This window comes from Rosa chinensis, chromosome 3 (genome assembly GCF_002994745.2).
Source record: "Rosa chinensis cultivar Old Blush chromosome 3, RchiOBHm-V2, whole genome shotgun sequence".
Taxonomy (NCBI): domain Eukaryota; kingdom Viridiplantae; phylum Streptophyta; class Magnoliopsida; order Rosales; family Rosaceae; genus Rosa; species Rosa chinensis.
In genome coordinates this window covers 11,850,341-11,979,508 of record NC_037090.1, presented here as the reverse complement: position 1 = coordinate 11,979,508, position 129,168 = coordinate 11,850,341, and the positions used below count along the sequence as shown (strand labels likewise).

At 38.8% G+C, this 129,168-nt stretch overlaps 13 protein-coding genes, 1 long non-coding RNA gene, 1 other non-coding gene and 1 pseudogene across 21 annotated transcripts; 13 read left to right on the top strand and 3 right to left on the bottom strand.

The window, feature by feature from the left end:
- Positions 1-1,784: 1,784 nt before the first annotated feature.
- LOC112193546 lies at positions 1,785-2,019 on the top strand. Its single transcript, XR_002933932.2, has 2 exons — positions 1,785-1,871; positions 1,963-2,019. It is a non-coding gene; the product is annotated as an uncharacterized LOC112193546 (long non-coding RNA).
- A 6,623-nt stretch (positions 2,020-8,642) lies between these two features.
- Positions 8,643-12,643, bottom strand: LOC112194121. Its single transcript, XM_024334376.1, has 6 exons — positions 12,346-12,643; positions 11,515-12,231; positions 11,182-11,398; positions 9,570-10,898; positions 9,355-9,470; positions 8,643-8,974 (listed from the first exon to the last, which is right to left on the bottom strand). The coding sequence occupies exons 1-6, from the start codon at positions 12,641-12,643 to the stop codon at positions 8,643-8,645; spliced, it is 3,009 nt and encodes a 1,002-aa protein (XP_024190144.1).
- Positions 12,644-20,666: 8,023 nt separating this feature from the next.
- On the bottom strand, positions 20,667-23,454 carry LOC112194959 (PRA1 family protein A1). Its single transcript, XM_024335226.2, has 8 exons — positions 23,079-23,454; positions 22,815-22,855; positions 22,659-22,737; positions 21,830-21,916; positions 21,661-21,749; positions 21,468-21,539; positions 21,251-21,375; positions 20,667-21,072 (listed from the first exon to the last, which is right to left on the bottom strand). The coding sequence occupies exons 1-7, from the start codon at positions 23,234-23,236 to the stop codon at positions 21,272-21,274; spliced, it is 630 nt and encodes a 209-aa protein (XP_024190994.1). The 5' UTR covers positions 23,237-23,454; the 3' UTR covers positions 20,667-21,072; positions 21,251-21,271.
- Positions 23,455-26,505: 3,051 nt separating this feature from the next.
- On the bottom strand, positions 26,506-26,579 carry TRNAV-CAC. The gene has a single exon. It is a non-coding gene; the product is annotated as a tRNA-Val (tRNA).
- Positions 26,580-27,590: 1,011 nt separating this feature from the next.
- Positions 27,591-34,148, top strand: LOC112192264 (serine/threonine-protein kinase ATG1c). Of its 2 annotated transcripts, none has more exons than XM_024331916.2 (13): positions 27,591-28,174; positions 28,932-29,049; positions 29,142-29,200; positions 29,784-29,848; positions 29,946-30,039; positions 30,115-30,195; positions 30,347-30,455; positions 31,324-31,396; positions 31,478-31,836; positions 31,932-32,266; positions 32,454-32,748; positions 33,030-33,121; positions 33,701-34,148. In XM_024331916.2, exons 1-13 carry the CDS (start codon positions 27,929-27,931, stop codon positions 33,938-33,940), a joined length of 2,166 nt encoding a protein of 721 aa, XP_024187684.1. In that variant the 5' UTR covers positions 27,591-27,928; the 3' UTR covers positions 33,941-34,148. The 2 variants fall into 2 exon arrangements, with proteins under 2 accessions (XP_024187684.1, XP_024187685.1); XM_024331917.2 differs by having other exon boundaries at positions 27,595-28,174; positions 33,051-33,121.
- A 6,424-nt stretch (positions 34,149-40,572) lies between these two features.
- Positions 40,573-43,223, top strand: LOC112193205. Its single transcript, XM_040515834.1, has 2 exons — positions 40,573-41,022; positions 42,008-43,223. The coding sequence occupies exon 2, from the start codon at positions 42,009-42,011 to the stop codon at positions 43,056-43,058; it is 1,050 nt and encodes a 349-aa protein (XP_040371768.1). The 5' UTR covers positions 40,573-41,022; position 42,008; the 3' UTR covers positions 43,059-43,223.
- A 5,362-nt stretch (positions 43,224-48,585) lies between these two features.
- Positions 48,586-51,081, top strand: LOC112191709 (putative receptor protein kinase ZmPK1). The gene is given in 2 exon segments (XM_040516019.1): positions 48,586-50,394; positions 50,397-51,081. Coding segments are annotated over 2 exon segments (2,388 nt in total). The 5' UTR covers positions 48,586-48,615; the 3' UTR covers positions 51,006-51,081.
- Positions 51,082-65,979: 14,898 nt separating this feature from the next.
- Positions 65,980-66,969, top strand: LOC112194120 (putative receptor protein kinase ZmPK1). The gene has a single exon (XM_024334374.1). The coding sequence runs from the start codon at positions 65,980-65,982 to the stop codon at positions 66,967-66,969; it is 990 nt and encodes a 329-aa protein (XP_024190142.1).
- Positions 66,970-67,976: 1,007 nt separating this feature from the next.
- LOC112194119 lies at positions 67,977-69,317 on the top strand (annotated as a pseudogene).
- An 840-nt stretch (positions 69,318-70,157) lies between these two features.
- LOC112193693 (putative receptor protein kinase ZmPK1) lies at positions 70,158-72,056 on the top strand. The gene is made up of 2 exons (XM_024333921.2): positions 70,158-71,842; positions 71,985-72,056. Exons 1-2 carry the CDS (start codon positions 71,525-71,527, stop codon positions 72,012-72,014), a joined length of 348 nt encoding a protein of 115 aa, XP_024189689.2. The 5' UTR covers positions 70,158-71,524; the 3' UTR covers positions 72,015-72,056.
- Positions 72,057-75,379: 3,323 nt separating this feature from the next.
- Positions 75,380-77,956, top strand: LOC112191657 (putative receptor protein kinase ZmPK1). The gene has a single exon (XM_024331049.2). The coding sequence runs from the start codon at positions 75,442-75,444 to the stop codon at positions 77,833-77,835; it is 2,394 nt and encodes a 797-aa protein (XP_024186817.1). The 5' UTR covers positions 75,380-75,441; the 3' UTR covers positions 77,836-77,956.
- Positions 77,957-87,082: 9,126 nt separating this feature from the next.
- LOC112191254 lies at positions 87,083-91,648 on the top strand. Of its 5 annotated transcripts, XM_024330588.2 has the most exons (6): positions 87,083-87,503; positions 87,830-87,856; positions 87,946-90,629; positions 90,742-90,884; positions 90,985-91,101; positions 91,206-91,648. In XM_024330588.2, exon 3 carries the CDS (start codon positions 88,125-88,127, stop codon positions 89,811-89,813), a length of 1,689 nt encoding a protein of 562 aa, XP_024186356.1. In that variant the 5' UTR covers positions 87,083-87,503; positions 87,830-87,856; positions 87,946-88,124; the 3' UTR covers positions 89,814-90,629; positions 90,742-90,884; positions 90,985-91,101; positions 91,206-91,648. The 5 variants fall into 5 exon arrangements, with proteins under 5 accessions (XP_024186356.1, XP_024186357.1, XP_040373187.1 ...); XM_024330589.2 differs by lacking the exon at positions 87,830-87,856 and having other exon boundaries at positions 87,083-87,381; XM_040517253.1 differs by lacking the exon at positions 87,830-87,856 and having other exon boundaries at positions 87,083-87,495.
- Positions 91,649-92,968: 1,320 nt separating this feature from the next.
- Positions 92,969-101,945, top strand: LOC112194116 (putative receptor protein kinase ZmPK1). Its single transcript, XM_024334372.2, has 2 exons — positions 92,969-93,025; positions 99,491-101,945. Exon 2 carries the CDS (start codon positions 99,491-99,493, stop codon positions 101,795-101,797), a length of 2,307 nt encoding a protein of 768 aa, XP_024190140.1. The 5' UTR covers positions 92,969-93,025; the 3' UTR covers positions 101,798-101,945.
- On the top strand, positions 101,853-114,657 carry LOC112192905 (putative receptor protein kinase ZmPK1). 2 transcript variants are annotated; one of them, XM_024332825.2, is made up of 2 exons: positions 101,853-101,966; positions 112,151-114,657. In XM_024332825.2, exon 2 carries the CDS (start codon positions 112,186-112,188, stop codon positions 114,544-114,546), a length of 2,361 nt encoding a protein of 786 aa, XP_024188593.1. In that variant the 5' UTR covers positions 101,853-101,966; positions 112,151-112,185; the 3' UTR covers positions 114,547-114,657. The 2 variants fall into 2 exon arrangements, with proteins under 2 accessions (XP_024188593.1, XP_040371887.1); XM_040515953.1 differs by lacking the exon at positions 101,853-101,966 and having other exon boundaries at positions 112,076-113,793; positions 113,936-114,111.
- LOC112194115 (probable small nuclear ribonucleoprotein G) lies at positions 107,644-108,805 on the top strand. Its single transcript, XM_024334371.2, has 2 exons — positions 107,644-107,971; positions 108,759-108,805. Exons 1-2 carry the CDS (start codon positions 107,815-107,817, stop codon positions 108,803-108,805), a joined length of 204 nt encoding a protein of 67 aa, XP_024190139.1. The 5' UTR covers positions 107,644-107,814.
- Positions 114,658-126,189: 11,532 nt separating the features above from the next.
- LOC112193908 (putative receptor protein kinase ZmPK1) lies at positions 126,190-128,861 on the top strand. Its single transcript, XM_024334170.2, has one exon. It carries the CDS (start codon positions 126,338-126,340, stop codon positions 128,711-128,713), a length of 2,376 nt encoding a protein of 791 aa, XP_024189938.1. The 5' UTR covers positions 126,190-126,337; the 3' UTR covers positions 128,714-128,861.
- The last annotated feature ends 307 nt before the right edge of the window (positions 128,862-129,168 follow it).

The window sequence follows — 129,168 nt, the reverse complement described above, 5'->3', positions numbered from 1 at the left end:
GAAGAGGCAAATGCGGTTGTTTCTATGAGTTCATAATCTGGGTCAGAACTCAGAATAAGAGGTTAACTGGAAATTGAGTTACCATTGGGTAATCATGTATTCATGTTGTCTGATAAGTGCATCTTTGACATCATTTCGTCAAATGTAGAAGGGTGAAAATTAGTTGCTCGCTCATATTTTTGAACTTTTGTAATTTGTTTGGTGCCTCATGTTAATGCACTGAAAAGATGCCAAGAACAGTTGTATGACAGTGGAGTGTGGATGCACATTAGAAGATTGCGGGAAGAAGTGCTGGATTAAACTCCACGATGCATGACATCAATATTTGCGAGACAGATTATGCTTGCTATTGCTTCTACAATTGTGGAATGATTTGAATTAGTGCAGTTGTTAGATGGTAGAATAAGGGTATGGAGTAGCCACTAGAAGCAAATAATTGATGAAATGATGTCAACATGGTGGCACAAAGATGCAATTATACTTTATAACAAGTAGAATTAATAACATGAGTATCCAATGGTAACTCAACTTTCAGTAAACTTCTTGATTCTGCCCTATAGGTAGATTTATAAAGTCACTTAAACAACCGAATTCCCCTTTTTCATTGTTTTTTGATGTCTATTGTTTTTTCTGAACTCAACGCCTTGAATATTTCATTCTTAAAAACAAAAATAAAAAAGAAAAGACTTGAATATATCATATGTCAAATAAGAGAACATTGATCTTGAAGTTTTGTTTTGAAAAGACGAAAAGTAAACATCTTGATACATATTTAAACATTTTTTTTAAGTATATATCATTGATTGATCATAATGTGAACTCAGGCCAGAACGACACATTACAGACGCTTCCATTAATAAAAACAAAGTAAAGCAGATAAGAAACATCATTTTATGTAGTATAATACCACTCATTCGACATCAAATCTCACATATTCTAGTAACGAACTAGAACATAATAAAGCACACAAAGTGCACAGACTAGATAAACCTACTAAATTTTTTATTTTTGAAAATGTAGGGATTTATCAGGAAAAAAACTAGAGTGGTTCTATTCAAACCTCCACATTTGCTATATAGACCTCTATGTCAAAAAACTATCAATAAACTTTCAATTTTGCCCTTTTCTTTTATGTACATTTTTTTGGGTCTGTACATCTATCCTTCTTCAACCTTTCCAGCACCTACCTACACCTCCGATCACACCTCTACAACCAAGCAGGGCCGGCCTTGCCCATGGGCATCATTGGCGATAGCCCAGGGTCTAACATAGAGGGGGCACCAGATTTTATCAATAAGATTTAATAGATGTAATATATATATATATATATATATATAGATATAATTATATATGTATAGAGAGTGGAACATAAAAAAAATTCTGATTTCTAGACGCAGATCGCGTCTTTACTTCTTCTTCTTCTTCTAACGCACAATGGCAGATACAAAATTGATTATCCAAGCATCTCTTGCTCTCTCCAAAGTCCCAAACCTTGAAACCCAGCAATTTTTTTCTTTAAATTGGTTTCAATGGTTACTCAATTCTTCAGTTCATTCTCATCCATCACCCAATCTTTTCCCTCTATGTTTCTATTATTCTATGGTGACCATACGAATTTTTCAGCTTTCCATCAATGTAGGCTGAGGTCAAATCAAAATAGGTATTGGGTGTTCTTCAAATTTGATATCCAATGAAAATTTGGATATCAAAAGCCTTGTTACTTGTTTTTTGAGTTATATTGATTTTTAACAACCTGCTCATTCATTGGTTTCAATTTTCAATATTAGGTGCAATTGGAAGTTGGAGTTGCAAGTCAATCTCGATTAGAAAAGAAAGAACAAGAAGGAAAAAAGCAAATTCCAGATTTTCGGGTATGGTTCTATGCTCCAGTGTTTATCAATTATCATTCAAAGTGATTTCTAACAACCTGCTCATTCATCGGTTTTCAATTTTCAATATTAGGTGCAATTAGAAGTTGGATTTGCAAGTCAATCTCGATCAGAAAAGAAAAAACAAGAAGGAAAAAAGCTGATTCTAGATTTCCAGGCTAGTTGGGCACACACAAAAAATTTTGCCCGGGCATCAAAAAGCTTAGGACCGGCCCTGCAACCAAGGTTGGCGTCGTCAGATCTCACCCTCAAATTATGCCCTTCCTGAGTTCCTGTCTTGCTTGTACATAGTAGACGAGGGCTAAATTTCCCAAAGAACTATTCATGTCGTTGAATCAATATATACCTAGACCTGACCATCAATTAACCTCATGTTGCAAGACTGTAAGCAAACTTTTCAGTTTTGTTGTTTACAGTTTACAATTAAAATGAAAAGGAAGAGGTAATCAATAGCAATTAACATGATGAATACTCAATTCTTTAATTCCACCTTCAAGGAGAGACGCTAAAAAAAACAATGATAATGAACAAATCATTGAATAGATATGATTCAAAGAATTCGATGCATGCAAACTTCAATACCTGAACTAGAAACCCACAAGACCATAAAGTCTTTTAGTGAAGAAACGATGATCATCTAAAATTGAAAAAGGATTTTTTTTTTTTTTTTCTCTTTTTAAGCTTTCTAGAGGGGGTAAATGGGAATTAAATTTTTACAAGAAGTAATAGAGGTCTAATAATGGAGCTAAGAAGCATGAGCATGCATGTTACGCTTTTGCCAATAAAATTTTTGTTATATTCATTATTCAGTACTAATTGAACAAGCAAAATATGAGAAATTAGAAGCTAAAAGAACAATTGATTATTTCCTCTATTTATTAGCAAATACAAACAAATAGATGATATATGAATCGAGACCTTCTTCACCCTTGGATATCCTAATTTCTTATCATCTTATGCCTAGCTAGCTACACACGTCAGAACTGTTTCGTGTGATAGAACGAGCGGCCATGTGGCGTTCAGAAATTAATGACTTGCTTTCGTTTGCCAAGAAGAGAAAGAAAAGGAATAGACTTGCTTTCAGCATGCGCTGCTACCTCCTCCTCCTCCTCCACCTCCACCTCCACCACCAAAACCCGCCCCCCCGCCAAAATCAGTGGTGGCTCCAATGCCAAAATCAGTGGTGGCTCCAATGCCAAAACCGGCTGCACCCCCACCATGATGATGATGTCTACCACCGGAAATGCTACCACCACCACCGCCTGTACGTCCTTTACGCAATAAAGCCAAAATAGTTAGTACAGCTGCGAGAACACCCCAAACTATCAGTATAATCTTATATGTTTCCATCTTTCTTATACCTAGCTATCTCTACTGGATATAAGCTCTAGGATCTTCCTTTTATAGTACTGAGGATCAATCGAATACCGTTTACTTTTTGCAACGAAATTCCTGATTAGGATTTAGTTTGAACTTTCAAATTATTAACATATGTTTGGAAGCACACGCATAATAATTTAGTCAAATGAATAAGAAGGCAAACGCGATTACGCAAAACTCGGTTCCGTGTGTATACATTTTCCACAGAGACTATCGTTGCCATATAGGGTTTAAAATGAGACCCAATATTTTTCAGATTTCAGAACAATTTACACACGGAGTCTCGTGTGAAATAAAATAAAATTTAGTGATTCTAATATATTGTCAGATGGTAGAAGCCAAAATAAGAGTTATCTAAAGGCCGCCGCTCTCTGAACGCTGCCACCAAGCCGTGAGTTTTCCGGCACAAATGTTGCAAGGAAATATCCTTGTGTGGAACTGTCGAGGAATCGTCAATTTTGAAACCCAACGAGCCCTCCTTGATATAGTGAAGGCGAGGAAACCATGTCTTATTTTTCTCTCGGAAACCCTAGCTAAGAAAGGGTTAATTGATTCCTTGCAAGGTAGGTTAGGCTTCAAAAGTGGTTTTTGTGTGTCACATGAAGATGAAGGCCAAGGGTTAGCGTTGTTCTGGAATGATGAGACTCATGTTGATCTCCAAACCTACTCTGCCAATCACATCGATGCAATCATTGGTAAACCAGGTACGGAGCAATGGAGGTTTACTGGGATTTATGGAGTAGCTGCTCGAGGAGGCCGGGATCATACTTGGCAGTTGATAAAAACCCTAGCCAATCAAGCCATCTCTCTTCCATGGATTATGGCTGATGATTTTAACGAAATTATGTGTCAGGAGGACAAATCAGGAGGACCACCTAGGGCGGCTACGTACTGCGATGTTAAAGTTTCGACGTACAATGGCTCAATGCAACTTGCTCGACATGGGCTTTATTGGCAGCAAATACACTTGGTATAATACGTTTACTAAGGAGAGACTGGACAGGGGATTTCACTCCCCTCAATGGAGACAACGCTTCCCTTTAAGCAGAGTTATTGTTCTAGAACCATCAGACTCGGATCATTGCCCTCTCTTAATTGAGGTCCGAGGAAATCAGGTCCAGCCTAAACGAACTGTCCGCCGCTTCCGTTTTGAAGAATGCTGGTGGGGGCGGCCGGAATGCTACAACTGGGAATGCATTACAGCAGTTAAGTCGTAAGATTGAAGCAACGGGACAGAATTTAATGCAATGGCATGTCACGGATTTTGACCAGCAGAAAATAGAGATGAGAATTATACAGGAAAAGCTTCGTGGGACTCCCTCATTCTCCGGAGCTTTATGAAGAACAAAAAACTCTGCATGTTAAGTACAACCGGTTACTCACGAATCAGGAAAAATATTGGAGACAACGTTCCCGAGCAATCTGGTTAAAAGATGGCGATCGCAATTCTGCTTTTTTCACAGGAAAGCTAGTAACAGGAAAAGTCAAAACACCATAAAAGGCTTAACAGATGCTCATGGGGAGCGGAGAACTGAACCACAGGTAATTGAACATCTGCTGCATACGTATTTCCAGAATGTTTTTACTACTGAAGGCAGTGATCATGCTGCTATGTTAGAAGTGATGGAAGCTGTGCCGCGTAGGGTTGATGACAACATGAATGCAGCATTAATGCAAAACTACTCTGATGATGAAATTAAAAATGCCTTGTTTCAAATGCACCCATCCAAGAGCCCGGGACCTGATGGTATGTCCCCCTTTTTCTTCCAGAAATATTGGGATGTAGCTAGTGGGTCATGATGTATGCATTGCGGTGCGTAGCATGTTGGAAAAATGTGAACTCTGGCCAGAATCCAACTTCACCCATTTATGTTTGATTCCAAAAGTCCTCGAGCCGAGGGATGCAACTCAGTTTCGCCCAATTGCGTTATGTAATGTTATTTGCCGCATAAGTTCTAAAGTGGTGACAAACAGATTGAAGATCTGGCTACATGATATTATTTCTCCTCTTCAGAGTGCGTATGTGCCAGGACGTTTGATTTCTGATAATACCCTGGTAGCAACAGAGGCTGCACATTTCATGCATAAACTTCGCCATCAAGAAACAGGTTTTTTCTCTCTCAAACTTGATATTAGTAAGGCGTATGATAGCCTAGAATGGCCTTTTGTGCAAGCGATTCTTCTAAAGCTCGGTTTTGATCCACGGTGGGTTAGGATGGTGATGAATTGTGTCATGTCAGTCAAGTATGCAATCTTGATTCATGGGGAGCCTTCGGATCAGATCATCCCATCTAGAGGCATTAGGCAGGGAGACCTCCCTACCTCTTTATATTATGCAGTGAGGGCTTGTCGACTTTGATTTCTAAGGCGGTCCAAGAAGGTGCTTTACAGGGTCTCAATATGTGTCCACAAGCTCCAACTTTGCATCATCTTTTCTTTGCTGATGACAGTATACTATTTGGTACTGCCACTAATGAGGAGTGCTCACAGTTTCGAAGATTGTTAAATGTGTATGAAAAGGCTTTGGGCCAGAGGGTCAATCTTGATAAAAGTAGTGTTGTTTTTAGTAACAATGTGGCGCAGGTGAGGAAAGAAGAACTTGCAGCTATACTGGGAGTCAAATGTGTACACGAGCATGACAGATACTTGGGTCTCCCAATGCGCATAGGTAGATCCAAAAATGCTATCTTTGAGTACATAAAAGAAAAACTCACAAAAAAATTAGTGAGTTGGAAGGCAAAAATTCTTAGTGCAGCTGGTAAAGAGACCTTAATTAAAGCGGTGGCTCAAACTATGCCTCTGTATGCCATGAATTGTTATCTACTTCAGAAGGGTTTATGTGATGACATTCATCAGTTATGTGCTTCCTTCTTTTGGGGTGACACGGATGAGAAAAAAAGAATTCATTGGCGGAGTTGGGAGAAACTTTGCTTCACTAAGGAGGAGGGAGGTATGGGTTTCAAAAACATCTATGCTTATAATTTAGCAATGCTTGCTAAACAAGCATGGAGACTTGTCACCAACCCCCAATCACTAATTGCCCGATTGTATAAGGCAAGATATCATCCACATTGTAGCTTCTGGGAGGCTGAATTAGGCGATGCTCCTTCTTTCTCGTGGATGAGTATCTTGCAAGGAAGACCAATTTTGAAAGCTGGTACACAATGGAGAGTTGGGGATGGATCAACTGTCAATATATGGACTGACAGTTGGATCTCAGATTGTCCACAGTACCTAGTGCAAAAACTGACTGATTGTCCTTTTGAATAAGTCGCAGACCTCATTGATCCTTACACCAAACAATGGATGCCTTCCATGGTAAACTTGTGTTTCTTGGAGGACGTTGCAGGAAAGATTTTATGCATCCCATTAAGTCAACGAGCTTTACTTGATAGGCTTTGTTTGATAGCACGGGCTGCAGTGTTGGAGCAAAGTTTAGCTTCCTCATCACAGGGCAATCCGTATAGGGTTTTATGGAAACGTCTTTGGCAAGCAAAAGTGCCTGGCAAAGTACATGTATGCCTTTGGAGAGCTTGCCAAAATCTGCTTCCCACAAGGGCTAAGTTGCAAACCAAAGGTTATAATGGTGAACTAAGATGCCTACTATGCACTCACCCATATGAAGATAATGCACATGTGTTCGGTAAGTGCCCCGTTGCCTCTTCAATTTTAGCCTCCCCATTATTTAACCTGCATGACAGTCTGCTTCCTACTCTTAACTTCAAAGAGTGGATGTTAGAACGAGCAGTTCAATTGAACAACGTTACTTTTGAGAAACTGTTGATGGTGTTATGGGCTTTGTGGAAAAACAGAAATAATAAATTATGGCAAGATAAGAGCCAAACTGCTGATAGTATTTTATGTAGCTCGCTCGCTTGGCTGGAGGAATTTCATCAAGCTAGGAGTATTGACAGAACCACTAAGTTGAAGGAGAGAACTCGCTGGAAACCTGCTGCCAATGGGAATTGGAAATTAAATGTCGATGGCAGCTTCTTACCCAATGATGTTAAGGGAGGTCTGGGAGGAATCTTACGGGATGGAGCTAGGCATTTTAAGGCAGCCTTTGCGGTCCCAATTTCGCATATGGCATCCCCAAAACAGGTAGAACTAAGAGCAATCAAGGAAGGTCTTCGTTTACTTGAATCCATGCATGCTACAAACGTTATTATTGAGACTGATTGTCTACAAGCAACTTGGGATGTGGCTTCTGCACAACATGAATCTCACGTCAAAGGTAATCTGATTGATGACATTAAAATGGGTCTACTTGCTTTACCTACTATGTCCTTGGGCTACACTCCTCGAACAGCCAACTCAGTGGCTCACCGGCTCGCTGGCATTGCCTATGATAGTAGCAATAGCCTATTGTGGTTTGATCATGCTCAAGAGTGTATCCTTGATGCACTCAAATTTGATTGTAATCAACCCTCTTAGGGGTCTTTGAATGAAATCCATTTTTAACTCAAAAAAAAAAAATATATATATATATATATATATATTGTCATATGGTAAATTAAAAATTCAAACAGTTTTCCGCGTGCAACATTAGTTCACAAGAATATCTGTGTAAAAATATAAATAATAAAATTCTAATCCTACATCTCTGATCGAAAGAGTAAAGACTTTATTCTCTCAATCTCCCTCTTTCTCACAAATCTCTTATCTCTCTCTAATTTTCTCTCTCAAAAATGGATAGCTAGCTAGGATATTAAGTTAAATACCCAGACACCCAGTCCTCTCGCGACAAAAGCAGCAGCATCTTACGGTAAGATTTCACAACTTTTTTTAATCCAACATTTTGAGTTTTCCTTTAGGAATTTGAATTTCTTGTGGAGCTTCATAATTCAGTGATGATCGTTTTGTAAACGAACTCTGATGATCTTAAGCGGAGAGCTTTGCCGTTGTTGACAGAACTTGCAAGACCAGAGAAAAAGCTTGCTGGTGTTCGGATTGATGGGAAATGCAAATACAAGGACTCGGATGTCGTTTTAATACTGGGATTGGGATCCATCAATTGTTGTCGGGTGGTACCCAGCTAATTGGTCATGGATCTTAGATCTACAGTCAGTGGCGAATCCAGGATCCAATTGTTGTCTAGGCTAATTAGAAGTGCACAAATTAATTTTTTTGATGTTTGAGCTGAAAAACCAGTCCATGTTTGATGTTTCCGAACACCCACCAGAAAAAATGTACACAAACAAACCCAAAACCGATAGCACGCAACTCACCAATCAAAGACTATATCACTATAATGGGGGCTGTTAATCTTGATCGTGCTAATCTTGGTGTTGGATTTGGAGCTTTTTTTTTTTTTTTGGTACAGTAGGGGCACAAGGCCCGAACGCAAGGAAGAAGACAAAAAAACTAGTCTACCTAAGAAGACATAAAGGTTCTAGGCCTAGAAATGCCATCAATATCATCCATCACAGCTTGATAGACAAAAGGAGGAATGGAAGGGCATCTGCAAAGCCCTATCTCTTGATCAATACTTATCTTGGCTAAACCATCCGCAACCATATTCTGCTCACGATGGATATACTGAATAAAATAAGATTCAAATGAGGTAAGCATAATCTTACAATTAGAAAGCAGAGTACCCAAGGGATGGAGATCAATGTCAGCACTCATCATTAGGTTCAAAAGGGTAGCAGAATCAGTTTCCACAGTAATATGCTTGATCTTAAGCTCAATGGCAATCTGCAACCCTGTAAACAAACCCCAAGCCTCAGCTTGAAGAACTTCACCACTACCAATGTTGTGCATAAAGCCATGATGCCAAATTCCTGAGCTGTCCCTTATGACCCCTCCAGCACCAATTAAACCATTATTGGTTCTGGATCCATCCACATTTAATTTGAATTGGCCAACAGAAGGTTTTTGCCAACACAACATCCAGTTCTACTGATAGAGATATTCTTAGAGTTAATGTGACAAGAGCTCCATTCTCTAATGTACTGAAATATAATGGAAGCAGTATTATGAGGTCTTTGGAAGCCATCATCAAAAATATACTTGTTGCGCCATTTCCAAATAAACCAACAGGTGTAAATGAACAAATGAGACCAATAAAATCCCAAAAACTTACAGTTTTTTTGCAAGAGCTTAGCTGTTATCCAACTATTCCAGTCAAGCTTGAAAGTTCTAATAATGGTAGCAGGCATTCCAATTTCCTTCCAAACAGTAGTAGCCATGGGACAATCCCTGAACAAATGAATCATAGATTCAGGTTCCTCAGGGCAATGTTTACAGTTTGGGTTCATAGTAAAGTGTCTTTGTGCTCGGTGCATATTAGTCAGCAACCTCCCTCGAACAAAGAGCCAATTGAAGATTTTTAATTTTGGATGAATATTGAAGCTCCAGATACCTTTCCAAAGACCACTAATAGGTTGACCATCATCAACAATGCTATTATAAGCACTTTTCACAGAAAATTTACCATCATGTGTGGGCTTCCATATCATCTTATTAGAAGTGCGCCCAACGTTATCAATAGGAATGCAAATAATTTTAGCTGCAATTTCAGGAGGTAAACAAGCACAAACCATTGTGATATCCCAATCATAGCCATTCCAGAAGTCCTGAACTAGTAAGTTGGGATCCACCATGGTACGATCAATAGCCAGAGGAGCCAAAATTCCTTGAGAGGACCAATGGTCAGTCCAAAATCGAGCAGTGCCACCATCACCAATTCTCCATATAATTCCTTGTCTTAATAGAGTAGCGCCAGAGCAAATACTACGCCAAGTAGTAGAGCACTTATCAGGAGGTTTGTAGAGATTTCTAATCACACTGACATGTTTCAAATATTTAGCTTTGTACAAATTGCACCAGAAACCATCATCATTTTGTAGAATTCTCCAACTAACCTTAGCCAACATGGCTTTATTCATATCAGTTGTCCTCTTAATGCCTAAGCCACCCCTATTTTTAGGTTTGCAAACATTGTCCCAATTTACCAAATGTATTTTCCTTTTATCATCACTATCACCCCAAAGAAAATCCCTGTTGAGTTTATCTAAAGCATCACAAGTAGATAAGGGGATCTTAGCTGTCTGCATAGTGTAAATAGGTATAGAAGCAGTCACAGAATTAATTAGAGTGAGTCTACCAGCCATGCTCAGAGTTTTACTTTTCCATCCACAGAGCCTACCATGAACCTTGTCAATCATTTCAGAGTAAGTGAGTTTAGTAACTCGAGAATGCAAAAGAGGCACACCAAGATACTTACCAAGATCCTTCGTGAGAGGTGAGCCACAAATACCACTTATAGCTCTGGCAAGGTTAGTCCTAACATTAGGGGAGCAGTAAATTTTGGATTTCTCAAAATTCACAGACTGACCAGAGATACTACAAAACAAATCCATGCATTTTTTCAGGACTCTAGCTTGGTTGGTAGAAGCTTCAGCAAACAGGATCAAGTCATCAGCAAAAAACAAGTGTGACACCAATGGACCAGATTGAGAGGATTTGATTGGTTTCCATTGGCCAACTTCAATCGCCGATTGAATGAGATGGGAGAGCTTTTCCATGCAAAGTACAAAAATGTAAGGGGATAAGGGATCCCCTTGTCTAATTCCTCTACCAGCAGTAAATTTCTCAGACAAATCACCGTTAAGGATTACTTGAAAACTAGTTGAAGTGACACAATGCATTATAAGTTTAATAAGAATAGGAGGAAGCTGAAGTTCATAAAGTACCTGATGGATAAAGCTCCAACTCAACTTGTCATAGGCTTTGGATAAGTCAATTTTCCAAACAAAGAAGCCTCTTTCCCCCTTTGTATTCTTACAATCTCCTGTGTAATCATGACATTGTCTGATATGTGTCTTCCAAGAACAAAACTCACTTGGTTCGGACTTATCCACTACTGTAAGAACGGACGAATACGAGCAACAATGATCTTGGTAATTACCTTGTACATCGTACAACATAGGCTAATTGGCCTTGAAGAAAGGCATTAGTAACTAAGTTAATGATTTCCACTTTGCAAAGATCCCAATGATTTTGAAAGAAAGCTGCAGGAAAGCCATCAAAGCCAGGGGCTTTCAGACCTCCGATAGAGAATAAAGCAGATCTTATTTCTTGGAGACTGACAGGAGCCACTAGATTCTCACTGCAATTGGTATCACCTGTAGGAAAAAGATTAGGAATATTGAATCTCATATTAAGACTTTCTTCATAAGCAAATAGCATCTGGAAAAAGCATTTTGCAATATTTTCATGTCTTCAGGATTTTCACACCAACCACCACTATCATCAAAAAGGCCATCGATTTTATTTTTCCTTCTCCTGACCATAGTGGTAATGTGAAAATATTTTGTGTTTCTATCACCATCTTGAATCCACTTTTCTCTTGACTTTTGCTTCCATAGCATAGCTTCTTGGTCCCTGACCAATTCATACTGCTTAATAAGCTCTTTCTCAAGGTTGAGCAGGAAAGGGTTGTCATGAACACATAGCTTCTTCTGAATGCCCGCAATTCTAGCAAGGAGCCTTCTCTTCTTTTTGAAAATATTCCCAAAGACGTCTTTATTCCATGTATTTAACTCAGAAGCAAGAAGATTAGTTTTGTCGAGCAGATTACCAACAGTATTATTCCAAGCAGTAGTCACAAATCCCTTGTACTCCTCATGTTGCATCCACATGGAATGAAAACGGAAAGGAGGATTAATTCTACAATTCTGGACATGTGGTTGAAGTCTCAGCAATAATGGGCAATGGTCAGACTTCGTTTTGGCAAGATGGATAACTCTAGCTTCAGCAAATAGCAGCCTCCAATCAGTGTTACAGAAACCCCGATCCAATCTTTCTTTAATTCTTCCACTTGACCAGGTAAAATTAGCACCTTGATATCCAAGATCAATCATAGCCTCACTTTGCACCCAATCTCTAAGACCTCCAAATTTACCTGCGTAAGATCCGCCATTTTTATCAGCATAAGCAACAAGTTCATTAAAATCACCTACAATCATCCAGGGGAGTTAAGTAGAATTTGACATCGCAGTAAGATAGTTCCACAATCTTTGTCTAGTGCTAGGACAGGGGCTAGCATAAAGACCGGTGAGTAACCAATCACCTATGCCATTCCCAGAAACTTTCACAGTGATAGATTGAGAATTAGAGTCAATCTTTTGGAGCTGAACTTTATTTTTATTCCACAATATCCAGATAGCACCTGAAAAACCAGTTGCTTCTTCAACTACAAAGTCAGTAAAACCAATGCTCAAAAGATGTCTCTTAGCTTTAGAAAATTGAATTCTAGGTTCGCAAATAATTAAAAGATCAACATCATGCATCTTAACAAGGTCCACAATTACAGAACTAAAATCATCACCTCCAGCACCTCTAGTATTCCAAAAGAGAATTTTATCCATTAATTAGAGGAAAGCAAAGAGGTTAAACAACCTAAAGTTAAGCAACAATCATATCCTCTCCAATTGGAGAGGACATGTTGGACTCCAAAGAAGCCAAGTTTGTCACAGTGTGCTGTAAATCAGCATTGCCATCAGCAGAATTCTGCATATCATTTGAACCCACATGGTTCTGGTGATCAATCTCACCACTTATAACTGAACAGCCAACCCCATTTGATACTTTTGACGCCAGCACTTCCTCAGGAGGTGCATTACCAAGAGTAGCAATAAAATTCGTGGCTGGGAGTTTTAGATCACTATTAGATAAAGAGTTACCTATAGGGGTACCACCCTTAAAGACACCATTCATAAAGGAGAAAGAAGCCAGATTCTTAGAAGCATCAGATTCAAAAGGCTTGTTTCCCTTCACAGCACCCTTTTTTGATTTTGATATGGATGCATCACTGACAGTAATATTGTCATTAGTTGAAATTTCTTTGAGAAGTACCCTAGTTTTCGACAAACCTTTCCTAGCATTCATAGGGGAGCTGGGCACAACACTCTTGCCTTTCAATTTTGATTCCTTAGCTGCTGACTTTGCAGCCTTATCCTGCACGTGCTTCCACACTTTAACAATTTTAGGTTCACTAGCACTATCAACAGAGCCAAAAATAGGCTTGGACACAGGGGTGGCCTTTTCAGCAGTGTCACTTTTCTCTTCAATATCCTCAGTTTGCAAGGGTGCAAATCTCGAACCATAAGACCCTTTTCCTTTTGCAGAAGCTTGATTAGCATTGTTCCCTTTCCTGTTCTTATAATTCATGATCATCCAAGGTCCCATCTTAGCATTTACAAATTTCTTTTCATTTTCTCCAGGCATTGTATTTGGAGCAACTTCATTAGCAAGCTTATCAGAAACACAGGCCTGCATCTCAACATCATTTTGTTTCTGAAGGCAAGTATTAGTAGCATCCATAGCATTGCTAGGCCTAGTTTGTTGTGTAGGACTAGAATTCCCAGTAGCAGGTTCAGTAGAAGCATAAGGGCATTGATCCTTTACATGTCCGTAAACCCACAATTGAAACATATTGTTGAAATCCCTTCATAAACAACACCATAAGGTTTACCACCCATCTCAACATACGGTTTCAGCGGTTCATTCAAGTTAATCTCAACACAGATCCTGCAAAATTTACCACGAGCTTGTGCAAGGGTGTGTTGATCAACTTTAACAACTCGGCCAAGCATACTACCAATGATCTCCATTGTGTATTGTTTGAAGTATTTCACAGGCAAGCTTTTGATTCGGACCCAAACAGCCATGCGTTTAATTTGTTCTTCAGCAGGGTCAAAATCAGGTCGCCATTTTTGGACCACAAGTGTTTGGCCAGCAATAATCCATGGTCCGTTGCACAATGCATAATCCATATCTTCACATAGTTGAAATTTCACAATAAAGAAAGAATTGGGCAAATCCACAAGCTGCCATCTACCTTTCAAGGTCCATTTCCGAGTCAAAGCCTTCCTCATGAATTCGTAAGCATCATCCGATTTAGGTCGACCCATAAGTTTGATAATCACCGCACAATGCCAATCCAGATCAAGTTTCGCCTCAACTCTGTCAAAGAATGTGAGATTAGGCCCAAATTGACCATCAGAGATAGTGTAATCTTTCTCACATAGAGTGAAATCTTCCATCATCGCAGTGGAAAGACGACCCATGGGTTGAAGAACCGAGCTCGCATAGCTCATCGGCGTCTTAGCAGTGATCGGACTCAGCAAAGGATCTCCCGTTTCGGTCTGAACATTTTGGATCTAAGCAGATGATGAATCCTCATATCGCGTGCGCTTATATTGCTTAATCGCCGGCAAGGCCTCCCCGCCGCTCTCCGGAGGAACGGCTGAGAAACGGAACACTGAGCTTGCCGTCGTCACGAAGACGGCGATGTAATAGTGGTAGTGGGTGGTTGCGGTGGGTTGGTTGGGTAACGAAAAGCCAAGAGAAGCTCAATATCGGGCGCGTGGTGCGCGTACCAGAAAGTTCAGTGTTTTGTATCCAAGTTGTCCTCGTTGACTCCTTTACTTGTACATGACCAGCCCCAAGGTATCCCTCCGCAGTGTAAGCTTTGTAAATAGTGTAAAACTGTAAATAATGAAACACAAAAAAGTTGGATTTGGAGATTTTTCTTGCCATTGTTTGTCAATTTCTGAGAAAAGCAAGAATTGAAGCAATTAATCAACAGAACAAAAAATATGAACAGGAATTTAGCCTAATTAATTAGCTTCATCTTTCTCTCACACAAAAAGCAAGTCACAGATTCTTGACGAACCTACACCCTAGAAAATGAAATCTACACCAATCAAACTGGAAATCTGAAAAATCAAGAATTGAAGCAAGTAACAGAACATGAAATTGAGCCTAATTAATTAGCAAACACTAGCTCTCACAACAAAACGAAGTATGAAACAACTCCCAACAATCCCAATCCTCAACTTATACACAAAAGCCCAACTCACAATTACATCCACCACTGGTAGCAAACATAATCAGCGAGCTTCTCCTTTTGGGATTTCTTTGAGAAAACCCCATTAGGAAAAACAGAGTAGGAAGAAGAACAGAGATGTATCAAAAATTCAAAACAGGGGAGATCGATAGAGTTTCATACCTTGTTTACGAGAAAGTGAAAGAAAGATTGTTGATTTGGTCCTTTGGAGATTCCTTGGTCTGCGTCGCAGACTGAGGCAACTAGACAACAAGGGGTGAGATTTTCCACAAGAAGGGAATTTTGGTGTGGATTGATTGAGGCATTTCGCTTTCGAAGAGAGACTTAGGGGAGTTGTTTCATCGAAACGCACAAATCTAACCTACTGAGTGTCTGAGTAGTGTGATTGTGTGAGGCTGTGAGCTGCTGTGGGAGACAGGGAATACACGCGACTTTGATGGATAATTTTTTTTTTTCTTTGAGCTGGTATGGGCTGAAGGTAGATATATATATATATATATATACACACACACACACACACACACAACTAAGGGTTTTTAGCCCAAAATCTTGTCTAGGCTTGAGCCACTATAGCCTTCTACGTCCTTTCGCCGCTGTCTACAGTACAGGTAAAGGTCTCAGTTAATACCCAGCCCTCTCTCTATTATTGATTAGTGCTGAAAATTAGAAGCTAATGTATGAGTTATGGGTTTGATTAGTGCTTAAAGTTAGAAGCTGTGCAATGTAATGGAATTGACCGAGGCAAACAAATCAAGATTCATAAAGGTATATATATCCACTTTTGGTTTGTTGTTTATTTGGATTCAAACTTACTGATCTATATTGCGTCAGAGATGAGTAGCTGAAACTGGATCTCATTTGCAACAATACTTGTGTATGATTTTGAATCTCAATGAAGAACAATGAAGGAAAGATCCCAGATTTGCAAAATCTCAATAAAGGACCTAAAACAACATGAAAATAAATGGTGGACCTAAAAATAAATATCTAAATAATTCAATAAATTGATGAATTATATTTAATCTGGAAATTACAAAAATTCAATGGTTTGTTAATTTAATTTCCAATATAATTGATTTCTATGGGACCCACTTAATATAGCTCACACAGACAAGCTTTCCGTGTGAAAGTGATTTGGCAAAGCTCGCAATACGTACAAATTGTGAATCTGTGGTTTACCGTGTGAAACTACCCATACACACAGATTTCCATGTGTATTTCAATGTATTTACATAGAATCCATCTGTGTGAATGGACCTGTTTTTCTAGTAGTGATTTGATAGTGGATTTTCTTTAGGGGGTCTTTTGACAGATGACGAGTATTTGTATGCATATGCACACAAGAATAATTTGTCATATGAGGAATGAGGAATATTTAAGGTTAAGGGGTGGCGTTCCGTAGGGAATATTAATATAGTATATGATATATGATATGATTTGAATGGCAGCCTGAAGTGTGTGTGTGTGTGTGTGTGTGTGTAGTTAGTTAGTTAAACTGATCAACATAGATAAACATAGCATAGAGATATTGCACAATGATTTAGAAATTGAACGATTTCTGTGAGATAATCTGGAGGAGGAGAGACGAACTGGAGAATATGAGTCGAGTGAACTAGAGTCGGGAGTGGGTTTAGGGCATCAGGTGGGCTACTACTGGGCTTCAATATGGATAATACCCAATTAAAAAAAAATATACATCTAATTTTTTTTAAGCCTAAAAATCTCAGACGGGCTTAAGCCCGCCCCAGCTACTACCTAGATCCACCAGTGAGATATAGAGAATTGAGATGCCTTGGTTTAGGCATCCTGGTTTGAACTATTTGAGCAACTCCAACAGCATCCCCATATTTTGATTTTTCTCTACTTTAGGGAAAAATAAGTCTCTTTTGCTCCAACAGATTCCCCTAGTTTAGGGAAAGTGAGGAAAGAAAAAACAAAATTCCCTATATTTACAGCAATCTCTAAAAATTTAAGGAAAAATATGGGGATTTTAGAGATTGCTATAAAATAAGGAATCTGTTGGAGTTGGAAAAGAAAAATATGCTAAAGTTTTAACTTTTGCTTCCCTATTATACAAAAATTATAGGGAAACTGTTGGAGTTGCTCACCGGCCGCAGTCATGTTTATGTCAATTATTTATTAGCTTTAGGGATTTCATTGTTGGGATGTAATGAGAGGCACGGATTGGGATTTAGTGCATATGCTTCCTTGTTTATTGTGTGAATTCAGCACCGAATAAGAATAGTGAACTTGTATAGCTCATAAGTGATGTTTTTTTTTTTTTTTTTTGAGAACACATAAGTGATGTATTGAAACTTGAAAGAGTTGTTAATTGGAGCCACTATTTCTTTGGGGTGGCACGGTCACATATTTCGATAGATTGGTGTAGGCAAAAGGCCCTTTTTAGTATTTGGAGAAGAATAGGAGACTGTAATTTTCCCACTTAGGAACCTTAATGAGCCTTTGGGATCTTTTGAGATTTAAGCTTTTAAAATCTTTATGCAGTTTCTTTACTCCGTTTTGGAACTGCATTTGTATATGTGGAGACCTTAAGGGTACAGTTGAACCTAATTTATTTGGTTTTGTTATTAAGTGTTTAAAAAAACAAGCAAGCAGCATACAAATACTTTACCTACAACCAAAATTCATGGTGTTCTCAGCTTACAAATACTTCATCCTATGGTCAACCAACAGATCTTGGACATGCACAGAACTTTAGTACTTCCCCGGCTGAAGTTGTTACACATGAGTACATCAAAGTATCACCTGAAAAAGAGAAGGGATGGCAAGCAATCCCAAAACCAAAGGGCAAAGGGACATTACTCTTCTCTGGACTATGGACCGTGGAACCGTGCATGGGACAGTGTGGAAGATGACGACTTTAGCTAAGATGATGACTCAAACCAGACAGTCATGAACTTATGATCATAGTGAGTTCAAGATTAATTGAAATGATCTGCTGGTTTCATATGCTGAGATTTTTATAGCTATGAGAATCCAGCTTTGACATGTTAGCCAGCTTGACAATTGTATTGTCATATGAATCAGGATTTTGCATTTGTCCAGTTCAGTTGGGTTCGTCGAATATGCGCAGTTGTATATTACGCTCTGCCATTTTAGAACTATACATGCTGCGGCGCAGAAGTAAGGGGAAGCTCAGTATACAATTGAGATCATACTTGCACCGGTTGATTATTGCTTACGAAGTTATGAACGTCAGGCAATCATTGCTACTTTGATGTAATTATGTACTGTTATACATTGTCTGTGATGGTTGTTTGAAAAGCATGGAAATTTGAATTTGAAAATACAAGAACAAGTGAATCTGAATTATTAGCCAATATACAAACAATAATATGAATCGAGACCTTGTTCACCCTTGAACATTCTTATTTCTTACTATCCTATGTCTAGCTAGCTACGTACATCAGAAATATCTCGTGTGATAGAACTAGAGGCCATGTGGCGAGAAGAAATGATTCGCTTTCGTTTGCCAAAAGAAAGAAGAAAAGGAAATGACTTCCTTTCAGCATGCACTGCTACAGTGCTACCCCTCCTCCTCCACCTCCACCCCACCACCACCTCCACCAAAACCCGCTCCCCTCGCCAAAATTGGAGGGCTCCAATGCCAAAACCAGCTCCACCCCCACCATGATGATGATGATGATGTCTACCACCATAGGCTAGACGAAGTTGAAAACAAACCTACAATGACCAAAGCCTACACCGCAATTTGCCCCGCCACGACCATAACCACTACCGCCTCCCCAAACACCATGCGGCTTCCTTGGATCATCATCAGGAGCACAGGTGATGTTGGCAGCAGTTGTTGCAGTAGTGAGAGCTACATCAGTTCTAGTAGTTACCCCTCGGATCACAAACATGTCACCACCTTTAATTAGTAGTGTATTTTACATGGTTGTCCACTCAACCAAACCAAAAGAAAGGAAAACGATCCATGGGAACATTGGAAGAACTATATAGAGATATACTTCCATGAGGCTAAACATTACAGTGTCGATTATCAACTAATTACAAAAGATACGTATACTTTGGTATCAAAAGAGAAAAGTAAGGAGAAAGCAAACTGGGGGCTAACATAGTATCAAATAAGAACTTCCATAGAGAAACGGAAAAGAATGGGATAAAGGATCAAGCACCGGCATAACCACCATCGCAGCTGGCATTGCCGGTGCACAAACTGCCGCGTTGGCTAGGGTTGGTACTGAGGCAGCAACATATCAGACCCAGCAACAGCATCAAACCCGACACGATGGCTAAACCTTCTATCAAGTTCAGGTATTGCTTCATCTCCTACCTTAGTAGGGCTAGTACTACTCTCCTTTCTGTAACTCTGGTAGATATGTAGTGTATGGTCTTCCCACTTCTGATTGATTACACAATTTCTGGGAAAGGAGAGAGTATTAATCTCCTTAAGAATCAGTTAGAGACACAGAGACTGAAATCTGGAGATGGAGAGACAGTGGTGCAATGGACTATGTGCTCGGAAAAAGGCCAAAATAACATGGAGCCAGACTGTAGGTTTAATGTAGGAGAAGGCCTCCCACTCTGATATTTGATGGTTTTGGGTTGGGAAAAGGTTATTACTTTGCTACTTTATTTTTCTGATTGATGCTTCCAGCTTTGTTCTTAGAGAGCCAGAGTGCCTCTGCGCAATAATTAAATATTTAGAATATATAAAAGGTATGAGCAAAATAATAAATACGATAAATGCCAAAAAAAAAAAAAAAAAAAAATAATAATAATAATAATAAATACGATTAGTCTATCCTTTAAAGAAAAGCATAATGAACCGAACACAGAAAACCAATCAAACTAAGAAATCTCCTTTTAAGTAAAAGACTTCATATCTTGCAGCAAAAGTTTCTTATTTTCTTTTCCTTTACAAAAATTCCGAGAACAAAACTGAGGGAGAAACCCATGGTGTTGCGCCCTTGATATTCCTTTACATACGACCAATTTAAGTTATTATTATTAAGACCAAATCTATTGTACCAACCAATCAATTGCCAACACTTCATGTAAAAGGTTTGGAATAAGGAAATTAAGGTAGTTGCTTCACATTGTTATGTGAACACAACAGGGTGGCCGTCATGTTCTGAGGCAAACACCAAGCATCCAAAGACGTATCCTAATAGACTGATTGCATCTGTACAGTCCTATAGAAGTTTTAGGATACCCCGAGATGAAGCAAAAGCAAAGATTTCAGCCCAAAAGAAAGGAGGTGAGAGTCATATACTGGTTTTGGCCAATGAAAATCTATCTAAAAAGAAGGTGAAAGAAAGGCATCATCTTGCTTTTCACATAGGAAGGATGCGGTTGTTTTCCTCCCTTTAGAAAAATTTTTTATTCCGGGAAGGTGAAAAGAAACTTCTAGCATTTTCCTAAAACAAAGCCAAGCACCAAGCAAGGGAATCAAATTCCCCAAGAAATATAGCACCAGGTCAACACGGAGTCTATGCTCATGAATTGACTTCAAACTATTTGAAAAGCCTTTCTATGCTCACCAAACATAAAAATAAAATTTAAATGTACAGTATCATTATGGGAATATTTCAACCAGGGAATGTAGAACTCATGCAACTAAATCACTATCTTCTATGCAAAGCAACATAAAAACAAGCAGACGGACTTAAAAGACACCGCCCATATATTCTAAGAATGTTAAACACTACTGCACATAAGATCCTTCAATGTTTCCTACAAATATGGATTGTGAAATGGAACAATTTGCTTTACAGAAACAGGAGTTCATGACGATTTACATCCCACTGGTGATCTTCAGAGGTAGGCAGCTTTTACCTAGGAATTCCAGTCCAGCCAAGATTATTTTATAGCAACTGTAGTGAAGCTCAAGCTCCAAATCACAACTTGTATGAGATTCACAATCAATACCACAATTCCTAACAGAAGCAAAGACTGTGGCTGCAAAAAACCAGACAAAATACTATGTCAATTCATCATTTTTAGCTTGACATTTATTTCAGTGAATACATTAGCAGCTGCAAAGTAGAAAAGTATAGCATTAACAGCAAGTATAGGACTGCAAACCAACAAGAGCACAAGCACTAGCAATATCAAAGCAGCAGCAGCATTCACTCACATCATAGAAATTCCAGGTAAGTTACAGCTCACTATAGTTGCGCCAAACTTGACGAAATTCCTCGCGGAATGTGTTCAGACGTGCTTTCAAGTTGGGTGTCCTGAAGCTTGCATGCAGTAAAGTGGCTGAGAAGAGAGAAAGTCAATCAGAAAGGCGCACAACATGTGAGGCAAATAAATGAAACTTTTCTGAAAGTACTTTTGTGGAAGTAACATACCAAGAAGTCCGAAGGAGAGTGCCCATGAGACAATTAAGAGACCACAGGAAACAAGCCACAGGATGAAACTCACTACACAAAGAAGACAGATACTTATTAAACAGTGAAACATTATTGAAGTCACAAATAGCTTTCTTTAAATACTCCAGAAACAAATAAAGAAAAGAAGAATTTGCCTTCAAGGTTTAATTACCAGAAGAGAATATCAAGACAAACACCCAACGAGGCCGACCACATATGAATATTGCTCTCTTGGCTGAAGGACGTCCACGAATTACAGGCCTGGAAATAAATAAACAATTAAAGAAGCAACTACACTGAATACATAGATAACAGATCCAATGATAAGCAAACAAACTCACGTAAGAGGAGGTCTCATCTTTGCAGCTAAATGTGGAGAGAATTGCCTCACAGATCTTGTAACTTTCTCACTAAAAGTACCTGCAAAGCTGTAGCAATAGTACTTAATGACAATATTTTGGATTAACTGAAAGATGGCCACCAGTAAGTAAATAAGGTATCATCTATATCGATTAAGCCAGAACCTTCAAACTGGTTAACTTTTCAAAACTACCGGCAAAACAAGGGTAGAATTGTGTGTAAAAAAAAAAAAAGTCTAATTGAAAATAAATTAAAAGAAAGATGCTTTCTCAACCATGGGCGACCACGTTCCATTCAGGAGAGGAAAGACAGAAAGGGAAAAGAAAAAAAATAAAAAAAATCGTTTATATACTGTGCTAAAAGAAAATATCCGGATTGCGTTTATGCACGTGGGGAGACTAGTACAGCTTGATGAATGAAGCATTCCAGGAAAAACTGAGATTTTACATGATCCCTAACCGAAATTTCAGAATTTTGGTGACATCTTTGAAAGAAATCAACTCCCCAGACCACAAATCTGACTCGCATGGTGGTAAACAGAGACTACGTGATTCTACAAAAATCAGTTATTCATAAAATGCCGAAGCAGATTTAAATCAATTACCAAATATAAGACGAAGGTTGTGATAGTTAGTTATTAAATTGGTGTTAGTTATCAAATTGGCGTACAAACATTGACACATGATACAAATAATCATGTCTAATCAATCCAAACTAGAAATAGCAAGAATAGTAGATGAAGCAGATCCCCATTTGGGGTTATGTCCATATGCCGCGCCGCAAGAAACACAGTAGAATTAGGTGTTTTACCTGTCATTCAGAAAAGCAATGCTGAGTGCCGTCAGAAAGGCAGCCACAATTGCAAGAGGCCTCGTTAGAAAAGCCAAGCCTGCAGTTGAAAATGAAGAGTTAAAAATCATCTCCACACACATAGAGAAGCCATGAGATTAAAGTTGCTTTGCTCACCGAGAATCGTAACAATCAAAAGGAAGTAGTTGGTTCTGTAGCTGCAAAAAGCATAAACAGTTTTCATCAAATCCAACACTCGAAACAGATACAAATTCATCGATAAAATCAGCTCAAATATTTGAATCTTGGAATCATGATCATAATCGGCATCAAACATCTCTAGTACAGTAACGCACAAATCTTTCAACGAAGAACAAAAATTCAATTGAAGATTCAGAGGCGAGGGAAAGCAAATTGGAAAGTGAGAGATGAGGATGGTACTAGTAGAGATTGCATTTGAGGCGGCTGTTCCATTTGGAAGAGGATCTGGGGACTGTGAACCTGGAGAAGAATTCCGAGAAAGGGCGCGGCGGAGACGACCAGTCCACTTCGCGGAGCGCGTCGACCAGATCCTCCGCCGTGACGTTGCCCCAATCCATTTCTGGTTCGAAACCCTAGCTAAAACGCAGTCGTTGCGGGAAGCGAGCAGAGAGGGAGAGAGAGAGCGCGAAACGTTGAAAAAGAGAATCGTCGGAAAAAGAAGGGAAGGGATTGGAGGATGGTGGTGTGTGATCTGGTTTAAATGACACCCAGAGGCCAAGGAAGGAACTGATCTCTTCAAGAGATTCTCTTGGTTTTGGTCTCTGCTTAGACTCGCCCAAGTTTAAAGTTTTGTCATAAAAGTTTAAAAAAAAAAAATAAAGTTTCGTTTTTTGTTTTTTATTTTTTATTTTTTATTTTAGTTTATAATAAATTACATATAAGTTATTGACAAAATATTACTTAACAAAATAACCGATACATCATTTAAAGATTGAATTAAACATTTGGTCTTTATATCTTATAAATAAGGATAATTTGCTCTCTACTTACCACATGTCATGAGTTAATTTATTTTTTTACCTTTAACTACTTCTTTTGACTTCTAATCTCTTTTATGCTACTTTTTTTATTTTATGAGAATAATCTCTTTATGTTACTTCTCAAAGAAAAAGAAAAAAATCCATTTCTTTTATACATTGCTAAGAGAGAGAATCTCAACTCTTTATCAAACTTTTTTTTCTTCTTTATTGATGAACGTGTCCTTGGTTCAGTAGTAGCTTCATTTGCAGTAGCAGGAGCAATAGCAAGAGCAGTAGCAATTAAATATGTCAATCCATGAATGAAATTGAAAACATAGAAAATCTCATTATTCCCACAGCAAGATTACCAAACCAATAGCAAGATCACCCTTTTGCACCTACACATAGACACACAGTAGTATAGAGTTCATAAGATTATCTTGTCCGTAGAAAATTTCATTAGGACTGCATGTGTTATCCAAGAGCTGAATAATAGTTTTTAGTTTCTTAAATGAAGTAGCAATGGGATATTGGGTGTAGACATGCACATGATGTATTGCTTAATTTCCCACACTTCCTTAGCAAACAAAAAATCTCAAACATATATACGGGAAAATAAAAGGAAAAGATGAAGAGGAACAACACAAACCATGGACTATAACTTGAACACTCCATAGTGACAAGCCAAATACCAAAAACCCATAAAGATTTAGACTAAGAAAGACAGCATAAAATGCATTCCACCAAGAAAAAGAACTTATCTTCTTGCAAAATGCACACAGCACAACAAAACATAGTAACACAGACTCAAAATGGGATCAAAATCAAGCAAATTTCCACTTTGAAACTACCAAATGTAGCTAAAAACAAAAATCCAACTAAAAGATTAAAACCCAAACCTTCACATCAGGAGACCATTATTGACCCTCCGCCGTTATTGATAACTACAAATGTTGATGTACTTCCCATCCAGCCCAACTACCTGAAATCAAACAAATAAGTAACTCTACTCCTACTACTCTAACCTCCTCTCATTCTTTCACTCTTGCTTCGCTTCCTCCATTCTCTCCCAAACAAACCCAATAAGTCATATCCACTCTGGTCTCATTACCACTTTTAATATCCTAATTCGAAGAAATATAAAACGAAGGTAGTGAAATTGGAGTAAGAGCTTACCTTATCGACCTCCATTGAAGCCAAATTCGAGCTAAGCACGGATTTGAATCCTAGCTGTTACTACTTCGGAGATTTTGCAAATTTAGGCCTGTGAAATCTGAAATTTGAGCTCGGATTAACATATTGCTACTGCATTTACATGAAATTGAAGAAAAATTCATGAACCAAGTTCGAAATTGAAAAAAAAAAAACTTACTCTGCTACTGCGTTGGATCCATCGCTGAGGGTTTGGGGTTTGCGTTTTGGGATTTTGATTTTTGGTTGTTGTGTATTAAGTCAGTGACATGCGTGTAAATTTTGATGAAAACTGAGTATTTTGGTCATTTTACATAAAAATTCAGAGCCAAGCCTGCTGCATTTGGTTTTGGGCCTAGGTTTGTGTCCTTATTTGTATAAATCTATTTAAAGTTGGATTTTATGTGTTTACATCTTTGGTATGGTTCTACCGTGTAATTTTCTATTTTGTTTATCACAACATAACAACTAATATTTCATGAGTTTGACTCACGACCTCTCACTTATGAAAAGAAGATTTATCCCACTAGATTAAAGAAGAAATAAAGTTTTGTCCTAAAAATAAAGAAATAAAAAAGGAAACTCATGCTACTTGACTAAATGGATTAGGCAAGTTTTTTTAGAATTTTTTTTTTTAAAAGTAAGTTTTGTCATCAAAGTGTTTATAAAGTTTTGTCATAAAATCTCACTTATGAAAACAAGATTTATACCCGGAAGACCGGAGGAGGATCCTCTCCTAAGCTAAACTCTCTCCTAACCTACCTAAACTTTAAATGAGATGGTGACATGTGGTTATTAATAGATTCAATGGTTTATAGATACTTTATTACTTTTTTCTTTCCAATCTTTAGCCCTTTTTTGACCTTTTTGTCTGGACTTGAGAACCTCATCACCAGAATCTTTCAAATTTCTCTCATCTTCTCATCTTCTCTTTACCTCTCTCCCCTTTCTGTACTCTTGCATTTCCGATCAAAGAATTGATAGTCATGGACAAGTTGTTTTAACTTCCATGGCATAATCGCATGCTTTTCCTCTTTTTTCACATACCCAATTCGTATTTTTTTCTCATATCAGCAATATATCAAGCAGAAGAGAGAGATGTATATCATCACTGTAGTATCATTTGAACTTGGTGCAGTCTCACTGTTCCATTTAATCGAAATCAAGGAGCAATATGCTACTAGAGATCAAAGTAGGCAACAAAGTTCCATAGTAGGCATATGCTACCGGAGATCAATAAGAGGAAATGCAAATCAAACGGATTTTCCAGTGTATCAAGAGAAAGGGAAGGAAAAGAAAAACAAGAGAGAGAAAGGAAAGGAAAAGAAAAACATGGATACAAAAACAGAGAAACTGTAGACCATTGGATTTGAGAAAGCCATGTGGCACCAACTCCTTTAAAAGCTTAGGTAAGTTAGGAGAGAGTTTAGCTTAAGAGATGATCCTTTCCCTTTATACCTATTACCTAATTACCCTTAGATCTAATAGTACAATTAGTACTGAATATTATTATTATTATTTTTTTTAAGAAATAAAGTTTTGTCTTAAAAATAAAGAAATAAAAAAGGGAACTCATGCTACTTGACTAAATGGATTTTGCAAGTTTTTTTTAGAAGAAATAAAAAAATAAAAAAAAAGTAAGTTTTGTCATAAAAGTGAAAAAAAAAAAAACTAAATGTCTGAGCCCAGGTTCGAACTGGGGACCTTTAGTGTGTGAGACTAACGTGATAACCAACTACACCACCCAGACATTTGGTAAAGTAATTGATGATAAACATTTAATATCAAACTTTGCAGTGGTTAAGTCGCAGAGCACCAGTGACCAATATTCTTGGATGAGCGCCGTACAATGGAGAATGGTCAACAAACTCAACTCAACGAAACTTGAAGTTAAGTTTTCTTTTCGTACTACGAATATCACCCCACTGACGTTAATGTCAATGGCCCACTAATCTTACCGGAAGTAACAATTTTTAAGATAGAGACATCATAATTAATTTTTTTGGTCTTACCGTAAGTAATTCATTTCTTATGAATTTAAAGAGCAAAACCATCGTTTACACTTTATTTATTTTTATTTATAGTTGAATTTCAGTGAGAGTTTATGAATTAGATTCAGAAAATACATAGTATAGTGTTTGTATGTCCCTATAGAACATAATTTTAGCTGTTAATGCATATATGACTATGTATTGTGTCTCACTAAGATATTGTGAGCAATAGTTCTATGTTTTCAATGAGTGAATTCATGACAAAATTATGAGAGTTTATAATAAGTTATCAATGATAAAGATTCATTCAAAACTTTTAAGTTTAACCATTGATATTTAAATTATTAATATACTTATCTAATAGTCGAATTCAAAAGTCCTCAACGGATTCTTACTATAAAGATAAAAATATTACTACTCCATACTCTATAGTCCACACAAAGGTGTAAATTAACTATTAAGTACTGTAATTCCAGGAGAATCAAGTAAGAATTGGGTTTTTACCAAAAAAATATACAATAAAAACGTCCTTCAACCAATAGTCGCCTGACGTCGTCAAACCATGACATTATTGGGGCCTGGTCCATCCCATCACGACCTACCACACCAGGGGAAATAACCCCAACTAATCCACACTCGCCACCTGTTACATCTTCGACTCTTGGTAGACAAGACAGTTGTAGTGCACGCCACATGCTCGGTCCACCCTAGACCCAACCACACTGTATCACCGCCCGCCCCCTTCCTCCACGCTCCCTTGTAGCTCCACGTTTTCTCTCTCATTTTCAATCCCCTCTAATTCCCTCCCTGTACTTGGACGCCATCCCCACTAATCTCAATCATTATCACTAATCACGATTATCACACACCATAGTATTAGTTTAAATTATTGTAATAATCTCCTTAATCATTTCTCCATGTTAAACGAAAGGAAATTCCTTCCATTAATCTCTTCCCATTTTTTGCCCTCTCTCTAATTTCTCTCTATCAAATTCAACCGAAAGTCCACCGGAGATCTAAATTCGAGGTCCGGGGAGGTGCTTTCGGAGCTTCAATTCCGCTATTCGGAGCCGGTTTCGGGTTCGGAGCCCTAGAATTTGTGTAGAAAATGGCTCAGGGGTCCGGGAGGGGAGGACGGATCGTCGGGGACTACATAGTGGGCCGGCAAATCGGGTCGGGCTCGTTCTCGGTGGTCTGGCACGCGCGGCACCGAGCCCATGGGACCGAGGTGGCGATCAAGGAGATCGCGACGGGCCGGCTCAACAAGAAGTTGCAGGAGAGTTTAATGTCGGAGATCTTCATATTGAAGAAGATTAACCATCCCAATATTATTCGGTTGCATGATATAATTGAGGTTTCGTGGATTTTAATTTTGTTAATTTAATTTAATTTCTGTTTTGGTTTATTGAGCCTTGAATTTATGGAGGGAAAGAGTGTCTAGAGCTTTGGGGATTTTGAAAAATTGTGTAGTTTCCAGGATATTCAGGATTTTGGTTTTTAGCTGCAAATTTGGAAAATTCAAACTTAAGAAAAGTCTCTCTCTAGGAGCTAGTTGAAGTGTTGAAGGTGATAGCGATTGTTTAGGAAAGCTTGGCAGGTAAAGTTAGTATTTACTATCTGAAATTAGGGCATTGATCTCCAGGGCTTAGTGTATGGTGCATTGAAACATTTGCATTTCTTATGGCATTCGATAAGAATATGAAGTTCGAGCTATTCGGGCTAGAGGCTTTCTTTAGATGACAAGACATGTAGAAATGTGAGTATTACAGTCAAAATGGTTTCCCCAGGACCATGTACTAGGCACTAGGTTCGCTCGATAAAAGCTAAGATAATGTCTGCCATAGTGGCCTTGAGAAAGGAGTTTCTCTTGAATCGGAGAGCTGGGATGAATTGGCATTTGGAATTGTAAATATCTGTGTTTACCGGTGTTCTTTTCCTTGTTAATGGGCATACTTCTGTGTAAGACAAATAAAAACCGGCGGTCTGTTGTACTTTGTATCTATTTTGGGTGGAAGAAGGTTAATTCCAGTTAGCTGTTGATAATCACCTTCAGGCTTTCCCTCTTACCTCTTTCCTGTCGTAAGGTTGTCTAAGATATTCTCTTCAAATAGGTTCCTGGGAAGATAAATCTTGTACTGGAGTATTGCAGAGGAGGTGATCTTTCCATGTACATTCAACGCCATGGAAAAGTACCTGAAGCTCTTGCAAAGCACTTCATGCAGCAGCTAGGTTTGCCTCAAATTTTTCTATTTGCTTATTCAAGTCTTTCTTTCTTTCTTTTATGTAATGTACTGATGTTAAGGTGGTTGTTTTATTTACAGTGGCAGGTCTGCAAATGCTTCGTGACAATAATCTTATACATCGAGATCTAAAGCCGCAGGTTTGTTTATTATCTGATTAAAATTTGATCATTCTATAACCATAAAGAGAGTAGAACTTCTATGTGCAATGGTGCTTTAGCTTAGTGCTTATATAGCTCAACAAAATGATCACTGTTAAGTTAGTTGACCATCTCTTGCCAAATAATCCGTCATCATATGTTGTCAGACTTTAATTTGTTTCACATAATCAGAAAATTCCACGTGATTAACTATTTTGACGTATGCCTTGGTAACATAACATGCTACATAGTTAGGTAAGAAGTAAATCACTATCTATACCCATACATATAACTATGCTACCTTGCTCTTGTTATGACCTAAATAAGTACCTGGTCTTAGTTCTAGGATAAAAAGACTCTTACAGTTTGGGTTTAAACATTCCAACTTATTTTAGCATAGGCACCAGAAAGTGTTTTATTTTAGCCTGAGATTAGCTACTTAGTACAACCCTAACTGACTGTATAAATAAATAGATGTCTAGAGATGCCATAGGATAGTGTTTGATATGTAGTAATCTTGTCTCTGCAAAAAGGTTTTGTAGATATGTCATTTCATTTGTAATGTTTATCATTCTTGGAACAGAATCTCTTGCTGTCCACCAATGACAACAATTCCGTTTTGAAGATTGCAGATTTTGGATTTGCAAGGTAAATTTGTCCACATCCTTTTGCCTTTAATTTCAGCAAACTTGTGTTTCATCTATTTAAAACAGCCCTTATCCTTTTTTTAAATATGCGTGGGCAGATCTCTGCAACCTCGCGGCCTTGCTGAAACTTTGTGTGGTTCACCGCTTTACATGGCTCCGGAGATAATGCAACTTCAAAAGTATGATGCAAAGGTGAAATTTTTTTCTTCTCAAGTGATGGCCAACTTGCACAAAATGTTTTCCATTAACCTTAAACTGAATACGCAGGCAGATCTCTGGAGTGTTGGTGCAATTTTATTTCAGCTTGTGACCGGGAAAACCCCATTCACAGGAAACAATCAAATACAGGTTCAATTACAAAATCTTTCCCTCTTTCCTGTTTCCCTCTCTTAGCAAACGTGAAGCATTTAATGTGGGCCTAGGATGAGTACTCATCCTCAGCCAAAGTAGTAATTTTCCATGCCTATAACTTGTCCTTATTTTTCTCATGTGTTGGCAGTTGCTTCAGAACATTGTGAAATCAACTGAGTTGCAGTTTCCCGCAGATAACAACAATTTGAGTTCAGAATGCAAGGATTTATGTCAGAAATTGTTACGCCGCAATCCAGGTACTTCATTCTGCGACTCTGCGTGGTAAATTTGCATTTGCATATGTGAAATACTTGCCTAGGGCAAAAATAAAATGGATCAAAATGCTTCATCCTTGAATTCCTTTTAACTTTTCATACTCCCAGAGTTCCAGATTTCTCAGTGGAGTGTGAGAGATGGAAGCAGGTCATATATGATATATTTTTTGCTGCCCCATGAGTCTCTATTGTGTTGACGTTGTTGGGCTGACCAATCCATCTTCATGTTTTACTTTGTCCGACTTGAATGACCTTTCATTATCATCATAATGCAAGATCTGAATAGATGCATTTACTCATAGTTATGTTTTCAGTAGATGCATCTAATTGGCTTTATAGTTTGACATATAATTCATAGTGGTCTTGATTATAAGCTAAAGCACCTACATTTGCTCGACAATACAAATGCGGAACGAATAACATAGGAGAGCTGGGAAGATTTCCTTTCTCGAATAATATTGTTTGTTGTATGTTGAGACCAATAATTGGATTGAGTGAAAAAGAGGAATTTAAAATGTTTGTATTAGGGAAATATTAGCGGTGACACCTATTAATGACAGGACAAGCAATTACGCCCAGATAGTATTGATATGTAGTGAACCACTAGATACACCACTGACAAATTAGTTTAGTTTGATTGGAAGGTTGAAGAGGAAGACCAAACTAACACTGGAGGAAGTAATGGAAAAGCATCCAAGAAAATACTATTTTACAATAGGGAATATAGTGTACGATTTAGGAAAGGCAAAACTGATGTCAATGAATAAATGAAATCTACTGAGCTCCTATAATTCATTAACGAATTTTGACTTGATAGTACTGACTCTTTTCTTTGACATTGTGTCTACAGTGGAACGATTAACATTTGAAGAATTCTTTAATCACCCATATCTTGCTCAGAAGCCCCTAGAGAATTCATCAAGGTAAGTGAATCATAGAATTTTTTCTTTCTGGTTTTGAGTCAATATATTTCTCATGTTTTAAGAGGCTCCTTCGCGACACAGGAGTAGGAGGAGCTCACGGATGGGAGACGGATTTCCTACATCTGTTAGCAGTGCCATGAGGAACATGGAAGAAAGTTCTCAGGAGGATTGTATGCCTTTCCTTTTGGATGACGATTCTAGTGGTCCTGAGGGGAGCCCTTCTTTTTCAAGGAGGAGGCCCTCGATGAAGTCTACTTATGGATTTTCTCTTGATACAAAAGCTGATAGACGAGAAGCATCGCCAAGCACTTCTTTCAGATATGGCAGTGCAACACGTAAAGAAAATTCTACACTTAGGTTTGACAGCCATAGACCAGCTGGAAATCTATATGACCATCTAGGATCCATGGACCAAAAATCAGTGCATGCTCATTCAAGAGGTATACTTTTCTTATGTTCCTTGTCATCTCTGTATATGGTTCACTTAAACATGTCTTAATAGACCATAAAGTATTTATTATTTTGTTTTCATCAGCACGTGGGGATTCAATGGAGTTGATTGATCAAGATTATGTACTTGTCTCTGGACCTCCTATTGATGTGTCTTCTACTTCAGCTAGTGCTTCAAAGCTAAGCCACTCATCATACAAATCTGAGAGTCTTCCGCAAGAATCTCTAACCACCTCGTCAAGTGCCCCAATGCCAATCATGGGTGCAGCTAGTAATAACACGTGTTGCATAGGAAGCTTGGATAGTCAGAGTTCAACTGATATGGCTGATGCTTTGGAGCAGCCATCGTCACACTGCATGACAAGGCTTAATTCGTTGCAGCAGTGTGTGTCTGCTATTACTGAATTAGTTCATGAAAAGGTAAATCATGTGTTTCCTCCTGTGCTATCAACTGTTTTACGCTTTCCTTTCTTAAAGGAGTAAAGTAGTTAGAAGTGCCTTATGCAGACAACAGAGTATTTTCTCTGCTTCTTTGTGTAATTTATATTGCCTGTGTCTTCAAATCATTACATTCTCTGTTTTGTTTTGAACTTTTTGAATTGAAAAGATTGAGGCGGGCAAGCAACTTGAAGCATTCTCAATTCAGCTTGTAATTCTTGCTATTTGGAAGCAAGCACTTAACATATGCCACACACAAGCTGCCTCGGCAATGGAAGGAAGTCCAAGCCAAGAGACTACAAGAATTAGGAGGAGCACGAGCAAGAAGCATGGTAGTCCTGATACTGAGGAATGTCTTGAAGCCGTCAACTCTCAAGGGCCAGAGGATCTTTCTGCACAGATTGAGAGGGAATTTCTGCGGGAGGTTGAGCATGCAGAAGATCTAGCAAAGGCCATTGATCCTGGTATGGATTTAATTTTCACATGTTTTCTCTTGTGTTTCTTGTTTTTCATGTAGCATCCTTAAGATCAAGCATTGTTTCGCGTGGTTATAATCTGGAGATTAGTGACTTTCTTACTGAGCTAGTTTTATTGGCTTAGCTTATGCCTCATGAAATAAGGTCAACTCGTTCTTGGATTCTTTAATTGACATGCAAACATATACATATTTTGTTGTCTTTGCCAAATATGTTAAGAAACCGGCGCACCTTTTGTTTTATTGTACAACCAATAACAAACTTGCTAGTTTTCTTTCTCATGGTTGCAGGACATACGGAGATGCCAGATGCAATGGAGACAATATTTCAATCTGCTCTAGTTTTTGGGAGACACGGGGGTGTGAGTATCTTAATCTCTCATCTCATTTTCCTCATTTTCCGCATATGGCTGGCATTTCTTAAATTCTTCAAATTTTACACATTAAATTTGCAGGAAAAACATCATTATATATATATATATATATATATATATATTTTTTTTTTATGACATTGTAAACTTCTGAGCCAAAATTCTGGAGTTTTGGTTACCAGTTTATACAACTTATACAAGCCACATACAATTGCCATGTGTCTGAACTACCTTTTTCTTTTTACTTTTCTTTTTCTCCATGCTGTCTTATTCAATTAGTAGAGTATCAGTTTGGTCATTCAAAATTCATAACCTAAGATGTGTATGCAATGAAGAGTGCATTAATAAAAGCTAGATGGGTCTTTGAATAGATTCTAAGATGTAAAGCTGATTAGAAACCCAAGATGACTAACAACAGAGCAAATAACCTCCACACTGAACTTCCAAAGGGGAGTTTAGTGCAAATTACATCAAGATCTCTACATATTACACAAATTACCCTATGAAATTGTTTTTTTTTTCTTTTTTCTTTTTTTTCTTTCCATCATATATTCATATATCACATGGCAGGTTGATGAGCTTATGGGTGACATGGACAGTGCAGCAGTATTTTATTCAAAAGCTGTGCGTCTCTTGGTATTTCTTCTAGTGGAAGCACCATCCCTCATACTCAACCCGCCATTTTCCCTGACCAGTTCCGACAGGTATAGACTTCGAACGTACATTGGTATACTCAACAATAGGCAAGGTTATTCAACGTCACAGCGGATGGCTCTTTTGAAATGCGAGGAACAACAATGCCCTCCTTAGGAACTATAAAAGTTAAGTGTAGAGTTTGTTAATGACTTTATTTAACTGCTTGACTGTACATTGTATATAATAATTTGTTTGTACAGCTATTCTTTGATTGGAGAATGTGGGAAGGTGGTGGAACTTGTATCAAAATAGTTGATGTACTAATTTCATTTGTCATTAAAAGAATGATGAAATACATTTGTTGTTGCCAAGGCTCCAAAATGCTGTTGGAGTGTTTGTTTTGGAATGAATGTCATCACTTGTTGGAACTTCTTTTGCTTACGTTTTAGTTATTGAACGTTGGGAATAGTGTGAATGCTTAGTGACTGAGAGAATTTGTAGCTCTCCTTTTTATTTTGGGAAAATCGTCCGTACAGTACCTGACATTTTCTCCATTCTAAACTTCAGTACCTCACGTTCAGAAAATATCAGAACGGTACCTGAGGTTCTGACCCCGACCGAAGATCGGTACCTGATGTCGTTACCTTCGTTACAAAAACTGACAGCTGACATATTTTTATCATTAAATGACCAATTTACCCTTTTGTTTTTGTTTTTGTTTTCTTTAGTTTTTTCATATAATAATATAAAAAAAAAGCAAAATTTTTTTTCTATTAGTTTTAAACTATTTTTAGTTTTGAAAATTTATTTAAATTTTTGGTTTGTCAAATTTTATCTTTCTAACCTGTAGGATTAAACTAGACGTCGTTATGAGTTCGTATGAATTTTTGGAAGATTTTTCGAACACCCAAGCTAATTTTAATGATTTTTGGACGTTTGTAATATCCAAAAATATGATTAAAAATATAATTTTAAAGTCAGCTACATCCGGACCGTTGATTTCAAATGGCAGAAGATCTTGACCGTTGAAGGAATATATTGATCGAGACCCAGACCGGGTCAGTACCAACCCGAATAGCCGCCACACTTTTCTGGCATATTCCCGACATTGGACCAGCCTAGTTTTCTTCGTCTTGGTGTCGCTGTCATCCCTATGCCTTCTGTTTTGTCAAAAGACGTCCAATGACAGAGAATTGAAGGAGAGAATGTGGTGGCTTCTCCGGCAGGTTTTTCCGATTCCTGCCACGTCGTGGTCTTGCACCTATATCAGAAGCTTCCTCTCGATGTGGCCGACCTATTCATGGTATTTGCTCATTCAGATGATAAGCCAAGAGAGATAATCGAGGAGAAGAAGTTTTTGAGTCTTCCGGCGAAGTTTGCTCTGTCTTCCGGCGAAGTTTGGTTTCGACTTAGGTATCAAACTTGTTTCTCTTGTCGAGCTCTACCTCCCTATATACTTGAATTTCAATTTGGAGGAGATTTGCAGAAATCGGAATATTGAGGTTTTGATGGTCACTGCGGGTTCGCTGGGTTTGAATGGGCATGCGAGAGAGAGAGAGAGAGAGAAAGAGAGAGAGAGAGAGAGAGAGAGAATTCTGGGTTTCATGGGTTTAAATGGGAACGAGAGAAAAAGAATCATGGGTTTGAATGGGGAGAGAGAGAGAGAGAGAGAGTGCTCTGGGTTTGAATGGGAACGAGAGAGGGAGGGGGAGAGAGAGAAATGAACAGTAGTGATAGAGAAAATTTTTTTTTTAAATGTTTAGATTAAAAAATAAGGGGTTAAGACATGAAAAGACGAAAATATCCTTAAGTCGTTAGTCTTTATAACGGAGCTAACGGCTCCAGGTACCAATCTTCGGTCGGGGTCGAAACCTCAGGTACTATTTTGATATTTTCTTAACGTGAGGTATGAAAGTTTAGAATTGGGAAAAGGTCAGGTACTGTACGGACGATTTTCCCTTTTATTTTTGTTATGGGTAAGGTTTCAAATTTCTCCGAAACTACCGAAATTTCCATTGAAATTTCTGTAATTTGGAAGTATTGAAACGAAATTCTTATGCTATATCATTTCGTACATTTCCGCGAAATTTTTAATTTCTGAAATATCTACACACAAGTTATTTAAAAATTCATACTGACAACGAAGTTTTTTACTCATATTTTTATTTTTATTTTTTTTATTTTTTTTCCAATCAAGTTGAATACAACAAAAAACCTTTTTGTTTTTATCTGCAACCAAAATCATTTTCAAAATTCATATACTTGGAAGTAGTATTGTATGATACTAAATGAAAATAGTTCAACCATATGGATCGAACCACATTGTAGTAACACTTATTCTTAATACTTTATATTGCTTTTGTTGTACTTGTTCATTTTCATTCACGTGGTTTTGGTATTACGTCCCCCCTAGTTTTATTTTTCTAATTATTAATGAAAAATGCGTGATGGCCAAACCTCCCACTGGGTTTCAGCCATAAAAAAAAAAGTAAATCACATTCAAATTATCAATATATAGCACAATTATAATTACATATAGATAAAAACACTATTTTAGCAACCTACTATAGTACTAGTTAATTACTCGTACATATTAAATATCACAATTCTATTATAAATGTATAATTTTAGAGAGGCTACATTGTAAATAGGTTTATTATAGGTTAGTTTAGTCTATGTAAAAGTTTCATTCAAAAATATCATTTTATAAATGCAATTAATATGATTTCTTTATTTTTAACCGAAATTGAAACTTTCTCATAAATTTCCTTAAATTTGAAGTACCGAAACTTGAAACCTTGGGTAAGACTAGTATTACTCAAACAGTGCTACCAAATTCAACTTGGAGTTAATTTCAGTTTACCCCCCTGAAGTTAGGGGTCATCATCATGTTAGTCCCTCGAGTTTCAATTTAATCAGTAACACCCTTGTACTCTCCAAATTCATCAACCGTGTCCAATTTCTACTATTCCGTCCAATTTGGACCGTTAAGTTTGACTTTTGAGGGCTAAAATGGTCATTTCAAGACAAAAAAAAAACAAAACAAAAAATTGTTTTCTTCTTTTTTTCGTTTTTATTTTTTTGCATTTTTTTTTTCTGTTTTTTTCTTTCATTTTTTTTTCTTTTTCTTCGCTTATTATAATAATAATTATTTTTTTTAAATAATTTTGTCTTCAACCTATACACCACAAGTTATAATAAGTTTATAAAAACAAAAACAAAAAACTCTAGGTGGTCAAAAAGCAGCTCGCTGGTCTACAATATTTGTGATATATCTCTGATAAAGCAACGAATTTTAGGATATATCCCCAATAAAGTAAAGAAATATCTATAAAATATGATTAAAAAAATAAATACATATATTTCTTCACTTTATTGGGGATTTATCCTAAAATTCTCCGATAAACCAATAAAGTGAAGAAATATCTATAAAATATGATTAAAAAAATAAATACATATATTTCTTCACTTTATTGGGGATATATCCTAAAATTCTTCGCTTTATCGGAGATGTTCCACAAATATCGTAGACCAGTGAGCGAAGAATTTTAGGATATATCCCCAATAAAGTGAAGAAATATCTGTATTTATTTTTTTAATTATATTTTACAAATATTTCTTCACTTTATTGGGGATATATCCTATTATTCTTCACTTTATAAACCTATTATATTTTATAGATATATTTTACAAATATATCCTAAAATTTTTCGCTGGCTGGTTATAAATAAACCCTATAATAGGTTTATAAAAACAAAAAAAAAATACTCTAGGTGGTTAAAAAGTCGCTCGCTGGTCTACGATATTTGTGATATATCTCCGATAAAGCGAAAAATTTTAGGATATATTTGTAAAATAAATCTATAAAATATAATAGGTTTAAAATATATCCTATAATAGGTTTAAAATATAGGTTGAAAATATAATAGGTTTAAAATATAAAATAGGTTTAAACCCTATAATAGGTTTAAAATATAAAAAATTTCGCTTTATCGGAGATATATCACAATAAAGTGAAGAATTTTAGGATATATCCCCAATAAAGTGAAGAAATATATGTATTTATTTTTTTAATCATATTTTATAGATATTTCTTCACTTTATTGGGGATATATCCTAAAATTCTTCACTTTATAAACCTATTATATTTTACAGATATATCCTAAAATTCTTTGCTTTATTGGAGATATATCACAAATATGGTAGACCAGTGAGCGGCTTTTTGACCACCTAGAGTTTTTTGTTTTTGTTTTTATAAACCTATTATAACTTGTGGTGTATAAGTTGAAGACAAAATAAAAAATAAAAAAAATAATAATAATAAGCTAAGAAAAAGAAAATAAAAATAAAAAATAAAAAAATGGAAAAAAAAAACAGAAAAAAAATGCAAAAAAAAAAAACAAAAAAAAATTTCTTTTTATTTTTTATTTTTTTTTGTCTTGAAATGACCATTTTAGCCCTCAAAAGTCAGACTTAACGGTCCAAATTGGACGGAATAGTAGAAATTGGACACGGCTGATGAATTTGGAGAGTACAAGGGTGTTACTGATTAAATTGAAACTCGAGGGACTAACATGATGACGACCCCTAACCTCAGGGGGGTAAACTGAAATTAATCCTTCAACTTGTACGCCATTTAGTCAAGGTTAAGTTAGTTAAGATTGAGAGATCTATATATTGTGCAACAATGACAATTCAACATGTACGCCATTTAGTTAGGTTTGAGTTAGTCAAGGTCGAGTGATCTATATATTGTGGAACAATGACAATTCAACTGGGTTCCAACCATAAAAAAAAAAAAAAAAAACTAAATTACATTCACATTTTCAATATACAGCACAATTATAATTACATATAGTAAAAACACCAGTTTAGCAACCTACTACAGTACTAGTTAATTACTCCTACATATTAAATATATTTTTATTATAAATGTATAATTTTAGAGAGGCTACATTGTAAATAGGTTTATTATAAGTTAGTTTAGTCCATGTAAAAGTTTCATTCAAAAATATCATTTTATAAATGTAATTAATATAATTTCTTCATTTTTAACCCAAATTTCCACCGAAATTGAAATTTTCTCCGAAATTTTCTTAAATTTGAAGTACCGAAATCGAAACCGAAACTGAAATTTGAAACCTTGGTTATAGGTGTCATCGAAAAAAAAAATCTCTAATAAAGATGAAATAAAAAAGGATGGGTGTGCAGAGAAATTACTTGGGTGTTCAACTCTTATTTTGGGGGCTTAGGTTAATTCTTTGTTCACGGTACCAAAGTGAAGTTCTAGTGCTACTGTTTAATTTGTAGTTAGTTTTGGTTCTTTTGGTTTTGTTTGCTTTTGTACTTCTTTTTTTGTTGGTCCTTCTCTTTTGGCAAGGTTTTGGTATAGCCCCCCTTGCTTTGTACTTCATTTTTCTTACTTCAATAAATTCGGGTAAGAGCAATGAGCTCGCTCTTATCCCGCTTCTATATATTTAAGGATGGAGTTTCATCTTTTAGTAGAGATTTTTTTTATGACAACTCAGAGCAACTCCAACAAATTCCTCATATTTTGATTTTTCTCCATTTGAGGGAAAAATTTGGCTGTTTTGCTCCAACATATTCTCTATAATTATTCCTAAAATAGAGATAGTGATGAGAGAGAAAACAAAATTCCATATATTTACAGCAATTTGTAAAATTTTAGGGAAGGATTTAGAGAAGAATTATGGAATCTGTAAAATAGAGAATCTGTTGAAGTTTGAGCAGAATTTTTTTTGGATATTTTAATTTTTGCTTCCCTATAATAGAGAAATTTTAGGGAAGCTGTTGGAGATGCTTAGTAAGTCTGTGTCCATTTTTATATTTTTATAATGATAAAGAAGTGGTTTATACTTAACATTTTTATGACAGGTAACGAAGAAATTGTCGGCACAAGAGTGTCTCTTCGTCTTTTCTGGATAAACATTTCATTGAGAAAAATTCATCTCTTTTTAACTGGGAGGTTTTAACCGACTAATTATTTGTTGAAAAAAAATGCTTTATAATTTTCCCATTTTTTATAGTATGGTCTTACCCCAACGAAAAAAAAAAAAAAGAATAGTATGGTCTGGACAATGAAATTTGTTTGGCACAAGACTTTTCCTTTTAATTAATTTTTTGATGGGAACCTTTTGCTGTAAAATTTCATCAGTGAAGGTTAGTTTTCCCTTTTATTTATTTATTTTTATTTTGAGATTTTTACCAACTATTAACATGTCGGCGAAAGTGATTTAATTTTTTTGAATAGTATACTCTTGCTAACAAAAATTAGGACACAAGAGTGTTCCATTTTATTATTATTTTTTTATGAGAATCTTTTGGCCGGTCCTCAACCTTGCTTGATCCGTTGGGTAGGAAATTAAATAATAGAGATTAGCGTTAATTTCAGGTTCTATGTTTAGTCATGCTTACCGTCAAATCAATGAAGTGGCTCATAATTTAGCTAAGTTTACTTTAAAGTCTACAAGTTCTAGTTCATGGGGATTACTTCCTCCTGATTTCATTGTTGAAGCGATGTGTAACCTTGAATGCTATTCAATAAAAGTACCTGCCCTTTCTCTAGAAAAAAAATAGTACGTGACATAACAGGTTTCATTTTCATGTAGAGTTTGTCACTCTTTTCATTTTTGTTTTGTTTACATTTTACGATCATTCTTTCATTTTCAACCCCCATTGATTTGCACGTAGATTTCGTCATTCTTTTTTTTCAAAGATTAAGGACCCCTTTTTGCGACCGAAGAAAAGAAGGTTCTTAGTTGTGCTTAGTGTTGTAAATTATTATGGCTATATCATGTAAATTGTTGTATATTAGAAGATGCTTTTCTCTTTCCTAGTTTTAGGGGATCCATGTTTTAAGGAGGAATTTAAGGGTCCTTGTTTTATGGAGGACTTTAGGGGTCCTTGTTTTATGGAGGACTTTAGGCTATATGTTCCTTATCTTCCACTATATATGTAGTCCATTTCTCATCCATGAAAGATGGTGAAAAACAGAAATACTACACCTATTATCTGCATCTAAACTCTCTCTCTCTCTCTCTCTCTCAAGTTCATTGAAGCAAAACTCTATCCATTTCCTGAAACACTTTCACTTTCATTTTACAACACGTTATCAGCACGAATAGCTCCAGGATTCGGATTGCAGATTGACAAGAGAAGAGGTGAATAACTCTTGGGTTGCAGAGAAGAGGCAGTTCATCATTCAATCAACATCACTCTACAAGCTCTACAACCAAGTAGGTTTTTCCAAACAAAAACCTATTTTGCTGTTTCATTTTACCTTCTGATCTCTGTGTTCCAGTATTTATTTAAAATAGTAATTCAACTCCAAAATTCACCAAATTTTGTATGCTGGAGCCCTTATATGTTTAGTACATCTCTGTAAATTTTCATATTTTTCTGGGTAGTTTTGCTTAGTGTTTCAGTTCGTTTTTTGACTGTTGTTCAGTAGGAACTGCAGTCACAATTTATGACTTTTGTTGAAGCATCTAGTTTAACTTAATCCTCTATGAGAGACACTTATTTCTCTTGCATTATAATTGGCATGATTGAAAAAAAAGAAAGAAAGAGGAAAATCAATAGCTTTTAATTTAGCTATCAATTCATGTATATTGTGACGAATATCTATATATACTTGTTTGGACTTTGTGATAATGATACATCTTTCCTTCATTATTTATTATGATAATGTTTTACCTGCTCATATTAAATTTAAATATTTTACCCGCTTAAATTCTTTGCATTAGAATATATATGTGAGGAATGTAGGTACTTAATGAACCGGAAGTTCACACATAAACATTGAACCAAAAATTCATACATAAATATTGAACCAGAAGTTCACATGTATCGAACCTGTAGTTTCGACAACACTGAAAGATTATGAACCTTTCCAAGTAGGCTCATCCAATTAGATGCGATGTCTAGGTAAGATTCAATGAGGCTGTGTACTTAAGCGAGCCTCGCTCCACCTAAACCTCATCTTCTTACCTGGTCGTATTCAATTGGAGTTACCGAAAGAACTAAGTAATAATATTTCACATGTATCGAACATGTAGCTTCGATAATACCATATAAGGAACTTGAAGTTTCCTTCACAAATTCACTATACATGTTTAATCCGATTTTTAGTATCATGTTATAGAACCTGAAGTTCTTATTGATTGCTTATGGAAGTCATTACCCATGGCACTAACTATTGTCCTTTAAATCCTTGTAGAGAATGTCAAATCTCAACAAGCTTGACTTTGTCGCTTTGGAAGTTTCCGGAAGGAACTACCTCAAATGGACCCAAGATGTCAAGCTCCATCTGACTGCAAATAAGATGAGATCAACGATTATTGCTGACAACATCACTCCTGAAGACATGAAGGCAAGGGCTATGATTTTCATCAGGAAACATATGGAGGAAGCACTCAAGGTGGAATATTTAGCTGAAGAGGACCCACGGTCTCTTTGGGTCGCTCTAGAAGAGCGATTCAACCATCAAAGAGCCATCTACTTGCCGGAAGCAAGACACGATTGGCAGAACATACGCTTCCAGGATTTCAAGACTGTCAATGAGTATAACTCTGAAATCTGCCGGATTCGGTCACTCCTAAAATTCTGTGGAGAAGAGCTCACAGAAGCTGACCTACTGGAGAAAACTTTCTCCACCTTCCCTCCTTCCTGTATGGTCCTGCAGCAACAATACAGGGAAAGAAACTTTGCTAGATTCTCTGAATTAATCACCATCCTGTTGCTCGCTGAAAAGAACAACAACCTACTTTTGAGGAATGATCAAGCAAGGCCCACCGGTACTAGAGCAATTCCTTTGCCTGAAGCAAATATTATTGCCCATCACGAAAATAATCGTGGAAGGAGGAACCGGGGCCGTGGAAGGGGAAGAAGGTCTGAACGTCCAAGGCATGGACGAAGAAATGGACCCAGAAATGGCCCATATGACCGCGACCACCCAGGCAATGGCCCAAGGGGTCGAGGAGGACGTGGACAAGGCCCACGTGGTGGAAACCGAAATGCCCAAGTCCGACAAGCTCAAATTAGAGAGAACCCTGGTCCGGCCCGTCGCCCTCAAAATCAGCATAATCTATGTTATAGATGTGGAGGCACTGACCATTGGTCCCGCACCTGTCGTGCAACAGATGAAGAGATAGGAGAGTATCACGCCAGACGCGGAACTCGAGAGGCCAACCTTGTGGAAGAGTCAGTCCCTATGGATACCACCTTGGAGATTACTGATTTCCAAGCAGCTAATGGATACATCGAGGATTGAAAACTCGAGGACATGGACATAATAGGCACTTGTGCCATATCTATGTTATTGTTATGAATAATGCTTTCTATTTTTCAGTTTATCTTTGGTGATCTTTGGAATATTAGTTTTGCATAATTTTGTTATGTTTGGATGTTTAATTCAATAAAATTATTTATTTTCATACATGTGATCCATTGAATTAAATATATGAATAGGCATGTCTTGTGGAGAAATTTGTTGTCTGGCTGATAGTGCTACTACGCACACCATACTCCAAGATAGGAAGTTTTTTTTAAACTTATTGCCTACTCATACCTCTGTGACAACTATATCAGGACAATCCAACCTAATAGAGGGCCATGGCAAAGCCCAATTTATGTTGTCCAATGGTACTGAATTTACCATTAATGAGGCCCTATACTCTCCACGTTCCAGAAGAACGTTATTGAGTTTTAAGGATATTCGAGCCAATGGTTATCACGTTGAAACCACTGAGGAAAAAGGAGTGGAATATCTTTGCATAACCTCCAATTTGTATGGCCGGAAGCGGACATTGGAGAAGCTAAAATGCCTCTCGAGTGGTCTCTACATGGCTACCATTAGATCGATTGAGGCGAATCACATAACCAGCCAGAAGCTAACCAATTCGAGCAACTACTTGCTTTGGCATGACCGTTTGGGACACCCAGGTCAAAGTATGATGCGCCGTATCCTAAATTCATCCCACGGGCATCCCCTTACCAATAAGGATCTTGTGTACAGTAACACATTATGCCAAGCTTGCTCATTGGGAAAATTAAATATAAGACCATCATATGCAAAGACTGAAAAAGACTCCAACCTTTTTCTACAACGGATACAAGGGGATATATGTGGACCTATCCAACCACCATGCGGACCATTTAAATATTTCATGGTTTTGGTTGATGCATCGACAAGGTGGTCACATGTTACACTATTGTCCACAAGAAATGCTGCTTTTGCTAAACTCCTTGCCCAGATCATTAAATTAAGGGCTCACCACCCGGATTATCCAATCAAGTCCATAAGACTTGATAATGCCGGAGAGTTTACATCAAAATCTTTTGATGATTATTGCATGTCCCTTGGGATTAATGTTGAGCATCCAGTTCCGTATGTTCACACCCAGAATGGTCTAGCAGAAGCGTTCATTAAAAGATTACAAATGATCGCACGGACCTTGGTAATGCGCACCAAGCTTCCAGTATCTGCGTGGGGCTATGCAATTTTGCATGCAGCCATGTTGGTCCGACTAAGGCCCATTGCCACCCAACCTTATTCCGCGTTACAGTTGGTGACTGGGTACGAACCTGATGTTTCGCACTTACGTGTATTTGGGTGTGTAGTTTTTGTGCCAATTGCACCGCCACAACGTATAAAAATGGGTCCTCAACGAAGGATGGGCATATATGTCGGTTATGAATCCCCATCCATTATACGCTTTTTAGAGCCCTTGACAGGCGATCTCTTTACCGCTAGATTTGCGGATTGTCACTTTGATGAGACAGTTTTCCCGCCGTTAGGAGGAGATAAGAACGTTACCGTTCCTGATGAACGACGTGAATTGACATGGAATGTCCCCACTATGTCTCATCTTGATCCCCGAACCGCGCAATGCGATAATGAAGTGCGAAGAATTCTAGATCTACAGAGTGTAGCCCAAAATATGCCAGACGCTTTCTCTGATCTAGCTAAAGTGACGAGATCACATATACCTGCTGCAAATGTGCCTGCAAGAATAGATGTCCCTGTAGGACGCATTGTCCCGGATGGACGAGGTACGACAATGGCGGCTAACCAATCACATGTCTCTGCCCACAAGCGAGGTAGACCACTAGGTTCGAAGGATTCCTATCCCCGAAAGAGGGTAAAACCAGCACAAACGAATCCACTAGACATCGCGATCTCAACTAATCCATCTCACGAGATAATTCCAGATTATGGGTCCGTCCTAGAAGAGACAACGTTGGGGGACGCTCCAACGTTTGAACCCACTCTCGAGAATAGAGAAATCTCGATAAATTATGCATGCTTAAGTGAGATTTGGAATCGAAATGAGATTATCATCGATGATATATTTGTATTCGCAGTAGCTACTGAAATTATAACTAGCGATGATGTCGAACCTCGCTCCGTTGATGAATGTCAACGTAGAGACGATTGGCCAAAATGGAAAGAAGCAATTCAGGTTGAATTAGATTCCTTGACAAAAAGAAAAGTGTTCGGGCCTGTCGTTCCCACACCTCGACATGTTAAACCTGTAGGGTTTAAATGGGTATTTGTAAGGAAGCGTAATGAGGGAAACGAGATTGTAAGATACAAAGCTCGTCTAGTGGCACAAGGATTCTCTCAACGCCCTGGGATTGATTACGATGAGACATATTCTCCTGTAATGGATGTTATAACATTCCGCTACCTCATCAGTTTGGCAATTTCTGAAAAACTGAATATACAGCTAATGGATGTGGTCACAGCTTATCTCTATGGGGATCTTGATACAGAGATATACATGAAAGTTCCTGAAGGACTTAAGATACCCGATACAAATAGTTCTAGACCACGGAACACCCTCTCCATTCGTTTGAGGCGTTCACTTTATGGATTGAAACAATCTGGACGGATGTGGTACAACCGTCTAAGTGAATATTTGATTGGGATGGGATATGTAAACAATGAACTATGCCCATGCGTATTTATTAAGAAAACAAGTTCTGGATTTGTAATTGTGGCAGTTTATGTCGATGACATGAATCTGATTGGTACTCCTGAAGAGATCAAAGAAACCGCCAAGCACCTGAAGTCTGAATTTGAAATGAAAGATCTTGGGAGAACGAATTACTGCCTCGGCCTGGAGCTTGAGCACCGTGCTGATGGGATTCTGCTTCATCAATCAAACTACATCCAGAAGATGTTAAGACGCTTTAATGAGGATAAAGCGAAACCGTCAAGCACACCCATGGTCATCCGAAGTCTAGATCCTAAGAAAGATCCGTTTCGTCCCGCAGATAATAACGAAGAGATATTGGCACCAGAAGTCCCATATCTAAGTGCAATAGGCGCATTATTGTACTTGACTCAATGCACTAGACCAGACATTTCATTTTCTGTGAACTTGTTAGCTAGATATAGCTCTGCACCAACACGCCGCCACTGGAATGGTATAAAAGATATTTTTCGTTATCTTAGAGGTACGATTGATATGGGCTTATTTTATCCCTATGCATCAAGAAATGGATCAAACCCCCTTGATCCTCAGAATGATGCTCGCCTTGTTGGATATGCTGATGCAGGCTATCTATCAGACCCACACAAGGCACGTTCCCAAACTGGTTATGTTTTTACCATTGGGAATACGGCAATTTCTTGGAGGTCTACAAAACAGACCCTTGTTGCTACCTCTTCGAATCATGCTGAGATTCTAGCTCTTCACGAAGCAGTACGTGAATGTATATGGTTGAGAGCCATCACAAAGCATGTTCAAAGCACATGTGGACTGCATTCCACCACTGATGAACCAACCACTATCCACGAGGATAATGCAGCTTGCATCGAGCAAATGAAGACAGGTTTCATCAAAGGAGACAACACCAAACATATTGCACCAAAGTTTTTCTTCAATCAGCAACAACAAGAGCATCAGAAGATTGAGGTCAAGCAGATTCGATCTGAAGACAATCGTGCAGACCTCTTCACTAAGTCACTACCAAAATCTACATTCCAGAAGCATGTACAAGGTATTGGTCTACGTAAATTATCTGAATTACCTAACATGTAACTTTCAGGAGGAGTTGAATCAGGGGGAGTATCCAGAAGCATACCCACTTGACCATCGTGTACTCTTTTGTCCTTCGTCCAGGGTTATTTTGTCCCACTGGGTTTTATTACCTGGCAAGGTTTTAACGAGGCACATCTTTAGCATGGTCGCTCCATCCTGAAGATGTTTTGATTCAACATATATGCATTTGCTCATCTTTTCCCTTCGACCACGGGTTTTGCCCACTGGGTTTACCAGGCAAGGTTTTGGTGTAGCAACTCTAAATGCATCCCTCTCGTAGATATGCTACTTACTTCTTATGCTGATAAGAAGACTCCACTTATCTCTGAAGCTATGATATTGCTACTCCACACTCATGCGCGTTGTGCTCTTTTTCTCCTTCGACCAAGATTGTTTTTTCCCACAGGGTTTTTATTACTTGGCAAGGTTTTTGACGAGGCAACTTAAAAGCGCACAATCTAGGCAACACTATTGACATGAAATACCCAAGGGGGAGTGTTGTAAATTATTATGGCTATATCATGTAAATTGTTGTATATTAGAAGATGCTTTTCTCTTTCCTAGTTTTAGGGGATCCATGTTTTAAGGAGGAATTTAAGGGTCCTTGTTTTATGGAGGACTTTAGGGGTCCTTGTTTTATGGAGGACTTTAGGCTATATGTTCCTTATCTTCCACTATATATGTAGTCCATTTCTCATCCATGAAAGATGGTGAAAAACAGAAATACTACACCTATTATCTGCATCTAAACTCTCTCTCTCTCTCTCTCTCTCAAGTTCATTGAAGCAAAACTCTATCCATTTCCTGAAACACTTTCACTTTCATTTTACAACACTTAGAATAATAAGCCGAGTTCTCACCAGACGGGGATATACGTGAAACTGGATGGTATTTGGACTTTTTAGGATTTCTGGGTGCAATAGTTGTTATCAATCGACTTCTTGACTTGGAAGTCAATACAAACCCATATTAAAGAGTATTGGTAGGGTCCTTGTGGATATTGGAGTCTCCATCATCCACTTCACCTATCTTCCTAAGCATGATAATGATGAAACACATTCATATTAGCGTATTTCATTGACCAAAGCACAACGATTCGTACAGGTAATGTCCTTCTGTTCCTTGACTACTGACTTGTTCTAAGAACCAAGAGGTATATTAACATTAACATTCAAAGCAACCTCTCACTGTAGGTGATATCGCAAGTTGGATTCCCTCTCTTTTAAGTTAGAAAGATTAATCATATTATTAATGACAATTCGTTGTGATTACTTAAATCATATTACCATGTAATTTTTAATTTAATTGATTTCTTTCGGAAATTGTTTGTACATGGGGATCGAAAAATAAACGGCAGTGAAATCGTAAGGCCACATTGTGGAATAGAAAACGAAAGAACACTCATGCACCATGTGATGACTCGCTGGAAACCAGCATCTCTCTGGTGAAATTAATATAGTACATATCATTAAACTCTGCTAAGATCTTTGTGTGCTCTGCTCTCATTTGACCTCGGAACTCTTGCAAACTTCTTAATATATAAGAATGGAAGATCTTTGAGAATCTTAATCACTTCGGATCAAGTACATAGTTTGGACCCTTATGCTTACACCTAAGACGTGGCCGTGTGCCCCACATGAAGTACCTCATAAAAAGAATCTAATCTATGCATTTTCTTTTATGAAGACAACAGAAATGATAACCATTGATGACTTTTTGTCCTCCTAGTGTATATAAACAGAGTCGGTAGTTCACAGACAAAAAAACCCTTCAGCAAAAATGAAGTGCAGAGCTTTTTCAGTCTCCTTTCTATGTCTTCTCTGTTTTGCAACTGCAAAAACCCAAAGTAGTCTAAAGAGAGGATCTTCTCTTTCAGTGGAGGATGATTCAGATTTCCTAACCTCACCAGACAAGTCTTTCACGTGTGGGTTTCATGGGGTTGGCACAAATGCCTACTGGTTCTCAATTTGGTTCACAAGCTCAAAAGACAGGACCATTGTTTGGATGGCCAACAGGGACAAGCCAGTCAATGGCTTGGGGTCTAGAGTCTATCTGAGCCGAGATGGCTCGATGGTCTTGACTGATGTAGATGGAGCCATCATCTGGAAGAGCAGCACCAACTCGAGTACCAATACTGTTGCTGAAAGAGCTGAGCTTTTGGATTCTGGCAACCTTGTTCTGAAGGACCCTAGTGGTAAAATTCTATGGCAAAGCTTTGATTTTCCTACTGATACTTTGCTCCCAAACCAGCACTTTAGAAAGAGCAATAAGTTGATTTCTAATTTGGGAAGAGGGGATTTTGGTACTGGCTATTTTAGTTTCTATTTTGATAATGATAATGTTTTGAAGTTGATGTATGATGGTCCTGATATTTCTAGCTTGTACTGGCCTGACCTTGATTATAGTGTGTTTCAGAATGGTAGAAATGCTTATAATAGTAGTAGAGTTGCAGTTTTAGATGAACTTGGTAGTTTTTCGTCTAGTGATCAACTGCAATTTAGTGCTTTTGACATGGGTTTGAGAGTGAAAAGGAGGTTGACAATGGATTATGATGGAAATCTAAGACTTTATAGTCTTAATAGCTCAACAGGATTGTGGATAATCACATGGCAAGCTATGGTGGAGCTTTGTAAGGTTCATGGGATATGTGGGCAAAATGGGATTTGTATATATACACCAGGGCCAAAGTGTTCATGTCCTCCTGGCTATGAAGTAGCTGATGCAAGTAACTTGAACTTGGGCTGCAAGCCTAAGTTCAAGCGTACATGCTCGAAGTCCCAAGAAGAGAAATTTGTGCGGATTCCGCAAGTAGATTTCTATGGATTTGATCTCAATTATAGTGTAGCAATTTCAATTGATGATTGCAGACAGCTCTGCTTGGGGGATTGCCGGTGTGAGGCATTTAGCTATAGGCTAAATGGGGAAGGGTGGTGTTACACCAAAAGTGCTCTTTTCAATGGCTACAAGTCTCCAGATTTTGTGGGCAGTATATACTTGAGAATGCCTGTGAGTGTGGAAGCACCATTACTAGTCACCAGGCTCAATGCCCTGGATTCATGTAAGAGTACTGAGGCCCAAAAAATGGGTTCTGCTTCAATGTATGACAATACTAGTAAAAGGGTAAGATGGGCATATCTGTATTGGTTTGCTACTGCAGCTGGTGCAGTTGAAATTCTCTTCATACTTTCAGGTTGGTGGTTACTTTTCAGAAGACATGGCGCTAGAGCTCCTATCGAAGATGGATATCATGTGATTTCGAGTCAATTTAGAATGTTTCGGTACGCTGAGCTCAAGAAGGCGACCAAAACATTCAAGGAAGAGCTGGGAAGAGGGGCTTCTGGGGCTGTGTTTAAGGGTGTTCTGGAAGATGAGAGAGTGGTTGCTGTGAAGAAATTGGCAGACATTTATCAAGGTGAAGATGTGTTTTGGGCGGAAGTAAGCATAATTGGTAAAATCAATCACATGAACCTAGTGAGAATATGGGGATTCTGTTCAGAAGATAAACACAGACTCCTGGTGTCTGAGTTTATTGAAAATGGATCACTAGACAAGCACTTGTTCCCCCAAATTTTCTTGGATGGCAAGAAAGGTTTAAAGTTGCAATAGGGGTTGCAAAGGGTTTAGCCTATCTTCACCATGAGTGTCTAGAATGGGTTATACATTGTGATGTGAAGCCTGAAAATATACTCTTAGACAGTAACTTTGAGGCAAAGATTGCAGATTTCGGGCTAGCAAAGTTGACTCAGAGAGGCAGCCAGAGCTCTATGTTCTCAAAAGTTCGAGGAACAAAAGGGTATATGGCCCCGGAGTGGGCTCTAAACCTTCCAATCACTGCGAAAGTGGATGTTTACAGTTACGGAGTGGTGATTCTAGAGTTGGTGAAGGGCATTCGACTTTCGAATTGGGCATTGGAGGATAGCGAGGAGCAAGAGGCAGAGCTGACTAGGTGTGTGAGGATAGTGAAAAGGAAGATTCAATGTGGAGAAGATTCATGGATGGAGGATATGTTGGATCCAAGACTAAAAGGGCAGTTCAGCAGGAAACAAGCAGAAAAGATGGTTGAGATTGGTATTTCTTGTGTGGAAGAAGATAGGAGCAGAAGACCAACAATGGATTCAGTATTACAAGATTTGCTAGAATGTGAAGGTGAGTCCTATGTGCATCTGTAAAAAAAAATTAAAAATAAATTTGGCTACAAGTGCATATGTAATTTTTTTTTTTGAGAATAAGAAACCTTTATTGATAATAACCAAAATTACATCATACGGGAATGACCGGTGGTGGACATGAACTCCCCACTCTCCTCCCTAAAACCTAAACCAGTTACGGGTCCGTCATCAAAAATGACCTCCATGAGCCGAAAGGGCCCAACCCCTAACCAAACCAATCGCCCCTCAACTCGGGCTACAGCATAAGGCAATTTCCGAGAGTCACGATAAATCCCTGTAGCCAACATAACAAACAGCCACTTCCCCTTCATCCACACCGTGTCCCAATCCAACCAGACCACGTGCAAGAGCAAGTCACTACCACATTGACAACAAGAAAACACCGAGAGTAAAACATGTAGTCCCCGGACATAACGCCATATCAACGGCACTTCATCCATACTAACCCAAGAGACAAAGTACATCCTCACAGCCAACCTCAAGAGGAAAGATACTCCCTTCAACACCATGGCCCAAAACCGCCAGACCATGTGCAGGAGCTTCTCCCCATTACTTTGACCACAAAAAGGTAAATTGAATTCCTGGGAATAACACGACATACCTACCATAGCAATACTCCAAAACCCTAGCTCAAAGGAGTAGGGACTTATTAGACTAAGCCAAAAACCTAAACCAAAAACTGAAATAGCACTAAAAAACAAAAAAATACCATCGGAATCCATAGAATTGCCTAGAAGAACCTCCGGCGAATTACCAAGATCCCTCCTGCCAAGCTCGGCCCAACCACCAATCTTCCAAGCCAAGACCGTCAGAGCTGCAGATCGCTTATTCCTCCGCCAGCCTCGCCGCGAACGATCCGGTGCCATCCAACCACACCACCAACCTTCATAGACCTCCGCCCAAATCAGTGATCGAACCCAAAAGAGCAGCATATCCCTTTTGGAATCACCACTGATAGGAGAACCCCAATCCCGCCGCCGATCAACCCCACTCCAGTGCCACTCTGCACCTACGATCGCCCACGACCATAGAAGGTCAGATCGAAATCGATCTACCCACCCTGACATCCACCTCCCTTCCATCTCTCCTAGACCACGCTTGAGATTGAAACCTGCCAAAGTTACCAGAAATCTGAGAATTCCGAGGAGGAAAGTGCCCGTCCGGCTGCGCGCGCCAAACGCCGACGAGACCAGAGGCCCACGCCGACGCGGGTGCGCCGCCGGACGAGGAAGATTTTTGTCGAGGGGAACCCTAGCTATGAGAGAGAACGAGAGCGTTTTTTGATTATTGAAATTGTGTTGCATATGTAATTTTACTTGCACTGAATCCTGTAGTATTTGCCATTATGTATTTTTTTTTTAGCAAAAAATAAATTACTGAATCTGATATTGTTAAACAGCGACAAGGGTAGCCCATGGTCCACCATTGTACCGATGCATATGTAAAATTTTACTTGAACTGAATCCTGTAGTATTTGCCATTATGTAATTGTTGTTGAAGGAAATCGACTTATGTGTGCCTAATAAAACTAGGATTAGTTCCATGATTGTAATAGGAGAGAATGTTCTAGAATTCTTAGTCCTATTCGGAATAGTTTTTCTTGTAACATTAGAACATGTACTTTGTAATCCCTATATATAGGGCTCCTATTCTCAATAATGAATACACAATTCTCTCTTCAATCTCTCTTGAATAATTTATTCTTAAACACGTTATCAGCACGAGTTCTAACCACAAAACCAAAAATCCAAAAATTGAAATTCTCTTCAACATCACATTTTCCACCTTTGCACCTAGCCCGAGCTAGCCTAGCCGCTGCTGCCCGCCTGCACGCCCCTGGGCTGCATGCTACCCCTGCAGCCCTTACGCACCTGTGTGCGGCCTATTGCCCCTGCAGCATCGCCGCACGCCGGCTGCCCCTGCAGCACAGCAGGACGCTCGTTCCTGTGCACATCAGCCTGCTTGCACGCCCCGATATGTCTGAATTGAGACCTCAGATCAAAGTCCTTCCTACTTCAAAGTTGTTCGTCTTTGTCTCTTCTATCTGACCTCCGAATTTCAGTCTTATTAGAGTTGTTTTACGAAAGCTGTTCAGAAGGCAATCTACTCCAAATTTCAATAAGTAAGTTTTAAATTAAAGTTCCGGCTTTCCCAAATTTAAATTCCTTCTTTCTTTTTCTCGGGGACTTTCAACCTCTCTTCTTCTACATCCCACCTTTCTTATAACGTGGGTTCGATTTTTTGAAAAGCGGAATCATGGGGATTCACTCTAAGAACTAAGAGCGTTCGTAAACTAGGAACTAAGAGCGTTCGTGAACATCGAAATATTACGGACTAAGAGTGTTCGTAAGCTTCGGACTAAAAGCGTCCGTAAGCATCGATTTATGACCATTTAAACATCATTATTTCGGTCTAATCCAAAAATTCTTGGAAATCAATTTCTTGGTAGCTTAGCTTGGAAATCTTATTATTAGTTTTCGTGGAAGCATTAACTCTGAAACTAACTTGTTCTTGTTTCATCTTTCAGGATGTCAAACATGAACAAACTCGATTTTGTTCCATTGGATCATGCAGGAAAAAGGTACTTAATATGGTTCATTGATGTCGAGATCCACCTTATTGCATACTATCCAAGAACTTTGTCCTATAGAAACAGCTCCAGACCCTCAAACTGAGAATGATAATTCCAGGGCACTTGCCTTCATGAAAAGTCACATGGATAGTGACCCCTAGTTTGAATTCATAAATGAGGATAGCGTTATAAAGCTTTGGCAAGCGATTCGCGAACGATATGACAATGTTTGTGACTCCATCCTTCCGAATACAGAAGCAGAACGGAAAGATTTTCGCTTCTCTGAATGTGACACAGTCATGCAATTTTATTCGGAAGCCCTCCGCATCAGAGCAATGATGATTCTCTGTGGAAAGACGATCATAGAAGACCAATTGATTGAGAAAACCCTCAATACCTTCCCCGTCTATGTTATGAGGTCCTCTGATTTATTCCAGACTCATGTAAATGCTAGACGGATCATAAGTTTTCAACAGCTTATTGAAGCTATGGCCACTGCTGAAAGACATGGTAACGAGCTTGTGAAAAGAGAAATTGATAGGATTCAAGATAACCATCAAAAGCATCGTCTTATGGCTAGAGAAAGTCGCCATCGACGTCGTAATCCATACGATCGAAATGCTCAAGAAGGTAATCGCCCAAGGCGACAATCGCACAACTGTAGGAGGCGTGACTTTGAGGGAAGAAGGGTTGGAAACCATGGAGCCATCGTTGGCCATGGTCATCACTTTCCAACGCCACTAGTCCTAGGGTCTATGCATATTGTGCCAATGCGCCTCAATCAAGGGAGAATCCTCTTTATGGTGTCTATTTCTGATATGGAACGTCTGATCAATAGACCTAAATTTGCAATGTACCTAAGAAGGTAGCCGCATCATAGTGATAAAGACATCGAGTTCAAAAAGACTTTAAATCTGACGATGAATACAAAATGCCGCAAATTTTTATTTAGAATAGTCTTTTAACTTTTCCAAGAATTATGTAATGGCAATTATGCCTTAATCAATAAAATGACTTATTGGATTCACTCTCTCACCAGGCTCATCCAATTGAGTATGATGTCTAGGAAACTAGTTTGAGATTAGTGGTATTTAAGTGAGCCTCGCTCCACCGACATCTCTTCCTACTTTCCTGGTCATATTTAATTGGAGTTACCCAACGGATTGAGTGACTACGATTTGTCTAAAATTTAATTTTTCTTTGGATTAGATAATGGTCACGAAACTTTGATGTAATCATTGGCTATTTTATTAATAAAGTGTCGATTTATTTTATCTGATGTCTTGGACATATCTTAAATTCGAACTTTATTATTTCAAAGGTTTAAGAGCCAATGGTTTTTATGTGGAAATACATTGTGAGAATGAAAAAGAGTTCCTTTGCATCACCTCTGATGACTACGGACATAAACGAGTCTTAGAGAAACTTATGTGTGCTCTAGTGGGTTGTATGCAACTACTATTTGCATCATTGAATCCAACCATGTTATGAGAGATGACCTATGTGATTCTGACACATATAGGCTTTGACATGACCGTTTGGGACACCCAGGTCGTGATATGATGATCCGTATGTTAAAGACTTCACATGGACATCCATTCTTCAGAACGAAGAGAAGTAAGAACCAAAAATTGGTTCGAGGAGCTGCACCTACGCCTCACGGCGCCATGACTATGCAAAACTGACCACACATGGCCGACACCACCTATACCCTGCGGCCACTATATGGCATTGACGCCAGACCCTCTAATTCGCCTTCTCTTGTTACTTCTGAAGTCACTTGTGACTTCATGAATCAACCAAAATCCTCATTGGTTGTTTCTAAAGCCCATATTTCATTCTGCAAAGCCTACTCTTTAGCAAAATTAGGATCGAGACCATCCTATTCAAAGGATACTAAGGAAATAATTCCATTTTTGCATAGAATACAAGGGATTCTGTGGATCGATTCAAACAACTTGCAGACTGTTTAGATATTTTATGGTGTTGGTTGATGTGCGGGCACGCTGGTCATGTGTCGCGCTATCGTCCACTCGTCATGCTGCTTATGATAAACTCCTTGCCCAAATCGTATGGCTACAGGTTCACTACCCGGATCATGTCATTCAGTCCATTAGACTTGATAATGCTAGAGAGTTTACATCGAAAATTTTCGATGACTATTGCATATCATTGGGGATTGATATTAGGCATCATATTCCCATGTACACACCACAATGGCCTCCCGAAAAAGCCACCATTTAACGACTACGATGGTAACTCAGACATTTGGTAATGCGCACCAATATTTCCGCTTGGGGTTATGCAATATCGCAAGCAGCTATGCAAATTTGTCTACGAGACTACGACCCAGAGCCACTTAACCTTTATTTGCGTTACAGCTAGTGACTGGGGGCGAGCCTAATATCTCGTCCTTATGCATATTTGAGTGTGCGGTTTATGTGCCAATCGAAGCGCCACAGCACATCAAAATGGCTCATTACAACGAATGCATATTTGTGTTGGATATAAATCTGCAACTATAAGTCCGCTATGTAGAACCTTGATAGGCGATCTCTTTACCGCTAGATTTGAGGATTATCACTTTGATGAGACAGTCTTCTCGTCGTTAGGTGGAGATTAGAACGTCAACGTTCAACAGGAACGACATGAATTATCGTGGTTTGTCCCCACTATGTCTCATCTTGATCCCCTAAAAGTGACGAGATCACATATACCAGCTGCAAACATGCTTGCAAGTATTGATGTCCCTATAAGAGGACATGGAGCCACCTAGAGGAGATGGGCACGGCACCACCACTATGGATGGTGGTATTGTGATGCCACAAGGTGGCATAATGGGGTCATAGGCCATGGGTTTCGCTAGATAGCATAAGAGACCCATAGGTCCGATGGATTCTCGCCCTAGGAAGAGAGCGAGTTTGGCACAACTTGATCCATTGATCATTGATATTCAAAATCCATCTCATGAGGATATTTCGGATTATGGTTATGTCCAAGAGACATCATTGGGGAACGCTCCAATGTCAAAACCAATTCCAGAGAATAGAGAGATCTCCATAAATTACACTAGTGTACATGAGATGATGGATATAAATTATCTTGCTATTGATGATGCATTTGCATATCATGTTGTAAAAGGAATTATAGAATATGATGATATCGAACCTCGCTCTGTCGAAGAATGTCAACGAATAGCAGATTGGCCTAAATGGAAAGATGTGATCCAAGTTGAATTGGATTCACTAATGAAGCTGAAGTATTTTGGGCCTGATATGCCAACACCTCCTAACATAAAACCTGTTGACATTAATAGGTCTTCGTTAGATAGCGTGATGAGAAAAAGAGATGGTAATCTCTCCTTATGGCGCAAGAATTCTCACAAAACGACATGGAATCGACTATGAGAAGACATATTCTCTCGTACTGGATGTCATTGCACTCCACTACCTTGTCAGTTTAGTAGTTTCCAAATTACTGAACATGCAGCTTACGAATGTGGTCACTACGTATCTTTATGGGGATCTAGATACAGAATATATTAAAGGTTCTTGTAGACTTCATTTACCCAAATCAAGTGGCTCTAGACCACGAAGCACGTTTGCAATGAGGTTGAAACGCTCACCAAAGTGACTACTTGATTGGGACAAGATATGATGAACTATGCCCGCGCGTTTCCATGACAAGTTCCGAATTTGCAATTGTTGCGGTTTATGTTGATAAATATAATTGGAACCCTTGAGAGTTAAGGGAAACTGTTGAACACTTGAAATCCGAGTTTGAGATGAAGAACCTTGGGAGTACATGGTTTTTTACTAGATTTAGAACTTGTATACCGTGTCAATGAATGCTTTGGCATTTTGGTAAAGTCAAGATGCACTCCCATGGCCGTCAGTAGTCTTGACCCTAAAAGGGATACGTTTCGTCCTAGGGATGATGACGAAGACGTATTAATTGGTAGAAGTGTCTTACCTAAGTGCAATAGGCGCATTATTGTACTTAACACAATACAAGACCGGACACCTCATTTGTTATGAACTTGTTGGCTAGAAGTAGCCCTGCACCAACGTGTTGCCATTGAATTGGTGTAAAGACAATCTTTCGATACTTAAAAGGTACGATAGATATGGGCTTGTTTTATCCCTACAGAGAGAAAAGGAATGACGGAAGAATGGGATCGGACCCCATAAGTCATAATGCCGCCGTCCATGGTGGCCAGTGCCATCCTCCTCCTTCCCTCCATCAAAACGACAATGATGTTTTGATGGGTTTTGCTGATGCAGGGTACCTCTCTGACCCTCACAAAGGTCGCTTCCGTACGGGTTATGTCTTTACCATGGGAAGCACTGCGATATCTTGGAGATCTACAAAACAGACCCTTGTTGCTACTTTCTCAACTCATGCAGAGATTATTGCTCTATATGAAGCTGTGCACAAACATATATGGCTAACGTCTATAATTAGACTTATTAGAGAAAGTTGTGGTTTGAAGTCTACCACGGATGAACCATACATTTATGAGGATAATGCAGCTTGTATTGAGCCAATGAAGTTAGGTTTCATCAAGGGTGACAACACCAAGCATATATCGCCTAAATTCTTTTATAATCAGCAACAACAATCACTTCTAAAGATTGAATTGAATCAAATCCGATCAGAGGATAATGTAGCGGACTTATTCACTAAGTCCGCTACCTAAATCCACATTCGAGAAACATAAGAGCATCGAATTGAGAAAGTTATCCGAACTCCCACGATTGTAGCAATCAGGGGGAGATATCGACATCAGGGGGAATTATGATGTCTACATGTTCGATCTCGAAGAGTGAATAATGTGTTGTACTTTTTTTCTCCTCCTCGAGCTTGTTTTTATCCCACAAGGTTTTTCACTCGAGCAAGGTTTTTAACGAGGCAACGGATGAAGCGTCACCACCAAGTTTGAGCGGCACAAGGGGGAGTGTTGAAGGAAATCGACTTATGTGTGCCTAATCAAACTAGGATTAGTTCCATGATTGTAATAGGAGAGAATGTTCTATAATTCCTAGTCCTATTCGGAATAGTTTTCCTTATAACATTAGAACATGTACTTTGTAATCCCTATATATATGGCTCATATTCTTAATAATGAATACACAATTCTATCTTCAATCTCTCTTGAATCCTTTATTCTTAAACAATTGTTTTTTTTTTTTTTGCAAAAAATAAATTACAGAATCCGATATTGTTAAACAGCGACAAGTGTGGCCTGTGGTCCACCATTGTACCGATACTGTCCTGACCAACTTAACCACCTGTTAGGTGTTGAGTTTTAATTACAAAAGACCTCGGTACAATTTGGTGAGATCCACCCACTTATAAGTTATATTTTATTTGTCACTTTTCCAATGTGAGATTTTTCCTCTCCAATATGCCCCCTCACGTGCAACCTAACTCTAGGTTAGCACGTGAAATTAATTAATCCAATTCCCACATTGAAAATTGGGACACAAGTCTCTGATATGAGACTTGGTCAATACAATCCAAGGCCCACATTAGACACTTGGTAATAATCCAATCGGAATATTTTGGTTGCAATACAAGGAACCTCAATTTGGGCTCATGATACGTGCCTACGTGGAGACGTAATTGGAGAAGGACCCGCCCTGATACCATGTTAAACAGCGACAAACGTGATCCGTGGTCCACCAATGTAGCGATACTATCCCAACTTAATCACCTATTAGGTGTTGAGTTTTGATTACAAAAGCCCTCGGTACAATTGGGTGAGATCCATCGACTTATAAGTTATATTTTATTTGTCACTTTTCCAATGTGGGATCTTTTCTCTCCAATAGATATGTTTTGTATTTGAGTCATAAGATAATAAACGTGCAAAGTTAACTGGGTTGAGAATCACAAGCCTATAATGCAGTGTTGATGGGATATACGTAGCTCTATCCAAACACCACACAACGGAAAGAAAAGACTCCATTTTATATTTCATTGTGCAAAGCATGTTTCAAACAGAGCTGGCAAACATGACCGAGTCATTGAATCTCATAAATTCATGAATGTTGAAGGAATATCGGTTTAGTGTGCCTTATCAAACTAGGAGAGCAATAGGAGAAAATGTTCTAGAATTCCCAATCCTACACGGATTGGTATTCCTTGTAACATTAGAACTAGTACTCTGTAATCCCTATATATAGGGCTCCTATTCTCAATAATATGACATACAATTCTCTCTAAAATTTCTCTCGAATCTCTTTTTACCTTAACACGTTATCAGCACGACTCTAACCACAAAACAGAAAACCAAAACTCATTCACAAAGCAGCCCCTAGCCCGAGCTAGCCGAGCCTTCGCTGCAGTCTGCGCGCCCGTGCGTTTGCAACCTTGCACAGCAGCCCCTGCTGCCCCCTCCCTGCAGCCCTGCGTTCCAGCCTGCTGCCACCGAAGCATCCCTGCTGCGCAAACAAGCCAACGCACACCCACTGCATCTTTTTCTCGTTCCTGTGCACATCCGTCTTCTTTCAAGCCTCGAAACGTCTAGTTCGGAAGCTCAGATCGAAAAACTTTCTTCATCAAAGTTGTTCGTCTATGTCTCTCCCATATAACCTCCGAATTTCAGCCTTATCGGAGTTATATTGAGATCTGTACACCAATCGAAGTACAAGCTGTTCAGAACAGAATCTGCTCCGAATTTTCAACAAGTAAGTTTTTAAATTAAAGTTCCTGTTTTCTGAATTTTAATTTCTCCTTCTTTTTCTTCGGGGACTTGCAACCTCCTTTCTTCTACATCCCACCTTTCTTATAACGTGGGTTCGATTCTTGAAAAGCGGAATCGTGGGGATTCACGCAATTAACGAACTAAGAGCGTTCGTAAGACTTCGGACTAAGAGCGTCCTTAAGCATCGATTTAACGAACTAAGAGCGTTCGTAAGCTACGGACTAAGAGAGTTCGTGAGCATCTATTTTGACCATTCAAACATCATTGTTTCGGTCTAATCCAAATTTCTTGGAAATCGAATTCTTGGTAGCATTACTGCTCAGAAATCTCATATTAGTTTTCGTGGAAGCATTGACTCCGAAACTAATACGTTCTTGCTTTCCTTTTTAGGATTTAAGACTTGAACGAGCTCGATTTTACTCCATTGGATTCTACGGGCACATAATTTTCATGTGGACTCAAAATGTTGAGCTCCACCTAATTGCCCTTGATTTATTGCCTACAATCCAGGAGTCTTATTCTAAAAGAACCACTCAAGGCCCTCAAACTGAGATAGATAATTCCAGGGCATTTACCCTGATGAAGCGCCACATGAAGATGGCCCTCCAGTTTGAGTACATGAATGAGGATAACACTAACAACATTTGGGTTGCGCCTCGTGAACGTTTTAGTAACATTCACAATTTTCCGGACTTAGAAGCATAATGGAATAATATCCGCTTCCCTAAACTTTGAAAGAGTTATGAAATATTGTTCGGAGGCTCTCTACATCATATTATTGATGCATGATTGTGAAAAACACAAAAGAACAAATTGATTGAGAAAACCCTAACATGACCATAGGGGTCATGACGTTGAGGGTATAAGGATTGGAATCCATGGCGCCACTTTTGGCCATGGTAACACTATTCCAATGCCATTGGTCCTAGAGACCATATGTATTGTGCCAATACACCTCAATCAAGAGAGCATCCTCTTCATGATATTTTAAGGAGTACCCGATCAATAGTGATCAAGATATCGAGCTATGAAAGACTTTAAATCTGGCGATGAAAATAGAATGCCGCAGATTTTTATTTAGAATAGTCTTTTAATTTCCAAGAATTATGTAATGGCAATTATGCCTTAATCAATAAATTGACTTATTGGATTATCTCTTTTCCTCTAGGCGTACTCAATTAAGTATGATGTCTAGGAAAGTAATTGAGATTAGTGGTACTTAAGAGAGCTTCGCTCCACCGACATCTCTCTCTACTTCCCTGGTCATATTTAATTGAAATTACCGAACGAATTGAGTGACTACAATTTGTCTAATGTTTGATTTTACTTTGGATTAGATTATGGTCACAGAACTTTGATGTAATCATTGGCTATTATTAATAAAGTATCGATTACTTAAAAGATATAAGAGCCAATGGTTTTCATGCGGAAACGCATTGTAAGAATGGACATGAGTTCCTTTGCATCACCTCTAATGACTACGGAAATAAAAGAGTCTTAGAGAAACTTATGTGTCGATCTAGTGGGTTGTATGCAACCACTATTCGAATAATTGAATCCAATCATGTTATTAGGGATGATTTATGGGATTCCGACACATATAGGCTTTGGCACGACCGTTTGGGACATTTAGGTCGTGATATGATGATCCGTATATTAAAGACTTTACACGGACATCCATTTTTCAGAACGAAAAGAAGTAAAAGTCAGTTTTTGGACACCGAAGGAGTCCCTGAGCCTCACGGCTCCGTTCACCCCCATATCCGGCCACCCTTTGCTGGCGCCGCCATCCCCCTGCGGCATCAGGGTGGCATTGACGCCACCAAGGCTCCTTCATCTCCAAATTTTACTTCTAAAGTCAATTGTGACTTCGTGGCTCAACCAAAATCCTCATTGGTTGTTTCTAAAGCCCATCATTCGTTCTGCAAAGCCTGCTCTTTAGCAAAACTAGGATCGAGACCATCCTATGCAAAGGACACTAAAGAAAATATACCATTCTTGCAAAGAATTCAAGGTGATATTTGTGGACCTATTCAACCACCATGCGGACCATTTCGATATTTTATGGTGTTGGTTGATGCATCGACACGCTGGTCACATGTCATGCTATTGTCCACTAGGAACGCTGCATTTGCTAAACTCCTCACCCAGATTATTAAGTTAAGGGCTCACCACCCTGATCATCCTATTAAATTAGACAATGCTGGGGAGTTTACATCAAAGAATTTTGATGATTATTGCATGTCCATTGGGATTGAAGTTGAACATCCAGTTCCTCATGTTCACACCCAAAATGGTCTCGCAGAAGCCGCCATTAAACTACTACAAATGGTTGCTAGGGCATTGGTAATGCGCACCAATCTCTCTATTTCTGCTTGGGGCTATGCAATATTGCATGCAGCTGTGCTTATTCGTCTGAGGCCCACTGCCACTCAACCTTTTTCTGCGTCCCAGATGGTGACTGGGTATGAGCCTGATGTCTCACACTTATGCATATTTGGGTGTGCAGTTTATGTGCCAATTGCGCCGCCACAGCGTACTAAAATGAGTCCTCAAAGACGATTAGGCATTTATGTTGGATATGATTCTCCAACAATTGTCCGCTATATAGAACCCTTGACAGGCGATCTCTTTACCGCTAGATTTGCGGATTGTCACTTCGATGAGACGGTCTTCCCGTCGTTAGGGGGAGATAAGAACATGAATGTTCAACAGGAACGACAGGAATTGTCGTGGTCTGTCCCCACTCTGTCTCATCTTGATCCCCGAACCGCACAGTCCGAAATTGAAGTGCGGAGAATTCTCGATCTTCAGAACGTAGCAGAATCGATGCCTGATGCGTTTTCTGATATCGCTAAAGTGACGAGATCACACATACCTGCTGCAAACGTGCCTGCAAGGATTGATGTCCCTAAAATTAGAGGACATGACCCCACCTCAAGAGTACATGAGCATGGCGCCAACGTTCCCAACCTTGGTGACGTTGTGGCTAGGCTCACGGCTCCCTCCAGGAAGCGCGGGAGGCCCATAGGTTCGATGGATTCTCGCCCAAGAAAGAAAGCGAGTTTGGCACAAAATAATCCATTAATCATCGATGTAAATAATCCATCTCATGAGAACATTCCGGATTATGGTTATGTCCAAGAGACATCATTGGGGGACTCTCCAATGTCAGAACCAACTCCAGAGAATAGAGAGATCTCAATGAATTACACTAGTGTACATGAGATGATGGATAGAAATTCTATGGCAATTGATGAAGCATTTGCATATCATGTTGCACAAGGAATTATAGAATATGATGACATCGAACCTCGCTCTGTCGAAGAATGTCAACGAAGAGCGGATTGGCCTAAATGGAAAGATGCGATCCAGGCTGAATTGGACTCACTAGCAAAGAGACAGGTATTTGGGCCTATAACGTAGACACCCCCAGATGTAAAACCTGTTGGCCATAAATGGGTCTTTGTTAGAAAGCGTAATGAGAAAAATGAGGTGGTTAGATATAAAGCCCGCCTCGTGGAGCAAGGTTTCTCACAACGCCCTGGAATCGACTACGAGGAGACATATTCTCCCGTAATGGACGTTATAACGTTCCGCTACCTTGTTAGTTTGGTAGTTTCCGAAAAACTTAACATGCAGCTTATGGGTGTGGTCACAGCATATCTCTATGGGGATCTAGATTCAGAGATATATATGAAGGTTCCAGATGGACTTCAATTACCCAAATCAAGTGGCTCTAAACCACGGAGCGCGTTTTCAATAAGATTAAAACGCTCACTATATGGATTAAAACAATCCGGACGGATGTGGTATAACCGTCTAAGTGACTACTCGATTGGGAAGGGATATATTAATAATGAAATATGCCCATGCGTGTTCATTAAAAGAACAAGTTCCGGATTTGCAATCGTAGCAGTTTATGTCGATGACATGAACCTAATTGGAACTCTATATGAGTTAAAGGAAACTGCTAAATACTTGAAATCCGAATTTGAGATGAAAGATCTTGGGAAAACACGGTTTTGTCTCGGTTTAGAACTCGAGCACCGTAGTGATGGGATTTTGATCCATCAGTCTGCATATACTCAGAAAATCTTAAGGCGCTTTAATGAAGATAAAGCAAAGCCTGTGAGTACTCACATGATCGGTCGTAGTCTTGAGCCAGGAAAAGATCCGTTTCGTCCAAAGGATGAGGACGAAGAGCTATTAGAGGCAGAAGTGCCCTATTCAAGTGCAATAGGCGCATTATTGTACTTAGCTCAATTCACAAGACCAGACATCTCATTCGCAGTGAACTTGTTAGCTAGACATAGCTCTGCGCCAACACGTAGCCATTAGATTGGTGTAAAGACAATCTTTCGATACCTAAGAGGTACGATTGATATGGGCCTATTTTATCCATACAGAGAGAAGAGGAATGACAGAAGAATGGGATCGGACCCCATTAGGTATGGAGCCACCGTCCACCATGACAAGGTGGCCAGCCATGTTGCCACCAACGCCGTCACCACCACCAGGGGTGGCCGGCCTCACCCTATCCCCCTCCATCAAAACGACAATGATGTCTTGATGGGTTTTGCTGATGCAGGGTACCTCTCTGACCCTCACAAAGGTCGCTCCCAAACGGGTTATGTCTTTACCATGGGAAGCACTGCGATATCTTGGAGGTCTACGAAACAGACCCTTATTGCTACTTCCTCAAATCATGCAGAGATTATTGCTCTACATGAAGCAGTGCGTGAATGCATATGGCTAAGGTCTGTAATTAGACATATTCAAGGAAGTTGTGGTTTGAAGTCTACCATAGATGAACCTACATGCATTTATGAGGATAATGCAGCTTGTATTGAGCAAATAAAGTTAGATTTCATCAAGGGTGACAACACCAAGCATATATCGCCTAAATTCTTTTATAATCAGCAACAACAAGCACTTCTAAAGATTGAAGTGAATCAAATCCGATCAGAGGATAATGTAGCGGACTTATTCACTAAGTCGTTACCTAAATCCACCTTCGAGAAACATGTAAGGAGCATCGGATTGAGAAAATTATCTGAACTCCCACGATTGTAGCAATCAGGGGGAGATATCGACATCAGGGGGAGTTATGATGTCTACATGTTCGATCTCGAAGAGTGAAGGACGTGTTGTGCTCTTTTTGTCCTTCGACCAGGGTTATTTTTGTCCCACAGGGTTTTTGTTACCTGGCAGGGTTTTTAATGAGGCAACAGATGAAGCGTCACCACCAAGTTTGAGCGGCACAAGGGGGAGTGTTGAAGGAATATCGATTTAGTGTGCCTTATCAAACTAGGAGTAGCAATAGGAGAAAAGGTTCTAGATTTCCCAATCCTACACTGATTGGTATTCCTTGTAACATTAGAACTAGTACTTTGTAATCCCTATATATAGGGCTCCTATTCTCAATAATATGACATACAATTCTCTCTACAATTTCTCTCGAATCTCTTTTTTCCTTAAACAATGAAAAGAAAATTATTAGAAAACAAATTATCATAATAATGTAACATTTGAACCACATAATCAATCTATTGTGATCTGGAAAAACTCAATTTCGTTTTGGATACCTGAAGGCTGAAGAAAGCCATCAGATTCTGAAGAAGGCTTACCGTATAAGTCTATATTGGCCAACTGCCATTTCCAAGGCAAAAGTATTTTCAGAAAAATCCACCATGGAAGTTCCCAAGTTTATTCTTGTTTTGCTATTTGCAGCAACCTTTGCTTGGAGTCGAGCACAGTTAGAAGGGATGCCAAGCTTAAAGCAAGGGAACTCCTTGAAAGTTGAGGAAGAGAGCAACTTCTTGGTTTCACCAAATGGAACCTTTTCGAGCGGATTTTACAAAGTTGGCGCCAATGCCTCCTGTTATTCAATATGGTTCACAAATAGTGCCGACAAAACAGTTGTCTGGATGCCTAATCGAGATAAGCCTGTCAGCGAAAGACGCTCGAAGCTAACCCTCCATGGAAATGGCAACCTAGTTTTGACTGATGCACTAGGTTCGGTTGTGTGGTCAACCAACACAATCTCTAAGGAAGACATGGAACTTCAGCTTCTTGAAACAGGAAACTTGGTGCTGAGTAACCAAGACGACAGGATCATCTGGCAGAGTTTTGATTCTCCAACGGATACACTTCTGCCATCTCAGCCACTCACCAAGAACACAACCTTAGTGTCCATGAGAGGCCAAGGTACATACTTATCTGGATTCTATAACTTCAAGTTCGATGATAACAGTATCTTGTTTCTCATCTACAATGGCCCTCTACTTTCTAGTGTTTATTGGCCCCAGATTGTTTCAACTGTTTTTGAAAGTGGTAGAAATCCTTACAACAGCTCTAGAGTGGCAATTTTAGATGTGGCTGGACAATTTATATCTAGTGACAATATGCAGTTCTATGCATCTGACTATGGGGTTGGTCCAAAGCGGCGTTTAACAATGGATTATGATGGCATCGTAAGATTGTACAGTCTTGATGACTCAACTGGGAATTGGAAACTGTCATGGTTGCCTGATGGTGTCGATGCATGCCTGGTTCAGGGCTTGTGTGGTGAATATGGTATTTGTACATACAAACCACTACCTACTTGTACTTGCCCTTCAGGGTTTTCCCTAAACGATCCTCAGACTGGTCCAAAGGCTGCTCACCTCCCTTCAATTTGACCCAAGATACAAGCAAGCTAGACTTCCGTGAGCTCCCTTACACAGATTACTATGGATATGATGTAAGTACAATACTTGTACATATTGTATTGGCATTCCCATACAAAATTTATGACAAAGCCCGTTACTGATCTCAGAGAGTCACAGGTAAATGCATCTGCATATGCATGGGATTGCAACGTGTGTTGCAATCCCCGAGTCAGCTGTCAGTTTTATGTGGAGTCCGATTTTGGAAAGTAGGTTTTAGGTTTTATGTATTTATGTCTTTAAAATATTTTTCTGAGTGTTAAAATCGTGGTGTTGATGCCTTAGGGTTTTTAGGACTTGTCTTTTCCTAATTGATTTCCCTTAAGATTTGTTGGAGTTCATATATGGGAAGTTTCTTTCCAAATTAATGGGGAATTAGGGTAGAATCTTTGCATGATCTTTGAGTAGTTGCCGCAGGTCCATTATATGAGGAGAAAAGATACACGGTCTGTATACACATCCATAGAGGCAAGAATTTTGATAGAGTCTTGCATGTTTGTTTGAGTTTGTGTCTTCACAGAGAGTCAAAACACTTTGTCCATGTATAAGTGTTTGTGATCATAGTTTCGTATGAATAATACTCTCTCAAGATCAGTAGGGAGACTGTGAAGAAAGAAGAACAAGATTTGAAGATCGTTCAAGTGAAGGAGTTCTAGAAGGAAGACAAACTTTGTATTAGATTTTGTGTGAATCTTATAGCCGAGCTAGAGCTATTCAAAGTTTGTAAAAGAACATATCATTTTCAATATGATGATCTTTATTTTGGGTTCTCAAGAGTAAGAGCCCCGCAGTGTTTTTAATCTCATATCTTGAGATTTTCACTGCGTAAACAAAATTCTGGAGTTTGTTCTATTATTTCTGATTTCTGTCCAGTTGGGATTGATCCACATACTGCAATCCCCATTCTCCAGAAACTCATATTCTGTCCTTGTATTTTCATATGACTTGGAAACCTATCAACTTGGAATTTCTTTTGAAGCATGCAGGAATTCTTGCCTAGTGGATTCGAGATGCTTGGGATTCGGATATGCGCTGGTCGGATTGGACAATGTTACCCTAAGAGTCTTCTGCTTAATGGATACCGTATGTCAAATGTTAAGAGCATCTTGTATGTTAAGATTCGAAAAGATTTTCTGACCCCTGGTGCAGTCCAAAGCAAACTAGAAGCACATGATTTGAGTTGTTCCGCAGCACAGTTTTTTGTAAGTTGTGATCTTGAAACAGAAAAGGGCAATGGAAATCAGTATATGAAATACCTTATCGGAGTTGTGAGTTCCTTTGCAATAATTGAAGCAATCTGCATTGGTTTGGCATGGTGGTATGTGTTCCGAAAACAAGCTCATGAGGAACTGGTGAGCATGGGTTACATGACATTAGCCATAAATGCTGTAGGATTTAAACATTTCACCTATGCAGAACTAAAGAAAGCAACCAATGACTTCAAACAGGAGATAGGAAAAGGAAGGTTCGGAACAGTCTATAAAGGGGTTCTGGATGGTGAAAGATTTGTAGCTGTGAAGAGATTAGAAGGCATTCTGCAAGGAGATGCCGAATTTTGGGCAGAGGTGAGTGTAATAGGGAATATCAATCATATGAACTTGGTTAAACTATATGGTTTCTGTGCGGATAATAATCATAAGCTATTGGTGTATGAGTACCTGGAGAATGGATCCTTGGATAAACTCTTGTTCTCAGAAGTTGAACTTGGATTGGAAAAGCGGTACAAGATTGCATTAGGCACCGCAAAGGGTTTGTCATATCTACATGAGGAGTGCCTTGAATGGGTACTCCACTGTGATGTAAAGCCTCAAAATATACTGTTAGACGACCATCTTGAACCTAAGGTGGCAGATTTTGGTATGTCCAAGTTGTTCAAAGACATTAATGATGAAGGCAATGGATTTTCTAGAGTTCGAGGTACCAGAGGTTATATGGCTCCAGAGTGGATGGTGAATCTGAAAATTGATGCAAATTAAGGCAGATGTCTACAGCTATGGGATTGTTCTGTTGGAGCTACTGACTGGAAAGAGTGCTTCTATTCTGCTTTCAGCTTTTGCACGAGAGTACATTGAACACAACCAACTGGTACAATGTGTGACTGAAAAGATCAGAGTCGAAGGGATTAAGGAAGTGATAGATCTGCGACTTCATCATGATTTCAACAAAAAGAAGCTTGAAAGATTGATGAAGGTTGCTCTTTTGTGTGTACAAGAAGATCGAAGTGCAAGACCTGCCATGAGTAAGGTGGTGGAGCTTCTACTTGAGTAAAGGGCAGATAATAAAGGAACTGAAGATCAGGGAATAAATACTACAAGTTAACTGTGTGATAAAGTTGGTGTGTAGTTTTTACATTTATTTAGCTTCCGAGAAAACTCAACAGTATGTTACAGTTCCAGCATTTCAGCTGAAGATGAAAAAGATTCATTCCAATAAATCAGTAAGTTATTTTATGTTTCTGTGTATTCTATTTTCAATTTCAACTTCTATACTTGATTTTTTCTAAATAACCTAGTTACTTATGAAGAGCTAAGCTAAAATGACCAACAATGGATTCAGTAGTAAAAGAATTGCTAGAATGTGAAGATGTTCTACTGCAAAGATGTTGGTGCATCTGTAAAATTTTCCTTGAACTGCTTCCTGTAGTATTTGCAATTTTGTAATCAGTTATTTTTTTGTAAAAAAATAAAAATAAAAATAAAACACACACATACATATATATATATATATATATATATATGTATGTTACTAAATGGAATTTCTAGATGTTTACGACTCGAAGTTATGAAAGTTCCACCCCATTGCAAGTGTAACCGGGTTGAGAATGAAAACCCAGGTCCTCAAAGCCATTAAATTAATGAAGGAATAGACTCCCATTTTTTATATTTACTTGACTCAGTCATTGAATCTCATAAATTTGTTATAATTCATGGAACGAACAGTGTTGTTTCCAACTAATTAAAATAATGTATGGATAAAACCAAAAAAAGAACGCATGTGATCTGGTGAAACTCAATTCTTGCATCACGTCTGCGTAAACGGTCAAATAGAATAGTCTGTATTCTGATTATTCTCATTCACACGGCTAGAAGGCCACCTTATAAGCCTACATTGTCCGTCTTCCATCTCCAAAGTTAAAAGCATTTTCCAAATATCCACAATGGAAGTTCCCAAGTTTCTCCTCCTGTTGCTATTTGCAGCAACATTTGCTCAGAGTCAAGAACGGTTACAAGGGATGCCAAGCTTAAGGAAAGGGAACTCCTTGAAAGTTGAGGAGGAGACCAACGTCTTGGTTTCACCAGATGGAACTTTTTCTAGTGGATTTTACAAAGTTGGTGCCAATGCCTCCTGTTATTCAATATGGTTCACCAATAGTGCCAATAAAACAATTGTCTGGATGGCTAACAGAGACAAGCCTGTGAGCAAAAGAGGCTCAAAGCTAACCCTCCATGGAAGTGGCAACCTGGTTTTGACTTTTGACAGATGCACTTGGTACACTCGTGTGGTCGACCAACACAATCTCTAACGAAGACACGGAAGTTGTGCTTCTTGACACAGGAAATTTGGTGCTGAGGAATCAAGCAAAGAGGGTAATCTGGCAGAGTTTTGATTCTCCCACAGATACACTTCTACCAACACAGCCACTCACCAAGAACACAACCTTGGTGTCCATGAGAAGCCAAGGTACATACTTATCTGGGTTCTATAACTTCAAATTCGACGATAACAATGTCTTGTTTCTCATCTACAATGGCCCTCAACTTTCTAGTGTTTATTGGCCCCGGATTATTCCAAGTGTTTTTGAAAGTGGTAGAAATCCTTACAACAGCTCAAGGGTGGCAATTTTAGATGTGGCTGGACAATTTATATCTAGTGACAATATGCAGTTCAATGCATCTGACTACGGGGTTGGTCCAAAGCGGCGTCTAACGGTGGATTATGATGGCATCTTAAGACTGTACAGTCTTCATGAATCGACAGGGTTGTGGAAACTCTCATGGTTGCCTGATAGTGTTGATGCATGCCGGGTTCAGGGCTTGTGCGGTGAATATGGTATTTGCACATACAAACCACAACCTACTTGTACCTGCCCTTCGGGGTTTTCCCTAAACGATCCCTCAGACTGGTCCAAAGGCTGCTCACCTCCCTTCAATTTGACTCAACTCACTCAAGATACAAGCAAGCTGGATTTCCTGGAGCTTCCTTACACAGATTACTATGGATATGACATGGCAACCTATACTCGTGGAATCTCTTTTGAAGCATGCAGGAATTCATGTCTAATGCATTCAAGTTGCTTGGGATTCGGATATGCACTGGATGGGATCGGAGAATGTTACCCCAAGAGTCTTCTGCTTAATGGATATCGTTTTCGAATGTTAAGAGCATCATCCATGTGAAGATTCCAAAAGGTTTTCTGAACCCTGGTGCAGTCCAAACCAGACTAGAAACACATGATTTGAACTGTTCAGCGGCACAGTTTGTTGTAAGTACTGATCTCGAAACAGAAAAGGGCAATGGACACCAGTACATGAAATACCTCATTGGATTTTTGAGTTCCTTTGGGCTAATTGAAGCAATCGGCATCAGTTTGACATGGTGGTTTGTGTTCCGAAAGCAAGCTCGTGACGAAATGATGAACATGGGGTACATGGCATTAGCCATAAATGCTGTGGGATTCAAAAGTTTCACCTATGCAGAACTAAAGAAAGCAACCAATGACTTCAAACAGGAGATAGGAAAAGGGGGGTTCGGCACAGTCTATAAAGGGGTTCTGGATGGTGACAGAGTTGTAGCTGTGAAGAGACTAGAAGGCATTGTACAAGGAGATGCAGAGTTTTGGGCAGAGGTTAGTGTGATAGGGAATATCAACCACAGGAACTTGGTTAAGCTTTGGGGTTTCTGTGCTGAGAATGAACATAAGCTGTTGGTATATGAGTATCTGGAGAATGGATCCTTGGATAAACTCTTGTTTTCTGATGTTGAATTAGGATTGGAGCAGCGATACAATATTGCATTAGGCACTGCAAAGGGTTTGTCATATCTACATGAGGAGTGTCTGGAATGGGTACTCCACTGTGATGTAAAGCCTCAAAATATACTGTTAGGTGACCATCTTGAACCTAAGGTGGCAGATTTTGGCATGTCAAAGTTATTCAAAGTCAACATTGATGATGCAGGCATTGGATTTTCCAGAGTTCGAGGCACCAGAGGTTATATGGCTCCAGAGTGGATGGTGAACCTTAAAATTGATGCAAAGGCAGATGTCTACAGCTATGGGATTGTTTTGTTGGAGCTACTGAGTGGAAAGAGTGCATCTATTCTACTTTCAGCTTTTGCACAAGAGTACACTGAGCACAACCAACCAATGTTTTCAAAGGCGATTCCGGTGCGCGCACTGGGCGAGCTTCGGTGTGAAGCGACCGGAAATCGCCTCGCTAGTCCAAACTAGGGCGTGCTACTGGAAAAGCGTACCGAAAAGCGATGGGGCGGCCATTTTTGCAGAAACTGAGCTCTGATACGGCTGGAGGCGGAAGGTAGAAGATGAAGTCAACTGGTTTTATTTTATTTTATTTTTTCTTCTGATCAAAACGACGTCGTTTTGATAAGTTACTTTCTGGAAGAAAAAAAATTTGGGCCAGTCCAATGGATGTAGTCAAGTAGGAAACATGCAAAAGATAATGGCCCATTTACATTCAGCCCCAATAGCCCAAATAATTCAATAATTTGATATTTTATTTATTAGATTATATTTTTATGTGTTTTCATATTATTTATAAATGTAATATATTAGAATAATATTTGCGGGAAAGGCGGTCGCCTCAACGCCTTGAGGCACTCGCCTCGTGAGGCACTAGCAAGACGCCTTCGCCTTCGCTTTCGCCTTTGAAAACATTGCAACCAACTGGTACAATGTGTGACTGAAAAGATCAGAGTCGAAGGGCTTAAGGAAGTGATTGATCCTAGACTCTATCATAATTTCAACAAGAAGAAGCTCGAAAGATTGATGAAGGTTGCTCTTCTGTGTGTGCAAGAAGACCGCAGTGCAAGACCTGCCATGAGCAAGGTTGTAGAGCTTCTACTTGAGAATGATGAGGGAAGAGTAGATGATGAAGAAGATCATATAATTAGTATGTAGTTTTTGCATTTTTTTAGCTTCCTACAAAATGTATCAGAAATTACTGCTTCAGCATTTCAGCTGAAGATAAGAGACTCATTCTAATAAAACTTTAAGCTTCTCTGTGTTCAATTTTCAATATCCATAAAAAAACTATATAAAAAAAAGGACAATAAACAAAACAAGGGAAACAATTAAGTGTTGGTCCTGCTATTGGTAACAGCCAAACAAATTAAACAGCTAAAACGATAATCCCTTTCATGAATTAGTTAATTAGAATATATGGTTTATATGGAAGGTCAATGTCACCAAAACAAATGGCTTCCTGATTCATTTTTCTCCTTGATTTCTTTAACATAACCTAATTACTTAAGAACATAGCCAAGTGACTTAGTAAAGTTCTAGATACCATGTTCAAATTTTTACATCAGTAAAGGAGAAAAAACGATAATATAATTACTACAAAATATGAGAGGGAGATTATCATTCTCTTAATTGATATTTAGATGATTAAAACATATGACATATGGCTGTCTTACCAAAAAAAAAAAGCATAAAAGATCAGACAAATCACCTTGTCTATGGTAAAACTTATATAAGAGTCATTTCCTAGCTCAACAATCAAGAGTCATTATAACTAGGATTTGTTCATCTCTTGGGACTTCATAAGTATGGACCACTTCAAGGCTTCTTACGCGTCTCAGCTCAACACTTCATCATCAGGTATAAATTGCATTCATATTGCTTGCTATTTTAGGACTGAAGTTTCTTATCTATCCTAGCTTAGGATGAGACTTGCGTTTCAATCCTGTGTGTCTAAGCTGAGCTGGCAGTTTGTTCTAAGCTTTGTTTTATTTAATGTATCTGATCTTAAACAAGTGAGTTATCTTTATTACACATATCCAGTCAGCCCTAACTCGAGTCTTTCCATATAAATAGGTTCTCACACTCAGCTAGCCAGACACTCACATTGAGAGAGCCACTGTTCTTCAGTTTCCATTATCCTCAGATCTCTCTAGAAATGCACCGAGCCAAAAATCTTCTTTGAGAGTGTTTTGGTAAGTTGTTCCATGTCTAGCTTCCAAAGGATTGTTAAACCCAGAAAACCATACCTTTAAACACCATCTGTGTATGTCTTCATGTGTGTTGCATACATGCCTTTGTGCCTTGAGATGATTGACGACTATGTGGAGAGTTGTGCCATCAGAAGATTGACGAAGGAGGTTCATATCCATAATTCAGAATCAGTAGCAAAGCAGAGACAGAGATGCCTTCTAGATTGGGTCTAGGAAGATTGAGTGTCTGTAAGTTCTTTATTTACTGATTTCTTTAATAGATTTGTTACCGGCATAGTGCCCGCAGTTGTTTCCCTTTTCTAAGGGTTTTACTGCGTCAACAGATTTTGTGTTTGTGTGTGATGTTTTAGATTCTGTTGATGGTTTGGTAATTCAAGAAAGTCATAGCATCATTAGAGATATTGAAATCGATTTCAATTAGGATTCAAGTTATACTGCAATCCTAGTTTAGGATGCGAACCATCCTGCACTCCTAAGTCTGATTCCTAAAGTTGTTGACACATTGACTCATTTTCATTAGTGGGAGAATATATACCCATTCTGTACTTACACGATCATTCTTTCATTTTCAACCCCCATTGATTTGCACATAGATTTCGTCATTCTTTTTTTTCAAAGATTAAGGACCCCTTTTTGCGACCGAAGAAAAGAAGGTTCTTAGTTGTGCTTAGAATAATAAGCCGAGTTCTCACCAGACACAGGGATACGTGAAACTGGATGGTATTTGGACTTTTTAGGATTTCTGGGTGCAATAGTTGTTATCAATCGACTTCTTGACTTGGAAGTCAATACAAACCCATATTGGTAGGGTCCTTGTGGATATTGGAGTCTCCATCATCCACTTCACCTATCTTCCTAAGCGTGATAATGATGAAACATTGAAACACATTCATATTAGCGTATAACATTGACCAAAGCACAACGATTCGTACAGGTAATGTTACCTAATGTCCTTTTCTTCCTTGACTACTGACTTCTTCTCAGAAACCTCTCACTGATTCGTACAGGTAATTTGGACCCTTATGCTTAAACCTAAGACGAGCCAGTGTGCCCCACATGGAGTACCTCATAAAAACAATCTAGTCCATGCACGAATGGCACTAATAGCGTAGAAGATCCAACACTCGTGACCCTTTTCAAATTTTCTTTTATGAAGACAACAGAAATGATAACCATGGATGACTTTTTTTTCCTCCTTGTAAGTGTATATAAACAGAGTCAGTAGTTCACAAACATAAAAACCCTTCAGCAAAAATGAAGTACAGAGCTTTTTCAGTCTCCTTTCTATGTCTTCTCTGTTTTGCAACTGCAAAAACCCTAGGTAGTCTAAAGAGAGGATCTTCTCTTTCAGTGGAGGATGATTCAGATTTCCTAACCTCACCAGACAAGTCTTTCACGTGTGGGTTTCATGGGGTTGGCACAAATGCCTACTGGTTCTCAATTTGGTTCACAAGCTCAAAAGACAGGACCATTGTTTGGATGGCCAACAGGGACAAGCCAGTCAATGGCTTGGGGTCTAGAGTCTATCTGAGCCGAGATGGCTCGATGGTCTTGACTGATGTAGATGGAGCCATCATCTGGAAGAGCAGCACCAACTCGAGTACCAGTACTGTTGCTGAAAGAGCTGAGCTTTTGGATTCTGGCAACCTTGTTCTGAAGGACCCCAGTGGTAAAATTCTATGGCAAAGCTTTGATTTTCCTACTGATACTTTGCTCCCAAACCAACGCTTTAGAAAGACCAATAAGTTGATTTCTAATTTGGGAAGAGGGGATTTTGGTACTGGCTATTTTAGTTTCTATTTTGATAATGATAATGTTTTGAAGTTGATGTATGATGGTCCTGATATTTCTAGCTTGTACTGGCCTGACCTTGATTATAGTGTGTTTCAGAATGGCAGAAATGCTTATAATAGTAGTAGAGTTGCAGTTTTAGATGAACTTGGTAGTTTTTCGTCTAGTGATGAACTGCAATTTAGTGCTTTTGACATGGGTTTGAGAGTGAAAAGGAGGTTGTCGATGGATTATGATGGAAATCTAAGACTTTATAGTCTTAATAGCTCAACAGGATTGTGGATAATCACATGGCAAGCGATGGTGGAGCTTTGTAAGGTTCATGGGATATGTGGGCAAAATGGGATTTGTATATATACACCAGGGCCAAAGTGTTCATGTCCTCCTGGCTATGAAGTAGCTGATCCAAGTAACTTAAACTTGGGCTGCAAGCGTAAGTTCAAGAAGCGTACATGCTCGAAGTCCCAAGAAGAGAAATTTGTGCAGATTCCGCAAGTAGATTTCTATGGATTTGATCTCAATTTCAGTAACACAGTTTCAATTGATGATTGCAGACAGCTCTGCTTGGGGGATTGCCGGTGTGAGGCATTTAGCTATAGGCTAAATGGGGAAGGGAGGTGTTACACCAAAAGTGCTCTTTTCAATGGCTACAAGTCTCCAGATTTTGTGGGCAGTATATACTTGAGAATGCCTGTGAGTGTGGAAGCACCATTACTAGTCACCAGGCTCAATGCCCTGGATTCATGTAAGAGTACTGAGGCCCAAAAAATGGGTTCTGCTTCAATGTATGACAATACTAGTAAAAGGGTAAGATGGGCATATCTGTATTGGTTTGCTACTGCAGCTGGTGCAGTTGAAATTCTCTTCATACTTTCAGGTTGGTGGTTACTTTTCAGAAGACATGGCGCTAGAGCTCCTATCGAAGATGGATATCATGTGATTTCGAGTCAATTTAGAATGTTTCGGTACGCTGAGCTCAAGAAGGCGACCAAAACATTCAAGGAAGAGCTGGGAAGAGGGGCTTCTGGGGCTGTGTTTAAGGGTGTTCTGGAAGATGAGAGAGTGGTTGCTGTGAAGAAATTGGCAGACATTTATCAAGGTGAAGATGTGTTTTGGGCGGAAGTAAGCATAATTGGTAAAATCAATCACATGAACCTAGTGAGAATATGGGGATTCTGTTCAGAAGATAAACACAGACTCCTGGTGTCTGAGTTTATTGAAAATGGATCACTAGACAAGCACTTGTTCCCCCCAAATTTTCTTGGATGGCAAGAAAGGTTTAAAGTTGCAATAGGGGTTGCAAAGGGTTTAGCCTATCTTCACCATGAGTGTCTAGAATGGGTTATACATTGTGATGTGAAGCCTGAAAATATACTCTTAGACAGTAACTTTGAGGCAAAGATTGCAGATTTCGGGCTAGCAAAGTTGACTCAGAGAGGCAGCCAGAGCTCTATGTTCTCAAAAGTTCGAGGAACAAAAGGGTATATGGCCCCGGAGTGGGCTCTAAACCTTCCAATCACTGCGAAAGTGGATGTTTACAGTTACGGAGTGGTGATTCTAGAGTTGGTGAAGGGCATTCGACTTTCGAATTGGGCATTGGAGGATAGCGAGGAGCAAGAGGCAGAGCTGACTAGGTGTGTGAGGATAGTGAAAAGGAAGATTCAATGTGGAGAAGATTCATGGATGGAGGATATGTTGGATCCAAGACTAAAAGGGCAGTTCAGCAGGAAACAAGCAGAAAAGATGGTTGAGATTGGTATTTCTTGTGTGGAAGAAGATAGGAGCAGAAGACCAACAATGGATTCAGTATTACAAGATTTGCTAGAATGTGAAGGTGAGTCCTATGTGCATCTGTAAAAAAAAAATTAAAAAAAAATTTGGCTACAAGTGCATATGTAATTTTACTTGAACTGAATCCTGTAGTATTTGCCATTATGTCTTTAGCAAAAAATAAATTACTGAATCTGATATTGTTAAACAGCGACAATGGTGGCTCATGATCCACCATTGTACCGATGCATATGTAAAATTTTACTTGAACTGAATCATGTAGTATTTGCCATTATGTAATTGTTGTTGAAGGAAATCGACTTATGTGTGCCTAATCAAACTAGGATTAGTTCCATGATTGTAATAGGAGAGAATGTTCTAAAATTCCTAGTCCTATTCGGAATAGTTTTTCTTGTAACATTAGAACATGTACTTTGTAATCCCTATATATAGGGCTCCTATTCTCAATAATGAATACACAATTCTCTCTTCAATCTCTCTTGAATCATTTATTCTTAAACACGTTATTAGCACGAGTTCTAACCACAAAACCAAAAATCCAAAAACTGAAATTCTCTTCAACATCACATTTTCCACCTTTGCACCTAGCCCGAGCTAGCCTAGCCACTGCTGCCCGCCTGGGCGCCCCTGGGCTGCACGCTACCCCTGCAGCATCTCCGCACGCCTGCTGCCCCTGCAACACATCAGGATGCTCGTTCCTGTGCACATCAGCCTGCTTGCACGCCCCGATATGTCTTGATTGAGATCTCATATCAAAATCCTTCCTACATTAAAGTTGTTCGTCTCTGTCTCTTCTATCTGACCTCCAAATTCCAGTCTTATTAGAGTTGTTTTGAGACCTGTACACCAATCTAAGTGAAAGCTGCTCAGAAGCAAATCTGCTCCGAATTTCAATAAGTAAGTTTTAAATTAAAGTTCCGGCTTTCCCAAATTTAAATTCCTTCTTTCTTTTTCTCGAGGACTTGCAACCTCTCTTCTTCTACATCCCACCTTTCTTATAACGTGGGTTCGATTGTTTGAAAAGCGGAATCATGGGGATTCACTCTATAAGAACTAAGAGCGTTCGTAAACTACGAACTAAGAGCGTTCGTAAACTACGAACTAAGAGCGTTCGTAAACTACGAACTAAGAGCGTTCGTTAACATCGAAATATTACAGACTAAGAGTGTTCGTAAGCTTCGGACTAAAAGTGTCTGTAAGCATCGATTTATGACCATTTAAACATCATTGTTTCGGTCTAATCCAAAAATTCTTGGAAATTGATTTCTTGGTATCTTAGCTCGGAAATCTTATTATTAGTTTTCGTGGAAGCATTAACTCTGAAACTAACTTGTTCTTGTTTCATCTTTCAGGATGTCAAACACGAACAAACTCGATTTTGTTCCATTGGATTATGCAGGAAAAAGGTACTTAATATGGTTCATTGATGTCGAGATCCACCTTATTGCATACTATCCAAGAACTTTGTCCTATAGAAATAGCTCCAGACCCTCAAACTGAGAAAGATAATTCCAGGGCACATGCCTTCATGAAAAGTCACATGGATAGTGACCACCAATTTGAATTCATAAATGAGGATAGCGTTATAAAGCTTTGGCAAGCGATTCTCAAACGATATGACAATGTTTGTGACTCCATCCTTCCGAATACAGAAGTAGAATGGAAAGATTTTCGCTTCTCTAAATGTGACACAATCATGCAATTTTTTTCGGAAGCCCTCCGCATCAGAGCAATGATGCGTCTCTGTGGAAAGTGACTTGGTTCATAAACTCTTCGCAAGTGTACGAATCGTTGTCAAGTAAGGGAAATATTGAGCCCAAAGATTAGCGTACCACGGGGATTAGTGGCTAACCCACAATCCTTGGGTGGTCGGAACTAAAGTCACTAAGAAAACAAAATAAAAATAAAGTGAATAAAAAGGCTAATCTAAGGCACCAAGCCTTAGTAATGCTCGGCTTTGGTTTTCACCAAAGCCTAATCAAAACTAAGAGCCTAGTGGTGGATATGCACAAATGAGTCGAAATTTGTAGGGGGTTTTGAATTAGGAATCAACTAAATTAAACGCAACCGAAAAATAAACTAAACAACTAATTAACGAACTAGAAAATTAAATTTGGGTTTTCAAATTAATGGGAACATTGGAGTGTCAGGTGATTCACACTAACTATCTTGCAAATATCAATGCCAATTTTACAAATGCATGCATTTCCTTTATGTGTCAAGTCCCGTATCTAGTACCGGTTAAGGCTACTAAACCAATTATCCTTTCGGTGTATCGATTATGCCGGTTAGGGCCACAATCAACTCTCTAATTTGGGCATTACGCCGGTTAAGGCCGCAATATCCAAAATTAGAGGCCTAGAGTGCAAGATAATAGAGACCCAAGCAAGCTTAGCTACAATTAAGCTAGCTAATGGTTACCACACTTAAATCCTAGATACAACAAGACTAATAAGTTGTCAATTTATCAATCCATTCATCACAATTGCCCACAACATAATTTCAAAGGGTGACAAAGCCTAGAAACATGCTTCTAAGGACCAATAAATTAGGATTTAAAGCATACACAATGGAAATTGCATTTATTAAAATTAAAACATCAATATTTATACAAGATGAGTTAGGGCTTCACAACCCTAACTCCCAAAATTGAACTACTCACAACCCATACAAGAATCCATCAACAAAAGTATATAAAAATTATGAAATAGATAATAAGGAAGAGAGGGGAGAGTTAGTTTGGTCACTCCTAGCTATGAGCTAGTATGAACCAAGCAATTTCTTCACCCAACTACCCAAAATAAAGGTGTGGTACTCTTGATGATGATTCCCTTGAAGCCTTGAGTGAGTCCTAAATTCCCTAAAATAAAACTAAAGAAAAGAGGAAAAAAATGGAGGAGAAGAGGAGACGAAGAGAGCAGCCCAAAGGGGCTGCCTCTGTTTTTGGTGCGGCGCTTGGTGCGGCTCCTCTGATCGATTCCTGTAGAGGATGATTGATTGAATATATATATATGGGTCAATTCGTGGCTACTGTTTGTGAGAGAGGAGAAAAAGATAAGGGTTTGGACGATCCGGTGCGTTTTGGAATTAAGACAAGGGAAGAAAAAAATGAAAGGATCTGGTTGCTCCATCCCATGTGATTAGTTGCTGCATAATTTGAATGAAGACAAACAAGGTCCATGCCACTTGTCAACTCATAATTGGTCAGACCAATTAAATTAGACCAAAACGTGCATGCCTGCTTAATTAACAAGTTAATTAACCAATTAACAATAGGTTAATTAACTAATGGTTAATTGGTTAATTAAGGCAAAATAATTTTGTCCTTCTGTCGAGAATTCCGACTTTCACCATTTTGCATCATTTTTGTGTCCATTTTTCCTCGATTTCTTCAACTCCGCTTATTTCCTACAAATAAATAAAAATATATTAACTACATATTAATTTACTTAAGGATTAGCTTATTTCACGTGTTTATAATGCAATTACGTGCATAGAAATGCGTGCAATCAGAAAGACCATCACAAAAGACCAATTGATTGAGAAAACCCTCAATACCTTCCCCGTCTATGCTATGAGGTCCTCTGATTTATTCCGGACTCATGTAAATGCTAGACGGATCACAAGTTTTCAACAGCTTATTGAAGCTATGGCCACTGCTGAAAGACATGGCAACGAGCTTATGAAAAGAGAAATTGATAGGCTTCAAGATAGCCATCAAAAGCATCGTCCTATGGCTAGAAAAAGTCGCCATCGACGTCGTAATCCATACGATCGAAATGCTCAAGAAGGTAATCGCCCAAGGCGACAATCGCACGACCGTAGGAGGCGTGACTTTGAGGGAAGAAGGGTTGGAAACCATGGAGCCAACGTTGGCCATGGTCATCACTTTCCAACGCCACTAGTCCTAGGGACTATGCATATTGCTCCAATGCGCCTCAATCAAGGGAGAATCCTCTTTATGGTGTCTATTTTTGATATGGAACGTCTGATCAATAGACCTGAATTTGCAATGTACCTAAGAAGGTAGCCGTATCATGGTGATCAAGACATCAAGTTCAAAAAAACTTTAAATTTGGCGATGAATACAAAATGCAGCAAATTTTTATTTAGAATAGTCTTTTACTTTTCCAAGAATTATGTAATGGAAATTATGCCTTAATCAATAAAATGACTTATTGGATTCACTCTTTCTCACCAGGCTCATCCAATTGAGTATGATGTCTAGGAAACTAGTTTGAGATTAGAGGTATTTAAGTGAACCTCGCTCCACTGACATCTCTTCCTACTTTCCTGGTCATATTTAATTGGAGTTACCCAACGGATTGAGTAACTACGATTTGTCTAAAATTTAATTTTTCTTTTGGATTAGATAATGGTCACGAAATTTTGATGTAATCATTGGCTATTTTATTAATAAAGTGTCGATTTATTTTATCTCATGTCTTGGACATATCTTAAATTCAAACTTTATTATTTCAAAGATATAAGAGCCAATGGTTTTTATGTGGAAATGCATTGTGAGAATGGACAAGAGTTCCTTTGCATCACCTCTAATGACTACGGACATAAACGAGTCTTAGAGAAACTTATGTGTCGCTCTAGTGGGTTGTATGCAACCACTATTTGCATCATTGAATCCAACCATGTTATGAGAGATGACTTATGAGATTCTGACACATATAGGCTTTGACATGACCGTTTGGGACACCCAGGTCGTGATATGATGATCCGTATGTTAAAGACTTCATATGGACATCCATTCTTCAGAACGAAGAGAAGTAAGAATCAAAAATTGGTTCGAGGAGCTGCACCTACGCCTCACGGCGCCATGACTGTGCAAAACCGGCCACACAAGGCCGACACCACCTATACCCTGCAGCCACTATATGGCATTGACGCCATACCCTCTAATTCGTGTCCTCTTGTTACTTTTGAAGTCACTTGTGACTTCATGGATTAACCAAAATCCTCATTGGTTGTTTCTAAAGCCCATATTTCATTCTGCAAAGCCTACTCTTTAGCAAAATTAGGATCGAGACCATCCTATTCAAAGGATACTAAGGAAATAATTCCATTCTTACATAGAATCCAAGGGATTCTGTGGATCGATTCAACCAACTTGCAGACTGTTTAGATATTTTATGGTGTTGGTTGATGTGCGGGCACGCTGGTTATGTGTCGCGCTATCGTCCACTAGTCATGCTGCTTATGATATACTCCTTGCCCAGATCGTATGGCTACAGGTTCACTACCCGGATCATCCCATTCGGTCCATTCGACTTGATAATGCTAGAGAGTTTATATCGAAATTTTTTGAAGACTATTGCATATCATTGGGGATTGATATTAGGCATCATATTCCCCTGTACACACCACAATGGTCTCTCGGAAAAGCCACCATTAAACGACTACGATGGTAGCTCAGACATTTGGTAATGCTCACCAATATTTCCGCTTGGGGTTATGCAATATTGCAAGCAGCTATGCAATTTTGTCTACGAGACTACGACCCATAGCCACTTAACCTTTATTTGAGTTACAGCTAGTGACTGGGTGCGAGTCTAATATATTGTCCTTATGCATATTTGAGTGTGCGGTTTATGTGCCAATCGCGCCGCCACAGCGCATTAAAATGGGTCATTACAACGAATGCATATTTGTGTTGGATATAAATCTCCAACTATAAGTCCGCTATGTAGAACCCTTGACAGGCGATCTCTTTACCGCTAGATTTGCGAATTGTCACTTTGATGAGACAGTCTTCTTTTCGTTAGGGGGAGATTAGAACGTCAACGTTCAACATGAACGATAGGAATTGTCGTGGTCTGTCCCCACTATGTCTCATCTTGATCCCCTAAAAGTGACGAGATCACATATACCAGCTGCAAACATGCTTGCAAGTATTGATGTCCCTATAAGAGGACATGGAGCCACCCAAAGGAGATGGGCATGGCACCACCACCATGGATGGTGGTATTATGAAGCCACAAGGTGGCATAATGGCGTCATAGGCCATGGGTTTCGCTAGATAGCATAGGAGACCCATAGGTTTGATGGATTCTCGCCCTATGAAGAGAGTGAGTTTGGCACAACTTGATCCATTGATCATTGATATTCAAAATCCATCTCATGAGGATATTTCGGATTATGGTTATGTCCAAGTGACATCATTGGGGGACGCTCCAATGTCAAAACCAATTCTAGAGAATAGAGAGATCTCCATAAATTACACTAGTGTACATGAGATGATGGATATAAATTATCTTGCTATTGATGATGCATTTGCATATCATGTTGCAAAAGGAATAATAGAATATGATGATATCGAACCTCGCTCTATCGAAGAATGTCAACGAATAGCAGATTGTCCTAAATGGAAAGATGTGATCCAGGTTGAATTGGATTCACTAACGAAGAGGAAGGATTTTGGGCCTGATATGCCAACACCTCCTAACATAAAACCTGTTGACATTAATAGGTCTTCGTTAGATAGCGTGATGAGAAAAAGAGATGGTAATCTCTCTTTATGGAGCAAGACTTCTCACAAAACGACCTGGAATCGACTACGAGAAGATATATTCTCTCGTAATGGATGTCATTGCACTCCACTACCTTGTCAGTTTGGTAGTTTCCAAATAACTGAATATGCAGCTTACGAATGTGGTCACTACGTATCTTTATGGGGATCTAGATACATTATATATTGAAGGTTTTTGTAGACTTCATTTACCCAAATCAAGTGGCTCTAGACCACGGAGCACATTTGCAATGAGGTTGAAACGCTCACTAAAGTGACTACTTGATTGGGATAAGATATGATGAACTATGCCCGCGCGTTTCCATGACAAGTTCCGAATTTGCAATTGTTGCGGTTTATGTTGATAAACATAATTGGAACCCTTGAGAGTTAAGGGAAACCGTTGGACACTTGAAATCCGAGTTTGAGATGAAGAACCTTAGGAGTACATGGTTTTTGACTAGATTTAGAACTTGTATACCATGTCAATGAATGCTTTGGCATTTTGATAAAGTCAAGATGCACTCCCATGGCCGTCCGTATTTTTGACCCTAAAAGGGATACGTTTCGTCCTAGGGATGATGACGAAGACGTATTAATTGGTAGAAGTGTCTTACCTAAGTGCAATAGGCGCATTATTGTACTTAACACAATACAAGACCGGACACCTCATTTGTTATGAACTTGTTGGCTAGAAGTAGCCCTGCGCAAACGCGTTGCCATTTAATTGGTGTAAAGACAATCTTTCGATACTTAAAAGGTACGATAGATATGGGCTTGTTTTATCCCTACAGAGAGAAAAGGAATGACGGAAGAATGGGATCGAACCCCATTAGTCATAATGCCGCCGTCCATGGTGGCCAGTGCCATCCTCCTCCTTCCCTCCATCAAAACGACAATGATGTTTTGATGGGTTTTGCTGATGCAAGGTACCTCTCTGACCCTCACAAAGGTCGCTCCCGTGCGGGTTATGTCTTTTCCATGGGAAGCACTGCGATATCTTGGAGGTCTACAAAACTGACCCTTGTTGCTACTTCCTCAAATCATGCAGAGATTATTACTCTACATGAAGCTGTGCACAAACGTATATGGCTAACGTCTATAATTAGACTTATTAGAGAAAGTTGTGGTTTGAAGTCTACCACGGATGAACCATACATTTATGAGGATAATGCAGCTTGTATTGAGCCAATGAAGTTAGGTTTCATCAAGGGTGACAACACCAAGCATATATCGCCTAAATTCTTTTATAATCAGCAACAACAATCACTTCTAAAGATTGAATTGAATCAAATCCGATCAGAGGATAATGTAGCGGACTTATTCACTAAGTCCGCTACCTAAATCCACATTCGAGAAACATAAGAGCATCGAATTGAGAAAGTTATCCGAACTCCCACGATTGTAGCAATCAGGGGGAGATATCGACATCAGGGGGAATTATGATGTCTACATGTTCGATCTCGAAGAGTGAATAACGTGTTGTACTTTTTTTCTCCTCCTCGAGCTTGTTTTTATCCCACAAGGTTTTTCACTCGAGCAAGGTTTTTAACGAGGCAACGGATGAAGCGTCACCACCAAGTTTGAGCGGCACATGGGGGAGTGTTGAAGGAAATCGACTTATGTGTGCCTAATCAAACTAGAATTAGTTCCATGATTGTAATAGAAGAGAATGTTCTAGAATTCCTAGTCCTATTCGGAATTGTTTTCCTTGTAACATTAGAACATGTACTTTGTAATCCCTATATATAGGGCTCATATTCTTAATAATGAATACACAATTCTATCTTCAATCTCTCTAGAATCTTTTATTCTTAAACAATTGTTTTTTTTTTTTTTGCAAAAAATAAATTACAGAATCCGATATTGTTAAACAGCGACAAGTGTGGCCCGTGGTCCACCATTGTACCGATACTAACCCGGCCAACTTAACCACTTGTTAGGTGTTGAGTTTTAATTACAAAAGACATCGGTACAATTTGGTGAGATCCACCCATTTATAAGTTATATTTTAGGGAAAAAATCAGGAATGGTCACTGAGTTATGTCGTATTCGACACTTAACTCACTGTGTTTTCAACAATATCACTTAACTCACTCAATTTTGAAACCGTCTGTCACATAACTCACTACCGTGTAACAACGTTTATTATGCCGTTAAATATTTGAACTGGAAGGGTCATTTTCGTCCAATTGATGGTGCAAATATCATTTAGTTGAGTTTGAGTTAAACCTCGACTTTCTGTGATTGAAATCACAAACAAAAAGGGGAAGAACTAGAGAGAGATGAGAGTAGGAGTGAGAGGAAGAGAAGACAATCTGAAAACTTTGATCGAGCAACTATGTCAGATGCGCCAAAAATGTGGAGATATTTTAGACTGGATGGAGAGCCACCAACAAGGCATGGTAAGTGAATCATCTGGAGTTAGGGTTTTAAAATTATTGAAATTGAAATTGGGATCCGGGTTAGTGTCTTAAGAGGATGGAATTTGGGATTGGGGTTAGGGGTTCCTCTCTAGGCTAGGTCGTCAACACCTCTGTGAGGTTCTTTTGTGATTACTGTTGCTGCACCAGTAAAAAGTAAAAATAGAGAATCAATTGTCTTTACTTTATTCTTTTCTCTGTCTCTATCTTTGTTGGAAAAGCAGAGTTATCTAAATATCTGATTGCTTTATTGCTTAAGAGTCAAAGAAACAAGAGGACAAAGGTGAGAAAGGAGTCGGTGGAAGAAAGAAAAAGGGAAGGAAGGAGAAGATTTCGTCTTCTTATGAATTACTTTATTGATTTCTTTAAGATTCAGTTTTGTAGTTTTGTTTTTGTCCCTTAATCCAACTCTGCCTTCTCTCTGCAAAACCCAACCGACTAGTTTTCCTTCTCCTCCCCCCTCTCTTGCCAGATCTAGATTGTTTTCTGATCTGGATCTCTGGTTTGAGAGTTGGGGGAGCGATTAATCTTCCATTTTTCTTCTTCTAGAGGGTTTTTGTATCTCTCTTTGGGTTTGTTTTTTTTCGTTTTCTTTCCGTCTACCATCTTGGGTAGTTTTGCTCGAAGCTCGTCTCCGTTTCTTGGCAGATTTGGTTCGATGTTTTGAAAGTGATGTTTGCATTAACCTCTGGAAATCTGATGGTTGGAACATCGAATTAGATATGGGTCCTTCCTTTGCACTTTCAATTTTGTCGAATTTGGTTGATCAGCTACTCTGCAGTGGTGCGGAGGTCTCATTCTTCTTGTCAGCTGTTGCAGATCGTACTGTTCTCAAGTTGTTTCGCTTTGTTGTTTGTTTGGTGCTTTTTGGTCCTTCTTGTTGGTTTTATTGGCCAAAAAAAAAAAAAAAACTGTTGATGAACATCGATTTTCAAAGTCACAGTGAGTGGGAAATCATGACCACAAACACATATTCCAGTATTAGTCATTGATTTTATTTGGTAGAACTCAATTTAGTGCTTGCTTATGCAAATCAACCAACTGGCTTTTAATTATATCTGTAGTTTGTTTTTGGTATTTTATTGCCTGATTAGTTTATTGCTGGGATTTCATTTAGGTTTGAGTGATGTCAATCAATTTTCAGGTGTGGTTTTCTTAACAAATAGCAATCTGGTTAGTCTCTATTTCTTTAAGACCGTGTATCTTAACAAAAGTTTTGTTATTTCTTTGCAGATCCGGATTGGTTCTCAATGGAGATTCATCATGGAGGCAGGTTCTATAGGTTGGGTAGTGGTAGTAGGCAGTACAAGGGAGGTGAGGTAGTGTATGTTGATAGATTAGATCCTGATAAGATTTCCTAGCCAGATTTGAATATCTATGCTGAAGACTTGGGTTATAGAGAACCCCCAATTATGTATTGGTTTTTGTTACCTGGAAGTATTCAGGGAGAAGGTTGGTTACCAATATGTGAAGACAAAGATGTGTTAGATATGTTGAAGTTTATGCCAAGTAATCGGATATTGCAGATTTACATTGTTGGGGGAGGTGTAAGAAAAAAAAAGGAAGCTGAGTTAGAGGATGAGGGTGGGGGTTCTCCTAAAGAAGTTGATCACCAAAAGTATATTGGCAATGTGGTAGAAGACTTGGAAGAAGTGATTGATGGTGATCTTGGTGTGACAACTTTACATGGGGCAAAGGTTTCAAGTAAGGCAAGTGGAAAGAGAAACAAGGGAGGTAGGCCAAAGAATAAGAAGGATGTGGTTACTCACTTGACAAACCAGTTTATAAATGTCAAGGCTAGTGAGACAATTGCAGGTGATAATCTAGTGGCTGAAAATAGAAAGAGACCTAGAATGAAGCAAAAAGCATGCAAGATGAAGAAGAAATCCAGACCATATGAAACCAGATTTATGGGGGAAAAAAGTTTTGCTGAAGTAGAAGGCATTCAAGAAGAACCTGAATCTTCTGATAGTGATGATCCGAATTTTGAAGATCTAGTAGATAGTGACTACGACCTTGATGATAATGATGATGAGTTTCTGTTTAAGGCCAATGCCGATGGTGACCCTGATGCTAGTCATGAGTTCAATGAAATGGGATTTGCGGGTGACATTTCAGATGGAGAAGGTGAAGATTCTGAGAAGTTTGATAGTGGAACTGATTCAACAGCAACTGAGGATGAAGAAGAAAGAATTCAAAGTGGGCAAAGGAAAAAGAAGAAAAGGTGGTCCAAATGGAGAGAATTCCAAAAAGAAGACATGAAGAATCCTCAATTTGAGCTCGGCATGTCATTTCCAAATTCAGATGTGTTCAAGGATGCTGTTAGGGTGTTCTCAGTGAAGACAAAAAAATTGCTCACATTTAAAACCAATGATAGGAAAAGGGTGGAGGTGGTGTGCATAACAAGTGAAGGCTGTCCATTTAGGATTTGGGCTTCTGTTAATGGCAAAGTTTCACCTACATTCTACATAAAGACAATAAACATGGAGCACAAATGCAGTCAGTTGACCAGAAAGAACTATCATTGCAATGCTCCATTTATTGCTAAAGGTTACATCGATTCTTTCATGGTAGATAAGAATTGGTCAAGGGAAGGCATACAAGCTGCTGTGCAAAGAGATTATGGTATGACACCCGGTTACCAGATGTGTTACAGGGCTAAAAAAAGGGCAGCAAGGATTGCAGAAGGTACAGTTGAGGATCAATACAATCTGTTAGAGTCCTATGCAGCAGTTCTAAAGAAGACAAACCCTAACACTTCAGTGTGGATTGAAAGAGATGTAAAGGGTGAAAATGTTAGAAGGTTCAAAAGAATATACATATGCTTTGGTGCTATGAAGAAGGGATGGATAGAAGGCTGCAGACCAATAATTGGTGTTGATGGATGCCATTTGAAGACCGTACACAAAGGGCAATTACTGACAGCTGTTGGCATAGACGGGAACAATTTCATGTACCCTATAGCATGGGCTGTCGTTGAGAAAGAAACAAGGGAAGCATGGACATGGTTCTTCAAGTTTCTCAAAGATGATTTGTGCCTCGTAAATGACTACACCTATGTGTTTATGAGTGACAAGCAAAAGGGATATTGGAGGCTGTGAAGGAGTTGTTCCCTAATGCTAGTCACAGACATTGTGCGAGGCATTTATATAATAACTTTAAAGGAGATGGAAATGTTGGTCAGGAGCTTAAGGACTTGTTTTGGGCGGCTGCAAGATCAACCACAAAGAACCATTGGATTAAGAATCTTGATTCCATTCATTCTAAGAGCACAAAAGCCTGGAATTTCTTGAAAGACAAGCCCGCTGAGCATTGGAGCAGATCACACTTCAAGGTTGAGCCCAAGTGCGATATTCTACTTAATAACCATTGTGAGAGCTATAACTCTAAGATTCTCCCAGCTAGGAAGATGCCAATTTTGGGATTGTTGGAGGATATGAGAATAAACTCAATGATAAGACATGCAAATCGGAGGTGTGCAGGTCCTAGATGGAAGAGTAAAGTTGGACCTAGAATTGAAAAAATTATGAAAAAAAATGCAGATAGAAGCCATGAGTACACCCCACTAGAGTCTTCGCATTTGAGGTTTCAAGTTCAAGGAAAAGGGGTGGCTTGCCAATCAGGAGTTAATAGTTTGCATGATGTTGATCTCCAAGCAAGGTCATGTACCTGCAGGAGGTGGGAACTCAGTGGACTTCCATGTCCACATGCATTCGCTGCAATATTCTCCAAGGGTTATAGACTAGATGACTTTGCGGATGAGTCTTTTTCGCTAAAGAACTACATGCTTGCATATGAACCTGCAATAAACCCAATCCCTGGTGTTGATGAATGGGAGGTTGTTGAGAGGCCCATTTTACCTCCAAGGTACACTAGAGGACCTGGAAGGCCTAAGCTATTAAGAAACAAGGAACCAGGTAATGCATCTAATTCTAGTGCTTTATTTTACAAGTGTTTTAGTCAGTTTATATTTAATTTTAGGCATTTATTTTAATTAAATTCTATTTTCATTTGTACACATATAATTAGGTGAGCAAGCACCACCTCCTGGAACAACCAAGTTGTCAAGAAGTTACCATAAGTCCATCACTTGTTCAGTTTGTAAAAAAGATGGCCATAATAAGAGGACTTGTCCAAGGAGACAGCAACAAGGCAATGATTCCCAAGCTGGCGTAAGACTTTTATGTTAACGTTGATGATAGAGGCTGCACTTTATATTTTATTTGTAATAAGGCATCTTATTAATGTCAATTGGGGCATCAAACAATTTAGGTTCAACCATCAGAAACTGATGATCAGAGTGTCCATGTGGAGCAAGCTGAAAATGTTCAAAGTGATGTGCAAGTTGAAAGTGATATGCATTATGGATCAGTGCAGCAAACTGCAAATGTTAGTAACAATTAACTTATGCATGATGTTCAATATCCAAAGTTTTATCTCAGATAATTAATGTTGCTAATTTCTACTTAATGATGGTGGTATGGTATGTGTAGGTACCAACACCCTCAATTGTTGCAAGTGCTTCATCTTAACCGATGATCTCATCACCACCTCTACCTCAGTCTTCTTTGCAGCCCACTGTTATCAGATCATCTCATACGTCCAGGACATTTGTATGTCCTAAGACAGGGATGTCATTCAAGACCAAGTCAATAGCACATAAGCCTAAGCCTAAACTTGTGATAGGAACAAGCACTAAATCAAAAGCCCAACAAGGACCAAAGGAGGGTTCCAACAAGAAAATTTGGAAGCCTTGAACTTAACTTCTATTTTGGACTTGTCTTGTAGTTTTTTTGTCAGTTGAAGCTGGTCTTACCAACAATGCAGCTAGAATTATGATTTTGTAACCCAGACTGTTAGCATGTACTGAATGTCATTTTGATACAACTTCAAAAATTAGACTGAAATTGCCAAGTTCAATCCATGTTCGTTTTAATAGTGCAACTGCAATTTGATTTTGTTTTTACTTTTATGGTTCAAGGATAAACAGGTCAGGGCCTATAGATCGGGTTTCTTTTGATTTTTATGATTTTAGGAGAAACATGTGAGACACTATAGTTTGAGGGGAAAAGAAAGAAAGATTGGAGGGAAGGAGGAATAAAATTTGGAGGGAAGATTATTCCTTTTACATGAAATTTGGAGGGATTCAGCAAAATGGCGGGAATAGCTTCATTGGACGAAATTATCCCTCAATATATTGCACTTGATCAATTATTTAATGATTAAATAGACGGTAGTGAGTTATATGACAGACGGTTTCAAAATTGAGTGAGTTAAGTGATATTGTTGAAAACACAGTGAGTTAAGTGTCGAATATGTCAAAACTCAGTGACCATTCCTGATTTTTTCCCTATATTTTATTTGTCACTTTTCCAATGTGAGATCTTTCCTCTCTAATATGCCTCCTCACGTGCAACCTAACTCTAGGTTAGCATGTGAAATTAATTAATCTAATTCTCACATTGAAAATTGAGACACAAGTCTCTGATATGAGACTTGGTCAATACAATCCAAGACCCACATTGGACACTTGGTAATAATCCAATCGGAATATTTCGATGACAATACAAGGAACCCCAATTTGGGCCCATGATACGTGCCTACGTGGAGATGTAATTGGAGAAGGACCCGCTCTGATACCATGTTAAACAGCAACAAGCGTGGTCTGTGGTCCACCAATGTACCGATACTGTCTCAACTTAACCACCTGTTAGGTGTTGAGTTTTGATTACAAAAGGCCTCGGTACAATTGAGTGAGATCCACCCACTTATAAGTTATATTTTATTTGTCACTTTTCCAATATGAGATCTTTCCTCTCCAATAGATATGTTTTGTATTTGAGCCATAAGATAATAAACGTGCAAAGTTAACGGGGTTGAGAATCACAACCCTATAATGCAGTGCTGATGGGATATACGTAGCTCTATCCAAACACCACACAACGGAAGGAAAAGACTCCATTTTATATTTCATTGTGCAAAGCATGTTTCAAACAGAGCTGGCAAACATGACCGAGTCATTGAATCTCATAAATTCATGAAAAGAAAATTATTAGAAAACAAATTATCATAATAATGTAACATTTGAAACACATAATCAATCTATTGTGATCTGGAAAAACTCAATTTCGTTTTGGATACCTGCAGGCTGAAGAAAGCCATCACATTCTGAAGAAGGCTTACCGTATAAGTCTATATTCGCCAACTGCCATTTCCAAGGCAAAAGCATTTTCAGAAAAATCCACCATGGAAGTTTATTCTTGTTTTGCTATTTGCAGCAACCTTTGCTTGGAGTCGAGCACAGTTAGAAGGGATGCCATGTAAGAATTAATGTGGACTTATCAATGTTCAATAAGGACCACAACAACTTAGCTACCTTATTTGCAGAATAAGTAATTAGACAGTGCTTGAATTATTTGAGTCCATGACCTCTTTATCTATAATCAGTACGTACTGGATACGGTATATATTGTTGATTACTTAATTATAAAGTAATCATAAATGTACATGAAATAGTTTGACAAAGGCCTACATCAATTAGGACTAAGAATCCTTTATGGGAGGTACCTAGTCCGTGATGCCTATAAAAGTCTTAGATCCCTGCTCTATCAATCACCACGCTATTCATAAGCTTCGCCCCATAGAAGTTTGCACACAGGATTGGATAAAGGAGAAGATCTATCATGACTAATTCAAGTTGGTATACATGATTTATATTTTGTTCATCTTAATGTTATGCTTATGTTAATCTTAATTATGTTCTGTGTTCTTAGATTGAGTACAATCTTGTTTTAAGTTTTACGTTTTACATTTGGTATCAGAGCCTTTTGTGCTCAATTAAGAATCAAAAATTTTTGAATCGATTGATCTTAAAAGAGGGGAAAGAGTTATGTTTCTTGTATAAAGTTTTGGCTGGGCCTCGCTTCATTATCAAAGCCCAAACTACTAGGAGACAAGCCCAAGGCCCGCTGTTGTTAGACAGCCTTCATTCAGGCTAACCGGTATTCCTGCAACGGTCAGCCCCAAAATTTAATTTCCAAAATTCTAGGGTTCTTCGATGGCGATCTCAGTCATGACTTTTCCGCCTAAATTTTCTTAAATTATGATCGGAATCGTGATCGAACTACCCTAAAAGCTGTCAATCTAGTCTTGGAGTGGTCTCCCCATCGACAACAAGCAAACACTGTAGTATCCTGGTATGCTTTCGAACTGCAGCAAACAATTTTTGAAGAAAATCGATCTACGTGTCTAAATTTAAGATTTTGTTCATTTGCCTTGTTGAGCCATATAACTGTTGTGATTGACCAATTTGGTTTGTTTTGAGTAATTCTGTTTCTTCTCCTCAAGCTTCTATTGGACCCGTCTTTAAAAAAAAAAAAAAAAAAGTTTTCTTTCTTTTCTGGGCGTTGTTTGTCCTCCAGCGCAAACTACAAAAGAGAACGAAGGGTTTTGCGATTTGTTTTGTCAAAATAGTTTTATGGGTTTTGTTCCAGATACTTTTGCAACTCGATTAAGGTATGTATTGTGAATCTTAGTCTGAGATCTTTGTGGCAAATTTTCAAAACTTTGAAAAGTTGGAGTTCTTCAGTATATTAATTTCTTCATTGAAGCTTGACATATGTATTCTGTCAGTTGGGTTTGACTTAAGATGCGTTCTCCCAGATTAACCTCCAATCCCTAGTTTCTTCTTTTTCTTTTTCCTGAGAAATTCGAAAGATTTATTTTCTTGGTGGTTTCATAATTGAATGCCTGAGTTTTTATTTTATTTTAGTTTCTTTTTAAATTTGCATGATGGTTTTACTACTGACACTTATGTATATCGTTTTATACCTTTAAATTGATCAAATTACATGTTTTTCATGCAAACATTATATTCAATTTTAGTACAGTCTGCTCTTAGAGTTATGTTAGTCATGGAGGATACTGCAGTATATTGGAAAATTGATTGATTGACCTGAATTTTAAAAATCTCATCCTTTAACCTTCTATTGTTTATGTTTTGTTCCTCATGGCCTTTTTCACTGGTATGCATAAATGCATAATCATCAACCATTCATATTAGTATAAAATTTCTTATCATCAAGGTGTCAGTATTGAGTCCCTTTCTAAATTGTATGAATTAAAGGACCACTAAAATTGGTATTTATAATTGAAGCAAAGTGTAGCCAAATAGATTTTAAGTCTGTCTTTGTCTATTTTGTTAATGGTTGTTTTCCGAAATAACCAAGATTAAAGGATTACAATGTTTTGTGCATGCTGAATTGATTTGTTACTTCTTAGTTCTCACATCTCAATATTTTTCAATTCAAATCTCTTATGTAGAACTAATGATTTGATTTCATGCATGAGTTTGCACGAAAGATTGATCCTTTTATGTTCAGAAAGAAAGAATTTTCTGAAAAGAACAGAGTTTACTAAGACCAACTCGATTTCACAAAGGTTATTCTGACAAATTATTTTGATTTACATTTTTTTTCCCGCCTATATTTGTCTATAACTATTGCTGAAAGTGTGGTTGAGGAAGCCTATTGTTGTGGGTATGCTTTCATTTTGTTGCTATTTCCAAGTTACAGGAGAATCTTGCTTCCAGGTACGCTTCCATACCTATCTCAAAATTAAGCAAAACTATATAGTTTCAGTAATTCAATGAAGATTTCCTACATGCTTTACATGATCAGTTGTCTTGGTTTTAAGTAATTTTCATGACCTTGGTGAGACATGTATGGTTTTGACAAATTGTGTTGATTGAATCCTTGTATTTTGTCGAGTTTATGATCCTGGATGTTTCTGTTTGCATTGGTTGATTCATTGTATGCTTAATAACAGTTGATTACTTGTTCTCCCAATTCAGTAATAATCATTTGTGAACAATTTCATAAAACTCGAATAAAATACATACAACTCTGCATAAATTTTTGGTTTGGTTTGATTAAAGTCTTTTACATAATGTATTGTCGATAGCAATCCCATGTAGAAGACTATAATTAAACATAAGTATTGGACCAATACCTTGTAATATTGAGTTTGGAAGCCAGTGTCTTTGCTCCCCATAGGAGGTTTAAACATTCACAACTTTTAAATTCAATATTAGCACATAACAAAAATTAAAATTCACATTCAGAGGTCATTAGAGATGCTCTTCTTGCCACCCCAGGTGTTGACATCATCTAACCGACCTATAGTTGAGTTTTGGTCTTTGGTTATGTGATTCGGTAGTGTCAATTGTCCTTTTGCCACTCTAGGTAAGGCTGACACGATGAAGCACTTTGGGGCTCTCCATTTAATGCCTAGTTCTTAATTTTCAAACTAGGGTAAATTAAGGAACTGTTAATGATCTATTACAGCAATAAGTATTCCATAAAGTTTTTCCATCTTCTTTTCAAGAGGTAAAATTGGGGCAGAAACTAAGAGTTCAGTGTTTGAATCTTCCATCGATTTCAAAAATAACTGCTTTCTTTACTTTGGGGGAAGAGATTTGTCATGCCTCAATAGCTACTGGTTTCATGGTTCTTTGAAGGGAAAAATAAATATAATTATGTCCTCAAATTGCTGCATATACTACATATGTCTTAGTTAAAATAGTAGCTATGTTTATCAATTGGATAGTTATGGTGCTGACTTTAAATGTTTGGTTTTTGCTTGATCATGGTTGACATTCTTTTATTTTGGTTTATTCATGGAGCATTAATTAAAAAGAACCATTCATTTTTACTTGCTTGGTTGTTATAAAATCTATAATACATCAGACAATACCTTACATAACCAAGATGTGGTGGTTTACATAATTATATATTCATTGAGTTATGTATATATATGGTATACTGTTTGTATGTTAAATATCAGAGTGTTGCTTTGCTTTGAAGCTTGTTCATGATAAAATATTTCTCGCATATCTGATTCTTGATGTTAAACTTAAGTTGCTTATATATACATATCTTGGGCATCTTTTATTTATTACTTTGACTACTTTAAATTACCGGATCTTCATATAAAGCATTCATTATTTCGTGTTATCTTTTAGAAAAGTTTTTTTTTTTTTCAAGATTAAATTTACTTTTTCATTCTCTGCATGAAAATCTACTTCAAAGTTGCCACTGCCATAAGTGCAGTCATCTTTAAACAGTGACTTGTTTTAAATTTCTATCATATTGCCTTTCCTGCCACAAATAATGATCTTTCGATAAACATTATTATACTACTTATGAAAGAAAATATATTTTGGTATCTATTCACATTGTAACAATGAGTCATAGTTTTCCTCATTATTAGGAGTCATATGAAATTATGAATCATTCTCTGTATATTAATGTGATTTAAGTGAAGCCCTTGGTAAATACTTGAACGAAATAAAAACAATGTTTTGCTATTGGCAAGTTTATTAAATTTACTTGTTTAAGGATGGACACAAGTTGTGTGTTGCTCTAATGCCCTGAAAATCTGACATGTGCTGTTATTTTTGTTACATATAGTCTGTTTTTGCTATTTCTCTTTCTGTAATTTAGAGGCATATTAGAACAGCTAGGTCCCAGATTTAATTACAGGGATGTTCTCTTATGATTATTTTTCATTATATCACATGTGGTCTTGTGTCTTTTTGGCCAACTGAATACCACTTTATATTATTCTCCTTTATTAATGCCTTGGGAAATAAAGCTCATTCCCTGTAGTAGAATTCATGCATAATATGTGACTTGTTTTGAGAATATGTTAACATGGTCCAAATACCAGACTTACTACATTAACCTATTTGCTTATACTAGTACAGCATATCAATTTGTTCTAGTAATAACTTAAACATTCTTATATCATGCTATATGAAAAACAGTGACATTACATGACAGGTGTTGTAGTCATTGATTACTAAGAATCATCTACATGACTGGACTATAGGTATATGTAATCCTATTTTCGTCTCTGTTTTCCAATCTCGATTCGGTTTGTTTAAAGAATTCAATATGTGCCCTACTCCCAGGTGGGAGGTTAGCTATAAAATTAACATGGACAATGATTATTTTCATTTGATCAAATATGAAAAACAAAAATTGTTTAAAGATCAGTCATAATTGTGGAAATAATCAATAATACTTTTGTGCTTGATTTACAAGTTCATTTGCATTACAAGATATAGATACCAGGCTTGTAGCGAAATCTATCCTTGTGTATTTTTGCATTTCATCTGCGTTTCCATCTAGTTGATAATTGTAGTATCTTGAAATTGAAATTGCATATACTAATTAGTAAGGACCTTTACAGGGTGTCTACAGCTAATCAATATTTGACAGGGATAATGTAAATTCATTTGTTTCTCATGGATTGTTCTGACCTCTGAGTGACACTCTGAGTTATATGGTTTAATATTTTCTGTTTAATCCAGCTGCGTTTTCATTCACATTAATCTACCAAAGGACATGCAGCGTAGTCTTTCATATGTGTTGAAGAAACGAAGTTTTAAGAGTTGGACTTTATTGCATCTACCTTATTTTGTTCTTTTACTGAATACATATACCTTAAGAGATCAGTGGGAGTATAATCTTTTTCAGGGAATGCTATAAAAAGGACTGGAAGATAATGAAGGTGAGGTTGTAAGATTGGTACCTCTTTTGGTTACCTTCATTTACCAAGAATTCTGCAATTGCATAATTATAAAATCATGCGCAGACTATTAGAGTACCTAAAAGTTTCACATGCATTTGGACAGTGGGAGTACTCAGATGTACATAACTACTTTGGTAATTCTTAGAACTTGTTGCTGTAAGGATTTACTAGTTAAATTTTATTATGTAAGAACATTAACCTTTTGAAGTTCCTATTAGTATTTGGCAAATTTCTGACTTAAGTAGTATTTTGTTGAATTTATCTGCATTTATTTTACTCGAGTAATGAGCTATTTCAGTATTATAGCGTTCTTTGCAGATGAATTACAACATGACTGATGAAATTTGTATGAAGCTTCTTGAGAAGCCTTAAGTTACAGTTCTATTTTTATAAGAATCCTTAAGATTGGATCATACATTTGTTTACTTGCATTGCAGATTTCATTCCGAGTAAACTGGGTTTTCATGTACAGAGAATAGCTCCTGTGTTCTGTGAATTGTTGCATTATAATTGCAAGGTGCTGATGCTTAGTTAAGTGTTTGATTTCCTGCAGTTTAATGTGATCAGTCATAGAATGACTGAGTTTAAGGATGGCTTGATGATTTTGGCTTGTCTATGTGCACACTTCATATTTACTATATCTGAGGCAGTAGCATTCTTGTTGTTTGAGCATTGATAGTCCAAGTGGGAGATTGTAAGAATTAATGTGGACTTATCAATGTTCAATAAGGACCACAACAACTTAGCTACCTTATTTGCAGAATAAGTAATTAGACAGTGCTTGAATTATTTGAGTCCATGACCTCTTTATCTATAATCAGTACGTATTGGATACGGTATATATTGTTGATTACTTAATTATAAAGTAATCCTAAATGTACATGAAATAGTTTGACAAAGGCCTACATCAATTAGGACTAAGAATCCTTTATGGGAGGTACCTAGTCCGTGATGCCTATAAAAGTCTTAGATCCCTGCTCTATCAATCACCACGCTATTCATAAGCTTCGCCCCATAGAAGTTTGCACACAGGATTGGATAGAGGAGAAGATCTATCATGACTAATTCAAGTTGGTATACATGATTTATATTTTGTTCATCTTAATGTTATGCTTATCTTAATCTTAATTATGTTCTGTGTTCTTAGATTGAGTACAATCTTGTTTTAAGTTATACGTTTTACATGCCAAGCTTAAAGCAAGGGAACTCCTTGAAAGTTGAGGAAGAGAGCAACTTCTTGGTTTCACCAAATGGAACCTTTTCGAGCGGATTTTACAAAGTTGGCGCCAATGCCTCCTGTTATTCAATATGGTTCACAAATAGTGCCGACAAAACAGTTGTCTGGATGGCTAATCGAGATAAGCCTGTCAGCGAAAGACGCTCGAAGCTAACCCTCCATGGAAATGGCAACCTGGTTTTGACTGATGCACTAGGTTCGGTTGTGTGGTCAACCAACACAATCTCTAAGGAAGTCATGGAACTTCAGCTTCTTGAAACAGGAAACTTGGTGCTGAGGAACCAAGACGACAGGATCATCTGGCAGAGTTTTGATTCTCCAACGGATACACTTCTACCATCACAACCACTCACCAAGAACACAACCTTGGTGTCCATGAGAAGCCAAGGTACATACTTATCTGGATTCTATAACTTCAAGTTCGATGATAACAGTATCTTGTTTCTCATCTACAATGGCCCTATACTTTCTAGTGTTTATTGGCCCCAGATTGTTTCAACTGTTTTTGAAAGTGGTAGAAATCCTTACAACAGCTCTAGAGTGGCAATTTTAGATGTGGCTGGACAATTTATATCTAGTGACAATATGCAGTTCTATGCATCTGACTATGGGGTTGGTCCAAAGCGGCGTTTAACAATGGATTATGATGGCATCTTAAGATTGTACAGTCTTGATGAATCAGCCGGGAATTGGAAACTGTCATGGTTGCCTGATGGTGTTGATGCATGCCTGGTTCAGGGCTTATGTGGTGAATATGGTATTTGCACATACAAACCACTACCTACTTGTACTTGCCCTTCAGGGTTTTCCCTAAACGTTCCCTCAGACTGGTCCAAAGGCTGCTCACCTCCCTTCAATTTGACTCAACTCACTCAAGATACAAGCAAGCTAGACTTCCTGGAGCTCCCTTACACAGATTACTATGGATATGACTTGGAAACCTATCAACTTGGAATTTCTTTTGAAGCATGCAGGAATTCATGCCTAGTGGATTCTAGATGCTTGGGATTCGGATATGCGCTGGACGGATTAGGACAATGTTACCCTAAGAGTCTTCTGCTTAATGGATACCGTATGTCAAATGTTAAGAGCATCTTGTATGTTAAGATTCCAAAAGATTTTCTGACCCCTGGTGCAGTCCAGAGCAAACTAGAAGCACATGATTTGAGTTGTTCCGCAGCTCGTTTTTTTGTAAGTAGTGATCTTGAAACAGAAAAGGGCAATGGAAATCAGTATATGAAATACCTTATCGGATTTGTGAGTTCCTTTGCAATAATTGAAGCAATCTGCATTGGTTTGGCATGGTGGTATGTGTTCCGAAAACAAGCTCATGAGGAACTGGTGAACATGGGTTACATGACATTAGCCACAAATGCTGTAGGATTTAAACATTTCACCTATGCAGAACTAAAGAAAGTAACCAATGACTTCAAACAGGAGATAGGAAAAGGAGGGTTCGGAACAGTCTATAAAGGGGTTCTGGATGGTGAAAGATTTGTAGCTGTGAAGAGATTAGAAGGCATTCTGCAAGGAGATGCCGAATTTTGGGCAGAGGTGAGTGTCATAGGGAATATCAATCATATGAACTTGGTTAAACTATATGGTTTCTGTGCTGATAATAATCATAAGCTATTGGTGTATGAGTACCTGGAGAATGGATCCTTGGATAAACTCTTGTTCTCAGATGTTGAACTTGGATTGGAAAAGCGGTACAAGATTGCATTAGGCACTGCAAAGGGTTTGTCATATCTACATGAGGAGTGCCTTGAATGGGTACTCCACTGTGATGTAAAGCCTCAAAATATACTGTTAGATGACCATCTTGAACCTAAGGTGGCAGATTTTGGCATGTCCAAGTTGTTCAAAGACATTAATGATGAAGGCAATGGATTTTCTAGAGTTCGAGGCACCAGAGGTTATATGGCTCCAGAGTGGATGGTGAATCTGAAAATTGATGCAAAGGCAGATGTCTACAGCTATGGGATTGTTCTGTTGGAGCTACTGACTGGAAAGAGTGCTTCTATTCTGCTTTCAGCTTTTGCACGAGAGTACATTGAACACAACCAACTGGTACAATGTGTGACTGAAAAGATCAGAGTCGAAGGGATTAAGGAAGTGATAGATCCGCGACTTCATCATGATTTCAACAAAAAGAAGCTTGAAAGATTGATGAAGGTTGCTCTTTTGTGTGTACAAGAAGATCGAAGTGCAAGACCTGCCATGAGTAAGGTGGTGGAGCTTCTACTTGAGTAAAGGGCAGATAATAAAGGAACTGAAGATCAGGGAATAAATACTACAAGTTAACTGTGTGATAAAGTTAGTGTGTAGTTTTTACATTTATTTAGCTTCCAAGAAAACTCAACAGTATATTACAGTTCCAGCATTTCAGCTGAAGATGAAAAAGATTCATTCCAATAAATCAGTAAGTTATTTTATGTTTCTGTGTATTCTATTTTCAATTTCAACTTCTATACTTGATTTTTTCTAAATAACCTAGTTACTTATGAAGAGCTAAGCTAAAATGACCGACAATGGATTCAGTAGTAAAAGAATTGCTAGAATTTGAAGATGTTCTACTGCAAAGAAGTTGGTGCATCTGTAAAATTTTCCTTGAACTGCTTCCTTGTTGTAGGAGAATAGAATTGCGTTTATTATTGATAATAAGAGCCCTTTATATAGGGAGTTTACAGAGTACACAAAAGGTAACAGAATCGGAATACAATTAGTATACCTAGGGTACTTTCCTATTACAACTCTAAACCCTAGTTTGTAGAGGCACACATTATGTCGATATCCTTCAACACTCCCCCTTGTGCCGCTCAAACTTGGTGATGACGCTTTAATTGTTGCCTCGTTAAAAACTTTGCCAGGTAACAAAAACCCTGTGGGACAAAAATAACCCTGGTCGAAGGACAAAAAGAGCACAACACGTCCTTCACTCTTCGAGATCGAACATGTAGACATCATGCCTCCCCCTGATGTCAATATCTCCCCCTGATTGCTAGAAGCATGGGAGTTCGGATAACTTTCTCAATCCGATGCTCTTCACATGTTTCTCGAAGGTGGATTTTGGTAACGACTTAGTAAATAAGTCCGCTACATTATCCTCTGATCGGATTTGGTTCATTTCAATATTTAGAAATGCTTGTTGTCATTTCGATGGAGGGGAGGAGGAGCACGGAAGGTGGCATTTTGCCTTGTGGGGTCCGATCCCACACTTCCGTCATCTCTTTTCTCTGTAGGGATAGAATAAGCCCATATCAATCGTACCTCTCAAATATCGAAAGATTGTCTTTATACCAATCTAATGGTGTTGCGTTGGCGCGGGGCTATATCTAGCCAACAAGTTCATAATAATTGAGGTGTCCGGTCTTGTATTGTGCTAAGTACAATAATGCGCCTATTGTACATAAGTAAGCACTTTCGCTATTAACACATCTTCGTCATCATCCCTGAGACGAAACGGATCCCTTTTAGGGCTAAGACTACGGACGACCATGGTGCATCTTTGACTTTATCAAAAATGTCTATTGACACGGCATACAAGTTCTGAATCTAGACAAAACCGTGTTCTCTCAAGGTCCTTCCTCTCAAACTCGGATTTCAGGTGTTCAGCGGTTTCCCTTAACTCTCAAGGGTTCCAATTATGTTTATCAACATAAACCACGACAATTGCAAATCCAGAACTTGTCATGGAAACGCGTGGGCATAGTTCATCATATCCCTTCCCAATCAAGTAGTCATTTTAGTGAGCATTTCAACCTCGTTGTAAATGCGCTACGTGGTCTAGAGCCACTTGACTTGGGTAAATGAAGTCCACAAGAAACTTCATTATATTCCGTATCTAGATCCCCATAAAGATACGTAGTGACCACATTCGTAAGCTGCATGTTCATTTATTTGGAAGCTACCAAACTGACAAGGTAGTAGAGTGCAATGACATCCATTACGAGAGAATATGTCTTCTCGTAGTCGATTCCAGGGAGTTGTGAGAAACCTTGCGCCATAAGGTGAGATTGCCATTTCTTTTTCTCATCACGCTATCTAACGAAGACCTATTAATGTCAATAAGTTTTATGTTAGGAGGTGTTGGCATCTCAGGCCCGAATCCTTCCTCTTCGTTAGTGAATCCAATTCCACCTGGATCGCATCTTTCCATTTAGACCAAGTTTCTCTACGTTGGCATTCTTCAACGGAGTAAGGTTCGATGTCATTGGTCTCAATAATTCCACATCCTCATGTATACTAGTGTAGTTCGTAGAGATCTCTATATTCTTAGGAATTGGTTCTAACATTGAGGCGTCCCCCAACGATGTCTCTTGGACATAACCACAATCCAAAATATTCTCATGAGACGGATTATGAGTATCAATGATCAATGGATCAAGTTGTGCCAAACTCGCTCTCTTCTTAGGGCGAGAATCCATCGAACCTATGGGTCTCCTACTCTCTCTAGCGGAACCCATGGCCTATGACTCCATTATGCCACTTTTGTGGCGTCACCATACTACCATCCATGGTAGTGGTGCAGTACCCATCTTCTCTGGGTGGCACCATGTCCTCTTGTGGGGACATCAATCCTTGCAGGCATGTTTGCAGCAGGTATATGTGATCTCGTCACTTTTAAGGGATCAAGATGAGACATAGTGGGGACAGACCACGACAATTCCTGTCGTTCCTGTTGAACATTGACGTTCTAATCTCCCCCTAACGACGGGAAGACTGTCTCATCAAAGTGACAATTCGCAAATCCAGCGAAATAGAGATCGCCTGTCAAGGGTTCTACATAGCGGACTTATAGTTGGAGACTCATGTCCAACAAATATATATATGCATTCGTTGCAATGACTCATGTTGATGCGCTGTGGCGACGCAATTAGCACATGAACCGCACACTCAAATATGCATAAATACGAGATATTAAACTCGAACCCAGTCACTAGCTGTAACGCAAATAAAAGTTGAGTGGCTGCTATGAGTCGTAGACGAATTAGCATAGCTGTATGCGTTATTGCATAACCCAAACGGAAATATTGGTGCGCATTACCAATGTCCGGGCTACCATTGTAGTCGTTTAATGGTGGCTTTTCCGCGAGACCAATTGGGTGTGTACATGGGAATATGATACTTGATATCAATACCCAATGATATGCAATAGTCATCGAAAACTGTCGATGTAAACTCTCTAGCATTATCAAGTCAAATTGACTGAATGGGATGATCTGGGTAGTGAGCCCGTAGCCATATGTTATGTGCTAGGAGTGTAGTATAAGCAGCATTACGAGTGGATAATGGCACAACACGTGACCAGCGTGTTTGCGTATCAACCAACACCATAAAACATCTATATGGTCCGCAAGTTGGTTGATCAAATCCATAGAATTCCCTTAGATTCTTTGTGAGAATGGAATTATTTCCTCAATCTCCTTTGTATAGGATGGTCTCAATCCTAAATAACAGGCTTTACAGAACGAAACATGGGCTTTATAATCAACCAATAAAGGTTTTGGTGAAGCCATAGTGTCACAATAGACTTGAGAAGTAGATAGAGGAGTTTATGGCGTCAATGCCATGTATTTGCCGCAGGGGGTAGGCGGCACTGGCCATGTATGGCCTGTCTTTGCACAATCATGGCGCCATGAGGCGCATGTACAGCTCCTCGAACCAATTCTTGGTTCTTACTTTTCTTCGTTCTGAAAATGGATGTCCGTGTAAAGTCTTTAATACACGGATCATCATGTCAAAGCCTATATGTGTCAAAATCCCATAAGTCGTCTCTCATGACATAGTTGGATTCAATAACTCAAATAGTGGTTGCATACAACCCACTAGAGCGACACATAAGTTTCTCTAATACTCGTTTATGTCCGTAGTCATTAGAGGTGATGCAAAGGAACTCTGTCCATTCTCATAATGTGTTTCCACATGAAAACCATTGGCTCTATAAAGTTTGAATTAGGGTATGTCCAAGACATTAAGTAAAAGAATTGACACTTTATTAATAGCCAATGATTACATCAAAGTTTCCAAAGTCTAATCCAAAATAAAATCAAAGTAAGATACATTGTAGTCACTCTATCCATTTGGTAACTCCAATCAAATATGACCAGGAAAGTAGAGAGAGATGTTGGTGGAGCAAGGCTCTCTTAAGTACCAATAATCTCAATGACTTTCCTAGACATCACATTTTATTGGGTCCGCCACATAAGAAAGAGTTTAAGACAATTGTCATTTATTGACTAAGGAAAATTGCCATTACAAAAGTTCTTGGAAAAATAAAAAGGACTAATCTAATCAAAGTCTGTTGCATCCATGTCCATTTCATCTTCAGCTTTGAAGTCCTCTATGGTGAGATTGACATCTCCACCATCTTCTTCTTCTTCTGCAAGGTACACTTCTTGCTCTCTCAGGTCCCTATATGCCCTGTAGCTTGCAGCTAGTTCCTCGCTTGCCTTGCATTGCTTGAACCAATGCTCAATTGATCCACATCGATGACACTCATCATTGTGGTTGCCTCCCTTTAATTGAGGTGCACGTTGTGCACGTTGCGGGCGTTCCCTAGGAGGGTTTGTGCCACCACCACGACCCATTGAGCCACCATTACGGCTAGGGATACCACGACCCCCTCTCCCACGTGTGGCATTACCACCACGTGTATCCGCACCAAACTTGCGGTTTCTGATTATACACATTTATATGTATGTAATTATATCTAAAACACTAGAATTAAGCTAATCCTCATGTTAATTAATATATAATTAATCCATGTTTATTTACTTTGTAGAAAATAAGCGGAATTGCGGAAACGAGAGAAAATGGTGCAAAATTGGAGCAAATTGGAGTTTCTGACAAAATAGCCGACGCGGGTCAACCGTAGTAAATGCCATCAAAGGAGCGGGATCCAATTACCTCCAATACTACGTGCGGAAATGCATGGAAAAGAGTGAGAAGAAACGGAAAGAATTGTAAAGTCGGCAAAAGTAATGCATCTTAATTAATTAAGTTAATTAATCAAGTGATTAATTGCTTAATTAATCAAGTGATTAATTAACATAATTAATCAAAAAATTTGTGCAGCCATGCACGTGCAGCCATAATTTGCTTTCACTCTCTTCCTCGTTGTTCACACATATAGCACGTGAATAGTTTTCATTCTTCACAATCATCCACTGCAGCCTTAACACGTGGACAGCTATCCACTTATCTTGCTTTGGCCGCCACCCATTATCAATTATACTATCTTCTCTCTTCAGCATATATATATATATAGAGAAAAATTCAGCTACCCTCCCCAAATTATGTTGCCAAGGCCAATTTGATACCCGAACTCTTAAAAGTATCAATGTGATACCCAAACACATATTTTGACATCAACGTGATACTTCTGTCAAAAATTCGTGACAGTTCCGTTAAAAAAGTGACATGTCAAGCACATAAAGACCAAAAACAAAGAAAAAGACCAATTTACCCTTTTCTTTTGTTAATTCATTTTTTTTTCTTTTTCTTTTTCTTTTTCCTTCTTCTTCATCTTCTCTCTTCCGCATCGACCCGACCTGACCTCTCTCTTCCGCTCTCCTTCTCTCTGCCATCACCGGGAAACCCAACTTCCGGTTACCACCTCACGTCACCGCCACCATCCTTCGAACCAGCTCCCAGTTTCGATCAAAACCCAAAGGCAGCTACCCCAACCGACGGTGGAAAATCACTGTACACACCACCGCCGATGGCATCTAATCTGCATGCCTTCGTTCTCCAACCTCCAGTCCAAATCGAGCTAAACCACCTCCATAAATGGAATCAGCGCCTCACTACCCACCAATAGCCCATAACCTGGACTTCCAATTTCGACCGGAGCCACCCAGCACCGCCGTGAGAGCCACCGGCTTACCTTTTTCGTTCGGTAAGCTATATTTCGTCCTCTCCCTTTGGATAATGCCATGAGTCATTGTGAATCGAAAAGCCTAAGTCACTGCTCTCTGATTTGGAATATGAGGTTTGTGGAATCTGGAAAATTGAAGCTTTGGAGAAGAAATGGGCTATTGGGTCAGTTTCGACTGAAATCGAAATAAGGAATTCAGATGGTTAATGGATGTGGATTTCTGCGTTTTTGGAGTGTTGGAGGAGAGGAAGCTGCTGGGTTAATTTCAGTTGAAACTGAAAAAGGTGTTTACATGATTGTTGATGGTGAATTGCAGTAATTGGAATTAACTTCCAAATCTGGTAAAGAAGAATCCTTCCTCACCCAAAACCTCTCTCTCTAATCCTTCACCATGAGCAGGTCAGGTCAGCCCCCGGATCTGAAGAAGTACATGGACAAAAAGCTTCAAATCAAGCTAAATGCAAACCGAATGATTGTTGGAACCTTGCGTGGATTTGACCAGTTCATGAATCTGGTGGTTGATAACACTGTAGAAGATGATAAAAATGGTGATAAAAAAAATAAATTTAAAAAAAAAAGTTGAAGACGAAAAGCATATCTTTTTTTTTAATATATATATATATATATAACAAAATTGGTGTAAAAGTACGACTTTGCCCTTAAAATCTAGTCACATGTACGACACGTGATCATTTTTAACGGAACCGTCACAAATTTTGGACGGAAGTATCACATTGATGTCAAAATATGTGTTTGGGTATCACATTGATACTTTTGAGAGTTCGGGTATCAAATTGGCCTTGGAAAAATAGTTTGGGGAGGGTAGTTGAATTTTTCTCATATATATATACCACGACCTAGTTCTCCAGCACGCTACCAAAGACACAGCAGCCGCACCACACCAAATAGAGGCAGCCCCTTTGGGCTGCTCTCTCTCCTCTCCTCTCCTCCTTCTCCTCTATTTTTCATAGTAGTTTTAGTTTTTTTTTTGGGTATTCATAGAATTTCTCACACAAGCTTCAAGGATTCATCAAGAGCTACAAGATTCAAGCTTTAGGTATTTGTGGGAGTTGTAATTCAAGGGAAGTCATATTAGCTTCCTAGCTAATTGTGGCTACCTTTGTGTTCTCCTACACTTCTATAATCTTTTCTCTTTGAATTTTGTATCTTTGATGTTCATAGTTATGGGTTGTGAGTAATTTCTTTGTTGGGAGTTAGGGTTGTGAAGCCCTAACTCATCTTGTATAAATATTGATGCTTTAATTTTAATAAATGCAATTTCCATTGTGTATGCTTTAGATCCGAATTTATTGGTCCTTAGAAGCATGTTTCTAGGATTTGTCAACCTTTGGAATTATCTTGTGGGCAATTACGATGAATAGATTGATAAATTGACAACTTATTAGTCTTGTGGCATCTAGGATTTAAGTGTGGTGACCATTAGCTAGCTTAATTGTAGCTAAGCTTGCTTGGGTCTCTATTATCTTGCTCTCTAGGCCTCTAATTTTGGATATTGCGGCCTTAACCGGCGTAATGCCCAAATTAGAGAGTTGATTGTGGCCCTAACCGGCATAATTGATACACCGAAAGGATAATTGGTTTAGTAGCCTTAACCGGTACTAGATACGAGACTTGACACATATAGGAAATGCATGCATTTGTAAAATTGGCATTGATATTTGCAAGATAGTTAGTGTGAATCACCCGACACTCCCATGTTCCCATTAATTTGAAAACCCAAATTTAATTTTCTAGTTCGTTAATTAGTTGTTTAGTTTACTTTTCGGTTGCGTTTAATTTAGTTGATTCCCAATTCAAAACCCCCTACAAATTTCGACTCATTTGTGCATATCCACCACTAGGCTCTTAGTTTTGATTAGGCTTTGGTGAAAACCAAAGCCGAGCATTGCTAAGGCTTGGTGCCTTAGATTAGCCTTTTTATTCACTTTATTTTTATTTTGTTTGCTTAGTGACTTTAGTTCCGACCACCCAAGGATTGTGGGTTAGCCACTAATCCCCGTGGTACGATAACTTTGGGCATTATACTTCCCTATCTTGACAATGATACGTACGCTTGCGTAAATGTGTATCAAGTCAGTTTCCTTCCTGGTTAGGGCGGTTATATGGGCCCAAACGTCCCTCATGTCCCCCATTCTTAGGGTACCGCTCCTTGCGCCCTCCTTTGGGTGCATTATAATTCGCCTCATGAACGCTCTTAGTTCCAATGGGCCTTGAATTATAATTCCTCACGAGTATGTTATCATGTTTCTCAGCTACAGATATAATATTAATAAGCTGATGGAACCTCGTGATCCGTCCAGCATTGACTTCAGTACGGTATTGCTTTGATACCACAATGGCTGAAACGGGGAAGGTGGAGAGAGTTTTCTCAATTAGCTCTTGCTCTGTGACAGGTTGTCCACAAAACCTCAACATGGACTGTATGCGAAGAGCTTCTGAATTATATTCAGCAACAGACTTGAAGTCAGCAAAGCGCAGATTGTTCCATTGAACCTTCAAGTCAGGGAGGAGGGAATCTTGGACATTGCCAAAGCGCTCTTCTAGCGCTACCCATAGCTCTCTTGCATTCTTGATCGACATATACTCCAATCTGAGTGCCTTGTCCATATGCCGTCGCATCAAGATAACTGCTTGAGCATGCTTTGTAGATGTTCGGTTGAACTCAATATCCGGGTTAGGTGCCTGGATTATGGGTAATATTCCCTTGGAAGTGAGATGATTCTCAACATCGGTTACCCAACTGTGGTAATCCGAGCCTGTTGAGTCAAGCATGGGAAAGTCGAGTCTAGGTTCATTCGACATCCTGAAAATAAGAAGAGAAGATAAATTAGTTTCGGAGCTAAACTTCCACGAAAACTAAAATAATAAAATTTCCGAGCTATGCTACCAAGAAATCATTTTCCAAGAATCTCTTTTGGATTAGACCAACAATGATGTTTAATATGGTCACAATTTGATGCTTACGGACGCTCTTAGTCCAAGCATTGTGAACGCTCTTAGTTCACACGAACACTCTTAGTTCGTTTAATTATGAACACTCTTAGTTCATACGAACACTCTTAGTTCGTTAAGCGTGAATCCCCACAATTCCGCTTTGTTAAGTACTCAAAATCATTTGGCAACATATATTCCAATATTATGCAGAAAATAAAAGGAATTTAAATACAAGAAAGCAGCAACCTTAATTATAAAAACTTACGTGATTGTTCTTGGCTTGAAGACACGCGCGTGCTGATGCAGGCGTGTAGTTAAATTAAGATCGCTGGAATTTGGTCGGAAATTGGCAGTTAGTGGGCTGCCCTTCTCCCTTCCCCTTTTTTTTCTTCTTTCCGGGCCCAGCCCTTCTCCTTCTCCTTTTTTTTTTCTTCTTTTTTTCGGGCCAAGCCGGTTCCCTCTTCTTTTTCTTCCTTCTTCTTCTTTCTTTTCCTCTGTTCTTCTTCTGGTTTTTTTTTTCTCTGGTCTTCCTTCTTCTGCGTCGTCTTCTTCTGGTCTGCAGTGATGGGACGCTTGCAGATGCGGTCGCGGGGCACTGGCAGATGGGGGGCGCGGAGGTGTAGGCTACTGGAGTGGGCTGCTGCAGATCACGGAGGCTGGGCTGCTGGAGTGGGCTGCTGCAGGCGGGTCGAGATCGGTCGGTGCTGCAGGCGGCTGCGAGGCTGCTGGGCTGCGAGTGTGCGAGGCTGCTGCACTGCTCGGCAGGAAAGCTGAAAGGATGAGGCAGGGAGGCTGGGGCTGCTGCAGATCACGGAGGCTGGGCTGCTGCTGCTGGGGTGAGGCTGGTGCTCGGAGCTATGGGGCTGGTGGCGGCAGTCTTTTGGGCGCGGGGGCGCTGGAGGAGAGGCCGAACGGGCTTGGCTGCTGGAGGCTAAGGCTGGGCTGGTGGTGGACGGCCGGTATGGAGTTTTTGTTTGTTTTTTTTTTTTTTGGGTTGGCGGCAGAGAAGAAAAAAGATTTTTCTTCTAGGTTTTTCTGAAGCTAGGGTTAGAACTCGTGCTGATAACGTGTTGTAGGAGAATAGAATTGCGTTTATTATTGATAACAGGAGCCCTTTATATAGGGAGTTTACAGAGTACACAAAAGGTAACAGAATCGGAATACAATTAGTATACCTAGGGTACTTTCCTATTACAACTCTAAACCCTAGTTTGTAGAGGCACACATTATGTCGATATCCTTCAACATTCCTGTAGTATTTGCAATTTTGTAATCAGTTATTTTTTTGTAAAAAAATAAAAATAAAAATAAAACACACACACATATATATATGTTACTAAATGGAATTTCTAGATGTTTACGACTCGAAGTCATGAAAGTTCCACCCCATTGCAAGTGTAACCGGGTTGAGAATGAAAACCCAGGTCCTCAAAGCCATTAAATGAAGGAATAGACTCCCATTTTTTATATTTACTTGACTCAGTCATTGAATCTCATAAATTTGTTATAATTCATGGAAAGAACAGTGTTGTTTCCAACTAATTAAAATAATGTATGAAAAAGAACGCATGTGATCTGGTGAAACTCAATTCTTGCACGTCTGCATAAACGGTCAAATAGAATAGTCTGTGTATCCTGATTATTCTCATTCCCACGGCTAGAAGGCCACCTTATAAGCCTACATTGTCCGTCTTCCATCTCCAAAGTTAAAAGCATTTTCCAAATATCCACAATGGAAGTTCCCAAGTTTCTCCTCCTTTTGCTATTTGCAGCAACATTTGCTCAGAGTCAAGAACGGTTACAAGGGATGCCAAGCTTAAGGAAAGGGAACTCCTTGAAAGTTGAGGAGGAGACCAACGTCTTGGTTTCACCAGATGGAACTTTTTCTAGTGGATTTTACAAAGTTGGTGCCAATGCCTCCTGTTATTCAATATGGTTCACCAATAGTGCCAATAAAACAATTGTCTGGATGGCTAACAGAGACAAGCCTGTGAGCAAAAGAGGCTCAAAGCTAACCCTCCATGGAAGTGGCAACCTGGTTTTGACAGATGCACTTGGTACACTCGTGTGGTCGACCAACACAATCTCTAACGAAGACACGGAAGTTGTGCTTCTTGACACAGGAAATTTGGTGCTGAGGAATCAAGCAAAGAGGGTAATCTGGCAGAGTTTTGATTCTCCCACAGATACACTTCTACCAACACAGCCACTCACCAAGAACTCAAGCTTGGTGTCCATGAGAAGCCAAGGTACATACTTATCTGGGTTCTATAACTTCAAATTCGACGATAACAATGTCTTGTTTCTCATCTACAATGGCCCTCAACTTTCTAGTGTTTATTGGCCCCGGATTATTCCAAGTGTTTTTGAAAGTGGTAGAAATCCTTACAACAGCTCAAGGGTGGCAATTTTAGATGTGGCTGGACAATTTATTTCTAGTGACAATATGCAGTTCAATGCATCTGACTACGGGGTTGGTCCAAAGCGGCGTCTAACGGTGGATTATGATGGCATCTTAAGACTGTACAGTCTTCATGAATCGACAGGGTTGTGGAAACTCTCATGGTTGCCTGATAGTGTTGATGCATGCCGGGTTCAGGGCTTGTGCGGTGAATATGGTATTTGCACATACAAACCACAACCTACTTGTACCTGCCCTTCGGGGTTTTCCCTAAACGATCCCTCAGACTGGTCCAAAGGCTGCTCACCTCCCTTCAATTTGACTCAACTCACTCAAGATACAAGCAAGCTGGATTTCCTGGAGCTTCCTTACACAGATTACTATGGATATGACATGGCAACCTATAATCGTGGAATCTCTTTTGAAGCATGCAGGAATTCATGTCTAATGCATTCAAGTTGCTTGGGATTCGGATATGCACTGGATGGGATCGGAGAATGTTTCCCCAAGAGTCTTCTGCTTAATGGATATCGTATGTCGAATGTTAAGAGCATCATCCATGTGAAGATTCCAAAAGGTTTTCTGAACCCTGGTGCAGTCCAAACCAGACTAGAAACACATGATTTGAACTGTTCAGCGGCAAAGTTTGTTGTAAGTACTGATCTCGAAACAGAAAAGGGCAATGGAAACCAGTACATGAAATACCTCATTGGATTTTTGAGTTCCTTTGGGCTAATTGAAGCAATCGGCATCAGTTTGACATGGTGGTTTGTGTTCCGAAAGAAAGCTCGTGACGAAATGATGAACATGGGGTACATGGCATTAGCCATAAATGCTGTAGGATTTAAACATTTCACCTATGCAGAACTAAAGAAAGCAACCAATGACTTCAAACAGGAGATAGGAAAAGGGGGGTTCGGCACAGTCTATAAAGGGGTTCTGGATGGTGACAGAGTTGTAGCTGTGAAGAGACTAGAAGGCATTGTACAAGGAGATGCAGAGTTTTGGGCAGAGGTTAGTGTCATAGGGAATATCAACCACAGGAACTTGGTTAAGCTTTGGGGTTTCTGTGCTGAGAATGAACATAAGCTGTTGGTATATGAGTATCTGGAGAATGGATCCTTGGATAAACTCTTGTTTTCTGATGTTGAATTAGGATTGGAGCAGCGATACAATATTGCATTAGGCACTGCAAAGGGTTTGTCATATCTACATGAGGAGTGTCTGGAATGGGTACTCCACTGTGATGTAAAGCCTCAAAATATACTGTTAGATGACCATCTTGAACCTAAGGTGGCAGATTTTGGCATGTCAAAGTTATTCAAAGTCAACATTGATGATGCAGGCATTGGATTTTCCAGAGTTCGAGGCACCAGAGGTTATATGGCTCCAGAGTGGATGGTGGACCTTAAAATTGATGCAAAGGCAGATGTCTACAGCTATGGGATTGTTTTGTTGGAGCTACTGAGTGGAAAGAGTGCATCTATTCTACTTTCAGCTTTTGCACAAGAGTACACTGAGCACAACCAACTGGTACAATGTGTGACTGAAAAGATCAGAGTCGAAGGGCTTAAGGAAGTGATTGATCCTAGACTCTATCATAAATTCAACAAGAAGAAGCTCGAAAGATTGATGAAGGTTGCTCTTCTGTGTGTGCAAGAAGACCGCAGTGCAAGACCTGCCATGAGCAAGGTTGTAGAGCTTCTACTTGAGAATGATGAGGGAAGAGTAGATGATGAAGAAGAAGATCATATAATTAGTATGTAGTTTTTGCATTTTTTGAGCTTCCTACAAAATGTATCAGAAATTACTGCTCCAGCATTTCAGCTGAAGATAAGAGACTCATTCTAATAAAACTTTAAGTTTCTCTGTGTTCAATTTTCAATATCCATCAAAAAAAACTAGGATTAATTTCAGTTTACCCCCCTGAAGTTAGGGGTCGTCATCATGTTAGTCCCTCGAGTTTCAATTTAATCAGTAACACCCTTGTACTCTCCAAATTCATCACCCGTGTCCAATTTCTACTATTCCGTCCAATTTTGACCGTTAAGTTTGACTTTTGAGGGCTAAAATGGTCATTTCAAGACAAAAAAAAACAAAAAAAAAAGAATTTCTTTTTCTTTTTTTCGTTTTTATTTTTTTGCATTTTTTTTTTCTGTTTTTTTCTTTCATTTTTTTTTCTTTTTCTTCGCTTATTATTATTATTATTATTTTTTAAATAATTTTGTCTTCAACCTATACACTACAAGTTATAATAGGTTTATAAAAACAAAAAAAAAACTCTAGGTGGTCAAAAAGCAGCTCGCTGGTCTACGATATTTGTGATATTTCTTCACTTTATTGGGGATATATCCTATTATTCTTCACTTTATAAACCTATTATATTTTATAGATATATTTTACAAATATATCCTAAAATTTTTCGCTGGCTGGTTACAAATAAACCCTATAATAGGTTTATAAAAACAAAAACAAAAATACTCTAGGTGGTTAAAAAGTCGCTCGCTGGTCTACGATATTTGTGATATATCTCCGATAAAGCGAAAAATTTTAGGATATATTTGTAAAATAAATCTATAAAATATAATAGGTGTAAAATATATCCTATAATAGGTGTAAAATATATCCTATAATAGGTTTAAATATAATAGGTTTAAAATATAAAATAGGTTTAAGCCCTATAATAGGTTTAAAATATAAAAAATTTCGCTTTATCGGAGATATATCACAATAAAGTGAAGAATTTTAGGATATATCCCCAATAAAGTGAAGAAATATATGTATTTATTTTTTTAATCATATTTTATAGATATTTCTTCACTTTATTGGGGATATATCCTAAAATTCTTCACTTTATAAACCTATTATATTTTACAGATATATCCTAAAATTCTTTGCTTTATCGGAGATATATCATAAATATCGTAGACCAGCGAGCGGCTTTTTGACCACCTAGAGTTTTTTTTTTTGTTTTTATAAACCTATTATAACTTGTGGTGTATAAGTTGAAGACAAAATTAAAAAATAATAATAATAATAATAATAATAATAATAATAATAAGCTAAGAAAAAGAAAAAGAAACAAGAAAATAAAAAAATTGAAAAAAAAAACAGACAAAAAAATGCAAAAAAAAAAAAAACAATTTTTTTTTGTTTTTATTTTTTTATTTTTTTTGTCTTGAAATGACAATTTTAGCCCTCAAAAGTCAGACTTAACGGTCCAAATTGGACGGAATAGTAGAAATTGGACACGGCTGATGAATTTGGAGAGTATAAGGGTGTTACTGATTAAATTGAAACTTGAGGGACTAACATGATGACGACCCCTAACCTCAGGGGGGTAAACTGAAATTAATCCAAAAAACTATATAAAAAAAAGGGGTCATGACCACTTACCAAATTTTAGCCTAAAAATTGCCCACTTACTTCACTAAGAGTTTTTTAACCTCATTTACCAAATCAAATAGTCTTTGACAATATATATATATATATATATATATATATATATATATATATATATATCTCTCTCTCTCTCTCTCTCTCTCTCCTCTGCTTCCCGAGCCCGTCGCCGGAGCCCTACATAGTCGCCACCGATGCTGGTCCTCCTCACCGTCCCAGTCAGCGATGACTCTCCTCCTCCGCCGCTGTCCACGGCTCACCCTGGATCTCAACCTCTCATCTCTCCCAGCACTCCGACCTCGACAAGCACCTCTCCAATCTCCAGAAATCCTCCCAGGTCCTTGATATCGTCAAGTCCGACGCCGACCACATCCTCTCCAACGTCTCCTCCACCTGCGACCTCGCCGACCAAGTCAGCACCAAGGTCCGCGAGCTCGACCTCGCCCAGTCCCGCATCAACTCCACGCTCCTCCGTTTGGATGCGATTGTGGAGCATGACCTCGCCTAGTCTCGTGGTTCTGTTTTTTTTTTTTTTGTAAATTTGGCATAAGGCTTATAAGGAAAGAAAAAAGAAGAATGGAAAAAAAATTATTGAGTAGTTATACATGTCTATTGCGGGGCAATAATATGATTATTGAGAGACAATAATATGAGTATTGGAGGGCAATAATATGCATATAAATTGATCATTTGTGCTTGTAGTGTATTCATTTTGGTTTCAGGAGTTTATACAATTCACTGGAGGGCAATAATATGAGTATTGGGAGGCAATAATATGATTCCTGGGGGCAATGGCAATAATATGGTTACTGAGTATTATTAGGGGCAATAAATTCAGACGCCGGAATCCGGTCACTAGTCCGGTAGCCTGATTCCGGATTCCGGTCATCGATTGCCTGATTCCGGTCACCCGTCGCCGGAGACCGCGGCCAGCCACTGATCATCGGAGCACAGCAAGGTGGAGGATGACTTCTCTCTCTAAGTGAGAAAGAAGGAGAGGGCAAAAAAGTATCAAAAATAAATAAAAAGAATAAAAAAAGAATTAATTGGGTATTAGGGAAATAATCTCTTAGAGTGTTTTGGGTAAATGGGGTTAAAAAAATGTTAGTGAAGCAAGTGGGCAATTTTTAAGCTGAAATTGGATAAATGATCATTTCCCCTAAAAAAAAGGACAATAAACAAAACAAGGGAAACAATTAAGTGTTGGTTCTGCTATTGTAACAGCCAAACAAATTAAACAGCTAAAACGATAATCCCTTTCATCAATTAGTTAATTATATATATGGTTCATATGGAAGGTCAATGTCACCAAAACAAACCGATAATCCATACCCTTTCTGATTCATTTTTCTCCTTGATTTTTTTTTTTTTTTTGAGTTGAAGGAGGTTAGACTTTATTGATAATAAAAAAAACTTTAGGGTACAAATTTCTCTTCATCTATTACATCTTGTATAAAGAAAGGGAAGTCTAGATCATGTGCAGAAGCATGAGCTGCTAGAAGATGAGCTACCTTATTGGCTTCCCTCCTAGCATGAACCAAACGAGAATTTGGAATAGAAGCCAAATCTTCACTGATATCGTCATACAGCCTACCAAGAGCTGAAATGTTTTGTGTCCTAGCTTGACACAATTGTTGCTTCAAAGTCAAACAGTCTGTTTCAAAAATAACAGGATGTAGAGAATGATTGATAATAAAACCAACTACCTCTCTACAAGCCACCAACTCTGCATGTTCTACTGAAACAATATGATAGATAACTTTCCCAACAGCACCCATATATGTACCAGTATCATCTCGCACAACGAAGCCCACTGCTGCCCTACCAATACAGCTATCAAATACACCATCAAAGTTAATCTTCAACCACCCTTGTGGAGGAGCTCTCCACTTAAGTACCCTTCACTTAGCCGTCACTTTCTGAAGCTTAGAATTATGAAAAATGAAGTTGCTTAGCCTTGTAGATGACATAAGAGCAACATCACTTGATGAAGTGAGCTTATTGTCCCAAACCCTCACATTCATTTCTTTCCAGATACTCCAAATGAAGAATAGAAGTTGAGCAAAAGCCGTTTTTGACAATTTTTCCGAGCAAAAATTAAGCCAACTAAGGGCATCTAGATGATCAGAATCCATACTAAAATAGTTTCCACTCAGACTATGGTTTGTAACCATCACTTCTCTAGTAAAAGAGAAATTCCAACACAAATGAATAATTGTTTCATTCTCAATATTGCAAAGTACAATCACTTGAGATTCCACAGGAACATGTCTAGCAGCCAGTCGGTCCACTGTTGGAAGAATATTCTGCCCAATTTTCCAAGCATTCACTTTTGCCGAATTTGGCATTTTAGCTTGCCAGATCTTTTTCCAGACTCGTTGGTTCATTATCACCGAAGGAGGAAGAGAAGAAGCTATTTTGGAAAAGGCAAGACGATATGCAGATTTTACCGTAAACATACCTCTTCGTTCTAGGTGCCATGAAAGCCTGTCTTCAGGACCTCTAGTGCTCAGAGAAATTGAAAGAATAGCCTCATCCTCATGATTAACAAAAGAAGCATGCACTTTTTGCTCATTCCACAAGTTAGGAGGAACAATCAGCTCACTAACTAGTTCTACATCATGCTGCAAACCAACAAGGCTTGTGGTTTATGCGAAGGCAGTGTAGGAATCCAAGAATCATTCCAAACTAACACACTAGCACCATTACCAACCTGCCATAATAAACCCTCCTTAAGTAAATCCCGAGTAGCAAATATACTACACCAAGAGAAAGAAGGAGTTGCATGTTCACTTGCAGTCTAAAAATTCTCATCCGAAAAGTAACGTTGTTTGTATAACTGAGCTATCAAAGAATTCGGATGTGAAATTACACGCCAAGCTTGTTTTGAGAGCATCGACATATTGAATTCAGCCAAACTTCTAAAACCCAATCCTCCCACTTCTTTAGCATGACACATATCATCCCATTTCTTCCAATGAAGCTTCTTCTTTTCTATGGTACTACCCCACCAAAACCTTGCACACATATGTTCAAGGTTCTCACAAAAGTTCTTCGTAAGCCGAAAAACGCTCATAGCATAGTTAGGAAGCACTTGGGCCACCACACGGATTAAAATATCCTTGCCTGCACCACTAAGTAATTTTCCTTGCCAATGCTTTAACTTTTCAGCTAATCTCTCCCTGATAAACTCAAAAGTAGCAGTTTTCTTACGCCACACGTAAGTAGGAAGTCCCAAATACTTCTCATGAGACTCAACTATGTGAACACCCATCAGATTAGCCACAACCTCTTGATCTGCCTCCACAACATTTTTACTGAAAGCAACCGAGCTTTTGTGAAAATTCACAACTTGACCCGATGCTCTACCATACACTTCAATTACCTCTTTTATCTGAAAGCAAGCTTTTGGGCTAGCCTGAGCAAACAACATACTGTCGTCCACAAACAACAGGTGATTAACAGAATGAGCATCCCAACAAATAGCTATCCCAGGTAATAAACCCAGCTGCTGTTTCTGTTGAAGCAAAGCAGAAAAGCTCTCAGCTAGGGCTGGACTCGGGTCGGTTTTGCAATGTCAAGAACTGAACCCGGAACCGAAACCGATAACTGATTTTCGGTTCGGGTTTGATGTTTTTTGTATGAAGAACCGATGCAGAACCGAACCGACCATTCTCGGGTCGGTTCCTCGGTTTTTCGGTTCCACACCAAATCGGTTCCATTCTCGGTTTTTCGGTTCCAAACTCAGATCGGTTCCAAGTTCGGTTCCTCGGTTTTTCGGTTCCATCCCAGATCGGTTCCATTCTCGGTTTTTCGGTTCCAAACTCGGTTCGGTTCCAAGTTCGGTTCCTCATTTTTCCATATAGAAACACTGCTTTTCAGCTGTTTCTACTTTCTAGTTTTCACTTTTCCTGATTTCCATACATGAATTTAAATGATTCAATATATCACAATTTATTCACTCATTCAAACTCAAAACAGTATCTACAATATACATATTCAACAATCAACATCAACATCGACATAGGCTTCATAGCAAATTAACAATTTCCTGCAAACTCCAAAACTGTCAAAGCATGAAAGTGCTGAAAGCATTAAACCATCCAACAATCAAAAGTTCAAAACTCTCAAACTATCAAACACAAACACTCAAGCACTTTCTACTTTTCTAGCAATACAACTACAAACTCAAAGTCTGCAATAATACACATTTCCAGCAATACAAACTCAAAGTTTCACATGCATAAACTGCAAACTCAAAGTCTCACATGCAGCAAATAAAACTAAACAATAAAGTGAATAAACTTAGTCCAATTTAAACAATGCAGCTGCATCTATTTGCAGCAAACTAAAATACTGAAAACTAAATCAATTTGCAGAAAATAAATCAATTTGCAGCAAACTAAATTGCAGCTGCATCATTTTTTCTGCCTTTTCTTCTTGGTTGTAGGGGCTGAAGCTGAAGCCTCAGAACTCTTGGTTACTCTGCCACTAGGTGCAGAAGCAGATGCAGCAGCGATAGTGTTCTTGCCCGTATCAGTTTCCTGGGGATCAGTTTGGTGAGAAAACAGTCCAATTCAATGATATGAGACACAAAATAAGATAGAAAACTCGTCTTAAAGGTAGAATATAGGTAGGTGTCTAAAATGCATCACACGCCCTTATTTTGGAAAGAGTTAATATCTCCATAAACAAAAAGAATTATGTACAACATCTACTGTTCATTATCTGACATATGAACAGTAATGTAGAGCCAAACCAAAATATACCCTAGGTGACACGTCCTTCTTTTTGTCTCTTTTTCTCTTCACCTCATGAAATGGGTCTGAGTAAAAACAAGTAAGTAGAATAATAGTAAGAAAACTGCACAGAAATATTGTTCATAAAATAAGCTTTACACAACCTGAAGGTTTTACACTCAATAATGAAGCTGTATGAACAGGTTTATGAATTAGAGCAACAATATCGTTTAGTACAAAGCATATACGCATGTATGAACATACAGCTTATAAAGAAACTTCTAACGAAAGGAGATAGACAAGGTGCAGAAGTACGGACACCAACTAAAAATTTCAGTTAAGCTATCTATAGAATCAAAAATTTCACCACGCCATTTCCCACACTAGATAACATTGGTCACACCATAGAAATTCACTAAAAACGCACTCATCATTTTTTTCCTGCACAATCAGAGTCAACATATATCGAAGGACACAAACGCCTAGGCAACCAAAACAATTAAAAACTCAAAATTGGTCACAATTTGAACTCCATGTCCACTAAATTCCCACCAAAACAACCGTCCAAACTTCAAGACGGAACCTTTACACCGGAATACCCTCCTTAACACAACCAGTGACTTCCACATTCCACAAACCAACTCCGAAACTCAATAATCAACTCATAAAACCAAAACCTATCAGTCTATTCCAACATGAACCCACAATCAAGCACTTACAACAAACTCCGCAAGCAAAATGGTGCCCTCAGTAGGAACAATACCCACCTCAAGATGACCAAAACAAACAAAACCCATGAACAAAATCACAAACACATGAAGTCTGCAAAAAAAATTCAACCATAGAAGACTATCTTCCCAACTCGGCCGAATCAACCTAGTCAACTATACCCATTCAAAATCGAAGTATTTCCCACAAGATTAAATGGAAATCCAAGTATTGAACCCAATTGTACAGATTAGTTGGTATTCTGCGACATCAGAAACTCAGAAGAGAAGAAGAGGAGGAGCGGGGCTCGGAGAGGGAGAGAGAGATAGTGAGATACCTAGGCGGAGACCGGAGGACGTCTGGGTTTCGACGGAGGTCGTCTGGGTTTCGATCTTCTATTACAATCGAGCCGAGGACGACTGGATGAGCAGCAGGAGCGACGAGGACGACTGGACGACTAGACGACGACGAGGACGAGGACCGGATGACTGGATTGATCGATGTATGATGAGGGAGCGGCCCGAGCGCCGTTTGTGTTTCGAGAGAGAGAGAGAGAGTGAGACTGTGAGAGTGTGAGTCTGTGAGAGTTTGAGGGAACTCGGGAGAGTCGAAGAGATAAATCAGATAGGGTTTTGATCGAACGGTTAGGATATTATGAGAAGAGATGGAAGGCACTGATTGCATTTGGAAGGCCCGATCACATGAGAAAGGGTCTATTTTACAGAAATAAGCTCACCACTAATGTCCACTTATATAGTGACATGTGTAATTCGGTTCCAAGGATGTTTTAAAAACAAGAACCGGAACCGAACCGATAATATAACTCTAGGAACCGAACCGAAAAAAATTTGTATACATATGTTGTAGAACCGAACCGAACCGAGACTTTCGGTGCGGTTCCATCGGTTTTACGGTTCCAAATCCCAGCCCTACTCTCAGCCCCAATCAAGAAAAGATAAGGTGAGAGTGGATCACCCTGCCGCAGTCCTCTTGATGGAACTACAAAGCCTCTAGGTTTTCCTCAAACAAGAAATGAATATCTGACAGAACAGACACATTGCATAACAATATCAATCCAAACTCGATCAAAACCAAACCTTAGCATTACCTTACATAGAAATTCCCATTCCATACGGTCATAGGCTTTGCTAAGATCTAACTTTAATGCCATGTAACCATTCTGACCTTCTCTCTTGTTGTGAATAAAATGTGCAACTTCATTGGCCACTAGAATATTGTTTGTAATGAGTCTCCCTGGTACAAATGCACTCTGGAAGGGTGATATAATATCAGGAAGAATAGTTTTCAGTCTATTGGCAATTACCTTTGAACAGAGTTTGTAAATAACGTTACAAAGTGTAATAGGCCTCAAATCTCCCATTGTTTCTGGTTGTTTCACCTTCGGGATCAAGCAGATATGTGCAAAATTTATTTGCTTCAGAAGTGAACCTGTGTGTAAAATTTTTTGCACAACTGCAGTAACATCTGCCCCTATGGTATCCCAATAATGTTGAAAAAATAGGGGAGGCATGCCATCAGCCCTTGGAGACTTTGTCAGATTCATTTGAAACAAAGCCTGCCGCACCTCTTCTTCTGAATATTGAGCACACAACCTTTGATTCATTGCACTATCCACACAAGGTTGAATTACCGCAAGGGTCCTATCAACTGCCTCCACATCCAAGGCAGTAGCAGTGAACATGTTTGAAAAATAAGAAGTAACCACCTGCTCCATCCCATCATCATCCTCTTTCCATTTCCCCTCCGAATCAAATAAGCCTAAGAGAGCATTTTTCCTCTTCCTATTCGCTGCCTTCCTATGGAAAAAACCAGTATTGCGGTCACCCTCCTGCAACTATGTGACCTTAGCTCTCTGCTTCCAAAAAGCTTCTTCCTGAGACAATAAGTTATGTAAGGATGTCATCGGGTTCTTTTTCTCCTCATGGTATGCCGGAGTTAAGGGTTCATTCATGAGAAATTCCAATCGCCCTCTGACCTCAAACATTTGCTGCTGCCTCAAGCGAAAAGTATTCTGCTACCATGCCTCCAAAGCATGACTTGTACACATAATTTTTCTTGTAAGATTAAACATGGGGACTCCCTCAAACTGAGACTGCCAATTCGTCACTACCAAAGGGTCACATTCATCATGCTGCAACCAAAAGAACTCAAACTTGAATCTATGATGCCTAGACCTCTTAGGTAATGGCACAGAGCTTGCTTGCAACAAAATTGGTGTATGATCAGAATCGCTAGGGGCCAAATGTTTTACCCTAGAGCATCCGAAGATATCACTCCATGTTGGAGTCCCAACAGCTCTATCCAACCTCAACTGCATTTCTTAATTCCACCAGGTTATCTTCTCTCCTTGAAAACCCAAATCGATCAGATCGCTATACCCCAATGCATCCCTAAAGCCTCTCATCTGTCTTTCAGATCGTAGAGGACCATTCGTTTTCTCGCTGTTATTTAGTATTTCATTGAAATCGCCAATGATAGCCCAAGGCAGCCAGTCCATATCACAAACATCACGTATCAATTGCCATGACTTGTCACGCTCACAGGTATGTGCAAATCCGTAGAATCCAGTCAACCTCCAGCGAGGATCTCCCGGACCCGACCTAATTTCCATATCAATATGATGAGCCAATGACATGCGCGCACACACATCAACATCCTCCGTCCAGAAAAGTCCCAAACCATCAGACTGTCCAACGCTGAGAACCTCCTTTGCATGAGCAAAACCTAGTTCGCGTTGTAGACCTTGAAACTCCTTTAAGTCGCTGATTTTCGTTTCCATCAGAAATACGATCTGAGGCCTATTTTGAGCCACCAAATCCCTCAAAGCTCTCATCGTCGTTGCATTACCTATACCCCGACAATTCCAACTCAAAATATCCAAATTCATGGATACAAAATTGCTCTCTTCAAGAAGAAAGTAAACCCTAGTCGCCCTCGCCTAGGTCAGGAAAATTATTCAAGTTAATTAGGAAACCTGTACTTCATAGTGATCTTATTATCCTTGATTTCTTTAACATAACCTAATTACTTCAGAACATAGCCAAGTGACTTAGTAAAGTTCTAGATACCATGCATGTTCAAATTTTGACATCAGTAATGGAGAAAAGAAGAGAATATAATTACGACAAAATATGAGAGGGAGATTATCGTTCTCTTAATTGATATTTGGGAAAATTTCGTAAACAGTACACCAAGTAAAGGTCACTAATAATTCTTATACACAAAGTTTCAAACCAAACATTTCGGTACATGAAATCTGAAACTCGACCCACTATCAGTACACGATGTCAATTTTTGACACCAAAATGTCCATTATGCCCTCAGTTCTTTTTTTTTTTAATTATTTTTTTTTCTGTTATTATTTTTCCTTCTTTTATAAATGACTCAAGTCATTTTTTTTTCTTTCTGTTATGCGAGGTGAGGAAGGCGGCGTTGGAAGTGAGGGAGTGAGCCCGGAAGAAGGAAGAAGAAAGAGATAAAACGAAGGAAAAAAAAATAACAGAAAAAAAAATTATAAAAAAAAAACTGAGGGCATAATGGACATTTTAGTGTCAAAAATTGACGTCGTGTACTGATAGTGGGTCAAGTTTCAAATTTCGTGTACCAAAATGTTTGGTTTGAAACTTTGTGTATAAGAATTATTAGTAACCTTTACTTGGTGTACTGTTTGCGAAATTTATCCTTGATATTTAGATGATTAAAACATATGACATATGGCTGTCTTACCAAAAAAAAAAAAAAAAAAAAAACATAAAAGATTAGACAAATCACCTTCTCTATGATAAAACTTATACAAGAATTACTTATGCGTGAATACATTAAGTCATAAAAGAAGCAATTAGAATCTCAAAGAAATGTGCCTAGCTATATGGTAAAACAAGAAAAGCACATGATGAATGTAAATGTTGTAGTGAGCAGCCAACATTGACCACCATCCATATATGCCTTAGTTTTAATGACTTCTATCAACTTACCTCAATTGTTTTCACGCTTTCAAATCACTTTTATAACTGCACACAACATGTGTATGTACGTCTTCAGCTCTTCAGCGCAAAAACAAAAACGGAGCAAGATCCCTCTGCATTTCATCAAACATCTTTTGCCTGTCCCTTTTAATATATTTGGGACAAAACTCATCCCAAATCATAAACTTAAATTTATTGTATGCTCAGCATAGTTTCAGACAGGTCAGATGCCCCAACTTGGGGAATTAGGTGGCTCCATCTCAAGAAATAATTGAATTTGACTCGAGTTATAGATGCCTTTTCTTGCAGTAGAAGTAACTAAGAACTGTAACTGCATTTGTAAAAGTTAAATGCAATTAAAATATCAGATCTGATTCTTACTGTGCAAAATATTAATAAGAAATTTAACTTTCACCAAATTAGAAAACAAATGGGGTTGACTAGAAGTCAATGCATGAAGGCCAGGTCTTTAGAACTGGAGTCAATAGACACATGTCTTTAGATTCATCACATGCCACACAATGGAAGTGAAGACTTAGGAATGAGTCATTGAATCTCATTCACATAATTCATGGAAAGAAAAGTATTACAGGAATTTTTGGCATGCTTCGAGAAAATTGTGCACAACAGTCCAAGAAAAAGGAAAGAGAGACGAAACTTATAGTCCAGAATCTCCAGATAGGCACTGGACCGTCTGAAGGGCTAAGGCAATATTGAAAACATACTATGGAAGTTCCCAAATTTCTCATTCTTTTACTGTTTGCAGCAACGGTTGCTCGGACTCAAGCGCGGTCACTAGGGTTGCAAAGCCTAAGGCAAGGGGGCTCCTTGAAAGTCGAGGAAGAGAGTGACTTCTTAGTTTCACCAAATGGAACATTTTCCAGTGGATTTTACAACGTCAACGCCAATTCCTCCTGCTATTCAGTATGGTACACCAACACTATCAACAAAACAGTTGTCTGGATGGCTAACAGAGATACACCTGTCAGCATTAGACAGTCGAAGTTAGCCCTCCGCAGAAATGGCAACCTGGTCTTGACTGATGGAGTTGGTTCGACAGTATGGTCAACCAACACTTTGTCTAATGCAAGCATGGAGTTTCATCTTCGACTTCTTGAAACCGGAAACTTGGTGCTGATCAACCAAGCAGAGAGGATCATCTGGCAGAGTTTTGATTCTCCCACAGATACACTTTTACCATCTCAGCAATTTGACAAGAGCAAAACCTTGGTGTGCATGAGAAGTCGAGGTACATACTTGTCTGGTTTCTATAACTTCAAATTTGATGGTAATAATGTCTTGTACCTCACCCACGATGGCCCTCTACTTTCAAGTGTTTATTGGCCAAAGATGGATACATCTGTTTTTATTAGTGGCAGATCACCTTACAATAGCTCTAGAGTAGCAGTCTTGGATAAACGAGGGGAATTTGTATCAAGTGACAATTTAAAGTTCAATGCATCTGACTATGGGGTTGGTCCAAAGCGCCGTCTAACCTTGGATTATGATGGCCTCTTAAGATTGTACAGTCTAAATGAATCAGCTGGGCTTTGGAAAGTCTCATGGTTGCCTGAAATTGATTTTTGCCGGGTTCATGGCTTGTGCGGTGAGTATGGTATTTGCACTTACAAACCAGAACCAACTTGTACTTGCCCTCATGGTTTTTCCATGACCGATCCTTCAGACTGGTCTAAAGGCTGCTCACCTCCATTCAATTTGACTCATGACTCAAAAAAGTTGGACTTCATGGAGCTTCCTTACACAGATTACTATGGATCTGATTTGGACACATATCATATGGGAATCTCTTTTGAAGAATGCAGGAATACATGCCTGAATGATTCAAGGTGCAAAGGGTTTGGATTTGCACTGGACGGATATGGACAATGTTACCCTAAGAACTTTCTTCTTAATGGATTTCGTGTGCCGAGTACTCCCAGCATCATCCATATTAAGATTACAAAAGGTTCTCTGAGTCGTGATGAAGTATCCCAGCTACAAACATATGATTTGAACTGTTCAAGGGCAGAAGTTGCTAAAAAATTTAGTGGTCCTCAAGTAAAAAAGAGCAATCAGTACGTGAAGTACTTGACTGGTTTTGTAAGTTCTTTTGCGATAATTGAAGCAATCTGTGTTGGTTTGACATGGTGGTGCGTGTTACGAAAGCATGCTGATGAGGACTATATGAACATTGGTTACATGGAATTAGTCATGGAAATCAAACGCTTCACCTATGCAGAACTAAAAAGAGCAACCAAGGGTTTCACACAGGAGATAGGAAAAGGCGGTTTTGGAGCAGTTTATAAAGGGGTTCTCGGTGATGGAAGAGTTGTTGCTGTGAAGAGATTAGAGGGCATTGTGCAAGGAGACGCAGAGTTTTGGGCAGAGGTTAGTGTGATAGGGAATATCAACCACAGGAACTTGGTTAAGCTTTGGGGTTTCTGTGCTGAGAATGAACATAAGCTGTTGGTGTATGAGTACCAGGAGAATGGATCCTTGGATAAAATATTGTTCTCAGATGTGGAATTAGGATTGGAGCAGCGATACAACATTGCATTAGGTACTGCAAAGGGTTTGTCATATTTGCATGAGGAGTGCTTGGAATGGGTGCTCCACTGTGATGTAAAGCCTCAAAACATTCTCTTGGATGACCATCTTGAACCGAAAGTGGCAGATTTTGGCATGTCAAAGTTGTTCAAGGGCATTCCTGACGACATTGAGTTTTCAAGAGCTCGCGGCACCAGAGGTTATATGGCTCCAGAGTGGATGATGAATCTGAAGATTGATGCAAAGGTAGATGTATACAGCTATGGGATTGTTTTGTTGGAACTATTAACTGGAAAGAGTGCTTCTATTTTGCTTTCACCCGAGGCTAGTCCTGTTTCGAAGCACAAAGAACACAACCAAGTGGTACAATGTGTGACTGTGAAAATCGGCAGAGAGGGGCTTGAGGATGTGATTGATCCTAGACTACACCACGAATTCAACAACAAGAAGCTTGAAAGATTGATGACAGTTGCCTTACTTTGCGTGCACGAAGACCGCAATGCAAGGCCAGCCATGAGTAAGGTTGTGGAGCTTCTGGTTCAGAAGGATGAGTAAAAGCTAGTACGTACTATAAAATAATATGTAGTTTTATCACATTATGCATCCAAATTTGAATTTTGCAATTCTATAAAATGTAATAAACTGATTATCATTCCTGCATTTCAATTGAATAAAAGGACTGTGACTCCAAGAAGTTATTTGATCTTCCTTTGTTAAGTACTATACTCCCAGACCTTTTCGTCTCTAGCTAGTATAGAGAAGACAAATTTCTATTCATAAGACTGATAACTGCTAGATGATCATATTACATTATTACAACTACAGCAGGCCTTTATAATAGATTTAAAACCCTAATGTAACTTCTTGATCGAACGGGGAATACTAAATCATAATCAACGAAGAAAATCAAACCAAATTCTAACAGGAAAAGAAAATATAAAGATATGACAAAACAAGCTAGTGGCATATATGCACTCATAATCAGTCAATCATATATGAAAACCTTCCAT

Excerpts from the sequence above, each read along its gene's own strand:
- LOC112194121 (XM_024334376.1), bottom strand. The coding sequence starts at position 12,643 with ATGGATAAAATTCTCTTTTGGAATACTAGAGGTGCTGGAGGTGATGAT. Across the intron at positions 12,232-12,345 it reads AGTTTCTGGGAATGGCATAG|GTGATTTTAATGAACTTGTT; the intron begins GTGATTGGTTAC and ends GGATGATTGTAG. Across the intron at positions 11,399-11,514 it reads CCTTTTTGATGATAGTGGTG|GTGATACCAATTGCAGTGAG; the intron begins GTTGGTGTGAAA and ends TTTTTCCTACAG.
- LOC112194959 (XM_024335226.2), bottom strand. The coding sequence starts at position 23,236 with ATGGATTGGGGCAACGTCACGGCGGAGGATCTGGTCGACGCGCTCCGC. Across the intron at positions 21,750-21,829 it reads AAGATGAGACCTCCTCTTAC|GCCTGTAATTCGTGGACGTC; the intron begins GTGAGTTTGTTT and ends ATTTATTTCCAG. Across the intron at positions 21,376-21,467 it reads ACTCTCCTTCGGACTTCTTG|CCACTTTACTGCATGCAAGC; the intron begins GTATGTTACTTC and ends CTCTCTTCTCAG.
- LOC112192264 (XM_024331916.2), top strand. The coding sequence starts at position 27,929 with ATGGCTCAGGGGTCCGGGAGGGGAGGACGGATCGTCGGGGACTACATA. Across the intron at positions 29,201-29,783 it reads ATCGAGATCTAAAGCCGCAG|AATCTCTTGCTGTCCACCAA; the intron begins GTTTGTTTATTA and ends TTCTTGGAACAG. Across the intron at positions 29,849-29,945 it reads GCAGATTTTGGATTTGCAAG|ATCTCTGCAACCTCGCGGCC; the intron begins GTAAATTTGTCC and ends ATGCGTGGGCAG.
- LOC112193205 (XM_040515834.1), top strand. The coding sequence starts at position 42,009 with ATGTCAAATCTCAACAAGCTTGACTTTGTCGCTTTGGAAGTTTCCGGA.
- LOC112194120 (XM_024334374.1), top strand. The coding sequence starts at position 65,980 with ATGGAAGTTCCCAAGTTTATTCTTGTTTTGCTATTTGCAGCAACCTTT.
- LOC112193693 (XM_024333921.2), top strand. The coding sequence starts at position 71,525 with ATGAAATACCTCATTGGATTTTTGAGTTCCTTTGGGCTAATTGAAGCA. Across the intron at positions 71,843-71,984 it reads ATGCAGAGTTTTGGGCAGAG|GATTGGAGCAGCGATACAAT; the intron begins GTTAGTGTGATA and ends ATGTTGAATTAG.
- LOC112191657 (XM_024331049.2), top strand. The coding sequence starts at position 75,442 with ATGAAGTACAGAGCTTTTTCAGTCTCCTTTCTATGTCTTCTCTGTTTT.
- LOC112191254 (XM_024330589.2), top strand. The coding sequence starts at position 88,125 with ATGTATTGGTTTTTGTTACCTGGAAGTATTCAGGGAGAAGGTTGGTTA.
- LOC112194116 (XM_024334372.2), top strand. The coding sequence starts at position 99,491 with ATGCCAAGCTTAAAGCAAGGGAACTCCTTGAAAGTTGAGGAAGAGAGC.
- LOC112194115 (XM_024334371.2), top strand. The coding sequence starts at position 107,815 with ATGAGCAGGTCAGGTCAGCCCCCGGATCTGAAGAAGTACATGGACAAA. Across the intron at positions 107,972-108,758 it reads TGTAGAAGATGATAAAAATG|GATTTGTCAACCTTTGGAAT; the intron begins GTGATAAAAAAA and ends GCATGTTTCTAG.
- LOC112192905 (XM_024332825.2), top strand. The coding sequence starts at position 112,186 with ATGCCAAGCTTAAGGAAAGGGAACTCCTTGAAAGTTGAGGAGGAGACC.
- LOC112193908 (XM_024334170.2), top strand. The coding sequence starts at position 126,338 with ATGGAAGTTCCCAAATTTCTCATTCTTTTACTGTTTGCAGCAACGGTT.